The sequence below is a fragment of the Magnolia sinica genome, chromosome 17 (genome assembly GCF_029962835.1).
Source record: "Magnolia sinica isolate HGM2019 chromosome 17, MsV1, whole genome shotgun sequence".
Classification (NCBI taxonomy): Eukaryota; Viridiplantae; Streptophyta; class Magnoliopsida; order Magnoliales; family Magnoliaceae; genus Magnolia; species Magnolia sinica.
The window spans coordinates 55,453,290-55,575,185 of NC_080589.1; the positions used below are offsets into that span (position 1 = coordinate 55,453,290).

At 39.1% G+C, this 121,896-nt stretch overlaps 2 protein-coding genes and 1 pseudogene across 3 annotated transcripts; 2 read left to right on the forward strand and 1 right to left on the reverse strand.

The window, feature by feature from the left end:
- The first annotated feature begins 56,835 nt into the window (after nt 1–56,835).
- Nucleotides 56,836–120,930, forward strand: LOC131231876 (ras-related protein RABF1). Of its 2 annotated transcripts, XR_009164549.1 has the most exons (9): nt 56,836–56,990; nt 77,219–77,295; nt 93,187–93,270; nt 93,457–93,551; nt 93,860–93,965; nt 104,182–104,271; nt 104,434–104,520; nt 110,426–111,055; nt 113,438–113,587. XR_009164549.1 is itself a non-coding variant. In XM_058228214.1 (8 exons), the coding sequence occupies exons 1-8, from the start codon at nt 56,966–56,968 to the stop codon at nt 120,697–120,699; spliced, it is 603 nt and encodes a 200-aa protein (XP_058084197.1). In that variant the 5' UTR covers nt 56,837–56,965; the 3' UTR covers nt 120,700–120,930. The 2 variants fall into 2 exon arrangements, 1 of the variants encoding a protein (XP_058084197.1); XM_058228214.1 differs by lacking the exons at nt 110,426–111,055; nt 113,438–113,587 and adding an exon at nt 120,661–120,930 and having other exon boundaries at nt 56,837–56,990.
- LOC131231875 (uncharacterized) lies at nt 63,839–65,250 on the reverse strand. The gene is made up of 3 exons (XM_058228213.1): nt 64,788–65,250; nt 64,578–64,708; nt 63,839–64,494 (listed from the first exon to the last, which is right to left on the reverse strand). The coding sequence occupies exons 1-3, from the start codon at nt 65,203–65,205 to the stop codon at nt 64,405–64,407; spliced, it is 639 nt and encodes a 212-aa protein (XP_058084196.1). The 5' UTR covers nt 65,206–65,250; the 3' UTR covers nt 63,839–64,404.
- On the forward strand, nt 69,924–77,212 carry LOC131230897 (aquaporin PIP1-2-like; annotated as a pseudogene).
- Nucleotides 120,931–121,896: the final 966 nt, after the last annotated feature.

Consider the following 121,896-nt stretch of genomic DNA (forward strand, 5'->3'; position numbering starts at 1 on the left):
TTACCCTACCCAGCACGCCGCAGCCCGCCAGTCGCCGTCTTTGCCCCTCTCTATCTCTCTCTTTCTCTCATTCTCCTGATCTCTTCGAGCCAACCCGTGCGGCCACGCCCAATCTCAACTCAGCGACTTCGAGCAGCCCGCACAGCCGCACCAAGCAGCCTGCTCAGCCCATTCGGCCACCACAAAGCACAAAGGTAGGTGATTTTTTTTTATTAATATTTTTTATTTATTTATATTAATATAATGAATATATGATTGTAGATTTTTTTATTTTTTATTTTTTAATATGATTAATTGGGTCGGGTTGGGCGATGATGGCCGATGGATTGGGTCGAGTTGGGTAGCAATAGATTGAGTCAGGTTGGGGTTTGGTTGTTTGGGTCGGGTTGGGCACTGGATTGAGTTGGGTTGGGTCAGGTGGGGAGGCTGGGCGTTGAGTTGAACAAGCTCAAGCTCGACTCGAGGTAAACTCGACTCGACTCGAACTACTAGCTCGACTCAAACTCGACTCGACAGCTTTGGCAAACAAGCCAAGCTTCAATGTTGAGCTCGAGGCTGAGCTCAAGCTTAAGCTCGAACTCGAGTATAGCATGGACGAGTCGAGCCGAGCCGAGCTTAGCCCACCTCGACTCGACTCAGCTCGATGTACAACCCTAACTAGCAATGGTAAGAGACGCCATTATTACAATTTTTTTTTTTAATAGGCAGTGGCTACAGATATTGGTCGTAGCCCCTGATCTGGCAATTGTAGTTGTTGTCAACTTCAGCATATTGCTATGGATCTAGTTCTACTTTTAGCTACAAATATTATCTATAGCTATATGTACATTTAGCTATAGAAAGTATGGCTGCGGATTAAATCTGTAGCCATTGGTTCCATAGCTACAGATTAAATCCATAGACATTGCTTCAAAAGAAATGGTTATGGTACCAATGGCTATGGTCTTGCCATGGTTATAATCGTAGCCATACGTCTTTAGCTACAACGTTTATCTGTAGCCTTTGACCCTTTTTTTGTAGTGAAAATAAATAAAAGATTAAATATTCATCAAAAGGTTTATCCCTTAGCCTTAGCTAAGATATTAGCCAAGAATAACTAATATCTTAAACTAAAACAAAAGAAAAACATGAAGAAATAAACTAAAATCAAAGGATTAAAGAGGAATGACTGTTTTCTAGAACCTCCACCACCCATTACTCTCTCTCCTAAGCACTAATTCATACCTAGAGAGAACCAAATTTACTAATATCAATCGTAACATTCACTTAAGCTCTAGTACTTTAATAAATATTCTGATTAAGTTCAAAGCAATAATCATACAATTGAATAAATCCAACATTGTGTTTCATGTAACCTAAACTTATCAAAACTACAGATTCAATTCTTCCACTATTTGTTCACAATGATAGACAAATGAATGATCAGATCAACCAAAGCCTAAACTAGAACTTTCATTACAGTTCAAAATTCCACTCTTCCAGCTCTTGATTTTTTTCATTAACAACTTTTACTCTACTTTTCATTTTCCATTCATCAATTTTTTTATGTCCATACATTCTTCTTCTTACACACACACGCGCACGCGCGCGCACACACACACACACACACGATATAGATAGCCCCTGAGGACCAAGAAAAGACCACATTCACTTCCTTTTGGCACTTTCGCTTACCGAAATATGTCATTTGGACTATGTAATGCTCCCGCCACGTTTTAGCGATGCATGTTGAGTATTTTTTCTGACATTGTAACACCCTGAAAATCGGGGGTCGAGCAGAAGCTCAACTCCCGAGTTCCAATGCATCACTTATGCAACATAGATAATGATGATTAAATATTGTCCATATTAGTGCATTAAACATGAGTGAGATTATACCAAAACAGCATATCATACTCAAGAGACAATTAGTTTACACAAGCGGAAGACTATGATATGTATATAAAGCATATAAGTGATTGTAAGTCCCTAGAGTATGAACATCACTAGGTTAAATGGTTACATGTAAGTTCCAAAATATACAAAATGGTGAAGTGTAATGTTATCTATCCATATCCCTGTAGCTCCGATATGCAACTCCAAGTCTACATAGACCCGCCAGAGAGTTGCATGTAGGAGAACTCTCCCTTGTCATCATAGAAGACAGGCTCCATCCCACAAGCCTCATCATCCCCTGAAACTACAACAGAGTCTAGTTGGTGTTTTAAAACACCGTCCCAAAGTGGGAGTGAGTGATCAACTCAGTGGAGCTATAAAGCAAAGGTTAACATATTATTAATTGAATCAAGCAGTAATGATAAAGTAATACAACAAGCATTCCTAGGTACTCTGGTTAATGTAAGGATAATATGAGTTAATGATGCAAGCCCTCGCCTACACTCCCTTTGCGACATCATCTCATGATCGCGGCATGTACCCCTTCCTCTGTGCTCAACTCTAACGCCAAAGGCACATGCAAATGCGGTGCATGTGCATGATTAGCTAAGTTCTTAATTAGGTTTATTCATACAGTAGGTTCGGGAAGCTAATGTACCTCCCTTTATATCATTAACCCAAATAATGATCCATCTAGGGTCGTCAATCCTAGTTTATCACATAGGATAGGCAAGTTCGCGAGTTTACATTGTAGGTTGCTACAAGAGGCTCGTTACCTCAGTGTAGGTTTAATTCACACTCGAGGTCACCCCACCAATGCCCTCCTAACTGGCAGTCTATTTTCGAAGGCTCGTCACCAACCCGACTGGGGACCACAGCCAGGTTGTGCCGGGGTGGGCCTATTTTGTATTCGAGGTCACTTCACCAACGCCCTACCAACTGGCAGTCTATTTTCGAAGGCTTGTCACCAATCTGACTGGGGACCACAGTTAGGCTGCACCAATGTAGGCTGACAGCTCGAATACAGTGTCCCATACCACTGTATTTGGCTCAGAGTTTGGGTTGCTCACTAGTCACTATGGGGGAGCTCGTTACCCCAATGTAGGCCAACAGCTCGACCACGGTGTCCCATACCACCATACCCGGCTCATGAGTCTTAGCGGATCATGGCACCATGGTTAAAACGGATCTTTATATTGGTAAGAGGTACCTTAGGTTCAACTAGTAGTGTTCATACATGGTAAACACTCAGTAGGCCAATCAGGTTACTTGACAAGTTCGATTGGTATGAGCGTACGCTGAATTAATCGACATGGTACCACTGTAGATAATCATCATATGACTTGGATTCACTGAACGCATCAAATGTGGCAAGATTAATTCGGCCACTTAAACAGGATTTGTTATCAATTGCCTGGACTACGTAGTAGTCCCAACATACTCAAATGCAGCATATGGAGACATGTGATAATCATATAGGGATTTAACAAACAATTCAAGTACAACACTCATTTGAGCATTTTATCAAACACATAGTGCACATGTTAACATACATAGGCATTTCATCTATAAATCACGAAATAGCGAGATAGGTTACATGAGGGAAACTGTAACTATAGATAAGGCAATTGAGAATCCTATCTCAATACCCTCATTAAATACATCTCAACAAGCATTTTCTCATTCAGGCATTTTATCAAACACTTAGACTACGCATATCAACATACATATAATAAATTAGTTATATCATATATTGTAGCAAATCCTTTTACAAGGAGTTGCCACAAGTACAACAATCATGTATTCTCAATCAAATAATCATAGCGAGCACAAATCCTAATTCCATATTCATCCAAACATTTCAACAAACACATGAAATGCATTATATTCAACATAGTTCACATATATATGTAATATATGGAAATCATTGCATCTAAGCACATGTGACATCAATCAAGTCAGTCATAAATCATTAACTGACATTGAAAGCCTTGAAAACCATAATCTAAACATTTATAGTCCGCATCTTTCGTCGGTAAACTCGTAACGAGTTCAGTTTGAACACTATGCCTTTGCCTACGATACAACGGTAACTTATAGCATGAAATAGGTTAGTTATTTCATCACTTACTCTATTTGGAATCCTGAAATAAATTAGGGTTAGGATTTCTTACCCAAGAACGAAGTCGAAATCATCGAAATAGCAATACGGGAAGGATGATTCAACTCGTGGAGTGGTGGAATCGAAGCCCAGCAACGATCTCTAACTCTCTCTCTTCTCTTTCTCTTTTTCCTCTCTTCTCTCTCCTAGGGTTTGAAATTCATATGGAATGAGAGAGGGGTCAGTTAAGGCCCTTATACAGGCCCAGAACTGATGGAAATGGCCCCAGGGCCATGGTATACTTAGGTTATAGCCAAAGAGTGGTTGTTTCGGTCCAACAGAGCCCATCTGGAGGCCCCTTTTCTGCATACGATCCGGAGTAAGTTCCCTAATGATGGATCTACGTCAGGTTAAGTTTTCGGTCTGATCGGATTTGTGGATCAACCGCAGAGGACTTATTTCAATTCAATGGTCTTCGTTACTCGATCATGGCCACAAGTACACTAACATGTGTTGAAAATTTTTCCTAATTCGAGGGTATAGTTGGGTCAGAATCTGATGGTCTGAAACCTTAGATTTGGCCTGCAAGCGAACGGCCCAAATCACTTAAGTTTGAGTTCATTTTCTAAAGATATTCGCGTTTCTCACACACTTCGCTCCGGGCTCAAGTTGTGCGCTTCTGGATATTATTAGGACTTGATTTCTGAGATAGTTGTCAAGCCTAGTAAGACGGTCATAACCGTATAGTTTTGTGGTAATCGGACTTTCGACGCGTGGTCCAGGTCCGATATAGAGTTTTAATGCGCTCCCGAGAGCAATTCGGTTTTGAGATTGATCCTAGGTCTTTAGGTAATGTAGCGTTAGGGATCCTACTAGTTTTGGGCCTTGCAGTTCGTATTGAAAGTCGTTTAATCTAATTCCATTAATTTTTTAGTTTAACATTTAATAATTTTTGTCTAATTTCTAAAGGATTCGGTCCTTAGTGATTTCTGCCTGAGGTGGTACTCGGGTCTTTGTACAAATTTTTCCTAGAACGTTACAGACATGGTGGGGAAATTTTTAGAGATGTTCATGAATGACTTCTCTGTCTTTAGTTCATCCTTCAGTGAGTGCCTCAAGCACTTTAACTAGTACTAAAGAGATGTGAACAAAAGAACCTTGTGCTAAATTGGGAGAGATGCTATTTCATTATTCATTTCGTATGGTGAATTAGAGAGTATTTCGAATCCAAGGGATTTCAAATCATTAGTTTCGGTGAGTTTTGCAATCCATCCCTTCGGCTTGGATTACCAATCCTTTGGTTTTTTGACATTTTTAAAGGTGAGAAAATCACGTGTATGTTATATATAACATGTGTCACTAGGCTACTAATCTTTTTTACACGTAGCCTGCGTTACTAAAATTACATCAATAGAATGATCTGAGCAATCCAAACACTGATTATGTAAATCAATTGTTTAAAATAGTTGGTTAGTCGCTCAATTGTGATCCTATGCTTGTGACTGATCCGAGGCTTGAATTTTTATCATTTTTTTTGCCAAAGTATATATTTAAATGGGCTTATTATAATCATTGAGTCAAACATGACATATATACAATAATTAAGGATATTAAAAATGATTTAGTAATCAAATTCAAACTCTTATAAATATACTAAATAATTTTAATACACAGCTATTTTTAAGTTACGGGGAATTCTGAATCCAGGAAGCCAATCACAATTAAAGATATATGAATCCAAGTATTCTAAATTCAGGAAATTTCCAATTCAAGTATTTTGAATCTATAGTGTCAAATGAGGTGTAGTTTTCAGCGATGGTCATTTTACTTAGAGCTAGGCAGAATCCGACCCGATCTACTCCGAACCAAAGGCCAGGATGGGGTCGGATTGACTAGGCCCACTCAAATTCGACCGTACATCGGATCGAGTTCGGATAAGTGGTCAATCCGATCCGATTTGATCCAATTGGATCCGATCTGGTTAGTTCGTATGAAGTTAAAATAAAGTCGTTGGATGTTTGCATCTTTAACCATTGAGAAATAAAGGGCTAGGGTTAAACCATTTCCCAAGAAATGACGTGAAGGCGGTGGCCAGTGGGTGGCACATTGATGAGGCTTGCATTAGGCAAGTATACCTGACCTTGAAACCTGGTTCAGAAGTGGATTGGTTGGTGTAGTGGCGTACCGAGTAACTCAGTACGTGTACTGAGTAAACTCTATGGGCCCAACTGTCATTCATGCAATTTATCCACTCCATCCATCTCTTTTAACAGATAATTTCACGGCTTTATCCCAAAAATGGAGTGTATCCAATCCTCAAGTGGAGCACACCACCGGAAACAGTGTGAATTGAACATCTACCGTTGAAAAATTTTTGGGGGCCAAAGAAGTTTTAGATCAAACTGATATTTGTTTTTTTCCTTTCATCCATGTCTTTCTGATTTTATAAACAGGTTGGATGACAAATAAACATCATTGGGGCCTTATAAATTTTTCAACAGTGGAAATCAATACTTCTAATTTTCCTATGGTATGGTCCACTTGAGCTTTGGATATGCATCAATTTTGGGTTCAACCCCTAAAATGATCTGGAAAAACGAATGGATGGTGTGGATAAACCACATGCATTCATGGTGGGCCCAACATAGTTTACTCAGTACGATATGAGTCGTACTAAGTAACTCAGTATGCAATCCAATTTCATGTACCACATGCCACTGACGCCAGCTATACACAGCTGGTGTAGATACGTGTAGTGCGAAGACGAGGGCCAACGCGCCTTGAGCTCCAAGTTGTACGAACGGCTCAAATGAGATCAAAGTTACATGGGCACCACAATGATGTATTTATTATATCCATACTGTTTATCCATTTTTCGAGATCATTTTAGAGCATTAGAAAAATAAATAAAATCATATCGATAGCTCAAATGGACCACACCAAAAATAGCAATGAGGATAATGATTTTCACCGTTAAAAAATTCGTAGGGCCCACCATAACGTTTATTTTCCATCTAATCTGTTAACAAGGTTAAAAATACATGGATGAAGAGGAAAAACAAATTTCATATTGATCCGAAACTTCTGTAATCTCCAATAGGAGATCAACTTTCAATGGTAAATGTTTAATCCCCCACTATTTTTTGTAGTGTGGTCCAATTGATCTTTAGATCTGTCTTATTTTTCGGCTCTAAACTTAAGACGATCTCTCTAAATGGATGGACAATTTGGATATAACACATACTTCATAGCTTGACCCACAGAACTTGCTGACGTCAATACACTAGCAACCCATTCGCTTCCGGTTCATGGAACCGTAACCACTACTCCACCCACTTCTCTCTCCTCTGCCTGATCTCGCCCCTCCACCCATTCCCCTTCCGTACCCAACCCAATCCGAACCGTACCCAACTCGATCCGACTCGGTTTCACTGACCAAGTCGGACTCGGTTCGGGTCAAGCCAGCAGTACATTAGATCGGATCGAGTCAGCTGACCTGGACTCGGTCTCGAATCGGATCGAGTTCGAATCAATTACTTGAAAAATTCCCGTTCAACTCAACTCGATGCCCACCTCTAATTTTACTGCCCTAGATGATCAAATGAGGTCGGTAAAAGTGCATCCCAACCGCTAAAGATAGTGTTTTGGTATCAAATGTCCCTTATCCAAATGGGCCCTAAGTTATTCTGACTCGTGACCCGAATACAACCCAACGTGGATTTCTATCCAATTGAGTTAGATATTTTTCGCATCTGCCGATACAGTTACCCATTGAAAGTGGCAAAATGATAATACTACAAGTGCTGGGATGGCATGTCTGCGAGATGGGCGACCACCTGATGGGGTGGACCTGGGCCTAGATCCTATTTTACATGTGCAACTGAAGTGCTGAATATAACGCACATGAAGTGCTACCTTTATTTCGCGCGCGGATTAGCTACTGACAGGTTGAGTAGCGAGACTCGCTACTGAAGTGACGTCACCAAGTTCTGTGGGCCCCATGATGATGTATGTGTTGTATCCATACCGTCCATCCATTTGGATAGATGATTTTAGGGCATGACCCAAAGAATTAGGTAGATCCAAAGCTGAAGTGAACCCCACCACGCAGAAAAAAAAAAAAAAGTGGGGAGAGTGGCACCCACCGTTGAAACCTTCCTAAGGTCCACCATGATGTTTATTTGAGATCCAACCTGTTCATAAGCTAAAAAAGATATAAAATAAGGGAAACTACAAATATCAACTTTTCTAAAACTTTTGTGACCGTTAGAAGTTTTTAACGGTGGGCGTCACTCTCCCCACTGTTTTCTGTGGTGGAGTCCACTTGAGCTTTCGATCTGATTCATTCTTTGGCCAATGCCCTAAAATGATCTCTAAAAATGGAAGAAGGGTGTGGATATAAAACATACATTATGGTGGGGCCCACAGAACTTGGTGACATCACTTCAGTATCCAATCTGGCTATTCAACCTGTCAGTAGCTAATCCGCGTCCCTCTATTATTTCACATGAATGCATGTCATCGGCATTTTTATTTTATTCAAGTGTGGCCAACACACAGGACCATTTTTATTTTTGGGCCATGTTAGGTACAAGGTGGGCCAACCTGACTAGATGACTTGAATCTCAGGCAAACTTTCGAAGCTGGCATTGTGCTTAATGTGTTGGCGTGTCGTTGCATTGAGATCTGATTTTAGTTACTCATGGGATTGTAGAGATTTTGGTCTTGCATCATGGCCAACTAGTCAACTTTGCGACATGCCGGAAAAGAACAGTGCAACTGGTCCCATGTAAGGTTATTGGGAACTTTTGTCCCATAGAATTCAATGTTGATGGGCCAAAACGAAAATCAGACAGCCGGGTGAATGAAATAATGGCTACCAAATGAGTTCCGAACCGAAGCAAACTGCTTAAGAACTATGGCAGGAACTTCCTAAGACCGGAAGTTAGGTGGGCCCACCATGATGTTTGTGAGAAATCCATTAGGCCCATCTGTTTTGCCAGATCATGATCATGATAGGACAAGGGCCAAAAACTGAGGTAGATCCAAAAGTCAAGTGAGCCGCGTGACAGGTCAAAAAAACAAGAGTAGAGAGATGCTCACCCCTGAAACCTCTTTGGGTTCACCATGATGTTCATATACCATCTATATTTCTGCTGGGATGAACTGAAAAGACGAAATTATTAGCCTGATCCAAACGTTCGGTAGCCCAGCGGACATTCAATTTTCATCTTAAGAGCCATGACCTAACATGATTAGCCAAAAATGGATAGACAAAGTAGATTTCTCACAAACATCAAGGTGGGCACACCACAGCCATTTGGAACAAGCATGTCCATCGCTTAGTGAGTCAAATTCACATACGAGTCCTTTTTCATTTAACTTTTTTTTTTTACCATGGGCTATCCTTTGTGGTGCCCACCATAGTATTTACGCTGGACTTGCCACAACAGATGCAACAAATGGGATGCCATCATGTGTCGGCGCCCTCACACCGAATATCAGAATAGGTACTCGCGGAATAGGAGAAGTTACTGATCATAAAGATTAAAAGGATTTTTTTTTTCCCATAATGTCATCCTGGGAGTCTCATAGCGCCTGGAGACGTCAAAGAAACGCTAGAGGCGGTATTTCTTCTAATACGTGGGTGAAGGATATAGACTACGCATACACAGAGCTTCTAAGGAGCACGAGTAACCTAACATAGTAATAAGGCGATGATGCGCACTAACATATGGCCAGATATTGTTGGACACATCCAGAAACTTGTCATCGGTGCTGTAGAAAAGGTAAGTCACCAGGAATAAGAAATGTAAACCGATACAATAACATGATTAACATGGCCTTGTCCTGAATTAGAAACATAATAGGTTGTGACTGCTAATTAATTAGCCGAATCAATCCTGTAAGCCATGGGAACCATAGACAAGGCCACCAACTGTCCAAGTATATAAAAGCATCAGAGAATGAAGAGCTCTGGGCCCTCGCCAATCCAAATTAACAAATCTCTTGCTCTGTCATTGTTGCTTACCTTATCCTTTTCATCCCACATTGATGCCTACTTTAGCTTAGCTTAATTTAGCCTCTTCACTTTTGCCCAGGGCAATGCTAAAACAAGTTCAGATCAATTAACGTGGATTTTGTTTAGTTTCATCAACTTTTGTTTAGTGCATATTTACAACAAGCTCTTCGTCTATGACCTCATCGCTGGATACAAATTCTTAAGTCTTTACCTAGTAATTTCTTCGGGACATGACCAATTGACCAAACCATGACGATCTCACAACCGTCTAAGTTCACACAACTGCCAACCATCCATAGGTGCTTCGCCCTGTACAAACTATTGTCGATAATTTTCTTCTACTTTATCTAATTGATGATTATACCACATTCTTTATCAATTCAATAAATTTGATGCTTGGCCTTATAAACTTTCAATTACTACGTTGTTGTTAAACAATACAAGCTATGACTGCTGTAATGAAAAGTCATTGCTTCTAAGGGAAAAAGAATTCATATGATCAGGAACTAATCCTCCCCTTCACAAATCGTCTGATTCCTTGTAAATTAGTGATTGAGTAGTCATGCCAATTTTCATAGATCTAGTCCTAATTCGGCTATTTTGACACCTGGGGTCACAAGGTGTTTAGTTTTATTCGAGTCACATTCAACTTTGGCATGCCCGACACATCCATGCATGCACACACGCAATCTAATCCCCACCAACCATTACATGTGTAGACAAGTATTCAAATTGAAGCCAAACACCATTTTCTTTCACACTCAGTGAGACACAATGTTGTAAGATTAATTTAATGACAACGATATGGCTAGAAGTTTTAACAGGTTTGATAACACTAAAAAATATCGAGAAAACCTTGCACTATTTTCAAGTTAAATTGCAATAAATTTCTGAGCAAACGAAGATCTCAAGCCAAAAACTTCAATATGTCATGAGAGTTCTCCTAAATAGACTGTCATTAATTGATAATTAGCATAACAATAAGATTGGCTAACCTTTAACCAAGGCTTGTCTAGATAGACCAATAAGTCTGACTTACGTCACCACAGGTGGTCGTAAGGAGGAATGACCAACCGAACTAATGGCCAATACGACCAGTATGACCCCCCCATAAAGGGAACCATGAGGGTAATACAATGATATCGTCGAATAGCTCGAGGGCCAACTTCTGATGTTGTCGGCTCCACAACACTGCATTGAGCCGAAACAACTTAGGGGGTAACTACCCATGAGTAGAGATCTTCCATTTGTAAATCATGTGTCTCAAAGACTATTGCTTATCATACAATTGCAACAATTAGGTCGTGAAGAATTAATTTAATGCAAGAAGTACCAAACCAATCCCATGATAGGAGGGTTGTTAGACCTACAACAGATGCAAATATTATTATGGCCAATATGAGAAAAGTGGAACAGACGAAGAAAACAAATAATGGATCGATATACAAAAGTCGGCTTCCAAAGAAACGACTGAGTAAAATGGACAAGTAAAATCTCAAGACACTCGAGGGGGCAAGGACGAAAGCAAATCCATCATAAAGAAAATTCATTAACAGATGTGCCACCAAGACTGCTATTGTGTGAATTATGTTGTCACAAGGTCTGCAACCGACTGACACATCGCTTTAGAAAAACCACAACAATTGCATGAAGAATCATCAAGGCAACCACAACCATATAAAAAAAGAGCATGACCACTTTGGCCAACAAGATAATAACCTTAGCCAACCCACAACGACCCAATGGCTAACCGATGACCAACCCACAACAACCCAATGGCTAACCCATGGCCAAACGAAAACCAACCCACAACCAATTAGGTCAAAATCTTCATGAGTACCTAAATGGTCTGAGTTGCTGATTTTACAATTGACTTAATGGCCAATTTGACCATAATGTCCTAATTAATAGTTGAAATGTCTAATTAAATTATCAAAGTGGCCAGCCCAATGGCAAATCTGACTAGGATGTCCTTTATAATTGGAATCCTAGTGAGCAGTTAAAGAAAAGGTCATCCCAATGACTAATTTAACTAGGATGTCCCTTATAATGGAAATTATGGGAGAGCGAAAGAATAGTTAAGACAATCATCTTCAAGTCCTATGATGAAACGCCTAGTGATCAATCCAAACGGATGAAAACCTCAAGTTTAGGGCTATGATGTAGCTTTAACTCAGTGAGACTGAGATCGAATCCACAATGACTTATATTTGTGCACTCTTCAAACACTCTAGAACTAGAACTAAGCCTAGTATTATTTATGAACTTTAAATTGGAAGAAGTAATGATGTAAATTTGAGTAATGTAGAGGAAATCAATAAAATAAAATATTAGAGCGCCAAGGATCCACTTCTAATCATTCTCAATGCCTAATTCACTTTATTCAATTAGATGACTCAACTAAAATCGAAATCATATCCTATCCAGCTAGATAATAAAGCGGTTAATTCATAATTCACAAACCAAAAGATAATTAAACTTCAATTGATTTAGTTCCTGCATAAAGTACCAAAGTATTGATCGGATGGTATTCAAAGCATCTATCGTACCCTTACGATAGATCAATGGATTTTACAAACCAATCTCTTATAAAAGAAATAATTTAATAATCTTAGTTTTTCTTAGTATCCAAAGTGCCCAAAGTTGATAATGGATTAAAGTAAACTAAAACTAAAACTTTATTCAAACTAAATCGAATAAATTATTCAACATTCAAACTAGCTAATTAACTTGAATCAAAGTGAACTAGAACATTAAAAATCACTACAAGATTCACCTCTTAGCCCTAACTAAGAGATTTATCCAACCATCATCATAGTTGAACTAAACTCTTAAAAACATAAAAAGAACTTTGAACAAAAAGATTGTTGAAGAGGTACGGCTCCGTAGACCCTTCGTAACTCCTCTCTCTCTCTCTCTCTCTCTCTCTCTCTCTCTCTCTCTCTCTCTCAAACCCTAAATCATATCTAAAACAGCCTAAATCACCCCCTTAATATAAGAAAAACTCATACCAACTTTGCACTGACTTAAGATTTTCGCACTTTTATTACGCTTCGGTCGCACCAATTGTAACATTCGATCGCACCGAACATCACTTCGGTTACACTGAATTAACCACTCAATTACAGCCAAATTTTCTTAAAATTCTTCTAAAGTCTTTGTCTCCCTTAGGTCAGACCAAACTAACCTCAGGTAGGATCGAACAGTCTGTTATTTATGTTATTCAAATATGTGATTTTTCAGTCTTTTCTCTCTCCTTGGAAGTTGATTTTCTTGGATCTTTCGCCCTTAAATTCTTCAATATTATCTTCCATAGACCCACTCCTTCACTTGGTCATTCTTTGAGCATTAATTAAATCAATTAATCATACATATGCTTATAAAACCAATGCACAATTAGGAAAAATATGCAATATTTCACACTCAACATACCCCTAACCTTCATTTTGCATGTCTCGAGCAAAACAATTGAAAAACTAACTTCAAAGCATCTTTGGAAGAGCAATGTTTTATGTAATCCGATTCTTATGTAAATGGAATTCAGAGATACAAGGATAAGATATAGTAAGTCTAAAACCTAATATAACTAGTAAACAATTAAAATAAGTTCATATTCATCAATTAATCAATAGAATGCATTCAAACATCAAGTTCCTAGTGTGCACCGTGATTTCTAACTTATAATCGTTAAACATCAACCTTCGCTCCATGATGTTAATTATGGCTATTACTCAAAAGCGGTCATATCAACATAAGTTACTGATTCCGAACTCATCTCCCTTTTCATTTATTTTTCAGCTTTTGATTTTTTATTAACAGCTTTCATACTATCGCCGTTCTTCTTCTTTATTTCTTTCTTTCGTTAGGCACATATAATAGGTAGCCCTTTTCAATTCTACTGTTTTCTCCTCTCTTTTTTTATCTGACCCTTTTCTTCTCTTAACATTAAGGTAGATAAGAATATGCAGGCTTGGTTCCTAACAGTTTTGAGTAATCATTAAGCTAAATACTAAGAGTTCAAGTTGACTTTAAGGAGTATGAAGTCATATGTGAATTGTGAACCAGACTCAATTGATGTTTAACACTTCTTATCAATCAATTCATTAAAAAAAAAAAGTTGTTTAAAAAATCTACTAATCAACTAGACTCTAGACTTTCAAAAATTACTTTGTATCTCATCATACTACACTTGCACACACTTATTTACACAGAAGGTCAGTCTTAAAAAAGAGTTTAAAATCTGAGAATTAATTTTTGTTTTTATTTTTGAAAATTTTGCTCAGGAACCAAGAAAATGATGATGATTCGACCGAATCTCAACCCCCAACCTAAAATCTATATTGTCCTCAATATTGTAAAAAGATATGCAGTGCATCATAACATGAGATTATGAAAATAAAAGAGGAGTAAAGAGAGTACCTGAGAAGGATAAAAAAAATTGTATGAATTCTCCATCAACTACAGAGATTTCCAGGTTGTTAGACAAAAACATACTAACAAAAGAAAACGTAAACTACTCTAGCATCATATAAGAAAGCAATAAAGAGCTAAAGGGACCTCCATCAGACTAGAAGGTCAATCTTGATAGACATGATCTTTTAGAAGGATGGGTTTATCCTTTGAATCAAAGTTCTTAGTAAATGGCTTAAGGTGGTGACAGCTCACTTTAAAAATATTTCCATTTATCGAATTCTCTATGTCGACAACCCCACGAGGATAAACTGTTTTGATTGTAAAGGGGCCGGTCCAACGAGATCTCAAATTTAAAAAATAAAATAAAATATATGAAGCCTCAAATTATACAGAAGGAATTTATTATGTGTTTTAAAATTTTTTTAAGGTTGTTCTTGTCATGGAACACATTAATCATGTCTTCGTATATCTGAGAATTCTCATAAGCCTCATTCTGGATTTCTTCAAGTTCATTTAATTGAAATTTACGTAGCGAGCTAACTTTGTCGAAATTAAAAATGAAAATCTTTATAGCCCAATACGCCTTATGCTCCAACTCTACAAGCATGTGGCAAGCCTTCCCATACACATGTCTATAGGGTAATCGGAGTAACCCTTTTTTTTCAATATCTATTTGGTCTCCCTATTTAATATTTTAGCTTGGTCGCTCGTCTATGGGTGATAAGGGGTGCTCACTTTATGCGAAAAATGTATTTTTTCATGAATGTTTTGAGTGGTCTATTGCAAAAGTGAGATCATCCATCACTAATGATGGCTCGAGGCATTTTGAACCTAGGTAAGATGTTTTCTTTCAAAAACTTAATGACTGTGCGATGGTCATTATTCCAGCATGAGATTATCTCAACCCATTTGGAAACATAGTCGATGGCAAGGAGAATATATTGATTTCCAAATGATAGGGTGAATAGTCCCATGAAATCAATGCCCCAATAATCAAATGCCTTAATAATTAAGATGTGATTAAATGGCATCATATTTCAATGGGATATTCTACCTAATTTCTCACATCTCTAACACACTTTACAAAATTCATTAGTATTCTTGACATAGTGGGCCAATAGAAGCCACACTGCAGAATTTTTACGGTAGTCTTTTTAGTAAAAAAGTGACCACCACATGCATATGAGTGACAAAAGGAGATGACAATCTGTTGCTCGTGATTTGGAACTCATCTCCTTATGATTTTATTTGGGCAATATTTAAAAAGGTATGGATCATCTTAGAACTTACATACCTCAGTAAAGAAATTCTTTTTATCTTGCGCAGTCCAATTATATGAATTGTACCTATGATAAGATAATTAGCAATGTCAGCATACCTAGGTAATTAAAAGACTTTAAAAAATTGTTCATCAGGGAACATGTCGTTAATGAGTGTTATCTCCATGAAATTGATAAAACAAGCCATAAGAGATGGTCAGCCACTACATTTTCTACTCATTTCTTGTCTCGAATTTCTAAATCAAACTCTTGGAGTAGAAGGATCTATCTTAGCAAACGAGATGTAGCATCATTCTTGAAAAAGAAATACTTCAGTGCCACATGATCAGTAAAGATAATTATCTTACATCCGATCAAGTAAAAGCTAAACTTGCCCAAGGCGAACACTGTGGCTAAGAATTCATTTTTTTGTGGTGGAGAAGTTCACTTGGGTAGGTTTTAGAGTTCTACTTATATAATAAATGACGTAAGGCTTCTTCTCTTTTCTTTGCCCCAACACCGCCCCAATCCCATAATCACTTACATTACACATGATTTCAACAGGGATACTCCAATCCGGTAGTTACATAATGGGGGAATTTGTCAGCATGCCTTTGAGCCCAGTGAAAGCTTTTTGTCATTCCTCGCTTCACTCGAAGGGAGTTTCCTTCGAAGAAGGTTGCACAAAAGACAAGAGGTGAGGATAAAGCGTTTTATGAACCTTTGGCAGAATTTGGCATGTTCTAAGAAAGACCACTTGTCGCATATGCTCTTGGATAGTGGTAGGTTAGAGATTAACTTAATTTTGGCTTTATCCACCTCAATTCCATTGAACGATATAACGTGTCCAAGGACTATTCCTTTCTAAACCATAAAGTGGCATTTTCTCAATTCAGTACAAAGTTCTTGTATTCACATCTTGTTCACAACCCCAAGTGCAGGGTCATGATGTAGTAATAACTTGGAGAGACCGAGATCGAATCCATAGGAACTTATATGTATGTCTTTCTTAAATAAACTAGAATTAGAACTAGGAACTAGATTAAACTAATAATCTAAATAATTGAGAGATTAATGATGATTAACAATCAACAATAAAAGGAAAACTAGAACGCCAAGGATCCACATGTAGCTATTAAGATGCTACCTTACTTGATTCAAAGAGCTACAACTGGAATTAGAGTCTTATCCTATCCAATTAGATGATAAAGCAGTAAAAACCTAAAAATCTGAATTTTTCATTACCATAGTTCTCTCATGAAGCATCCATGTAACAATCGCAGGGAATTCAATCATCCACCATGTCCAGGAGATAATGGTAAATCATGAATTTTACAGATCACACAATTGTAAAATAGATAAGAAGATATCAAAAGCTTTCATGCATCTACTGTAATTTCAGTCACAATAAACCATAGAAAACTAAAAATATTCTTTTTATTCAAACCTTAAATCAATAGGAATTCATCATATACCTGAATCAAAGCAAATGAAGCATCAAAATAAACTACAGCTTCACCTCTTAGCCCTATCTAAGAGATTAGCTACTCATAACTAACTCAAAAATAAAAGAAAAACTAAAAGATATACTAGAACCGTGAAAAAATTGAAGTGGAACAATGTTGTCAGCACTCCACTTAGGCCTTCTCTCCCTTTCCAAACTTTATAAGATGATTTAGAGTAGCTTAGGGACTCCTTTAAATAGTTTTACAACTCAAACTTTCGCACCGTCTTGAAAAAGTTTGCAAACTACCTCAAATTCACACAGTTTGCGCATCTTCGATGACAAACTTTGAAGTCATCGAAGGCCTTCGTTGTCATCGAAAATCGTCCAGAACTGTCCAGCAAGTTTAGCCCGAAATTCATAAATTTTTAATGACATCAAAGGCCTTCGATGACATTGAAGTCTATTTTGGAAATTATTTCACGACTTTGTCTTTTAGACTTGGAGTTTAAGAATATCATTTTTTGAGCAATTTTTAGGATTCTTTTTCTTCACTTCAAACCTTTGATTCTCTTCATTCCTCACTTAATTTCCTTTGATCTTTACATATGAATTGTTTATTAATGACTTCTAAATATTCAATTCTTCATTATTTTCTTTTGAGCTCTAAGTCTATACTTTTAAGCGCATATTCATCATGAGCTTTCGAATCACCTCGTATGACAAAAATGTATATAATTAAATTAAATTATCAATTAAATGCCAGAAAAACTAATGTAATTGAAAGGTTAAATATGAAATATTTGAGTCTTAACACACACCCCAACCAACATCATTTTTCTAGTACTGAGCAAAACATGCAAAAGATATTTCGAAAACTAATGTATAATTTTCATAAGCTCAAGTAGTTCTAAAAACAATCCAGATTATGGAAATCTAAAATACATTAATGTTGAGCACTACTTTCTCCTAAACTCTAGTACTTTGTGAATTTCCTAATTAAGTTCAAAGTATTAATCCTCTAATGAAAACAATTTTAAACATTAAGTTCCATTGGTGCATAGGGAAGTCTAGACTTATCACAACCAAAGGTTCAATTATCTATTTTCATGATGACATTGATAATCAAAAGAGTTCAAGATAACCAAAGCTTGCCTTACAGTTCAACACTTTATTCTTCTAGCTTTTGATTTTTCCATCGATGGCTTTCACACTATTTCACTTTTTTCTTTTTTTCAACAGTTCTTAATGAACTTTAATAGGTAGCCCTTTTCAACGATAACTATTTTTTTATTGGGTATTTTTATTTTCTCACTTTTTTTCTTCTTTTCTTTTTATTGAACATGATGGACAAATTCCCCAAGTTTAGTTCCTATCATTCTTAATAATCATCAAGTTAATAATTCAATATCAAACTTATACTTTAATATGTAAGCTAGATGTGATATGTGAAATAATGAATCAATCAATGTTTAAAACTTCTAATTATGAATTAATAACTCAAACTTAACCTTGAAATCTATCAAATAACTAGAATTCAGGCTTAACAATCTTCAACAATTAAGTATCTTATCATCTAATATATGAATTATCTTTAAAATCACTTAATTTCACAGAATTTTTCAAAAATGTTAAAAAAAATTTACGACTTACAAATTTAACAATTTAGCTCAAATTTGAAGAATTTTCAAGGGAAACCTACCCCCCAACCTAAAATCTACATTGTCCTCAATGCATAAACATATGCAATAATAGCAAAATTGATAGTGATGAAAATAAAGGGGAGTAGATGAAGAGCACCTGTGAAGTGAATACGATCTTCCAATAAAATGTGGTTCTAGTGACTAAACTAAACTGCAAAAAGCAAACTAATCCTTAAAAAGTAAATAAATCACCTAATCCTAAACTAAGAAAGTAAGAAAAAACTACTCAGTTATGTCAGCAAGGTTCCTCCTCTGACCAGTATCTCGATAAATTTCTCAATAGATTTCTCAACAAATCATCCAAAAGCCCAATTTGCATTAAGCTTGGATGTTCTGGAGCATTGCTGTCTAGAGAAATTTATGAACCTCAGCTAAAAAATTCTTTTAATCCCCTGAGGTATCCAAAGTGAATAATATTAACCTGTGGTGGAAAAATTTTCAATGTTAGTACACCACGGTGAATCAGATACTACAATTAGGTGAAATTCAAAAAAAAAAACCTCATTAACCAATGTAATCTCAACACATTCCAAATTTTCAGACTTCGGTGCAATTTTCAGCTCCTCCTTTAATGGTAAAAATTTAGGATCTGTGGAAGGAGATTCTTCAAAATAATAATTCCCTCGTTCAGTATCAACTACTGAGGTATTTTCTCGCAAGGCATCCATATGTCTTTAATCATGTAATCATTAAAATTTTCAAGGTGTGCCAAGCAATCTTCTAGACTCTTTCTCCACGTTAGAATCAAGCGTGTCATGTAAGTGGGTGTTAAGGGTCAAATATTGCATATTTGACCCTATTTATTACTTGATTTTATGAGCATAATAATGCATAATGTTCTAATTTAATCATGTTTGGTTGCATGGTGAATTTAAGAGCATGGATTGAAAATGATGTTAAAAGTATGGATTTAACGCTCAATAATCACCAAAGACAAGAGTGGATCTGATGAAACCAAGAATGAAGAATGTATTTACTGAAGATCTAAGAAAACCAAGTCAAGAATGAAGAAAATCAGAATTTTAAAGTGAAATTTGGTGATCCTCGACTAGTCCTAACTCCGGCTCGACCAATCCTAGACTCTGCTCGACCAGTCGAAGGTGTCTCGACTCGAACTTCAACAACTAAATACTCAAAAATCCCGTCATCCTCGACTAGTCGAAGGTGACCCTCAACCAGTCGAGGGATGTCCTCGACTGGTCTTGGGATGCGCAACCAACACACAAAGTGTGGAAATTTGAAGTGGTTTTCAAAAATTTTCAACTCAGTGCGAAAGTCTAAGGCCTAAAACTATAAATAGGGGTCCCTAAGGCATCCCTATGCATCTTCTAGGGTTTGAGGAGTGGAACAAAAGGGTGGAGCCACCATCCGAAAGTTCTTCTTCTTCCTCTTTAATTAGTTCATCTTTTTATTTTGTTTAAGAGTTTTTAATTCAATCATGTCTATGGTTGGATAGACTTCTTAGCTAAGGCTAAGAGGTGAAGCTTGTAGGGCGATTGGGATGTTTGCTTTGTTTTGATTCATGTTTTGTTGAACTCTTTTGGATTCTAGTTTGATTATGAATGAATATTTTTAGTTTTTAATGGTTTGTTGTGACTCCAATTACAATAGATCTGCGATAGCTTGAGATATCTTCTTTTCCTAAATTAAGATTGTGAAATTAGGAAATCCTATTGTTCACCATCGTCCCATGGGCATGGTAGGGTGATGGAATCCTCCCTAACTTTCATAATTCTCTTATGATTGGTTGTGGGTTTGGTAAATTGTTGTTGTTTGCCTTGTCTCCTAGGCATGGTTAAGGGACAGAATCACTTCCAAATATTCACTACTCTCATCCATTGATGATTAGATCCATGAGAAGTTCAGATATCTGACAAATCTCTTCTTACCAACTGGATAAGATAAGACTCTGATTCCAGTTGTGTCTTTGAATCATGCAAGGTAGCTTCCTAATTGTTACAAGTGGATCCTTGACACCCTAGTTCCTACCTTTAAATTCACTAGTTTTAATTACTTTAATTACAATTATTCTCTCAAATATTCAAGATTTAGGTTTTCATCTTCTTCTAGTTCTAGTTCTAGTTACTTTCAGAAGACACATAAGTTCAGTCCCTGCGGATTCGACCTTGGTCTCACCGAGATTATTACTGCATCGCGACCCTACACTTGGGGTTATGAACAGTGGAGTAGGTCAACATCACTATGTTTGAAAAACACTTGTATCTCTCGATCATTAACTTGAACCGTCATTAAGATCGACTCTTTCAAAAATTGAACCATATACTTATGAACATAATCCAACTCATCTTCATTCTCAATTTCAGTATACTTCACAAGCGAGTTCGAATCACTCTCCTCATATTGTGTTTCTAGATTAGGTTGAGGCTGGGATAAACTAGCCTCTACCTCATCAATAAGGTAAGATTGAATTCTTTGAATGGAGGATTTAAGCAATTCCAATGATGTTCTAATTTCTGTAAATGATTGCACGTGTGTTGGTTAATTTGCTCTTGAGCATCCATGAATTTCTAAAGTGAATCCTCTTGGATTGTTTCTGGTTGGATCTCATAAGTAGGGGATCCAAGAGGATAGTCATTATAATCCATGGTTGGTACACCTCTCCGATTTGAACTTTGATGTTTCTACTAATTATAGTCATACAGGTCATATGAGGGAGGGTTTGATGGTTGTTGGTATGCATTAACACCCATAATATAATTACACATTGTTTTCTTCTTGCCAAATGGGTGACAATTGTTCTCACTCCAATAATCACATAATGATTTCTTAATCGGTTAAGTGAAATTGTCCTCCCACATATGATCGCGTATGGACTTCTTAATCGGTGAAATATTATATCCTGGTTGGTTCTTAATCATGGTTTTATTAAAACTTTGAGACATTTTGTTTCCTAACATAATCATTTGACAGCCCTTTACGGTATTTGTCATCTTCTAGAAGTAGAATAGAGTATTCCCGTGTCCACTCTTACATGAATATGATGAAACCCTAATTCTGAATCTAATCCCAAAAAAAATTCCTACAAAAAAATTCCTACAGCACTATGGAAAGCAGGTAGGGGGTTAAGAGAAGATGTTACTAGAAGAGTGGAACTAGAATGAAGATCCTATAAAACAAAAACAATAAACTATGTTAGTAATGTTAAAGAAAAAAAAATTAGGATAAATCCTAAAAAACAAATTGAAAACTGTAAGATCCTAAAAACTCTAGATTAGAAAAATTTTAAAAACAAGAAAAATCTAACCCAAAACAAATATCAAACAATTAGTCCTATTTCTAATCCAATTCAAATACTAATTAATCTCAGAAAAAATGCACCCAAAGTCCTCGGCAACAGCGTCAAAAACTTGTTCACAACCCCAAGTGCAGGGTTGTGATGTAGTAATAAGTCGATGAGACCAAGGTCGAATCCACAGGGACTTATATATATGTCTTTCTTAAATAAACTAGAATTAGAATTATGAACTAGATTAAATTAATAATTTGAAAATTTGAGAGATTAATGATGATTAACAATCAATAATAAAAGGGAAACTAGAGCGCCAAGGATCAACATGTAACTATTAAGATGCTACCTTAAGCATGTGAATTCTTCATTAATGACTTCCAAATATCAAATTTTTCATTATCTTCTTTTGAGCTCTAAATCCATCCTTTTAAGTGCATGTTCATCATAAGCTTCTGAATCACCTCTTATAACAAAAACGTATATAATTTAATCAAATTATCACTTAAATACCAGGAAAACCATTATAATTGATGGGTTAAATATGCAATATTTGAGTCTCAACACATCTCTTCAACACTAATTTTAAGTTCTCAAGGCATTTACTGAAGAAATAACCAAAGACAGAGAAGTCATCCATGAAGACCTCTAAAAACTACCCCACCATGTTAGAAAAGATACTCAACGTATGTCATTGAAATATGGTGGGGGCATTACACAATCTGAATGGCATCCATTGGTAGGCGAAAGTTGCAAAGGGACATTTTAATGTACTCTTTTCCTGGTCCTCAAGGGCTATCTCTATCTGGTTGTAGCCTGAATATCCATCTAGAAAGCAATAGTAGGAATGACCCGCTAACCTTTATAAAATCTGATCAACAATGGGTAAAGGAAAGTGGTCAAAGTCTAAACTTATTGGGTATCACCTGAGTTTGACTCACCCATTAGCTATCAAATGTAAAGTAAATAATACCCACATCCAATAGCTTAATACCTCGGCCTTAACCATGTCTTTCATATTTGGATTTAGATGGTGTTGTGGTTGTCTTGATGTTTTTGAATTATCTTTAAGGTGGATGCAGTGAGTACAAATTAGAGGGTCAATTCCTTTGAGGTCTGCAATAGTCCATCCAAGAGATCTCTTATACTCTTTGAGAGTTGAAATTAGCTTTTCTTTATCCAAGTGGGAAGAAATCATCACTGGATATGTTTCATCTTGACCCCAATAAGCATATTTATATCAACAGTTAAAGGTTTTAGGTTAAGCTTTAGTGCATTGACACTAGACGGTAGAGGCTTTTAGTCATTTAAGGGCAATTACTCAAATTCAGGCCTCCACCGGTTAGTTTCAAGTACTGATATCGTATCAAGCAAGGCATCCATTTCATGAATCATATCATCATCAAGATCAGTGGAGTGGGTCAAGCACACCTCTAAAGTGTTAGAGTACAAAGTCAAAAGAGACTTGCCTTCCACGAATAAGTCGATCAAGTTAATTTTGTGGATATCATCACCATCCTCTTGTTACTTGCACATATTGAACACATTTGGCTCAAGTGCCATATTCGCAAGGGACAACTTCATAATCCCATTCTTACAGTTAATAATGGCATTTGATGTGGCTAAGAATGAGTGGCCAATAATGATATGAATCTGAGTACTAGCATCAACAATTAGTTATGTGTCCAAAATAATAAAGTCTTCTAAATAATAAAATTTATCAACTTGGACAAGCACGTCCTCTATCATCCCTCTCGATATACGAATTGAATGATCAACTAGTTGGAGTGTGCTCTTGGTGGATTTTAATTTACCTAGGCTAAGTTGTTCGTAAACCGAATTGAGAATCAAATTTACACTCGCCCCCAAATTGAGTAAAGCATGCTTAATCTAGTGGTTCCCAATCACGCATGAGAGAGTTGGGCCACCAGGACCTTTGTATTTTTGGGGAACATCCTGTTTGATTATGGCACTCGCTTTTTTTGTCATTTTTTTTTTCTGAATGTTGTGTAATCTCTTAACCGTACAAATGTCCTTAAGGAATTTAGCATGTGATGGGATTTGTTTGGTGGCATCCAACAAGGAATGTTAATTTTCACCTATTTGAGAACTTCTAAGATGTCTTGAGTGTTAGGTAGATGTTTGGGTGAGATCAACTGTTGAGGGAATGGAGCTACCGGCTTATATATATATATTTTTGGTTCTTTCTCATGTGGGGTGTTGCTACTCTCATCATCACCCTTAAACTTTTCCGAGTCCTTATGCTTCTCAGCCCTCATCACGATGCTTTATCAATCATTTTTTTCACTTCTAAGAGTGGTGATGGAATTGTCTTACTCTACATGTTGAGTTGAAGAGGTAGTATCACTTACCTCACATTGTGGTTTCAGGTTGAGGTTGGGCTTGAAGAGTCCCCTTCTCCCTAGCGGTTAGTTGTGACTCCAATATTTGAATGGATGATGCAAGCATCCCTAAGGATGTTTTAATATGCTGGAATGTTTGTATAGCACTCTGATTGAATTGCTCTTGATCGTACATAAATTTTTGAACTGGATCCTCTTGGGTCATTTTCTATGTTAACAACGGGATAAGGATCAAAAGAAGAGGCCCTTGAGAATTTTTATCAGCATTAGTCGTTGGTCCATTCCTCCAACTGAGATTTGGATGGTTCCGCTCACTATAATTATAAGTCTTAGAAATTAGAGCACTGAATGGCATTTGATAATTATTTATGGCATTAGATTGCTCATGAAACAACTCTTGGAATGCAGGAATTGTAGGATATTCATGCGCCAAGGTTGTTGTTGGTGCGACTGAAGCATAAAATAAGTGCTTAAATTTGAAGTCGGTTCCAATTCAGTATAATTTGTTCATATATAAAGGGGTGATTATAGCCTTTCTAGACACGAATTAAGGTAGAAGAGAAAGAGAAATGAGTTGTGGAGCTTATACAGAGTCTTTATTCTTCTCCAATTCTTTAGTTCTTCTTTGGTTTTTATACTTTTCTTTTGAGTTTAATTCAATCATGTCTATGGTTGGCTAAATCTTTTAGCTAAGGATAAGAGGTAAAGCTTGTAGTTATGGAACTTATACAGAGTCCTCATTCTTCTCCAATCCTTTAGTTTTTCTTCGGTTTTTATATTTTTCTTTTGAGTTTAATTCAATCATGTCTATGGTTGGCTAAATCTCTTAGCTAAGGACAAGAGGTAAAGTTTATAGTTGTTTTTAATGTCTTAGTTTACATTGATTTAAAATTGAATGTTGAACAATTCATTGATATTGGTTTGAATAAAGATTTATTTTTAGTTTACTTTGATTCATTATCGACTCTGGGTACATTGGATACTTAGGAAAGCTAGAATTATTTGCTTATCTATTTTAAAAAGGGATTGATCTGTAAAATCCATTGATCTATCCTTGACTAAGGGCACAATAAATACTTTAAATTCCTTGCGGTTAATACTTTGGTTCTTTATGCGGGAACCAATTTGATTGAAGTTTAAATATGTTTTGGTTTATGAATGATGATTTAACCGCTCTATTATCCGGATGGACAGGATTGGACTTCAATTCCAGTTGAGTCATAGAATTGAATCAAGTGAATTAAAATTGAGAGTGGTTATAAATGGGTCCTTGGTGCTCTAGTGCTTTATCTCTATCCCATATCTTACAAATGGGATGTCTCCACGTATCGACACCCTCATATGGAAAATATATTCGTGGAACAATAGAGAGAGATTATAGGGATTAAAATGGCATCTTTGCAAGAAACACACGCAACACAAGGAGTCCTATAGTGCCTAGAGATGTACCCATGATCGAAATCCTAAAGGTGGTCATTCTTCCAACAACACATGACTGAAGGATTTAGGCTACGTATACACAGAGCTTCTGTTCACTCCCCAAGTATAGGGATGTGATGTAGTAATAAACTTGGTGAGACCGAGGTCGAATCCCAAGGGACTGATACCTGTACGTTATCTGAAACTAAGTGGAACTAAAACTAGACTAAGATAAAATCTAAATCGAATATAATTTGATTAATAATGATGAAATAATTATCTAAAATTTTAAGGAATTCAGGGAAAGGAAACTAGGGGTTCAGAGGATCCACTTGTAGAGATCAGGGAAATCTTATGCCTGCATCAAAAACTCAACTGGACTTAGAGTGCATCTTCATCTAGTTGAAGGGTGTAACCATGAAGATCATAACTGAACTTCCTTTGATCTAATTTTTAAGGGATGAAAGGTATATGAATTAGAATGGATTCCATCACCAAACCATGCCCAGGAGACAAAGTAAACAACAGAATTAAACTAATTACCAACCTATCAACAATGTATGAAGGTTAGGAAGGGTACCGTCATCCAACCATACCCAGGAGACGATGGTGAACAATAGGGCTTCCTGACGTCATACACATAAAAGGAAAGGAACATGCTCAAAGTCATCGCAGACCCATTGTAATTGTAGTCACAACAGACCATTAAAAATTAAAAAAATATTCCCTTAATTAAAATCAAAATCAACATCAATTCAGTCTAAACAAAAGGCATAGCAAAAGTCTCCCATCACACTACAGGCTTCACCTCTTAGCCCTAGCTAAGAGGTTCAGCCCAACATAATTAGGCTACCCTTAAAAGAAAGAAAAAATAAAATAGAAAAATAAAAGAGACTACTTTGTGCTGATGATGCCTCCACGGCTGCCCGTCCTCGTCCCCGTCCAGGATGATCCCCCACTGCGCCTCTCTCTCTCCCTCTTTATAGCAGTAAGGACGGTGGCTGGGTCGGTGGAGTGCGTAACAAGCAACTCTGTTTACGTAGGAATTTTGCTTAGGCACTCCCTTCTTGTGTGATGATTGGCAAGCCCATAATCAATGATCTGGAATAAAAATCCACTCTGTTCACTGGATTATACTCAAAAAACCAATTGGAAATGGCTAGGTTTTTTATTAGATTCGGTGTGGCCCACATCATTTTCTGCTCTGTCGTCCGTCCTATGTTTGGACGAATAGGAACCCATCCTCGCTGTCGCATCTTATTTCGTCACCTAGGCTTGGGAAAGATAAACCACGTGAGTCACATGGACGGTCTGGATCAGTGATCAGACTGATGGGCAGGGCCCACTGTAAAAACCCAGTGTATAGCACGTCCGTCACTGGACATTTCGCATGGCTCTATTTGGACAGTTTGCAAAAAATAGGTGGAGCCCACTTCTGATGGCATTTTCGAATATCTACTCCATTCATCATTTTCTTAATAAAGTATAAGCCTATGGGTCAAAGTATGAAGTAGATCCAAACTCTAGGTGGGCCATACCATCAACCTGCGATGAGTCAATACCGAACATTGAAGCAAACCTCTAGCTTACGTGCATGCATATAGAGTTTTGGTTATTTACAAATTTGTCACTCTCTATTTTAGAAACGTCTATCGTTCGTTTCTCCCTACTGTACCATCCAAAAAAAGTGAAATTTGACGGGTATCCATCGTTTTTCATGCTCTTTCCATCGGTTCAGTTTGGGTCTTGATCTCCCAAGGATGTCCAAGATGCCTTTTTAATGGTATTTGTCTGATCTTATCCATCAGGTCACTTACACACTGATCCAAGGGCTGAATTTTGACGTGTACAGTTAATTTGTGGTCCCTTAGCCATGTATGAAGTTTCGAGCCGAACGGATGGTGGGAACCCCATGATCTTGCATCCTGGACCAATTTTGGGCTACTTGAGCTTCAGTTTTCTGATTTTCTCGGATCTCTGGCGTGTAAATCTGTCGATCTCAGTCCCCTGTAGTCCATTCCTTGCTCTGGTTACTTCGGATCGTTAAATCCATGCTTTTAATACTCTTTTTCAATCAAAGCTCCTTATTACATCCTACAACAAAAACACGATTAAATTATAATATTAGGCATTATCGTGTACGTAAAATCAGGCAGTAATCGGGGTCTGATATGCAATATTCGACCCTCAACACAACCCCCAACCAGCATTTTGCTAGTCCCGAGCAAATTATGCGAAAAATAAGTTGAAAATTACAGGACAATTTCTATAAAATTAAATGATTTTTGAAAAATAATCCAGATCCTAGAATTCTATAATTCATGAATGTTGGGCATTACTATCTCCTGGACTCGAGCGCACAATAACTTCATAGCCGAGTTCAAAGTATTAATCCATCAATCAGAACAATTCTAAACATTAAGTTCCATGGGTGTATAGTCTAATCTCGGCTTATCATCATTAAAATTCACTTCTCTATCTCAGGATATCATTGGTAACCAACACGAGAATTACCAAAACTTGCCTCACAAATCATCTTTTCATCATTTTATTTTTATTTTTATTTTTTCTTTTGATTTTTCTAGTAAAAGTAACGTCAAGAAGGGGAATCAAATCCTCACCTACAGGGAGCAAACCTATGATGAAGACTGTACACCCAACTTTTTTCACATATCATCCATGGGGAATTAAATCTACACCTATAGGGAGCAAACCTATGGTGTAGACCATTCGCCCAATCCTTTCAATTTCTCAGGTTGGTTCCTTTCAAGCTTAGTGATCACCAAGTTAATCATTTAATATCGAACTGAACCCTTAATGTGCAAGCGAGACGTGTTTTGTGAAATCCTGACTCAATCAATATTTAAAACCTCTAATCATGGATTAATAGTTCGAACTTAACTGTGAAATCTAACAAATAGTTGAATCCAAGAGTCATAAATTCCAACATCACTTATCTTGTAATTCTAAATTCAAGATGGCCGTCAAAATCACTTCGAATTCATACGAAATTCCAAAAAAATTTAAAAAATTTCACAATTTTTGCTCAAGACCAAGAAAACACTGATTAGGAAACCTAATCTCCTACCCCCAACATAAAATCTACATTATCCTCAATGTAAAAGAAATAAGCATGCAATGCACATGGGACAACGAAAATATAAGAGGAGTGATGGAAAGATAGTACCTGGACGAAAGAATCAAGAGGCTTTCCAAAGATATCTACGTAAGAGCGGGTTAGCACAAGAGAAAAACCAAAAGAAGAAAAATAACAAAAATAAAATCCTACCTACACTACTTTCGCAGGTGCTCTCAATTGCATTTAGCATATGCAACAAGTCTTTAAACCCTTAGGTTGCCCCTAGTGGACGAGTTGTAGTCTCGTGAGGGTTTGCAGCAATGTTACCCACAAACATTGAACTAACTAACTAGGAAAATGAAAGGGAATGAAAAGTTAGATTGGCTCCCATGAGCGCTAAGTTTACCGTCTATCCTAAAACAACATAAAGGAAACTACCCTAGTCCTAAAAAAGCAAGGAAAAACTACTGAGTCAAGCCGCAAGGTTCCTCTTCCGGGCAATATCTTGATAAGTTTCTCAGTAAGTTCCTCAACAGGATCATCCAAAAGCCATTTTTGCAATAGGCTTGGGTGCCCTGGAGCATGACTTTCCAGAGAGACTTACGTACCTCGTAAGAAATTTTCCATTGAATTACTTGAGGTATCCAGACTATATATGATTCACCTGTGACAGAAGAAGTTTCAACATTAGTATCCCATGGTGAATCAGAGACTACACGTAAATAAAGTTCAGAAAACTCTTTAAGAAATGATGTAGTCCCAACACATTCCAAAGTATCGGACTTCGGTTCCATTGTCAGCTCTTCTTCCTTTAATGGTAGACGTTTAAGATCATGGGAAGAAGGGGCTTCAAAATAAGGGTTCTCTCCATCAGTGATGACTACCAGGATGTTCTCTTGCAAGGCATCCACTTATCTCTTGACATGGGATCGTTTGAATTTACAAAGTGTGCCAAGCAATCCCATGAGTTGGGAAGTTCAGCTGAGTATGACTTATTTTTCACATTGGAGCTCGTGATGATCTGCCCAAGGAATCCATAATCCTTGAAAATAGACGGATGTACGCTTTCTTCCTCTAATCCTGCACAGACAGATTGAAAATCAATAGGGGAAGCATCGATGTGATCACTTTGTTCATTAAGACTACTCAATCGAGGCATTGAATTGTCAAACATGTACAGCTCAGATGGTGGCCTCAATTGAGTGGTTTCAAATTCCAGGGCTGTAGTGAGCAACTCGTCCTTCTCCTGAATCACATCACCATTTGATTCAGAGAAGTGGTCCAAACATGTTTCACTAGAGTTAGAAGGGTCGGTTGTAAGGGGCTCATCCTCCACCTTTAAATCAGACATGTTAGGCGAGGGGAGTGGCTCATTATGACCGACCACTTCGTGTACATCTTGATCATTGACCTGGACCAAACTTGAGATGGATTCCAGGGGAATTTGGGCTAAACATTCATGATCATCATCCCAATACGCATCATCGTCTAATTCCGTGCAGTGCACAGTTGGGATGGGATCGCCTTCCTCACATTCTATTCCTAAATTCAGTTGAGGTTCGAATAAACTAATCTTTACCTCATCATTAGAATCTAGTGTGTCTTGTGAGTGAAGTGTGTCATCATCATTATATTTGAAAGACACCCATGTCTCTTCCCCATTCTTTTGAACAGTCATTGAAATTGACTCTTCGGAAAATTGAACCACATGCTCGTTAACGTAATTCGACTCTTCATTCCAAATTCCAGAGTTTTTCAAAAGAGAGTGATGATCACTTTCCTCGCATTGTATTTCTGGATTGAGTTGTGGCTAAGACGAACTAGCCTTCATTAGCCTATCAAGGCGTGATTCAAGTGCTTCCAATAATTTCCTCATGCTAGTAACATAGTCTGTGTAACTCGGAGATAACTCCTCTTGGATCGTTTCTAATGGATATTCAAAAGTGGCAGATCCACGAGGGTTCTTACCATGATGTTTTACTAACTCAACTTTGAAATATTTCTGTTTCCACTGATCATAATCATACGGGTCATATGTCGAGAGTTGATACGCGTCATCATTCCAATAATCACGTACTATTTTCTTAACTCGTGGAACGCAATTATTCTCCTGTAGATAATCACCGAAAGACATCTTAATCGGTGGAGCATCATATTCTGATTGGTTCTCGAAGATATTTTCAGAAAAATTTTGAGGCATAGGTTGTTTTCCATAAGCTATCTCAACATACGGACGTGCCCACTCATTCATATACATGGTGAAACCTTAACTCTGAATTTAATTCTAAAGGAAAAATCCTACAGCAATAAAGAAAGTAAATAGAGGAGAAGTTAGAAGGAAGTTACCATATTGGAGTTCCTAAGTTAAAATCCTGCAAAAGGAAATAAAAGAAATTAGTTTCTAAAAACAGAAGAAATCCTAGAATTACAAAGTTTCTAAAACTAGAAAATAGAAAATTTCTAAAAAAAGAAAGCCTAGAATTAGAAAAAAAAATTTAAAAATAAAACCCTAATTCTAAAAATAGGAAAAATAGAGAATTTAGAAAGGGATTGCCAATTTAGAAGCTTATGTCAGGATCCTACAAAATAGGAAAACAGGTTAGTTTCTAAAAAAATAAAATAAAAAAACTTTAACCTAAAGTTAGTAAAATCCTAATCTTAATCTTATTCTAAAACTAATTAATCTCAAAAAACGTAACCGTCAATCCCCGGCAACGGCGCCAAAAACTTGTTCACTCCCCAAGTATAGGGATGTGATATAGTAATAAACTCGGTGAGACCGAGGTCGAATCCCAAGGGACTGATACCTGTACGTTATCTGAAACTAAGTGGAACTAGAACTAGACTAAGATAAAATCTAAATCGAATATAATTTGATTAATAATGATGAAATAATTATCTAAAATTTTAAGGAATTCAGGGAAAGGAAACTAGGGGTTCAGAGGATCCACTTGTAGAGATCAGGGAAATCTTATGCCTGCATCAAAAACTCAACTGGACTTAGAGTGCATCTTCATCTAGTTGAAGGGTGTAACCATGAAGATCAAAACTGAACTTCCTTTGATCTAATTTTCAAGGGATGAAAGGTATATGAATTAGAATGGATTCCATCACCAAACCATGCCCAGGAGACAAAGTAAACAACAGAATTAAACTAATTACCAACCTATCAATAATGTAGAAGGTTAGGAAGGGTACCGTCATCCGACCATGCCCAGGAGACGATGGTGAACAATAGGGCTTCCTGACGTCATACATATAAAAGGAAAGGAACATGCTTAAAGTCATCGCAGACCCATTGTAATTTTAGTCACAACAAACCATTAAAAACTAAAAAAAAAATATTCCCTTAATTAAAACCAAAATCAATATCAATTCAGTCTAAACAAAAGGCATAGCAAAAGTCTCCCATCACGCTATAGGTTTCACCTCTTAGCCCTAGCTAAGAGGTTCAGCCCAACATAATTAGGCTACCCTTAAAAGAAAGAAAAAAAATAAATAAATAAATAAAAGAGACTACTTGGTGTTGATGATGCCTCCACGGCCGCCCGTCCTCGTCCCCGTCCAGGATGATCCCCCACTGCGCCTCTCTCTCTCCCTCTTTATAGCAGTAAGGACGGTGGCTGGGTCGGTGGAGTACGTAACAAGCAACTTTGTTTACGCGGGAATTTTGCTTACGTACTCCCTTCTTATGTGATGATTGGCAAGCCCATAATCAATGCTCTGGAATAAAAATCCACTCCGTTCACTGGATTATACTCAAAAAAATCAATTGGAAATGGCTAGGTTTTTTATTAGATTCGATGTGGCCCACATCATTTTCTGCTCTGCCGTCCATCTTATGTTTGGATGGATAGGAACCCATCCTCGCTGTCGCATCTTATTTCGTCACCTAAGCTTGGGAAAGATAAACCACGTGAGTCACATGGACGGTCTGGATCAGTGATCAGACTGATGGGCAGGGCCCACTGTAAAAACCCGGTGGATAGCACGTCCGTCACTGGACGTTTCGCATGGCTCTATTTGGACGGTTTGTAAAAAATAGGTGGAGCCCACTTCTGATGGCATTTTTGAAGATCTACTCCGTTTATCATTTTCTTAATAAAGTATAAGCCTATGGGTCAAAGTATGAAGTAGATCAAAACTCTAAGTGGGCCACACCATCAACCTGCGATGAGTCAATACCGAACGTTGAAGCGAACCTCTAGCTTATGTGCATGCATATAGAGTTTTGGTTATTTACAAATTTGTCACTCTCCCTTTTAGAAACGTCTATCGTTCGTTTCTCCCTACTGTACCATCCAAAAGAAGTGAAATTTGACGGGTATCCACCGTTTTTCATGCTCTTTCCATCGGTTCAGTTTGGGTCCTGATCTCTTAAGGATGTCTAAGATGTTTTCTTAATGGTTATTGTCTGATCTTATCCATCAGGTCACTTACATAATGATCTAAGGGCTAAATTTTGACGTGTACGGTTAATTTGTGGTCCCTTGGCCATGTATGAAGTTTCGAGCCGAACGGATGGTGGGAACCCCGTGATCTTGCATCCTGGACCAATTTTGGGCTACTTGAGCTTCAGTTTCCTGATTTTCTCGGATCTCTGGCGTGTAAATCTGCCGATCTCAGTCCCCTGTAGTCCATTCCTTGCTCTGGTGACTTCGGAGCGTTAAATCTATGCTTTTAATACTCTTTTTCAATCAAAGCTCCTTATTATATCTTGCAACAAAAACACGATTAAATTATAATATTAGGCATTATCATGTACGTAAAATCAGGCAGTAATCAGGGTTTGATATGCAATATTCGACCCTCAACAGCTTCTAAAGAGCATGTGTAACCTAGCATAATGTTAAGGTGGTGATATATATTAACACATGCACATCCAGAAATTTTTCAATGGTGTTAGAAATATAAACAAATATGGCAATATGTTAGTTAGTTGACCTTGTCTTCAATTAGAATTTTAGTAGGCCAAGACTGCTAATTAATCATCCAATCAATCCCGTAAGCTAAGAGAACCATACACGAGGCCGCCAACTATCAAGTCTATGATCGTAATAGAAAATGAAGAGATTTGGGCCCACACTAATCCAAACTGATAAATCATTTATTCAACTCAACATTACCTATCTTATCCTTTTTGTCTCATATGGGCGCCTATCTTAGCTTAGCTTCATTTAGGCTTTCCACTTCTATACAGAGCAATGTTGCAGTAAATCCTGATTAATTTGCAAAACTTTAGTTTAGTTTCATCCACTTTTGTCTAGCGCATCACCGTAATAAGTCAAAATTAGTTTAGCTTTTCATCCACAACCTTGTCGTTGCATTCCAAATCCCTAAGTTCTTAATGGTTTCTCTAGGCCACAACTAGTTAGTCAAACCATGACCATCTCATGATCGTCTAGGTTTAGAAGATCGTTAACCATGATGATGGTACCATCGATAATTTTCCTCATTTTTATTTATTTTTAGATTGTACTATACTATCTATCAATTTAACAAAATCGGTGCTTGGCCTTACATATTTGCTTTTAAAAATTGCATTGTTATCAAATGGTACAAACTATCACTTTTATGATTAAAAAAAAAGTTCTTACTTCTAAGGAAAAAAGAACTCATTTGAAGGACTAGCCCTCCTCTTTACAAATCGCCAAATTCTTTGTAAATCGATGGCTGAGTAGTCAGGACAATCTCTGGTCATAATCTGGCTATTTTGTCATTTAGGGTTGCTAGGAGTTCGGTGGTTGAGTCACATTTGACTCTGGCATGTCTAGCACATACATACATGTGCATACATGTGCATAGACGATTACCACTACACATGTGGTCATATATCCAAATTAAATCCAAACACATAGTTCAAAATCCGAAAAGCTTAACTTGACTCAATGTTCAAATGGGTTATATTGACTTGAGAACTTGTCCTAATTGGACTCGTTATTTAACTATTATAAATTGAAATTATAAGGTAACAAATGTGTAAAATTTTAAATCAGTTAAATATTACTTAAGTAATACCAAACCTTGTGTAAAGTAATCACAATGCATATACCTATAAATATAGCTGGGCACAAACCAACCCGATCCGGCGGATCCGACCCAATCCAGCGGATCCGATCCGAACCGAACCAAAGGCCTAGATCGGTGCGGTTCAAGTTAGATCGGTCAGATCCGACCATTCATCGCATCAGATTCGAATCGTGGTCAATCCTGACCGATCCGAACCGATCCAATCTGATCCGGAGTAATTCCTATGAATATTTATCACGTATATTTATCTTATGAACAGGTTGAATGACAAATAAACATAACTGAGGCCTTTTAAATTTTTAAATGATGAAAATCAATACTTCTACTTTTTCTTGTGGTATGGTCCACTTGAGCTTTGGATATGCATCACTTTTGGGTTCAACCACTAAAATGATCTGTAAAAATGAATGGACGGCGTGGATAAACCACATGCATTGACGTGGGCCCCAACAAAGTTTATTTAGTACAATAAAAGTGCCCACTGAGTTACGGAAGTGGATTTGCTGGTGTACCACACACTAGCTATATAGCTGTTGTAGGTACGTGTCGTGCGAAGACGAGTACTAATGCTCCTCGAGCTCCGAGTTGTACGAACGGTTCAAAGAAGATCAAAGTTATATGGGCCCCACAGTGATGTATTTATTATATCTACACTGTTCATATATTTTTAGAGATCATTATAGAGCATTATCCAAAAAATGAATCCTATCCAAAGATCATCTGGACCACACCACAAATAGTAGTAGAGATAATGATTTTCACCGTTAAACAATTCGTAGGGCCCACCATAACGTTTATTTTCCATCCAATCTGTTCATAAGGTCACAAAGACTTAAATTAAGAGGAAAAACAAATTTCAAATTGATCCAAAACTTTTGTGGCCCCAAAAAGGGTTTCAATGGTAGACATTCAATCCCCCACTGCTTCTTTCAGTGTGGTCCACTTGATAGTTAGATCTGTCTTATTTTTCGTCTCAAGCCTTATGACGAGCTCGCCAAATGGATGGACGGTTTGGATATAACACATACTCCATGATCAGACCCATAGAACTTGCTGACGTCAATACAGTAATGCACAGCTGCACTTTCGTGTACAGCACGTCAACACAGCTGCACTTTCGTGCACAACACGTCAACACAGCTGTGTAGATACGTGTCATGGAAAGGTGAGCAGAGATGCGCCTCCAGCTCCGAGTTGTATGAACAGCACAAATGAGATCAAAATTATATGGGCCCCACAATGATGTATTTATTACATCCATACCGTTTATCCATTTTTCATGATCATTTTAGAGCATTTGAAAAAAAAATGAATCATATCTAAAGCTCAAATGGACCACACCGAAAAAAGCAGCGAGGATAATGATTTTCACCGTTAAAAAATTCGATCTGAATCGTACTCAACCCGATCCGACTCGGTTTCCCTGACCGAGTCGGACTCAGTTCGGGTCAGGCCAACCGTGCATCGGATCAGTTCGAGTCAGATGTCCTAGACTCAGTCCTGGATCGGATCAAGTTCGGGTCAGCCCATGTAGATTTCGGACCGAATCGAGTTAGACCCAATCCAATTCGACTCGGTCCGATGCCTAGCTCTACTTATAAAGAATGCTAGTCACCTGAGAGAGGTTTGTGTTACACTTCTAGCTTATTTGAGTCAACGCGGCTCGACTCGAATCAAACTAAATCATCATCAAGTTTCTTGATGAGGTTTTGAAATCTCCACGACTAGGGGTGTCAATGGGTTGGGCTCGGCCCTGAAAAAATAAAATTTTAAATAGGCCCAGCCCAACGGCCCACCTGAAACAATTTAGAATCCAGGCCAAGACCTACCTAGGCATGGCCCATTGACAACCCTATTTAACAATTTCATTAACTTAAAGAGATTCATCAACTCATTTTAAGGTAGAGTCAGCAAGTCTTAGACCATGGTGTTGACCATAATGTGCCAGGACTAGAGCTGTACACAAACTGAGTTAGCTTGGTTAACTTGCTCGACTCAATTCGACTCGGTTCGAAACTGAGTTCGAGCCGAGTCAAGCTGATTTTTAGATCTCGAAAAAATTTCAAGCCGAGTTCATGCTTGACCGAGCTCGAATTGACTTAGATCGAATCTCAACTTGAATCGAACTCAAATTGAATCAGTTTGGTGACTCGGTTATTTTGATATTGACGACTTGACGTTGCTCACCAAGTGTTTGATGAAATGACTCAACGAATCTTGTTTCGGGTGCATACATTCTCCGCAGGATCGGCCGGTGGCGAGGAAGGTATGATACGAAACAAATCACTACTATAAAAAAAATTTTAAAAAAAATAATAATAATAATAAAACGAAACAAATCACTACTATAATAATAATAATGATAATATTAATAATAATAATAATAATAATAATAATAAAACTTGATAAAATTACCCTTGTAAGTTGATTTTGATGCAGCATATCGAGTGTTTGATGAAATACCTGTAAATTGTTGCTACTGTTTTGCATCCTGTGAGAAATTGAAAGTGCACTGTTTGAGAAAATGTCACATGGGTTTGAACTTGCTGCTGACCGAACCGAGTCGAGCTGGCCAGTCAAGCTCAAGGACTGAGCCGATTCAAAGTCGAGCTTGGGTCAGCTACTGGCCGAGCCGAGTTGAGCTATGCCAAGCTCGACTCGATTTGACTCATGTACAGCTCTAGCCAGGACAATGGGTCCAGCTTAGTTGAGCCTGATCCATAAAAGTCTAAGAGAGGACACGTGCCAAGTCAGTTGGGTCCAGCTTAATTAGTTGAGCCTGATCCATAAAAGTCTAAGAGAGGATGCAACCCACACTCAAAATGGGCCAAATTGTTAGATTTGTCACCGACCCAGTAACAAGTTTGTCAAGTTGGAAACAAGCCTGTAAGAAATACATACATCTACATATAAATGATTAGTAATAGAATACCATTATGTGGACCATCCAAATAAGCCCAATGGATCAACTAGCTTCACCAGAGCCCCACCTGATTTCTAACCATGGCCAAATTTTCGTGACCCGACTTATCCTGCCAAGGAATCAAGGCCGCAAGACCTGACATATGATGACCAGGCTAAAAGGCTTGATAGAATGGCACAGGTGTAAATGATTAGTATACATTACCATTACATGGGCCAAATAAACTTAATGGACCAATTAGCTTCCCTTCATGTACTACTTGATTTTTAACCATGTCTAAACTTTTCTTAATTTACCCAACTTAACCTGCCTAGGAATCAAGGCCGCAAGACCTGACATATGATGATGAGGTGTAAATGATTAATATACATTACCATTACCTAGGCAATCCAAAAACCCAATGGAGCAATTAGCTTCCCCCCAAACCTCACCTAATTTCTAATTGTGTCCAAACTTTTGTGACCTGACTTATCTTGCCAAGGTCACAGGACCTGACATATGATGATCGGGCTCAAAAAGCTTGATAGAATGGTCCAAGTGTAAATGATTAATATACATTACCATTATATAGGCAATCCAAATAAGCCCAAAGGACCAATTAGCTTCAAGCAAGCCCCACCTGATTTCTAACCTGTCCAAACTTTTAAGCCTAATGGGCTAATTAGCTTCACCAAAACCCTACATGATTTCTAACCCAGTGCAAACTTTTTGACCGGACTTAACCTACATAGGAATCAAGGCTAGAGGACCTGACATATGATGTCCAGGCTAAAAAACCTGCTAGAATAGCCCAGGTTTAAATGATTTGTGTACATCACCATTACATGCGCCATCCAAATAAGCCCAACGGACAAATTAGCTCCACCGAAGCCCCACCTGATTTCTAACCATGTCTAAACTTTTAACCTGACTTAACCTGCCTAGGACTCAAGCCCACAGGACCTGAAATATGATCGCGCAGACTAAAAAGCCTAATATAATGGCCCAGGCGTGAATGATTGGTATATATTACCATTACGTGGGCCATCCGAATGAGCCCAATAGACTAATTAGCTTCACCCAAGCACCGCATGATTTCTAACCCTGTCTTATTTTTTTTATCTGACTTAACCTACCTAGGAATCAAGGCCAGAGGACCTGACATATGATATCTAGGCTAAAAAGCTTGCTAGAATGGCCCAGATGTAGATGATTTATGTACATCACCATTACATGGACCATCCAAATAAGCCTAATTAATGGACCAGTTAGCTTCACCCCATGATCCCCACCTAATTTCTAACTGTGTCCAAACTTTTTTACCTGACTTAGCCTGCCTAGGAATCATGGCAACAGGACCGTACTTATGATGGGCAGAAAGCTTGTAGAATGGCCCAGTTGAAAATGATTAATATGCATTATCATTTTGTCAGCCATCCAAAATAAGCCCAATGGGCCAATTAGCTTCACCCAAGCTTCACCTTATTTCTAACGGTGTCCAAACTTTTTGAACTGACTTAAACTGTATAGGAATCAAGGCCACAGGAGCTGACACTTGACGGCCAGGCTAAAAGGCCTTATAGAGTGGCCCCAATGACCGGAGGGTGTCCACCAGCTGGGCCATTCTATCAGGCCTTGGTACCTGGAGTTTAGTTATAATGCACCTGGAGTAACTGACACAACTTCACAATGATTCCGTCCAACAAAAAATAGCTTTTTGTCCTTCAACTGCAGCAGCTTATTTTACGATGTGAGTCTAAAATAAAGACATCTAAAACTCAAGGAGCAAAACCACCAGAAATAGTGAGAACGGACACCCATCATTCTCTATTTATCTCTGCGTGTAAACTACACCTAGCTAGCCTCATCCCTTCTTTTTTTTCTTGATGTCCAGAGAGTATGGTAAGTGGATCAATCAACCATGAGATTTTCCATTGGAGTCCAGTGTGTGATAGGCGGATCAGTCAATTATGAGATTTTACATTATTCCATGAAGGCCCAATCATTGGAATATTTGAAAAAATACTTGCATTAACAGACTCAAGAAGGAGATTACATCTACATATGCCTTTCACATACGGGGCCTTCCAAGGCATGCATGTGGAACACTTGGGCCATTCATCCATAAAGGTGACTTGTAAGCATGCCTTCGGCAAGAGAACTAGTATATCCACCTATCAATAGTTCAGATGTACATCTAATGATCATCTGATAACATAGTAATGTAGCAGGTGAAAACTATACTATGCATATCAAATAAACTATATAAAATGCGTACCTGATTGAAAAGTCATAGTCATAGGAGAATCTTCCTTACCTTACACCCTTAGAGAAATACTGTAATGGGATGAAAAGCTTCAATTGTATGTGGGCTTGGGGACCCGGCCCTGTTTATATAGTTTAGAGAGTTGAGGGCTTTGGAACCTATCGAAACACCTCTCCCTAATGCTCAATACGAATTTTGTGATCATAGTCTAATTAGAACAATGTGTGTGTGACACAATTGTAGTGCACCATCCCTTATACGACTTTAAATGAATCACAACTGAGTGGGGTCCATTGTACTCTCAATCACACTATCCAACACTTAGGGCAATCCAAATTGTTGATCAATAAGGCACACCTTATAGAATTTTTACATTCTCCCGCTTGAGCACATTGATCAATGTCAATGATTGATCTTTGAAAATATGTTTAGTTTTGAAAAAACATTCAAATGGTTAACCAAGATAATTGTTGGATAATACAAGTAATGTTATTACAATCTAGTCCATCAAAACAACCAGTATCGAATCGCAGTAGCCATCACAACATTTAATTTAAGCGAAGTAAGACTAATCTCAGTCACAAATATTACCGGTCTTAATGACATAGATCAAGAAATAGGAAGCATTGTATAAGGATTACACATGTAGTGTGATGGTATGTACCTATCCTTAAGAGGTCTAAGAGCTTTTAAATGTCTCCAACGAGACATGACTTTAGTTATGCTTACTCATAACAAATTACACATATATATAGAAAGAGAAAAGCATAAATTAACTTTATATCAGAATCATCAAAACTTTATTAATGAGATTTCTTTAATGTCTATAAAAATAAAACGCACTCAACTCCTACTAACTGAATACATGTTTGGGATTGATGACTCTCATGGATGTTACATGCTTCAGAAATGGCATGATAGGGAGCCTTTTAGTGAGAGGATCCGCAATTATCTGCTTAGTGCCGATGAACTCCACAGACACTAGATGATTCTGGCCTCTTTCTTTCATAACAAAATGCTTAATGTCAATATGTCTCGATCTTGATGAATGCTTGTTATTACTAAATAAGAAAACTACAGTTGAATTATCAAAAAACATTTTCAATGGTTTCGTGATATGCTTCAATACCCATAAACTCAAGAAGAAACGTTGTAACCACAATGCCTGATTAGATGCTTCATGACAAACAATGAACTCAGCTTCTATGGTAGATGAGGTAGTTCTCGACTATTTCACGCTTTTCTAAGATGGCCCCACCAACCATTATGAAGATGTAGACTGAGGTGGACTTCTTTGCATCAATGTAGCAAGCATAATCTATGTCTGAGTATCCAACCAACTCAAAATTATCGGACATTTTGTATGTGAGTCCAAAGTCCTTTATTTTTTGCAAGTAGTATAACACCATCTTTGTAGCTATTGAATATTGCATTCCAGGATTATATAGATACCTGTCCAACATTCCAACTGCAAAAGCAATATCTAGTCACGTGTAGACTTAAGCATATATGATACTCCCTACTACTAACGCGTATGACAATCCTTCATTCGATTCTTTTCCAAATGATTCTTAGGACACTGGAACTAGCTAAATTTATCACCCTTTACAATAGGCGATTATCCAGGAGCACAATTTTGCATGTCATACCTTTCGAGTACCCTATCAATATAGGATCTCTGTGATAGGCTAAGCAGTCCGTATAAAATATCACGGCGTATCTCAATGCCGGTCACATAAGAGGCGTCGCCAAGATCCTTCATCTCAAACATTTAAGATATCAATTTCTTGGTATCGCTCAACATTTTTGTGTCACTAATAGCTAAAAAATGTTATCAATATACAAAACTAATATAACGAACTTACTCCCACTGATTTTAACATAGATACATTCATCTGCAGTGTTTTGTACAAAACCATATGAGGATATCACTTCATGAAACTTCAAATATCACTGTCGTGATGCTTGTTTCAACCCATATATGGATTTTTTTAATTTACAAACCATATATTCTAAACCATCGGCTATAAAACCTTCAGGTTATAACATATATATGTTTTCTTTTAGCCCCTATTGAGAAATGCAATCTTTACATCCATCTGATGTAGCTCTAAATCCATATGAGCCACAAGAGTCATTATAATCCCGAATTAGTCTTTCTTAGATGTTGGTGAGAAAGTCTACTTAAAATCAATGCATTTACGTTGGTTAAAACTCTTAACAACAATTCTAGCTTTATATATTTTGACATTATCCTTGGAGTCCCATTTGGTTTTAAATACCCATTTACAACCAATTGGCTTTATTCCATTGGGTAACTCAACAAGATCTCATATTTTGTTGTCATTCATGGATTTCAATCCATCCTTCGTGACATTAATCCAACAAGAATGATTGGTAATTTATTTGGCTTATGTAAAGGATTCAAGATCATTTTCCACCCATATATCAAACTCATACTTCTGTAGATATACGATGTAATCGTCTCGATTCACAGGCCTCTTCTCTCTTTCAGATCTTCTTAATTTCTCACCATCTTGAGTGTGATTTTGATTTCCTTCATCAGTGGGTTATATAAGAGGTTCATCGTGGTGATCTGTAATGACTGTAGGCTCAACTGCAGGATTCATTCCAACGTGGTTCAGAATAACTATGACAGGTCCTCGAATACAAAATTCATAATGTTCGAGCTCCCACTATTTTCAGTATCCTCAATAAATCTGACATTCCTAGTCTCATATCAATGATCCTCATGGAGTGAGAAGGACAGTATAATCAATAACCTTTTGACATTTTCAAGTATCATATAAAGAAACAACTTATGGTTATGGGATCTAGTTTTCTTTCATGCATGTTATAAATTTTATCCTCAGCAGGACATCCTCAACACATGTAGATATCGGAGACTTGGCTTTCTCCCATTCCACAACTCAAAAAAGGTTTTACTTACAGTCTTGTTGGGGACACTATTAAGGATATGAACTATTTTGATCGTATCACCTCACAAAAATTCTACCAATGTCAAATTGTTTATCATGTTACGCAACATATCTATAAGAGTGCGATTGTTTTTTTCAGTCACACCATTCTGGTTTGGGTCCTAGACATGGTGTACTAGTCAACAATGCTATAATCTTATAGGTATCTAGTGAAAGGTTCTGGATTCCGACTTGATTCATCATATCTGTCATAGTATTCACCACCATGGTTAGACCTGATGACCTTAATCTTCATATCAAGTTGATTTTCAACTTCAGCCTTATCGATTTCAAAAGCATTCAGGACATCTGATTTTTCACTAATAAGATAAAGGTACCCAAGACAAGAGTAGTTATCAATAAAAGTGATAAAATATTTGTGCCCACTTTAGGATGTTATAGGGAATGACCCACAAATGTCCATGCATATCACCTCTAAGAGTCATACACTCATTGTTTCACCCTTCTTTCTAGTTCTGGTATGTTTACCCTTAATACAATCAACAAACATTTTATTATCGAAAAAGTCTAGAGAATGAAGAATCTCTTCTGGCGCCATCCTATCCAATCTCTCACAAGAGATATGACATAATCACATATGACACAACATGGAGAAATTTTCATGGCTTAGTTTTCGCCTAGATCCTAATTTATTTTCATACAAGACATTTACATTAGTCAACCCCGTGAAGAGAAGCAGCATCCCTCTCTCCTCTCTTTGAATCCTCTTCTTTTCCTTCTCTCTCTCTCTCTCTCTCTCTCTCCCCATCTCTCTCTCTCTCTCTTCTTACTCTCTCTGTTTGGAAGGCCAAATGGGACTATGGACATGGCCCAGAAGCACGACTCGAACTATGACTTGAGCAAGTTAGTGCAATGTGGCACCCACAAGCTCTCTCTCTCTCTCTCTGATTTTTTTCTCCTTCCAATTCTTCTCTCTATATTCCCTCTTTTTGTCAAGTCTAACGAGCTTTAGGCTTAATTTAACTGAGTCTGAGTGAGTCAGTGACTCAGCTCGAGTCAAGCTGGTGCGGTAAACAAACACACACCACACACACACACACACACACACTCTCTCTCTCTCTCTCTCTATTCTCTTTCCATTTCTCTCCCTTAACCGAACTCTCTCTCTCTCTCTCTCTCCCGATCTTCATTTCTAGCATAGATTATCGAAATTGACACAAGCAATGGTTGGATTGAGCCTAGTGGCCATAACAACTTGATGGGGAAGATGACTGAGCTCCAATGGCACTTTCGCACTGGATGCATATGTCTTTGAAATCTCTCTTCTAGACATTTAGATGAACCCCATGGAGCTTCTGAATGCGTTGAAATGAAGGTTTGAAGAGCTTTGGGGGGTGCTTTGGAAGAAAGAATGAAATCGGTCGATTTATAGGGTTTTCATAAAAGACAGAAGAAAACCCCCATTACATTTGATCCCTCATCCTCTTAATGCAACGCTAACTCTCTCGTAGACCGTGGGATGGGAAATACATGGTCTGAATTAGATCTAACATTCAGTTTTTAAAAACCTACTTATACAATAGCGGGAGAAAATTCGACAGGTTTTCTACATTAAACCCTAATCCGGGTAAAAGCAAATGGATGGCTATGATAAGCCTCATAGATGGTCAGGATTGAGGGAAAAGGTTTCACGAATTGCTAGCTCACAGGTCCGGAATCCGAATTTTCATTTTCGAAAAACACTCGCATGTAGTTCAAATTGTGTAGGTGATTGTGCGCATGCGAATGAGCACCAATGTGGGAAACTTATCAGGGTTGAGTAGAAAAATAGCTCTCTTAAATGATGAATGGTCTAGATCATCTATTAGATTCTAATGGTGAGCCACGAACGTCATAACGGATGCTATTCAATTCAAACCACATGCCAGCCACCTGCATTCAACCTTGTGAGCTCACACGTGAGTACTAACGTGCGGAATTTCTTTAGGTTTGGCCAGAACTTGATGACCTAAATGATGGATGGTTTAAATCATCTAGGCCGATCTTGATGGTGGGCCACAATCGACACAAATGAGCACCGCCCATTTAAACCACAATCGGGCGGGAAAAGGGAAGAAAACATTCCTCTTTTAGTAGGGTCAAACCCGGTTTGACCCAAATTTAGGTTCGGTGCACCATGGCTGTACATGGGTTGTGCACACGCACTAACTAAAGTGGGGTCCACGATGATGTTTAGAGAAATCTACTCCAATCACTAGATTCTATAGGTCCAGTTAGGGCCTTTGGCTAGAGATCAGGCATACCCAAAGCTCAGGTGGGCCATAGATCAAGAACCAATGGGGCAAAATGCTATAGTTGTAACCTCCCTGAATCCACTCTTTGATGGACGATTTGGATTTGAATTCGATGTGAACATGTCATGATTTCAAGTGGCCCATCATGTGGATGAATGGTTTGGAAGACTGATTCTGATAGGTTGATCTTGATCCGACGATTTAGGAATGTTTGAATTGTCTAAACTTACTTCCACATTTATTGTTTTGAGGTGGATTTTTATAATAAATTCAATTGAGCAGTCAAATCTCCAATAGATGTGTATCAAGTCTCTCTTGGGTTTTTTGGTTGTTATGATATAGATGTATAGTCCATTCTTCAGATTCATGGTCAATTCTACTGAAATCCCCTTGACATGGCTATTCACTCTTAGATCATTTAGATTTTCCTTTGTTCAAGGATAATGATCTGGTGACCCTAAAATTTTAATTTAAGTGGCATGCAAGACTTCATAACTACTGAGATGAATATCTGTAGTGAATCTATCCAATAGTCGAATGACCTAACCTCTAGATGAAGATTACTCCTAATGGTCAAATTTAAGCTAGAATGGATGTGAATATCTAAATACACTAAATCAATATTTATACTAAGGTAGGTCTTCATGGTAACACCTGAGTACTGAAAAGTACAGGGTGTTACAGACTGGTTGGCCATGCTGGTAAAGAAGGCTAGTAGGAAATGACAGGTTTGCATAGATTATATCAACTTTAATAAGGCATATTCAAAGGACAGTTTTCCCCACCCAAGGATCGACCAACTAGTGGATGGCACTGCCAGGCATACGCTCCTTAACTTCATGGAGGCATATTCAGGATACAATCAAATCGTAATGTATAGACATGACAAACAAAAAATAGACTTTGTCATCAACAAAAGGCTGTACTGTTACCGGGTAATGCCATTCGGGCTAAAGAATGCTAGAGCGACATCCCAGTGCCTCGTGAACAAAATATTTGCCAAGAAGATCGGGAACACGATGGAACTATACGCAGATGCTATGTTTGCCAAGAGTTCCAAGGCAAGCGACCATGTGACAGACCTGAAGGAGATGTTTGCAATTCTGAGGAAGTACAAAATGAAGTTGAACCCGAGCAAGTGCGCCTTCAGCGTCAGCTCGAGAAATTTCCTAGGCTTCTTAGTCAATCAGAGGGGAATGGAGGCAATCCGAGATCTCTTGGAAATGAGCTCCCCCAGCATGACGAAAGAAATTAAACGCTTAACAGGCAAAGTGACGGCCTTAAATAGATTCGTCTCTCAGGCCACGGACAAATGCTTGCCATTCTTTAAGCAATTGAAGGGAAATAAGAAACTGACCTAGATGGAAGAATGTGAACAAGTGTTTAAATAACTTAAAACATACATAAGGTGTCCACCATTGCTCTTCAAGCCAGAGCACAGGGAGAAGCTACTACTGTATTTAGCGATATCGACTACAACGGTTAGCTCAGCCCTAATGTGAGAAGAGGAAAGTAACTAGCGATCGGTCTATTACATGAGCAAAGCCATGGTCGAAGCAGAGACACGATACCCAGAAATAGAGAAATTAGCATTGGCGCTGATTATATCATCTTGACGTCTCTGACCTTACTTCCAGGCACATAAGATAGTGGTCCCAACTGACCAGCCACTCCACCAAGTACTATAGAAAGAAGAAGTATCAGGGCGATTAACCAAATGAGTGATTGAGTTAGGCGAGTTCAACATCATATACTAACCAAAAGCGGCAATTAAAGGATAGACTATCGCTGATTTTATCACCGAATTCACTTATCCTAACCCTCAATAGCCAACCAAAGTTGAGTGGACCATCGGGTCACAAGTGTAGACCCTGCACGTGGATGGGTAATCGAATTCCCGAGGATGCAGAGCAGGGCTGATTCTTGTCTCACCCGATTAGGCTAACATAGAATACGCTCATATTTGGCTTCTTGGCTTCTAACAATGAAGTTGAATATGAAGTGTTCCTCGTCGAATTAAGAGTAGCCATAGCAATGGGATCCAAAACATTAAGAATCTACAGTGATTTATAGTTGGTGGTAAGTCAAATCACTACAGAATATCAGGTCAGATGAGAGAAGATGATTGCCTACCTGCAGAAAGCTTAGAACTTGCTCAACGAATTCGACAAGTACGAAGTCACACTAGTCCCCAGGTCAGAGAATTCCAAAGTCGATGCCCTAGCTAAATTAGCCTCGATCATTGATGATGACATCGCCAGGGCCATACCAATTGAGTCTTAACTGAGCAAAGTATCAACTAGCGCGACTAAAAAGAAACCCTCCCGATAAACCAACCACAGAGATGGATGGACTCAATTGTACGCTATCTATAATAGGACGAGCTGCCTGACGACAAGTTAGAAGCTCAAAAAATCAAGTACTGATTTGCTTGGTACACAGTTCTGGGGGACGTCCCATATAAAAAAGGGTTCTCGCTGCCTTATCTAAGATGCTTGCGACCTAATGAAACTGAATATGTTCTGAGGGACGTCCACGAAGGTATTTGCGGAAACCATTCGGGTGGAAGGGCCTTAGCCCATAAAGTAATCTAGCAAGGATACTAATGGCCCACCGTCCACGAAGACGTGAAGCAATACATAAGAAAGTGCGTAAATGCCAATGCTTCGCTATAGTGCCGCGATAGCCACCTGAGCAAATGACCCCAATGAGTGGTCCCTGTCCCTTTGCACAGTGGGGAGTCGATATCATAGGACCTCTGCCAATGGATATGGGACAAACCAAATTTGCCATTGTTGTAGTTGAGTACTTCACCAAGTGGGTAGAGGTTGAGCCCCTAGTAAGGATCACTGAATAGAAAACAACTGACTTAATCTGAAAAAATATCATTTGCAAGTTCGACATCCCCAAATCATTGTTACCGACAACAACAGGTAGTTCAACAATGCTTGGTTCCGAGCACTCTGCGTATAAGACCCGTATCCTAGCTTATATTGTTCCGCAGGTTTCCACGATCCTTCCCGATGAATTTCGGCAACCTGCGACCTATAATCGAAATTTGTGCATGATCCTAAGTCATATCCTGTAAATTTAAGTCGGCTTAATCCGAGACTTATACCATTACGACCGCACCGTTGCCGCGGTTCCAATGCCGCGTCTTGCATACCGATCCAATACCCTGGCTAGGAGATGTGGGCCCGTGTTTATTTCGAAGAAAACGCCGTGCGTTGCAAATCCCAAGAGAATCTCCACAACATGTCCTATCAATCAATCAATCAATTAATCACCTCATGTCAAGTACAAGAGCAACCCATGCTTTCTTTCTCCACAAGTCAAGCAATCTACCCCAAAAGTCAACAAGTCTCTCACCTCACCCATCACTCACCTCACATCCATCACCCATCACTCTCTCTCCTTACAACCCTCTCTCTCTCTTTCTCTTCACAAATTCCAAGCAAGCAAAGTGGTGGACGTCCATGGTTTCTAAAGAGAGAAAGTGAAATGAGTGTGGCCCACTTCCCACCCCAAAATCCTTCATGTCATTCACTTCTCATCACCCTCCATCAAAGTGAGACACAAGGAGATCGGCATTCCATCAGACCAAGAAGATCGAACGGTGGGTGCTTTATAGGCTAGATTTTCTTATTTTTGTGATGGGCCAAGTGAGGCCTACCGATTGATGGTATGGATCTCACTTTGGACCCTAGGTGTGGCCGATGGCCCACCTTGATTCTCATGATTATTCCATGATGGGGCCATTCTCCATGGACCCCATCATGATGTTAATTTTCCTTGCATGGATGGGGTCACTTAGACCTTGCGTTTCGATAGAGAAAGGATCTCCACTGTTGATTTTAATCGATGGGCCCATATGTAATGGGACCCACTTGATGTATGTTGTAAATCATGGAAGGGAGGGCCCATAGCGCCGGGATCCCTCCATCACTCGATCTCTCTCTTTCTCTCTCCTTTTTTTGTTCTTGATTTTGGCCCCTTGATGTATACAATTCATCCTACTCGTCTACCTTCGTGGGACCCACTTGATGGACGTATTGGATCCATCTGTCCAAGCCATGTGGGCCCTACCTTGGAGTGATGGAAAACACAACTATCAGATTGATCCAAGTGGGGGCTACGTCCATGTGTGACCCACCTTGAAGAACATTCAATCCGTCCAGTGTCCAGAGACGCTGGACATGTTTAGTCTAGCGTGAGTGCAGCAACAAAAAGATAAAAAAATATATATAAATATTAGCTTAGTTTAGGCTTTTGGGGTGGGCTGCTCATGCAGGCCCCTCCTTGATGTATGGATTTAATCCAAGCCGTCCATCCCATTCCCTAAATCATTTTAGGCGTTGAGCCGAAAAATGAACCCAATCTGATTTTCTGGCAGGCCATAGCATAAAAAAATATTAGTTTTTATCGTTAAAAATCGACTAGGACCCACCTTGAGCCAAAACATACTGAATATTGGGCTTGTTTGGTCGGTCTTGAGCCATGAAATGCAATGGGTGGAGTGGATTCACCTGATGCGGGCCACACCTATGAAAAACCACGAAAAAACATCTCATAAAAAAATAAATCAGCAGGATGCGCTATTGCTGCGTTTGACGGACGGCCAGGGACCACGGGTCCCAACTGTGGGCCCCACCGTGATGTGTGTTGATCATCAACACCGTGCATTTGTTGGGTCCCCTTTGGGGCAGTGGGCCCCCCAAAAATCAGCCGTATGAAGTGCTCAGGTGGCCCACATCATAGGAAACAATGTGATTGAACAACTGCCATTAAAACCCTTTTGGGTTGACAGACGTTTTGGATCATTACGAAATTTGTTTTTCCTCTTTATCTAGGTCTATATGACCTTATTAACAGATTGGATGGAAAATTAACATTATGGTGGGCCCCACGTGGGACCCACCAATGATGTAGGTGTTTTATTCACACCGTTTACGGTATTGGATGGTGGAACCCACCATGGTGTATGTGTTTTGTCCACACCGTCCACAACATTGAACGGTGGGACCCACCTAATGATGTATATGTTCTCTCCACACCGTCCATCCTCATGGGACCCACCATGATGCATGTGTTGCATCCAAACCATCCAACCATTTTGTCAGATAATTTTTAAGGCTTGGGATTAAAAATAAGATAGATCTAGGATCAGGTGGACCACATTATAGAAAACCGTGGGTTTGAACGTCCACCATTAGACCCTTGGGAATTTTAATGGTGGAAATCCTTATCACCACCTATATTTGGGTGTAGCCCATTTGATATACATATGGCCCATGTGATGTAGCCAACTTGCCATATTTATGGCCCATTGTTGAAGTGCACCTTGATGTGTATGAGGCCCGTTGTTGAGGCCACCTTGATGTGTATGAGGCCCGTTGTTGAGGCCCACCTTGATATATATGAGGCCCATGTTATGAGGCCCATTGTGATGTATTTAAGGCCCATGGGTTATAGCCCATTGTAATGTACATAAGGCCCATTGGTACGGCCCATTGATGCGGCCCACTTGATCAATATAAGGCCCATGTGATGCGGCCCATGTGATGTATCTAAGACCCATGGATCGAGGCCCAACGGGATGTCCTTAAGGTCCATTGCAATGTGTGATTCCACCATAGTTTATGTAATGATGTTTATGGCAGGTCTTGCCTTGGGAGCAATGATGATTTAACGTCCACATTGTAAGAATAATGTTGGTTAAATGTCCGCATTATAAACTCTCCCTAGGGCCCATTGATATGCCCATACTTGTGGTGTGTAGGCTATCTAGGCCCATTTTCGTTTTGAAGATAGTTCATCACCTTATACTATGCTTAGTGTAACTCCATGACTCATGCCCATACGCATCATATGTATGTTTGATATGAGTAGTGACTGATCATTGCATATGTCATTGGGCAGATTATTTATATGACTCATGGATAAGAGTTACCCACATGAGCGCGTGTATGCGCGGGAATGCCACATGACTGTATGGTGTGACTCATGCATCTCGCATATGTGTGACATGATCATTATACGCCCTAGTGACATCAGGGTCGTGGTCTCCACACGCACATCGTGGATGGCCAGATGGGACACTAGAAATACTTGGTTCTAGCACTATAGGCACTTAGGATGTCCTTGGGTGAAAGTCCCAGAACCTCCGAGGCCTGGAGATGCCCCAACGTCTAGACCAAGTGGAACATGAGCACCCGAGTGCCGAATACCAGTAAGCCGCGCCTCCCATTGTGTTGTGGTCGGTTGGGAGAGGGTGTGGCCTTATCCGCCCGAGTGAGGGGGCTGTAAGCTAGGCTGAGTTTAACCAGCTCACAAATGGGTCTGCTATCGACGAGCCGGGTAGGTATTGGCAGACTACTAGTCAGGTAGATAATGTGGTCTCTTCCACTCGTTGGGCTGTGCGGCTAGAGAGGCGGCAGTCAATGTAGAGTGTAATAGACCCCAGTGATTCCCCAGAGAGGAACCGTACTGATATGTGGACTTGATATGAGGACTAACATGATAGTATGACACCCCGTCACTGTTGCACATTTGAGCGGGCGCACATGGGCGGACGCTGATGTGGGTGGGGGTGAGGCCTGAGCGAGCTACCAATGGTTGACAGGCTACTGTGCTGGCAGGCTACTGAGCAGGAGTTGCATACTCATTCATTCATTCATTCACTATCCACTTGGGCTGGTGGTGCGCAACCATTTGTTACGTGTACCTTCGCAATGGCCAGGATTTCGGTTGGGGCACGCGACTAACCTGAGATCAGGAGTTTACCACATTGTGTTTGGCTATGCAAATTTAGGTATAGGACTGGTTTGGATAGAATTTCCTTGTGATGGACCTCATAGCATGCGATACTACATGCTATCATCCCGACTTCATTCCAGCTTGGTCATTTCATTCGCATCGTATATTGCATTTCATCCACAGCATATGACATTTTGGATTGCTACGTTTCTATACTTATATGGCTTAGACAGACTTGGCAGGATCTGCATATTGCATTGCATCCGCAGTATATGATATTTGGCTCATTATGATTTGCATTGCGTACTCTGATATTATATGACTCATGGACTTACCAGTATATTTCTACTTACTCTAATATCGTATGATTCATGATCTTGTCAGTATTTCTGCTTATTCCAATATTGTATGATTTATGGCGTTGTGTTTTGTGTACTTGGCACTTATTTTGCGCACACACTTACACCACCCTTTAAGCTTTCTATAAGCTTATGCACGATAGATGCGTGCAGGTGATGTTAGGTTGCAACAACGTGGAGCTTGGAGCATGTAGTTGACTTCTGGAGTTTTGATTTTAACATATGTATTTCCCTTTCAGCATTATATTCAAATGATTATATTAGTGGATATGTGATGATAATGTTGCCTTTATGGTTTGGGTATACCTATGGTTATGCTTCTTATGAGACAAATGTACATTGGAAAATCCTCCTCGTAGGATCCCAAGATCGGAACCTGGCGTATGGACGCTGGGAGCCGAGAATGAGGTACTACGGAGGCTGTCGACACTGGATTCGGCAATCGAGAATTTTGTGAGCCCGATTTTCCGGTTTGGGGCGTGACATTGCGAGAGGCTCAATATTCATAATGCTTTCGCCTCACCTTGACACCCCCAGGCCAACGAACAAGTAGAGGTTGTCAATAAGATCATAAATACCACCTAACGACCAAGCTTGATAAATTGAAGGGAGCCTGGGTGGATGAGCTGACGCACATCCTATGGGCATACCGAACCACTACTTGTTCGACAACTAGGGAAACTCCCTTATCTCTATCCTTTGACACAAAAGTTGTGGTCCCAGTAGAGATTGGAATGCCCACAGGACGAATTGAGCTATTCAATATAGAGGAAAATAATGTGCAGCCGACGTTAAGTTTGGATTTGCTCGAAGAGCTAAAGGAAAAGGCACAATTAAGGGTCACCGCCTACCAACACAAGGCTAGTCAGCATTACAACACGAGGGTTAAAGTACAAAGATTCCGAGCAGGAGACTTGATACTCCAAGAAATCCTTCAGAGCACCAAGGAGCCCGACTCAGGAGCCTTAGAGCCAAGCTGGAAAGGACCTTACAAGGTCATTGGTATGATTCGCCCAGGGACGTACCAACTGGAAGACATGCAAGGGCAACCCTTACCCCATCCATGGAATGTCAAGTACCTAAAGATCTACTATCAATGAAACAAACCCGAGGAAACCTTCGGTGTGTCGACTATCCACCTTTGGGTGGTAACTACTGATCGATGATTGAGTATTACTTACAAAACACACTCCTTTGTGGATGAAAAGAAAACATTTTTATACCCGACTATTAATCTACTTAATATACACATTTTACCAACTAATTGACTAAGTGTTAATGCACAACCATAAGCAAATGAAAATATATAACAACGCATCGAAACATAGAGCTGAGCAAAAAATTCCTTTCATTAATAAAGAAAAGTATTATAAAGCTACTGAGGTAAATACAAAATTACAATAATAAATGAAGCCTACGTTTACGGAAGTTTCTCGGTAGCCTCGGAAGCTTTGGTAGCATCCTCGTCGAGACAGTCCAAGTCAAGCTCGGGATATCGACGTTGAACATCTTCTCGGCAACACTAAAAGCTAGTGTTGAACGTCTCCTCCAGCTCAGCTACATGGCCTTTAGATGCTTTGAGGGCTTCCACTATGACCGCCTCCCTCCCAGGAATCATGACCTCGACTTCCGCCAGCCTGGCCACTACTTAAACAGAACAAGCCTCTACCTCAACCGTTTGAACTCCTGCCTCAACTAAGCGAGACTCTGCTTTTAAATGTCTAAACAAACGAAGGTTCGAGATTAGGACCTTGGGCGGTGGGTCTAAACAAAGGTTCGGGATTAGGACCATGGGCGGTTAGCCTAAATGAAGGTTCGGGATTAAGACCTTGGTCGGTGGGCCTAAATCAAGGTTCGAGATTAGGACCTTGGCCGGTGGGCCTAAACGAAGGTTTGAGATTAGGATCTTAGCCTATGTGGCCTAAATTGTTAAGTTCGGGAGTAGGACCCTTGCTCTTGTGTAGAGCATAAATCTTAGGTTCGGGATTAAGACCTTGGCCTGTGTGGCCTAAACTGTAAGGTTCGGGATTAGAACCTTTTGCTCTTATGTAGGGCATAAATTGTAGAGTTCTTGTGTAGGGCTGTAAAGGTTTGAGGTAAACCTGATTTAAAACCTTCGATAGTGAAATTCGGTGCACTCTGGGGTTGAGTGTGGATGCCGGGAGTGGAGTAGGCACATAACCGAACCACTATATATGATCATGTTTAGGATTGCTATTTGTGCATTTATTTAATTATGCTTATGTGTCTTGAATGTTTAATTGTGATGCATGATTAGATGAATGTTTAGGATTGACAAGAATCATATCCCACACACTCATATACACTGTCTTATATAAGCTAGTTGCTTATCTTGAATATCTAGTGTAGCCTATGTGATTGGACCCTCTATTGACTTGGAAGTCTTTAGAATTATATTGTCTTGCTTAGTTTAATTGCAAATTAGTTTAAGTTAGATAATTAAAATTTTAAATTGTCATAATTTTTAAATTGATCTTAATCACCCCCCTCTAGGACTTAGTCTACATTCTATAGCTCCGCCACATTCCGTATTTAAACGCAATGCGGCTCATTACCACAATTTCATTTAGATGGTATGGCCCACCTGAGTTCCGTATACGGTTGATTTTTAGGATATCCCATAATTTAAATGGGACCCATCAAATGCATAGTGTTGATGTTCGACATACATCATGGTGGGGCCCACACAACTCGATCTCATGGGAAGTTCCCATGAGCTTGATAGCATAGAACCCTTTCCCCATATATATATCAAGTGGGGTCCACATGTGGACGATCCACCCCATCTATCTGTCTAGGAATCTCATGATGGGCCCAAATAACTTTAGATCAAACTAATAATTGGGTTTTCCTACATCCATATATGTGTGATCTTATCAATAGGTTGGATGGTAAATAAATATCATGGTGGGCCACACAAGGTGGTCCATGCTATGACAACGTGCGGGGCACATTGTCTCACAAGATGGCCCACTTGAGGAAGAAAAGAAAAAGAGGAAAATCGGCCATGTAGTGAGTCCTTGCCACTATGGGGTCCATCATACAAATCAAATCAAATCACTTCAAGGTGGGTCCCACCCTTGTGGGCCCATAAAAATGAAATAAAACAAAGAAAATGGAGAAAAAGTCCACCCTTGCACTCATGCTGAAGTATGGATAGTCAAATTAAGCTGTATTGATGATCGGACGGTCTAAATGGTGACCGAGGCTCTCTAAGCTAGCCTCCTCTCCCTAAACTCCTCTAATTCTCTTATACTCTCTTTATTACCTCTCAGTCTCTCTTTTCTTTTCTTAAATCTCTCTTAATCTCCTCTTTTTCCCTTTAGTTTCTCTCTCTCTCTCTCTCTCTCTCTTCTCTTAAACCTTTCCTAGAAACAGGGGGAACACTCATACGAAGGGGGGGTTTATGTGGTAGAGATTTTGGGATAAAGGAGATTAGAAAGGGAGAGGGGTTGAAAGGGAAGGAAAAAGATGGGAGGAATGATGGATTTTTGACTTTTGAGGCTCACTTGCATGGGGAAGAGAAAAGGGTGATGGGGTTGGCAGGTGATAAATTGATTGATAAGAATCCTTATGATTTGCACAAGTGGGCCGCACCATGAATGTGTTGCGTGACTCACTTTGGATTATGCCAATGATAGCAACTTCTACATTGGGGTAGTTGCGCAACATTAGAATCGCAGTGCCCACACAGTTATTAGGGTACAATACTCGGATCATTGTGGTACTAAAACAGGGTGTCCGCTTGGAACTTGATAATCTGATATACTCTGAATATGTTGGCATTAGAAATGAAGCAGATGGTTAATTACTGTACACGTATTGCAGATTAGTTGTAGCCATGACCTCACCTAGGACAGCGTGGCCCTTACCATGGGCCCAAATTGACGTACACATTTTATATCCACGCAGTCCATCTATTTTTTCTAGATCATTTTAATGCATAAGCTAAAAAATGTAATAGATCAAAATCCCATCTAGACTATATCATAAGAAATTGCGGTGACTGAAAATTAAAAACTTATCGTGTATGTTTTGGATTGACGTTTATTTCAACCAGTTGGTTGACAAATCAACATTAGGTAAATATTTTATCCCTAAGAAGTTTTAAACGGTGGTGCATTCAATGACCACTGTTTCCTACGGTATGGTTCATCTAAGATTTGGATCAACTTCAGTTTTCGGATCATGCCTTTAAATGATCTGCCAAGATGGATGGACGGGGTGGATTTAGAATACATACATTAAGGTAGTAGAAGGCCCGCACCGTCTAGTCGGCTACCTGTAAATTGCAAAGGTGACACGTGGCCCGTTCCATAAGTCGCTTACAAATCGGACCATCGTCCCACCTAGATTACAGTTCTCGTTAAAAGACAGGTCATCGCCAGAATACAAAATCTCGAGGTCCTTCCTCTTCTGCTTGCTTCCGGTTCCACATCCGATCGAAAGCCGTAGAAATCTCACCTTCTGACCATGGGCTGCTCCTCCTCACTTCCCGGTATCATAGTCTCTCTTCCTCTCTCACATCGTTTTTTTTTTTTTTTGTGTTTTTGTTTTTGTTTTGTTTTGTCTTGGTTTTTTTTTTTTTTTTGTTTTCGTTTTGTTTTGTTTTGGATGGTTTATTTTTTATTTTTCCCAAGTTCCAATTCGCCCTGGAATTCTCAGAAGATTCTTCTCATTCTCTTCTTGAATTTCTAGGTTCCTAGGGTTTGACCATTTGGATTTGGCTTTTGAGGTGGATGAAATTGAATTCGATTGTATTCTGTATGGTAATTGCTCGTTAGGGTTTTGGTAAGTCGGGCTTAGGTTTCTGTTCTCTGATTTCACATTCTGTTGTCGTTACTCATAGTTTGATTCTTATAACCATTAACCGTTGCAATAATTTAGCTCATGTAAGAAAGAAGAAAGGGATTCCATTTGAGCTTTGACAATCGTATCTCGTTACAAGAAAAAAGCTTTGGAATCAAGGTCAATATGACAATTGAGCTAATGTTGTGGCCCAATAATCATTGCTAGTGGACAGTCCTAGCCATATAACTGATTCAATTTTCGCTCATGTGTGCGATATTTTGCATCATTAGTGTTTTCATAGTTCTTTCATTAATTCGCTTTACATTGATAACTCCACAAACCATATCTATCTTTATTGGTGATTCAGTTTTTCCTGTATTGGAGTTGTAGGAAGGTCTCTATGGCATGGTAAGCTAATAGTCACAATTCAATTTGTGTCTTTTTATTTTTTATTTTTAATGAATATCGCAAAGTTCTATTAAAAGAAGCCAAAGGCTCTAAAAGGGCAAGGGGAAGGCCCAATTGGACGTGGGTTAAGGTAGTAGGGAAGGACTTGAGGACCAATGGTTTAACTGAGGATATGGTCAGTGATAGAGTGGAGTAATGGAACAAGATTCGTGTAGCTGACCCCAATAGTTCAGATAAGGGTTAGATGATGATGATGAAGTCGAAGAGAGAAAACCAAGGAAAGCAGGTAGAAAAAGACCAAAAATATACCCCAACAAATCTGCTGCACTCTGAATCTTCAACCCAATTCCCCTTTATATGTGATTAGGGATTCCCTGCTAACACCTTAGTTAGCTAGGGAGCTGGCTTTAGGATTTGCTTCTCAATGCACATGGGAGGAAGAGATAGACATGCTTGCATGTAAGTCTATGAAATGCACTCATTTTGCAACGTACCACAGGCAGTAACCTGACTTATATATGCCCCCAAATCCTGTTATTTAAAACCTTGGTGAGCAGCCTTGCAAAATATGCTAATTTTTTGTATAATAACTACGCAGTTTTTTTTTTTTCATAAAGGAGGAGTGGTGTCATCCGAAATTGGATATAGCTTTTAGCCAAATCAGTGTGGAAGAAGTTGATATCCTGGAGCCTACAGAGGAAAAGGTTTGGGCAGCTTTGGAGCCCTTGTGATTTGATAACACCTTGGGTAGGGATGGCTTTCCCATTGTGTTGTTTTGATCTTTTCAGAATGAGGTGTGCTATGATGACTTTGTAAAACGAATATTACAAAAGCAGTAGGCTGTTGGCTGATGAAGGGTATGAATGCAGCTTTTATCGCCCTCATTCTAAGGAAAGAATATGCCAAGAAGTATCTAGCTTTAGACCAATCAGTTTAATTGGGGGCCTATATAAAATTATTTTGTAGGTGTTAGTGTTAAGACTGAAGAGGGTGCTGTAATATATTCTCTTCATTCCAGAGCACCTTATTAATGGTAGGGCTGATGGGCATATTCTAGATGGCGTCCTCAACTAATTGCTTATGAATGTAGGTGTCAAACTTAGAGTGAACAAAAGATGGTTATCGTTTGTAAATTTATTTGTTAAAAGGCTTATGATAATGTGGATTAGAACCTTTAGATTATATGCTTTGGAGGAAAGGCTCCTTGGTACGTTGGAGAGGATGGATTTGGGAATGTGCTATTTTGAAAAATACTCAATGTTGTTTAATAGGTCTCCTAAGGGATACTTTAGTGTATAAAGAGGGATTAGATAGGGGGATTCGTTGTCTCCATTCCTATTGGTGGAAAATATAATCTTTCAAGGGTTGCTTTTGATGTTGGTAATGGCTTGCCAATTAGATTTCGATGTTGGTAATGGCTTGCCAATTAGATTTTGATGTTGGTAATGGCTTATCAACTAGATTTTGGTAAAACAGATGGCGTGGAGATACTCCGTTTGGTATATTGTATGGAGCCTTTGTGCTATAACAGTCATGTTCCTAAAAAATATTATCTTTCAGGGGGTTGCTTTAGATGTTGGTAACGGCTTGTCAATTAGATTACGGGAAAATAGATGGTGAGGAGATACTTCATTTTGTATTTTGTACGGAGGAGGCCGTGTCATCGAATGCCTTGAGAGATTAGGCAACCAAGTTGTGTGGTTTCGTGTCTTCATATGAGACTTAAACAAGGATGAGGAGGTAGACTTTCCTAGCCTCATGGGATCCCTTAATTTTGTGGTGATTGGTCATCTTAGGGAGGATAAGAGACTATGATGTGGGCTCACTTGGATTGTAAGTTGCTTGACATAAACTACTTATGCCCCAAGTTGTTTATCTTGGTTTCTACTTATTTAGTAGATAAGTATATTTGGTAAGCAATATACTTATAAGGCAAAAGGTAGAAAACGATGTTTGTTTTCCAACATTAAGTAATTCTTTAACTTTGCTTTACTTAAAATTCTTATGGATATAGCCTTATGTGGTAATCACCACAAGCACAGTGGGGATCTGTCGGTATTCTTGATATTACTTAAAAATGGAATCCAACACCACAAGCAACATTTAATACAAAATCAAATATAAAATTCAATTTAAATAAAAAATCCAAAGCATCCATAATTATATTTGAAAGTTTAATAAAACACATAAGTATGGATGGATTTGAAAAATCAATCCATAACATCCTGCCATTTGTTTACAAATCTCATCTCGAACTATTTACATCTCTTGCTGTCGTCGTTGACTTACATTCACTTTTGAAGTAGATGGATCCACTCCATCTCATCATCTAGAACCACCATATCCTCCATCCGGTACATCTCAAATATTAGGTCTTATTGAGTGTGGTGCCATTTAAAATTATGCACCACACATGAAGCTACTACAATAGTTCTCTACTTTTGGAGTGAATAAGAATGTATCATTTTTAGGAGGGGAAGTGTGCTTTTAATACCCTGTAGCATCTTTTGATCACATTACGAAATGATGAGTAAGCATAATTGAAACATTCTCTTGCTGGTCGGGTTCGTCTCATATAATTGTTCAGATGATTATGTTTTCCTTTATACAGTGACAGAAACCTTAAAATGTTTGTGTAGCTAGAGTTGACGATATAATACTTTCTTGAAACAAATTACAAGAAAACAAGTCATCCTATTGATCATTCTTACATGTAGAAAGTAAAAAATTAGGGTATTGATTACCTTTAGAGGGTGTGGGAAGCACAACGTTGCATTTGTAATAGCTTCCATAAAGACTCCGTAGAGACTGAAATGTTGCATATTTATCCTCTCAATTGCATTGGCTTTCCTTGTATTTAAGTGTTAATTCGATATAATTCTATATGTTTTCATCATGCGAAGTGATTTTGGACTTAAAGATGAATATGTGCTTAAAAGGATGAATTTAGAGCTTAAAAGAAGATAATGAAGAATTTGAGATTTGGAGGTGATTAATGAAGATTTCAAGTGCCAAAGATCCAAGAAAACCAAGGGCAAAGGATGAAGAAAAGGGTGAAAAAATCATAAGTCCATTAACAGAAACAACAGACTGTTCGATCCCACCGGATTGAGACTTACAACAGTTTTTTTTTTTTTTTTGGAGTTTTGAGAGAAGATTTTGCTCGACAGTCTTCTTCAAATCAAGGTTTTGTATTTGTTGAGCAGAATCTCCGCACTTGATCGATCCTTTTATGATTTGAGAGGTGATTTTGTTGGATAATCTTCTCCAATCAGTGTTTTGAATTTTTAGTAGAACCTCTACGGGTTGATTGAGCCTTTCAACGTGTTATTGAAATCTGCTCAAGGAAACACTTATCTTTTAGATTTGCTAATCAAGTCGCAAGATCACCCCTCTCTCTTCATCCAGCCGTAAGATCACCCCTCTCTTCTTGGTTTTTCGTGAATTGGGATTTGACTATTGTTTTAAACTTTGTTTTGATCCATATTGCATGGATTCCATATGGCCTCTTCGTTAATGTCTGAGATGGTTCAATCAACTCTAAGATGGAGAGATTTATTGTTCATTCTAAAAATCTTGGTTTGTAGATTACGAGCCATAAAGTTAAGTCCAGTAATTATCTTTAATGGTGGAAAGTAGCTGAGATGTTTATTGAAGGAAAGCAGAAGGTTGGTTATATATATGGTAGTATTATCAGAACTTGTGTGTTAGATCCTTATGGAGATTGGAAATAAGATAATGTGCATTTCATGCCCTAGCTTTTGAATTCTATGGAACTAGAAGTAAAGGCCTTTTCTTATTATTTATTGTCCGTGAGATTTGGTTGAATGCTCATGAATTATATGCCGATCAGAATAATATGGCTTAGATTTACAATATTAATTAGGCGATTGGGATTTCGAGAAAGGAGGAGCGTTTAATTTTTGATTATTATGCTAAGATGCGTGGTTTGTGACAGGAATTATCTTTCATAAATTTCCAATTTGCTTGTACCACCGATGTAGAGGGATATAAACAAAGTATTGAGAAAAAGAGGATCTTCGAGTTGTTAGCAGGTCTTAGTTCTAATTTTGATCTCGTGTGGCTTAGAATTTTGGTTCACCTATCCAGCCTTCCTTAAATAGCGTTTATGCTCTGCTCTTAGGAGATGAGAGGCGCCGTGCAGCTATGGGACCGACCATGGTTGAGAAACCTGCTCTTCTGGCCTGGTTTACAAATTTTGATAATGCTGGTACTGGAAGAGGTAGAGCTACTGGTCGAGGAGGTCAGGATGTAGGTCGTGGTCGTGGTGTTGGTCATGGTTGTAGTGCAGACTGTTTGTGTACTCATTGTGGTTGTTATGGCTATACTTTTGACTATTGTTGGTACTTCATGGTAGACTACCTCAAGGCCGTTCTACTAATTCGGCTACTACAGATTATAAAGACTTTCTAGAAACTATTGGTGAAATGGCTCCATTGGCAAAGTCATCCATGGTTCAACCAACCAGGGTTGTGTTTCATCTCTTAAAAAGTGAGTATGATGCTTTACTAAGGGATGCCACCTATAATAAGATCTCTCTGTTTACATCTTTGGCTCAAAAAGGTAATTCCTTTACTGCTCTTCACACTACTTCTGAGTCAAATCCTTGGATAATTGAATTGGGGGCTACCGATCATATAGTAGGTACAATTGTTTCTTTTTCTTTGTTTATCTTAGATCCTCATATAGGTCATGTGAAGTTTGCACCTTGACACCTAGGGTATTGTATTTTTTTTTTTGGAGGAAATCTTGTTACATGGAAGACTAAGCAACAAATTGTTGTTGCAACCAGTGTTCGAAATATCGGTATCGCACAATGTATCGCACCCTTGAGATACAGATACGCATCGGTTATCGCACAGGATATATCGTTTGTATCGCATAGTTTATCGCACTTTTTGGGAAACATGGGGAAACATTGGGAAAATGGTTGAATTTTTTAATGGAACTTTGGGGATTGTTAAAAAGGCCCTCAAATACACACTTTTAAATCATAACATCTCAAAAAAAAGATGCACATAATAAATTTCCTTTGTATAGGGTCCTAAGTTATGCGGTGTTTAACTGAACTAATGCAACTATATTTAAATTGAATGGATGATATTTATAAATATATCATAGTCATGTATGAAAACACAACCAATTCAGTGAAAAGCAAAATAAGAACTGAAGAAGTAAAATTTGATAAATATACATATCAATGATGGGGACTAGTTGTGGTCTAGACCCACATAGAGTTGTGTGGTGGCTCGTAATCATCATCTCCATCTCGATGGGGCTGGGCATAGTACTGCTGCTCCACAATTCGACAATATTGTGCCCAAGTCATAGTAGAGTGGTACCAGTTAATATACTCCCTTACATAACGCTGATACTCATCCTCTCCGAACTGAATTAATACGCCCATTCGTGGGTACTGTGTAATCGTCACAGTCTGTAACTGATATGGATCTGGGAAGGGCACATATGAAGCTCCTTGGTATCCATATTGTTGGCCATATCCATACTGCTGCTCATATCCTTGCCCATATGCAGAAGTGAACTCTTGACCAGGGTTGAAAAATGATGTGCCGTAACTGCTGGAGTCACTCGTCGCATATCCACTAGGTCCATATCCATGCCCATACTGTGGCACAGAACTCGAGGTACTCTCCAGTGTTTGTGATCCAGATTCATGTTGTGGCCTGTAACTCGAGCTCCCCTCCCTCGTCCGTGATCCAAATCTAGAGCCACCTCGCTTGCCACGAACGCTTGTGTCTCTCATGCATTTTGCTTGTAACTCCTCAAAATCTGAAAGTTTATGAGTCTTCTTTTTCTGCAGTAGCTTTTGACGCGTGTTTGTTTTATTGTAAACAAGACGAGGTCGTGGTTCTCCCGGACGAGAACCATGGTCAGGGTCCTGCGTGGAATGATCGAAATTTTCCTCCCCGGTAAAAGGGCTAAGAGGCCTCTTATCCTGACTCCCACCTGTGTCCCCACCATCCCCGTCGCCACCACCACCACCATCATCATCATCCTTACTGTCATCAGATTCATCGTCACCCTTATCACCGCCATCATCATCATCGGACTCATTTCCTGCATCACTCTCTGACTCAGTTCGGTGTTAGATAATGTTTCCCCGCTACGTGTCCCGCGTGATAGTGACTGCCGTGGGCTGCCCTCCGGACTCCTCGTTAATGGGTCGAATGCCTCATCAGGAGACCTCTGCTGCTCCACATGTTTGTCAACATCAATTCCTTGTGTCTCTGCTTCTGCCGCAATATGTGGCTCTGGTCGCCCATCCGAGGTATCTAAGTCATCCAACCTAACCCACTGGTAAACTAGGTCATCCTCCGCATCCTCAGCATATGCTTGCTGTCCGACTGTCATCAGGTCCAGTGGGTCTTCCTGTGCTTTTCTTCTTCTTTCCGAGCGGAGCAACCTCTCTTGTAACTTTATATTGTAGTGACAATACACTAGCTTCTGAAGCCTCTCATACCCTATTCTATTACGTTTATTTGTATGTATGAGGGAGAATGTACTCCAATTCCTTTCACAGGGTGACGAGGACACCGTCTGTGCAAGCACACGGACAGCCAGTCGTTGTAAAACCTCACAGTCAGTCCCATACATAGACCACCATTCGCCTGCATATCATAAGATTCTTTCATTATCCTAGATTTTCCAAAATAATATAAAAGTTAAGTTTACTACAGTGACTCACGTGGCATCATGGCGTTCCTTGACTTCACTGCAGGGTGACACCTAAACATCCCAACTGCGTCGCGGAATTTAACAATCTGTTGATGGTGTATAGCAACTAGAATAAGTATTTAATGATTGAGATGAAGATAAGGAGAATGTAAGTGCGGAACATATTTACCTCACTACCAAAGGTGCCTTTCCCTGGACAGTCGGGGAATAAGTGATCGTACACCTCATGCACAACCCTTTTTAATGAATTATCATCGAAGAGGTTCTGGCTGTAGTGGTATTTGGGATTTAGGAAATATGCTGAAAACCAACATATACACATCAATACAACCCTCATTTATTATTGCATATGGAAAAAAAAATCCATATAGGTACTTACCAGCCTGATGTAGTGGGTGAGAAAGCGTCCTTTCCCAACGATCGTCTATTATTGCATGCACCCACTTATATGCATTGGGAGCTTTAACCATGATAGCCTCTTTCATCAGTTGTATAGACGGATACAACGACCCCATTGACGGATTTGTCTCATTGTCCACCATCCTCAACACCACATAAATAGGCTCTATAATACTCACAACACCACGCACTTTATCCCAAAATGAATTTCCCAGCACCAGCTCCTCAATTCTATAGGTTACTTTTGTCAACCTCTTTTTCCATTTTACGTAATCATGAGAGGCGAAAAGCTCTCGTAACCCCTGTTTGTGTTTGAGAAGGCTACTTAAGGCAATATAATTTGTGGCGAACCGCGTCGCTCTGGGGCGCACTATATCCCCACCACACCTCTCGCGCATTGCTGCTAATAACCAGCTGTGGTTGTATACAAAGTTTGTGATGAGCCGTGCATCAGTAATTACAGTCTTCACCGAAGGACTATCCCCGATCGCCTCCAGCATGAGATCGATGCAATGGGCTGCGCAGGGGGTCCAATACATATGATACTTGCTCTGAATATCCTTCCCCGCCTTACCAAATGCACTCCCATTATCCGTAACAAACTGCACAATATTTCTCCTCCCAACATCTTGCATGACGTTGTGCATTAGTTTGTAAATGTAGTTAGAATCCTTGATCTTACTACTCGCATCTATACTCTTTAGGAACACCGCCCGTCCCCTGGAATAGACCATAAAATTTATAATCGACATCTTCGTCGGTCCGGTCCAACTGTCACACATGACGGTGCAGCCATACATCTCCCATGACTGCCGATACGAATCAACGTATGTCTTCATTTCTGCATGTTCATCATCCAAGTATTTCCCCATGATCTGGACGGGTGTGGGAGGCTGTACACCCTCACCCCCACGCTGTACTTCACTTATCATATTTTTAAAGTGCGGGCTTGCTGCGGCATTTGCGGGGATTTGATCGTATATAAAAAATTCTGCTATAAATTTTTTAACTTTTTTCCTCACATCCCCTCCACTAAACATCTCATTTATTTTCTTTTGTGTCCCTCCTGCCTCTTTGTACATCCTCGGATCTGAAGGTAGATCTGGTACCCGCATGCTACTACTCCTGCCTATGCCGCATATTCCTCCCCGCCGACTACCCTCCCCTGATCCACCCTTCACACTCTCCCCTGCTCCACTCCCCCCACCACGCTCATGGATAGACCTCTCAAATCTAGGCCTACTTGTGTCCCACCTCCTATCCTGATCCCTCTCCCACTGATCCCGTATGGACTCTTGAATTGCGTGTCTGTATTCGGGATCATCATCATTATCGAGATCCACTACATCATCCTCACCTGCATATGGTGGCCGCTCCAACTCCTCCCTAATCTCCCTCTCCCGTGCATGTCGTTTATCTTTTGTCTTCACATTTTTTTTCAATATGGTCCTCATCTGTTTTCGCACATCTTGTGGGCACTTCGGGCAATCCACAACATTGCGATACCCTCCCGCTAAATGCTCCTTTAAGCGGGTTACCCCACCACTCCTTGATACATGGCCACATAAATTACATATACTCCCAAATCGATTATCGGGAATGGGCCGACCGTACGTCCACCTTATATCAGGTTGTCTCCCTCCTCTTCCTCCTGACATATTTTACCTATAAAATAATATTTTATCTATCCATTGAGATTGGATAGAGTCAAAATCAGATAGATCCACCACTCAGATGGGCCACACCACATGGAATAATGAGATTTGATGCCAACAATAAGTTAATAATTAGGGGCCATCCAATTAGTGGTCATCATTTGAACACTAATTAGATTGAGTGTACGCTGCCCATTAGATCTATTGTTGGAAGAAGGCCCAAAAATTGCATCTATCAAGTGATCCTAATTATATCGGCGGTGACGTGCAAATGGGTGGCTACATTAAAAGGTGACCTTTGTATGTACAATGGGTCCCATCCGACAAGGAAGACCTTGTCTATCCATTGGAGGTATTGGACATATGGACGGTCCAAATTTCATAAAATTGCCACAAGGAGACGAAAGATATGGACAGTTTTCCATCGTAGATCAGTTGAAAAGGACCCTGATTACATAGGTCCCTCTTTATGGCGACATTTTGGCTATCTATATTAAATACAAGTGGAGAATATTTTAAGAGAGATGATCCGGTGCTCTCAGATAACTATATGATATAGTGCTCCTAATTGTATTAGGACACTTCCAATTCATTGATCTGGACCGTTCATTAGGTCCAATGCACATTTTCATGTGCTATGATACAAATGCCACCCGATGCGAAAAACATTAGCCATTTGATCAATGGTATCTAATATGGACAGTCAAGATAATTTACACAAAATAGGTCAAATCAACAATTTGATCTGTAAATTCATTAGGGATCATCATGGATTAGGTTTGATTCTAAAGAGATGCTTTTGTTAGAGAATCGTAACCATCCATCCATTGCTTGGAAAAAGAATGGCTACAGTAAAAAAGCTAAATCAAGGATGGATTAGATAACCCGATGAGTGCTATTTTTCATTGTTGGCCGTAAGATGTTTGTTTGACTTAATGAACAGTTCAGATCGATCGAATGGGCTGTCTAAGTAAACCTACGAAAGTAGGAGCACTATAACTTACATTAATCTAAGAGCATTAGAGCATTTCTCATATAACCAAATTTCTCCTCTGACTTGGGCGCGTCATACGTAGAAGGGATCTCATCCAAACGTGTTAACATGGCATATATGTGGTGGAGACATATAGGCCGTTCATCAAGTAGGGACCACCATGAACACGTCCTTACATAGATATTGAACACGAAGGGCTTAGATCTCCCACATGTGCGCCACATTGACACGTGCCATCTACTTGTTTTGAGTACCGGGCAAGTTGGACTCATTTCTGTGCAACCACTCATCCGCCATGCACGTGGCGTACAAGCATGCATATCTGATATATTTGTTGTATCCGCACCGTTGATTCATTTGAAGATATCAATTTAGGGCATGACCAAAAGAATGAGTCAAATCCAAGGCTTAAATGGACCCCACCATAGAACACAGTGGAGAGAGTGACGTCCACCATTAAAATTTCCTAAAGCCCAGAAACAGTGGATCAAACTCATTTTCTGTCTCATGCCTTAAAATGCTATATGTAAGTGTATGGACGGTGTAGATACAACACATACATATTGGTGGGCCCCATAGAACTTGGTGCGTCACTTGAGCAGTCTGGCTACGCGACCCGTCAGTGTGCGGGGAGACGGATTGGCTACTCCCCCTGACATCGGCCTCATGGCTGGTGGTCGGTGCTTTGTGGGCCCCACCATAATGTATTTCTTTCATCCATTCCGTTCATCCATTTCTATGGATCATTTTAGGGATTGATACAATAAATCATAGGGATGTAAATCGAAGGTGGACCACACAAAAGGAAAACAATAATGATTGGATATCCACCATTAAAATCCTCCTAAGGCCCACTGTACTGTTTATTTGACATCCAATCTGTTGATTGGGTCCTAAAGACCCAGATGAAGGGAAAAAATAAATATCAGGTTGTTCCAAAGCTTTTATGGCTCCTACAATATTTTTAATGGTCAACGTTCATTCAACACTGTTTCCTGTAATGTGGTCCACTTGAGTTGTGGATATGGTTTAATTTAGGGCTCAACGCCTAAAATGATCAGTAAAAACGGATGGACGGCTTGGATAAACCACGTGTAATCACGGTGGGCCCAACAGAGTTTACTCAGTAAGATAATAGCATACTGAGTACGCAATCCAGTGAATGCCGGTCAGTGACTGAAGTGAAGTCACAAAGTTACGTGGTTCCCACCATGATGAATTTTTAGATCCACATTCATACATTTGAAGAGATCATTTTATAGCATGAGCTAAAAAATGGCTCAGATCCAGAGCTCGAGTGGACCCCACCATAGAAATCAGTGGAGAAAGGTTTCAACGGTGGAAAGCATTTACCCCATCGGCAGGGAAGCGGATTGCGTACTGAGTAACTCAGTATGCTAAGCGTGCTGAGTAAACTTTGTGGGATCCATTGTGATTTATCTATTTGATCCACACCGTTCATCCATTTTAAAAGTTAATTTCAGTTCATATACCAAAAAAAAATAAATTATATCTAAATATCAATAGACCACACCACAGGAAAGAGTGTGAAATGAGTGTCTACCATTGAAAATTTCTAGGGGCCACCAAAGTTTTGGATCAAGCTGATATTTTTTATTTCACTTCATCCAAGTCTTTTTTATCTTTTGAACATGGTGGATGAGAAATAAATATCACTTTGGGCACTAGAAAGACTTCAACGGTCGAAATCACTATTCCCATTGTTTCCAGTGGTATGGTTCACTTGAGCTTTGTATATGCTTCAATTTTAGGCTCAACGGATAAAATTATGTGAAAAATCGTATGGATGGATTGGATAACACACATTCAAGGTGGACCACAATTGAGTTTACTCAGTACAATAAAAGCGTACTGAGTAACTAGTATGCAATCCTATTTCCATCCGCCGAAGCGGATTGGGCACTGTGTACGGAGTAAACTCTGTGGGGTCCACTGTCATTCATGCATTTTATCAAATCCGTCCATCCATTTTATAATATAATTTCATGTCTTTTGAAAGAAAAATTAATCATATCCAAAGCTCAAGTGGACCACACCACCTGAAACAGTTTGAATTGAAGTCTACCGTTGAAAAGTTCTTGGGGGCCCACAGAAGTTTTAGATCAAGATGATATTTGTTTTTTCCATTCATCCATGTCTTTGTGATATTATGAACAGTTTGGATGACAAATAAACATCATTGGGGGCCTTATAAATATTTCAACGGTGGAAATCAATACTTCCACTGTTTCCTTTGGTATGGTCTACTTGAGATTTTGATATACTTTATTTTTGGGCCCCACCCATAAAATGATCTGGAAAAACGGATGGACGGCGTGGATGAACTAGATGCTTAACAGTGGGGCCTACAGAGTTTAGTCAGTACGATAAGAGCGTACGTAACTCAGTACGCAACCCGATTTCCCCATCCGCCCCTCTTTTCATCTCCCTCTTCATTTTCACCTCCATGGCTCCATCCACGCAGTCCGATCCAGTTTGTCCCCTCAAATCTCGGCCCGAAAGGAACGGTGAGTCGATCTGGCCTGATTCCTCACCGGAATCTCCGAGAAAAAGGGAAGACGAAGAAAATGGCACTTACCTGTCGAATGGCTCACCTCCGATCACCGCTATAGCAGGTACCCTTCGATTTCTTTCTCTTTTTTTTTCTAATTCATTCTTTTTTTTTTTTTGATTCTCCATTGCTCGGATCCGATTTTTATGGTGTGCGTGGGTGGTTAGCTACAGTGGGACTCGTGAGTCCCCTGCAATCTACCCGTGACTGTTCGTGCGTTGATGTCCGACAATAATGGAGAGGAAATGGCGCGATATTGTTGATATATCGTGCGATATCGCCGATAATATCGGCCGATATTTGGATTTGGGATTTTTTGGTATCTTCCGGAGGTTATCGCGAGTATATCGTCTCGTAGTGGTACGATACCGATGATATCGGCCATCGGCCGATAGTATCGATATTTGAAACACTGGCTGCAACTTGCAAGATCCAGTGCTGAGGCTGAATATAGAGCTTGTGATGAATATTGTATGTGAAATCTTGTGGTTGAAAAGCTTCGTCGCTGAGTTAGGATTTTTGGTGACTAATCTTTTGCCCATCTACTGTGATGATAAGATTGCAATTCATGTCGCTTCCATCCCTTTTTCCATGGGTGCACAAAATATATTGAAGCTAATTGTCATTTTATTCATCAGAAGGTTACTGTTAACATTATTTCTACTCCCCTTGTTAGGTCTATAGATCAACTCCCTGATATCTTTACTAAGGCCCTCTCAGTTGAAGTGGTAAGACGTATTCAAGGCAAGTTGGGCATGATCGATATCCATGCATTTGCTTGAGGGGGAGTGTTATAATATATTTGGGTTGCCGTGGGCTCCTAATTTGGGCCGTGGGCAAGGGGTTCCATTGCGGTAACGGTGGGCATAATGGTGCTCACCGTTATCGTTACGTTGTATCGGCGTAACAACCGATACGGGGGTGTAACAGCCGTTACGCTCCTTGTAATGGCTTTTTTTTTTTTCCCTAAAAAACTCCGGAAAAATATGCATTAAATCCAGAAAATTGTAAATATTCCAAATATGCATTCATTTATAATTTTGAACATGTTTATAGTGGTGTAATAGTTCACTCTTTTGTGAGAATGATGTATTGGGTTGTCTTATGAATTTATGAACCTGACAGCTTGGAATTGACTACAAAGCTCCTAGATTTAATTTTCTAACCATTTAATATAAATGCTAAATATATCAAAATGAATATAATACCAAAATATTTCACATTGAAATTTTTTAAGAAAAATTAAAATTAAAATTGGATGAATATTTTGCCGATTTGGGGCTAATTTGGGGACCATTCAATGCCTCAAATCAGTCTCAAATTCATGCAATTTATTGACACTTATCCTATTAATATAATTGGTCCTAAATTGATGGATATTTATTGGACGGTAAATAATGAAAAAAAATTCAATGGTACTATTTTTAAAAAAAGGGATTGCAAAGCAATAATTAAAATTGTTCAAACAATTTCATTTTGGGCTGTGACTCAGCAATAATGGGTCCCATAACTTGATAGGTTCATTTTTGAATTAATATATGCCATGTGTACAATTTTTTAGGGGCATATTAGGTGAGATAAGGGTAACAACTTAATGGGTAAGGCCTTGACCATGTGGCCCACCTTGATGTATCTGTTGTATATCCATGCCATCCATCCATTTTGCACGCTCATTTAAGGCATGCTCCAAAAAATGAAGCAGATACAAATCTAAGATGGACCACACCATAGGAAAAAGATTGAACGCTTGCCATTTAAAACTGCCTAGTTTCCAACATAGTTTATTTGCCATCCAACCTGTTGATAAGGTCACATTGACCTAGATGAAAGGGAAAACACAAATAGTAGCTTGATCTAAAACCGTGGCCCTTAAGAATTTTTTTTATTTTTTTTTAATTATGGTGGAAGTTAAATCCCTATTGTGTGGTCCACTTGAGATTTGGATCTGCTTCATTTTAGGGACCATGCCCTAAAATGATCTGGAAAAACTGATGGACGGTAGGGAATACAACACATACATCAAGGTGGGCCCCACGAAACACAACAGGTGCATTTAGCGTCAAACGCCACAGTAGTTTAAAAAAAATTAAAACTTGGCCGCGCTCTCTTTTAGAGAGAGAGAGAGAGAGAGAGAGAGAGAGAGGGCCTCAGTCACAGGATCATAGCACAAGAAGAAGAAGGTATGCATTTTTTTCCCTCTTTATTTATTATTATTAATTTTTTTTTGAAAATTGCCATTATGGTGGTAACAGCTGTTCCTGTTCCAACTTTCAAAGGATCACCGTTTCCGACCTGTAAGATGTAATGATATTAGTCGTTATTGTTATGTATCGGCTGTTACGGCCAATATGTAATTGTTTTTGAACACCTTGGCTGTGAGCCTTTGGAACTATTCGTTTAATGTTATTTCTTATTTTTTTATTACTTATTTTCTATATTGTCATTTTACTTGGGAGTATTCTATTTAATTTGGCATATTTTGCCTTCTAAATACAATTGGGGTTCGATCACCCCACTGATCTTTCTCTTCTTTTAGAGCTTTTCTACTTTACACATGGAAACAATTTTTTTTTTAATATGTGATTAAAGTTCAAATATACAAGTTAGTAACAATTTACAAATTTAAATTCATGTAAAAGCTAAATGTACGAGTTAAATGGACACGTTGTTAACAATCGTGAGGGATGGTACCATCAATGGATAGCATCAAAATTTTAGATTCTTGACACTAAGCTACATTTCACAATGAATAGCACCAAACTTTTAAACTGTTTCAAAACTAAGCTACATTTTAGAGAGTTTAAATTCTCACAGATAAGAAAAATTCTCACATTTGTAATTCCAGAGAGTTTAAATTTTCACAAGGAAAATCCACATACTATCACGGTTACATCCAAAAAATCATCCACTACAATCCATCAAATGCGAAAAGGAAAAATGATGGAGAAGAACATGAACAACAAGACAATAACAGAGATACACAAAAAGATACCTTCAAAATAGTATAATGGCATTGGCAGGAGAACTCAAAATCAAATTTCAATCTCTCTCTCTCTCTCTCTCTCTCTGCAATTCTTTCCATTCCATTCTCATAAGAACGAAAGAACCAATACCCATTTCCAATCTCCACTGATACTACTGAAAAAACCAAAAACCAAATCAAAATTCTTTCTCTGACTCCATCACTTTCTCATACCTATCATCACCATCCTCACTGTCATGGGTGTCAAAAGGTTACTTAGCATGTGTGCCTGTGTCGGTATTCAAGGGATTGCATGCAGTGTTTTAAATATCGACGATATCGGCCGATATATTCCACTATATTTCTTGTATCCCACCCGTGCGATACGAAACACACAAGTAGTGGGATATATCCCACATGTTTGTTCTGGTGAGCATTTTTTATTTTCGATTTTTTTTCTTCTATAAATCATATTAAATCAATGTCAAATTGTTACAAATCCATGTTTTTTCATGTTTTGCGTGAAAAATCATGGATTAGGATATTTGATTTTGAGACTTGGAGAAGAAGGACCAAGTTGCGGAAAATTGAAGGAAAAAATTTCCAATTTCTCGCAAATCGGTTGCAATCTGTGTCCAAACATAAAATCAAACATATATATAACCTAATTTAGTGATTCTTCTTTTGCTTTTGAATGTATTGCTTGTTTTTCCACACGTCTTTTGACATTTATAAATTATACAAATAAACTTTGAATATACTTGAATCAGTTCAATTAGACAACGCATAGATTAGGACCCCATACAAAGAAAACCTATTATGTGCACTTGTTTTTTTTTTATTATAAAATTTATAATGTTTTGATTTGTAAGCGTGTATTGATGTCTTTTTTAACAATCACTGAAATTTCATTGAAAAAATTGACCAATTTCCAATGTTTCCAACAACAACGATACATTACGCGATACAACCGATATATCCCATGCGATAACCGATACGTATCCGTATCCCAAGGGTGCGATACGTAACGCGATACCGATATTTCGAACACTAATTGCATGGGCCTTTGGTGGCATGAACTTTACCTTGGTCTATTGTACATCTGGGATTTCATGTGGACACATAAATCTAGCTGTGACCTTTGGGCTGCTGCTGGTCAGGAAGCTATCAAGCTGTCCTTGATAAGGATGTTTTCTACACAGAGATGCAATGCTTGGGGGTAATCTGTGGGGCTGGTGTGGTCAAAGGGTTCCTGAAGGGCCCTTACCAGATGTTGGGTGGGGAAACCAATGTTGTGAACCATTGCTACACCAAGGGAGATGGTTTAGGTGTTGAGATTGTGGGCAGCTTTGTGCTTGTCTGCACTTTTCTCTGTCACTGATGCCAAGAGAAATGCCAGAGATTCTCATGTCCCTATCCTTGCATCTCTCCCAATTGGGTTTGCTGTGTTCCTAGTGCACTTGGTCACCATCCCCATCACTGGAACTGGCATCAACCCAGCTAGGAGCCTTGGAGCTGGGGTAGGACTTGTAGCCGTGTACCACTATCTAAAAATATACACTTTGATTTGGGAAATACCACTATCATTATGTAGATCTTTTTGAGTACTACATGATTGATTCTGAGATCAGCAATTTGATTTCAAATGAGGAAGATATCACATCCTGATTGTTGCAGCTTGACTAGGGGACCACCGCTATTGTATGTACCTCAAATTCATTTGCCTGTGCCGATCAATATCATCCGCCTCCTGGCTGTGTACTACAAATCTTTGATTTTAGCCCACTTCCAAGGAGTTGTTGACTGAATTTGACAAAGGTTTCTAATACAGGGGCATTTCCACACCGGGCTTGAGTGGAGTTGCCTGTGGGATGCAGGGGCACACGTGGGGTGGGCGGCTTGTGTGAAGCGGTACCTATGTGATTTTGGGGCCCACGAGGGGGGTTTGGCCATGGTACCCATGAGATGTGGGGCCTGGGCTATGAGATAAAGGGATCGATTCGCCATGCTCTGATAGTTCGAGCTTTTAGAGCAAGTGGTTAATTGTCCTGCATCAAATTGGTATCAAAGTGGGAGGTCTCGTGTTCGAGACTCCTCACCGGGGGTGATTAATGCAGGGGCATTTTCACATCGGGATCGAGTGAGGTTGCCTGTGGAATGCAGGGGTACACTTGGGGTAGGCGACCCGTGTGAGGTGGGTGGCTCGTGTGAGGCGGTACCCATGTGATTTTGGGGCCCACGAGGGGTGTTCGGCCGAAGTCCAAACCCATGAGATATGGGGCTTGGGCTATGAGATAAAGGGATTGATTCGCCATGCTCTAACAGTTCGAGCTTTTAGAGCAAGTGGTTAATTGCCCTGCATTAGTTTCCCAGACCCCTTATTAATCATGCATTGAAGACCCTATTTGACCACTTATTCCACTGATACGGAGTCCTATTAGAGTGGGGTGTCTACAATTGGCCAAGTCCTTGGTATCGTCTTTGCAAGAAGTTAGCTCTCCCCCTCGTGCCATAGTTTGGGAGGCCCTTATGCCCCCAAGAGTCAAACCATTTGCTTGGACAGCCACAACAAACATAATAATTAGCTGTAGACAACCTGAAAAATCGTAACATGGTATTCCCCAATAGCTGTGTCATTTGCAGGAAAAAAAAGGAAGAGTTGGTCAATCATCTTTTCAATTATTTTTCCATGGTGAAACAAATCAAAATCTATCCTCTGTTAACTTGAGATGTTGTGGAATTTGACAAGTCCATTGGTGATTAATTGGTGTTGCGGCGTAGGCTGTTTTCTGGCAGAAGGAACATCCTCTAAAAGATGGCCTTTTTGGTTGTTCTAGGATGGAGCTGTGTCAATTGCATCTCTAAAGAGAAAGACACTGGTCTTGATTGTGAGTTGGGCATTCTCGAATCAGGAGTTTCAATGGTGTCAAAGGGAGAGTGTAATTGGCAGCTGCTGGCTTTTCTTTCAGGTGTGGGGTGGGGTCTGTGGGATTCCCCCTTTGCTCTTGGATTTTCTTTTTTGTTTTTTCAGGGCCGGTTTTTGTAGTGATGAAAGGGTCACTTAGTGCTGGTTCGTTCTTTCTTGTTTTTGCAACTTTTTTTTTTTTCCTTAATAAAATCGTCACCTTTCTTGAAGGGAATTTCAAGTGTGCTATAGATGGGTTCTAGGTGCTCGGCTGGTTTCACGGAAGCATCTTATTATAAATAAACTAAAAAACTCTGGCTGTTTGATGGTAACTCAACACTAGTTGTGAAACAAAAGGCTTCGACTTAGTTGTTACATTTTTAAGTTGCTGCATTTTCTTGTATATGTTCTAGGGGGTGTGATAATTCGATGAAACCATTGTTGGACCATCTGAATCAACATCCGGTTGTATGCAGGCTGGGTTTGTGGGCTAATCCTAGTGAACCAAGGCAGCCAACATCAGAATGTTGGTGCTGATATATAGGAGGAAAATTTGACTGGATGAGGATTTGAGATGTTCAGTAACATGTTATAAAATAGATTCATCATGTGTTAGTTGGGCTCATAAAATCACTGTGCGTTCTGTGATTTGTGGCATGGATAACTGTTTGTGGCTATCTCTTGGCGTTTTTAAAGATTTTGTGACTCTCTTAGTTGCTAGCAGTTATTGTTATTCTTTAATAGGACATCAATTGAAATTTATATAGATGCAACATTGATGCTCATGACATGAATTATCCAGAGAGAGTTCATATTGTATACTTTATTTAAGTGCCAATATAAACATATGATATTCATTTTAACTTATTATCTGTGTCCATTATGGTCAATCTTTTGCTAATGATGGCTTGAAGATTATAGTAGGCTGATGCTTTTAGCTAATGCTTGGCTTTCACTCTCTTCACTTTGTGTTGGGATCTTTCCTTTGATGTAATTATTTTTGTGGGATTGAATTCCCTGTTTTGTACCTTGTTCTCTGGTACATTTCATTATCCACTTAAAAAGTAGTGAAATATTAATTGGTCATTGAACACTTACTGTCTACATCTGTTTTTGTTTCAAAAAAAGTTGATCAAACATCTCTATTGGTTTTTATCTTATTAACCATCACTGTTTGTTTAAAGTCTAAATGCTCAACATTCATAGGTTATTTATATTATTTCCCATGTGCAACACTATAATAAAAACTGCAACTTGGTTATAGCTTCTCACTATTTTATCAATTTTCAATTCTTGAAACATGGCTGTTGGCATTCTTCATAGATAGGAGTTCTGGACGTTTGGGTGGATTGAACACTGAGAACTCTGGAGCTGCTGACTCAAAAAACTTACGGGTGAAGGTAAGTTGGTTGTTGTCATACCTTTTGTTAGAGTACTCATGCAAAAATCAATGGATTGATAAAAGCAGCTCCCTTATCTGCACTGAATTTGCGCCTTGTCTTTTGCCTTTCTGATAATATTACAACGTCATGTTCTTTTTCATAAACAGATGATGTTTTGAGCTGCAAATTCCATTGTCTTTCACATTTCTGATAATATCACAATGTCATGTTCTTTTTGGTACATAGATGATGTTGATTTGCAAATTCTATCGTTCATCTTATTATTATTATTATTATTTTAAAATCAATGCCATCAATGTATCTTAGGGTGTAAGCTTCATCATATATTTCTAAGTTAGTATAGTTGATCTTACTTACAAGCACTGTTCGAATTATCTCCGATATTATCTAAATATCTCTGATATTATCTTTATCTCCAACTCGATACCGATAACACTAGTAGCGATACCGATAACGTTGGAAGTATTAGAAATTCTAGGTATTATCAACGTATCGCTTAGTATTGCCAACGTATCAATGTCGCTAATGTAATTGCCAATATTTTCAACTATGTAAATTCTAGGTGTCGCTTGTATTGCCAATGCATCAATATCACCAATGTATTGCCAATATTTTCGACTATGTAAATTCTAGGTAATGCTTGTATCATAAGTGTATCAATGACATTTCAATAATATCGCCAACGTATTGATATCATCAAAATTTTGTTTATTAGAAAAATTTGTATTTTAATTTTTTTCGTGGGCACATGGTTGTATGTAGTGTTCAATTTATCATTGATAATATTGATAATATCTCGTTATTATTGATATCGCAACATGCACGATATTGAGACCACAATCTTTCGTTTTATTTCCAATTGTTGATGATTTCTTGGTGAAATATCATGTGTTGTTGATATTTTGCAATATCGATGGATGTTTGGATGGAAGGTTGGATGGTTAAATAGGTTGGATGGGATGGTTGGACTGATTTTTTACAACAACACATGCTTTTAAGGCTTCATTAAATGGAAACTTGTTACGTATGCATTCTTTTTGCTATATATATATATATATTTCTAAATATGCAAATATGTACATTTTAACATCTTTTGAAGTTTCGCTGAAAATTTTACCGTTTTTCTCATGTTTTCCCGCATTTCCGGTTATTAGTGATATTATCGGCAATATCAATATTGTTTCCGTATCCCTGGCCAACGAAACTTGTAGTGATATCGATACTTTGAACACTACTTACAAGAGCACCAATCTCCATTATTGGATGGTTTACTTTCTCGGTTGACCGATTTTTTCTCTTGAGTCCATCAATGTCTCACTTGTTTGAGGTAAACTCTAATGTTGTTATTTTAATACAACTCATTGTTTGAAGACTTCTTTTTAGGGTTCAATTTTAGTGATATATTTGTTATCTGTTAGTCTTTTGGATGAATTAGTGATTTGAGTTGTGAAGAGGAAATGACAAATTCCAGTAAGTTCCCTTTGAAGCTCAACTTGGTGATATTTTCATGATGAGGAAGTCTTTTAAGTAGCTTTAAGATTGCTTTCAAGTTCAACCTGGAAGCAATGTTCGCAGTATCGGTATCGCGTTACTGTTCACACCCTTGGGATACAGATATGTATCGGTTATTGCACGGGATATATCATTTGTATCGGGTAATTTACCCCACTTTTTGGGAAACATGGGGTAACATTGGAGAATCGGTTCAATTCTTCAATGAAACTTCAAGGATTGTTAAAAAAGACCTTAATACACACTTTTAAATCATAACATCTTTAAAAAAGTGCTCATAAATCATAATAGGTTTCCTTTGTATTGGGCGCTAAGCTATGCTCTGTCTGATTGAACTAATGCAACTATATTCAAATTGAAATCATAACATTTATAAATGTAAGATGTATGAAAACACAACCAATTCTTTCAAAAGCAAAAGAAGTAGAAATTGAGAAATATACCTATGAATGATATGGCATGCAATGACCTATACCCACATAGAGCTGCACAGTGGCTCGCAATCATTGTTTCCAACTTGACAGGGTTGGGAATAGTACTGCCGCTCTACAAGTTAATAGTACTGTGCCTAGGTCATAGTAGAAATTACCAGTTAAGATACTCCCTGACATAAATTCTCTTCGAACTGAACCAATACGCCCATCCGTGGGTACTGCGTAATCATCACAGTCTATGGTTGATATGAATCTGGGATGGGCACAGATGGAGCTCCTGGGTATCCATACTACTAGCTATATCCGTACTGTTGCCCATATCTACGCCCATATGCGGAAATGAACTCCTGATCATAGTTGAAAAATGATGAGCCGTAATGGCTGGAGTTGCTCGCCGCATATCCACTAGCTCCATACCCATACCCATACTGTGGCTTAAAACTCAAGTTACTCTCTTGGGTTTGTGAACCATATCTATGTTGTGGTCTGAAACTTAGCTCCCCTTCCTCATCTGTGATCCAAATCTAGTGCCTTTGATACTCCCACGACTGTGCGTGCCCCTTATGGATATTGCTAATAACCGCTCCTTTAATTATTTTAGTTGATGGGTCTTTGATGAGGACATTATGTCACGTACAACCTTACGTACATATCAGATGAGGTGGGCCGCATTGATTTCCTTGTGGCTAGGCGAGTACCCATGATCGTGCTGAAGACCCCATGTGCACGTGCGAGCATTTGGAAGACCCCACACTGGGAAGATGCACATGGGCTGCTTTATGGAGTGATGTAGATCGTTGGATTGGATGGATGCGACGACATGGATCACATGATCGGGCCATTGATCATTGATTGTTCACATTAGTTTTAGACTTTGTCATATTTTAGGATTTAGTTTTTGATTATTTTATATTTGGACACATTATGAGTGTTTTAGTTGATTTTATTTAGATTAGGGCTATTTTCGTTAAAATTCACAAGATGAGAATTATTGTAATTTTTGAAACTTCTTGGATTTATAAAAAGAGGGGGGTGTGACCCCTCTCCTATTGGATTTTGTGATTAAAAAAAAGAGAGAAGCTCTTGCTTTCTTCTCCTATCTTTATGTGATTTGAAGATACTTTCATGCGATTTGGAAGGAAGATTGGTGCGAGGTTAATCGTTATCAATGGAGGTGCAAGGTCTCCATCTATCCCTATACCTATTTTCTCTCCATCCAGGTATTTTTTTTCAGGTTTTTCATTCTCTCCATCTCAGATCTTCGTCTTCTCCCAAACCCTACTTTCCCATACCCATACCCATCCACAATCCAAACTCTAACTGACCTAAACCCATCCTCCCACGCCACACGTGTGATCATACGACCACACGTGTGAATCCCACCTGCCCCTTTTGGTTTCCTACCATCATTATATCAAAACCACTTTCTTCCATCCCCGAAATCCTAACCTTAAACCTAAAATTCCTAATTTTCCTACTTTCCCAAATTACCTAAACTCTAACTTTTACCATAGGTTGTATTAGGTTTCCTATTTTGAAGTAGACTATATCCTATGCCAATTGGATGTTCCTACATCTATTAGATCTTAGTTTTTTTATTTTATTTTAATGATCTTGTGTTGCGATGTTGATAGCTTATGCTAGGATTATGCATGGTTTTCTTTTGATTTTCATGATACTTGTGATGATTATAGCGATGTTTGTGTTTTTTTGTTAAATATCTTAATTCGGCTATTTGATCTCACATGTTACTTAGTGCAGAACATATTTATCTCATTACCAACTATGCCTTTCCCTGGACAGTGGGGGAATAAATGATTACACGTTATGTACAACCCTCTTCAATGAATTGTCTTAGTAGAGTCTTCGGCTGTAGTGGTATTTGGGATTTAGGAAAGACACTGAAACCCAACATGATTCAAATATTTACTCATCTGTATAATAAAATAGGGATACATAATATGTAAAGAACCTGATGGGGACATCACGTGCACGCACGCCACCCCCCCCATGCACGCATGTACGAAGGAGGGCCCCATCGTCGATCTGGCTCGATGACGACGTCAAGGGAGGGCCTCCTAGTTAGAAGATGAAGTTTGGTTCAAAAGAGTAGGCCTGATAATCAAGTAAAGCCTATCATGGGATCTCATGATCATGACTCACTAGTCGGATTGATTTCATATTTTAGGTTTTGCTTATTGTTATTATTTAGAACATCATGAACGCTTTAGATTTCTTTGTTTGGTTTTTATTTTAGTTTATTTCATCGCCAAGTAATAGGTTATGCACATGGTGCGAGTTTTGGGGTATAAGATTTTCTTATAAATAGGCACCCCTTGTAGCTTTTTCCATTCATTAAGATTAATAAAATTTCTGCGTTTTCTTACTCCTTTCCAAGTTATGGAAACCTAATTGGGCGCAAAGCGCTCCCTTCTTCGAAGGGCTAACTACTTTGGTGCGAAACCACATTTAGCTTGATTCGCCCCCACCTTCTTCCATCCATATTTCTCCTCCTACAAGCATTTCATCTGCAAATCCATCAATAGTTGCAGCCGTTTTTCTCTCTACAGTAGATTTTTAGAATCCGGCCCTGCAGGAGGGCTGAAACTTCGGTGAAGCACCACGCACAAACTGTACATCAGATCGAGTTGAGATTTGGGGGTTTTGGAGTCCATCCCTGACTGACTAGGGCCAAGGCGGACTTTTTTCTGAATAGCGGGCCCCACACGTGCGGCCGTGATCACACGCACGTGCGTCTATGCCATTGTTGTTGTCCGCGCGCGGGAATTGTCTCCCGGTTCAGGTTTTCTCTTATTTTTCCATTTTCATACTTATTTTCATAAACCCTAACCCTAGATTGCATTATCCTTAATTTATTTGCCCTTTTTCTCACCCTAGGGTTCCTTGAATTGAAATTTGTGAATCTCTTGGATTAGGGACTGGTTACTGTGCATGTGTGGATGATTTCTATTTCCCTTTGAGCATCGTTTGGTCCATAATTTTACTGATCCAGTCCTAGCCTGTGTAGGCCTGGACCCGCACTGATTCCCCTAGCTTGAATGTTTGAACTTTTGTGTGGGACGTGAAATTTTTATGTTATTGTTTCTGAATTAGTCTGATCTAAGCCTGAAATCTTGCATATCATATTTAAATTTCATGTCCTGCATCAGAACCAAGTATTGAAGCATATAGACGAAAAAAATAAATCATATAGATACTTACCAGCCTGATGAAGTGGGTGAGAAAGTGTTCTTTCCCAACAGTTGTTGATTATCGCATGCACCTACTTATATGCTTCGGGGACTTTAGCTTTGATGGCATCTTTCATTAGCTGTATGAACGCATACAATGACCCCATTGACGGATCTGCCTCATTGTCGACCATCATCAACATAACATAAATAGGCTCTAGAATAACCACTATATTGCTCACACGCTCCCAAAATGTGTTGCTCAACACAAGATCATTGAGTCTCCATGCTACTCTCTTTCCACTCCTATTCTATTCTGCGTATTCTCGAGAGCTGAAAAGCTCTCATAGCTCGTGCCTGTGTCTAAAGAGGCTATTTAAGGCGATATAATGTGGTTCCCCCGGGGTGCACTATATCCTCACCAGTGTTCCAAATATCGGTATCGCGCAATATATCGAACCCTTGGGATACAGACAGTGTTTAAATTATCGGCGATATTATCGAATTATCACCGATAATTTCGGTATCGCTGGAGTTGCGACACCGAAACTCCCTTTTTTCGTTTCTCTTCCAATATCGCCGATTTTTCGGCGATTTTATTGATTTTTTGTGAAAAGTTGAGTTCTCAGCGAGAAATCGATGACAAACAACCCATTTTCGACGATAAAAGGATCGATAACATCGGAGCGTTACGTAAATACGCAAAATATCTCAAAAAAAGCGGAAAAAATGGGGAAACTTGCGGATTTCCGTACCTGTAGAAGAGGAGGGCCAATCGTAGAAGAGGATTGGTGAACGGAAATTGCGGTGGGCCAATTGATCGATCGGTGTGCCGTAGGTGCTATCTAATCTCTACTTTCCACTTTTTTTTTTCTTCAAATACGTCAAAATTTTCAAACCTAAAGATGATTTCGGCGAAGAATCTGCTGAAGATTAGGGATTTGGAGAGATTTTGTTTCGAAAATTTAGGGTTTTGAGAGTTCCCTTCCGAAACCCTCTTCCATTTTGAAAACGCTAGGTTTTTACGGACGCGGATTTCTTGCGAAACCCTTAAGCGAAATGGGATTGCGTATTGAGTTGCTCAGTACGCTTTTATCGTACTGAGTAAATTCCGTTGGGCCTATAATGAATCTATGTGGGTTATCCACGCCGTCCATCCGTTATTAAAAATCATTTTAGTGGTTGATTCCAAAATATAAGTATGCCTAGAGCTCAGGTGGACCACACCAAAGGAAACAGTGGGAATAATGACTTCCACCGTTGAAACCTTGCTAAGGCCGAAAGTGATGTTTATTTGTCATCCAACCTGTTCATAAGATCACAAAGACATGGATGAAGGGAAAACACAAATATCAGCTTGATCCAAAACTTCAATGGGCCCCAAGAAATTTTCAACGGTAGAATTTCAATTCACACTTTCCCGTGGTGAGGTCCACCTGAGATTTGGGTATATTTCATTTTTGGGATCTAGCCATCAAATTATCTATTAAAATGGATGGACAGAGTAGATAAAACATGTAAATCACGGTGGACCCCACAGAGTTTACTCAGTACGCAATCCGCTTCCCCCTTTCGCAAGAAGTTCCTGCACAAGGATTATGTGTGGGGCCCACTTAGATGTTTATGAGAAATCCAACCCGTCTGTCCGTTTTTTGAAGATCATTTTATGACGTGAGACCAAAAATAAGGAGGATCCAAAACTCAAGTGGGCCACACGAGAGGAAACAGTGGATATTTAGTGACCACCGTTGAAACATTTATATGGCTATAGAAGTTTGGTAACGGTCTAATTTTTTTAGTGTTTTCACTTTATCTGAGTGAAAATGATCTTATAAACAGTTTAGATGGCATATAAACAGCAAGGTGGAGCCTAGGAAGGTTTCAACGGTAGACATTCCTTTCCCCATTGTTTCATCTCCTATGGCCCACTTGAGTTTCGGATCCTCTTAATTTTTGGTAGCATGTGTTAAAATGGGGTCGAAAAATGGATGGACGGGTTTGATTTCTAAGAAACATCTCAGTGGGCCCCACCCAGAATCCTTGCGCAGGAACTTCCTGCAGAAGGGTTTCGCAGGAAACCCGCGTCCTGTTTTTATAGGGAAATTGGATTGCGTACAGTATGCTTCTTTGGTACCAAGTAAACTTTGTTAGGCCCACTGTGAATGTATCTGGTCTATCCACGCCGTCCATCCGTTTTTCCATCTTATTTTAGGGGTTGAGACCAAAATTTAAGTATACCGAAAGATCAAGTGGACCATACCATTGGAAACAATTGGAATAATAACTTCCACTGTTGAAACATTTCTTAGGCCTAGAGTGATGTTTATTTCTCATCCAACCTGTTCATAGGATCACACTGACATGGATGAAGGGAAAACACAAATACAAGCTTAATCCAAAACTTTTGTGGCCCCCAAGAAATTTTCAACGGTAAATGTTCCATTCACACTGTTTCCCATTGTGTGTTCCACTTGTTTGTATCCATGGATTGATGGGTCGATGTTCTGTGGGGCCATCATAATGATAAATATTTTATCAATATCGTCCATTTATTTTGATAGATAATTTTAAGGCGTGAGTTCAAAATGAGACAGATCTGCATCTCAGGTGGACCACACTAAGGGAAACAGTAGTGATTAAATGCCCACCATTAAAAACAGTGGTATGGCCCACCACCAGTTTTTGGATCTGCCTAACTTTTAGAACATTGTCCTATTGTGGCCTTTCAAAACTGACGGTAGGAGTGGATTTGTGAAGTACATCTTTATCATGCAAAAACCACACTAATTGGATAATCCAATCCATCCTTGATTTGGCATCTTTGTGTTCGTTCACTTTTACGTCTTAATTACTATATGCCAGCTGCATTTGTAATATATAAACTCATTTCGGTTGCTATTAAAGTGAATTTTTATGGCATCGCATGCTTTTTGGGTCCCATTAAATGAAAACTTATTATGTAATGCATTCTTTTTGCAATTTTTTCATTCCTGAATATGTAAATATGTGTATTCATGCATGTCCTGAAGTTTCACTGAAAAATTCCACCATTTTCTCCATGTTTCTCCCTTTTTTCCTGCATTTCCAGTTATCGGTGATATTATCGGCGATAACGATATGATATCTTTATCTCTGTCCAGTGAAACTTGTAGCGATACCGACAACTCGAACACTGGATACAGATATGTATCGGTTCTTGCATGGGATATATTATTTGTATTGCGTAATTTATCGCACTTTTTGGGAAACATTGGGAAAATGGTTGAATTTTTCAATGAAACTTCAGGGATTATTAAAAAAAGACCTTAATAGACACTTTTAAATCATAGAATCTCAAAAAAGAACTGCACATAATAAGTTTCCTTTGTATAGGGTCATAAGCTATGCATTGTCCAATTGAACTAAGACCGCTATATTCAAATATGATGTATAACATTTATAAATGTATCAAGACATGTATGAAAACACAACCAACATACAGATTTGGATGAAAGACAAACAAATATCACCTTGATGTAAAACTTTTGTGGCCCACAAAATGTTTTCAATGGTCATTAACCACTCTTTCATGTAATGTGGTCCACCTGACACTTTTATCTTATTCATTTTTGGGACCATGGCCTAAAATAAGTTGAAAAAGCATGTGAATGGCGTGGATATACAATTCATACATCAAGGTGGCCCCTATAGTCAGGGGTCCCAACACATTGCTGGTTCGAAGGTCTCACCCAAGTTGGGCATCACCGGTACCTAGCAAGAGATGAACGGACCTATTAGGGACTGTATGGGGCCCACTATATTATATATGTTTTATCCACGTCGTCCATACATTTTGACAGGTCATTTTAGGGCATGATCCTAAAAAAGAGGTAGATTTAAGGCTCAAGTGGACCACACCACATTAAATGGAGGTGATTGAGTTATTTGCCATCTAATCTGTTCGAAACGTTGTAAGGCCCATCTTGATGTTTATTTGGCTATCCAACCTGTTCATAAGGTCACATAGACCTAAATGAAAGTAAAAAATAAATATCGGCTTGATCCAAAACTTGTTCCTACCGAAAAGTTATCAATTGTAAGCGTTCAATCTCCACTGCTTCATGTGGTGTGATCCACTTTAGCCTTAAAAAGGTCCCATTTTTTATGATTGATGCCCTAAAATGATCTTCTAGATTGAATGGACAGATTGGATAAATCTTGGGATATTGCGAACACTGATCTTCACCACACCTCTCGTACATCACGGATAATAACTATGTGTGGTTTTTATATGAAGGTCGTGATAAGCTGCATGTTAGTAATAACAACCTTCACTGACGGCCTATCCCCGATCGCCTCCAGCATGGGATCAATACAATAGGCTGCATAGGGGTCCGGTACATACTTGTCTATTATATCCTTTCCCACCTTGACAAATGTACTCTCATTGTCCGTAACAAATTGCACAATGTTCTTTATCCTAACATCTTGTATGACATTGTGCACTAGTTTGTAAATGTAGTCTGTGTTTTTAATCTTATTATTGGCATCTATGGACTTTAGGAACACTGCCCGTCCCCTGCAGCAGACCATAAAATTTATGACCGATATCTTCGTCGGTCCGGTCCAACTGTTATGCATGACGGTGCAGCCATACATTTCCTATGACTACTTATATGAATCTACGTAAGCCTTATCTTAGCGTACTCATCATCCAAATACTTCCCCATGATCGTACGGGGCATGGGCGACTACACACCCTCACTCCCATGCTACATTTCACTTATCATATTCTTGAAGTGCAGGCTCATTACGGCATTTGTGGGGATTTGATTATAGATAAAAAAACCTTAGCTATAAACTTCCCTACCTTCTTCCTCACATTTCCTTTAGTTTCATTTGTGGCCCCCCGCCTTTTTGTACATCCTTGGATCTAAAGGTAGATTTGGCAACCACATGCTACTGCTCTTCCCCACACCCCATAATCCTCCCCGCTTACTAACCTCCCCACCACCACCCTTAGAACTCCCACCAATTCGGCCCTATCTCACTCCCCCCTCCTCCACTCCCTTCACCACGCTTATGGGTAGACCTCTCAAGACGTCAGGGTCTATTTATCCTTTTTTGTGCTATAATTAATTTAAATAGCCCAAACTTAGGTAGATAATTTAGAGCAACGTGAACAATAAGATTATCAGAAATGTCCATATTTAGTGCTATGATCTTGAAAGATGCATGGGACATTTTCGTTATATGCTCACCCAAAATTTTCTGTTTCAAGTGCTTCGTAGTGGTAATTTTTGTTGAAAAGTATACTTAACAATCTCAACGAGGAATTCTTTGACTTTCTCCTTTTGAAGAATTGCACCTCAGATCGATTCTGAAATTGAGTGCTTCATTATCATGAGAATCATTCTATTTGAACGGTCCCATTTTTCATACTTCTCCTTTTCTACATCCATACTGGATTTAGAAGGCTTTATAGGCCTGTCTACTCATAATCCTAGGTCTAAGTTCTTGCATCCTAATACGATCTGTACAAATTCCTTCCAGTTTTGGTAATTTCAACAGGTCAGCATATGTATACTGTTCGCTTGTGTTGGAATGGCGAAAGTTGAAATTGCAACAACATACTACGTATTAGTTCCTTTATCTCATCTAAAATTAGCATGAAAAGAAGCCAAAGATCATGTGTAGAATCATGCTACCCAAAATCCGATTGACTGGGGATGATGGACCAATCTCATTATCTAGCAAGAGTCGTTGCGAATCATTGTTATCACTTTTGTTGGATTGAGACCATAACATGCAAGTGGTTTCTCCTTAACATGAAGCACTTCTCACCACTTGAATCCTACCAAAGTACCAAACAGTGATCTTTCATTGGCCTAACGTTGTCATAAATAACTTAGACATGACTTCATGTCATCCTAGACATGCATGGAGAGAACCGGATCCCACACAGGAGTCCAAAGTTGAAAAGCTTTGTCTATTAACGCCACATTGATGACTAACATCACTCCCCTGATTTGAACTCAAGGACTGCCATATGATCCTGCCCTTGATGAACCAATCCAAAAAGTGCCTTTTGTTCAATGGCTAGATTAAACCCAGATTAGATGGGCAAAATTGTCCATATTCAAGATTTGGCCCAGGTCATTGCTCAATTTGGCTCTAGAAGAATGGCCCTATGGGGAGCCTAATACCAATTTAACCTTTGACCAAGATCTGGATCATCAACATGGATGATTCATTGTTGCTCATCTTGTAGTGAGGCCCATATTTGAGCAATGTCTGATCCATAGACATCCCGACTTTCAGCAATCAAACATGGTCTAAGCAGTGATGGACGACTGCCAACTGACATTTTCCATGAATTGGTTTGTGGATTTAGGTCCATAATAGCCCAAGTTTGGAAGAGAGCATTACTGGGCCGTATAAACAAGTTGGGACTCAACAATGTGCATGTACCCTGGAATTAGTTCTAACATCCAACTTGATGTCTTCTTCCAACAATTTTGTTCCACACCAAAAGAAATCCTCATATGTACGCACTTGTGTCATTGTACTAGATGTGCATGCAACCACAATACCAGCTCAGGCAATCGGTGCAAGTACATTCACAATCTAAGTAAACCAATCCAAGCACATTATACATTTGCAGCTGCATTCTATGCAAGTACGTATGTTTGCACATCATGCAAACTAGTTCATGTACATGAACAATGCAGTCTGTGCGTTCATGCTGACAAACAACAATGCACACACATCTAGCATATAAGTGGCATTCCCACCTTACACATATCTATGTTTGTATTATATATTATAAGATGCATCCATAAGGACAGATTTATCAACCATGATGCAATGATATGCTGGACTGAATGCTAGTCATGAATAAAAAAAGCATCAGATAATAGTCTACGATCTCAATCCATCATATGTATTCTATATCCATGCTGTCCATCTGTTTTAACATATTATATTAAGGCATGAGCCGAAAAATGAAGCAGATCCAAATCTCAGGTGGACCATACCATAGGAAATTGTGGTGATTGGCCATTAAAAACTTATTATAGGCCACAAAAGTTTTTGATCAAGTTGATATTTGTTTTTTTGTTCCCTTCATCCTGGTTTATATGACCTTATCAATAGGTTGGATGACACATAAACATTAAGGAAACATTATGGTTGGCTGTAGGAAGTTTTTAATGGTGCCGCATTCAATCACCATTTTTTTTTCTATTGTATGGTCCACTTGAGATTTGGATGTGATTCATTTTTGGGCTCATCACCTAAAGTGATCAGGAAAAATGTGTGGACGGTGTAGATATAGAACAATACAAAGTGGGCACCACAGAAAGGGCTGCACCGTCTTGGGTGAGGCTAGGGCTGCACCTAATCCACTTCCCTTCCAATTGCGGGAGAGAGTCCAGAGGAGGTGGATTGCCTTTGAAAGGCTTTCGTAGGACGTTTGTGCGCTGGAAAGTTAGGTGGGGCCCAACATTATGTTTGTAAAAAATCCACCTTGTCTATCCATTTTCCAAGCTCAGTTTAGGACATGAGACAAAATATGTGGCAGATCCAAAACTCTAGTGGGCCGTATGTCAAGAAAAAGTGGTGAAAGAAATACCTATTGGTGAAAGCTTCCTGGGTCCACCTTGATGTTTACATGCCATCCAAACCATTTATAAGGTCATTACCACTGTGATGAACTGAAAATACAAAAAACTTAGTTTGATACAAGACATTATGTCCATACGAATCTTTCAATAGTAGTAGTTTAATCCCCAGTGTTTCCTCTCGTATGACCCACCTGAGTTTTGGATCTGCCTCATTTTTTGTCTCATCTCCTAAAATAAGCTGGAAAAATGTTGGACGGGTTGGATTTCTCACAAACATCTTGGAGGGCCCCACCTAGCTTCCTAGCACAAGAATTTCTTGTGGCAATCCGCTTCCAACTTTAGGATAGGAGAAATCTTCGAGAATTTCTCTCTTTTGAGTCTCCGTATTTCCAATTTTAGGAGCTTATGAGGAGGTGTGCATATAGTCTGTGCAGGTGATCATCTCTCTCTCTCTCTCTCTCTCTCTCTCTCTCTCTCTCTCTCTCTCTCTCTGCATATACATACATACATATGTGTGTGTGTGTGTGTGTGTGTGTGTGTGTGCGCGCGCGCGCGCTTATGAGGAGGTGTGCATATAGTCCTTGCGCACCGGTGCGTAGGTGATCATTTCTCTCTCTCTCTGTCTCTCTCTCTGTATGTATATATATACATATATGTGTGTGTTTGTGTGGGTTTTTTGAATATCAAAATCCCCAAAGCTCCTTCGTCTCTCTCTCTCTCTCTCTCTCTCTCTCTCTCAAAAGACCAAAATGAGGATTTTTAGTAGGGAAGGGCTTTCTACATGTTCTAACAGCAATAGGGGAAAAACGGGAAGGAAAAAACGTATAAAAATGAAAAAAATGATTTTTATGTAATTCGATTCCATTTGTGGTTCATGATTATCATACGATTCATACAATTCGATATGATAATCGTACAATATGATCTGATTCGGGCAACATAGTACGATTATTACAGATTTGTGATTTTTGGCTGTGATTCATATAGGCATGTACACGATATGATTCGAATCGTAATCGTATGATTTTTTGCAACTTCTCATTTGCACATGTATTTTTCATCTTGGTAGAGTGCTTGAAATTGAGAGAGGAAACGGAGAACCAAGCTCCCTTCATGCTTCATCATGCACACAATCCATGGCAGCAAGCTCAAACCATGTGAGAATTTTGGCTTCTAAACTCCATGATCATGGATGCTCCCTTCAGGCTTCATCAGACACACAATCCATGCCAACAAGCTCAAACCATGTGACAATTTTGGCTTCTAAACTCCATGATCATGGATGCATAGAGATCCTGGAAGTCAAAATTCAGATTTTTCAGTGGGCACATATGGTATACCTATAGAAATGTGGAAGATACTTGGAGAATTGGATTTATCTAAGTTATCTAGCGTCCTCAATAAAATTTTGGAGATAAAACAATGGCAGATGAATAGAGGGGAAGCATTGTGAGTACCTATTTACAAGAAAGGACACGCACAAACCTACATCAGCTATCGAGCATCAAACTTATGAGTCGCACACTGTTAAGGTTTGAGAGTGGGTGGTGGAAGAAAGATTAAGACATGAAACAAAGATGTCGGGAAATCAGATTTGCTTCATGCTAGAAAGATCAAGAATTGATGCTATCCTCCTACTTAGAGAATTAGTGGAAAAATATAGAGAGAAGAGGAAGAATCTATGCATAATTTTTATAGATGTGGAGAATATAGTTGCACGAAGTGCAAAGCAAAGAGACACCAGGTTTAGTGTAGGAGCAGGAACTATCCGTTTCAAAATGTAAACAAGTATGAATAGGTAGGAAGCAAGAGCAAGAGGGAAAGTTCAAGTGCTATTCGAAGCGGGAACAACTAGTTGGAAGGATCCTGCAACTAAGATGGAGAAAACATATGATTGAGTACCCAGGGAGGTCATGTGAGGAGTGTTGAAGTGGGAAGGGTCCAAGTACAATATATTGATATCATTGGAGACCTGTATGAGGGTGCTGTTACAAGAGTGAGAATGGCCTAGGGTGTGAATGATGAGTTGTCAATAGCAGTGGGTCTTCATTAGGTGTCCTCAACAAGCCATTTCCTTCTGCACTAGTTATAAATGAAATAATCAGTACTGGAGAGTGTGCGGTCCCTTGGTTTATGTTTGTTTGTGAGTGGCGTTTTCTTGGTTGATTAGACTAGAGAAGGGCAAATGCTAAATTCAAGGCTTTGGGGGAAATATCTAAGTCTAGAGACAAAAACCTATTTCCTTATCATGTTTCTATTACTCATGAGGATGAGGAGGTTCATGGGGATGTTTCAAATGGAATTGGATTTGTCTGGATGAATTGGATACATGCCTTTGGAGTTAGGAGTGTTGCATGATTGTTTACTATTAAACTTAAAGGGGAAATTTTGAAACAGAGTTATCTGATTATTTGTGCTATGTAGGGTAGTGTTTGACAGCTAGAAGGTAGCATGAGCAGAGATTTGAGTGTGGCGGACTTGAGGATGTTGAGATGGATGAACGTGAAAACCAGAAATGATAAAATTAAGAATAAAGTCATCAAAAGCAGCATGGGAGTGAGATGGTCAAATTTTTTTTTTTTTTTCTTTTTCCTCCATTTATTTTCTCCTTTTTGTTTTTGTTTTTGTTTTTTTTTGTTTTTTTTGTTTTGTTTTTCTTAATGAGTAGATTGAGATTGTCATGTGCAGTGAAGGTTGGAGATGGCTTTAGTAAAGGACATATATTAGCGTTGAAGGGCCTGAAGAGAATGAGAGGTAGATCAAAGACCTAAAAGTACATGGGGTTAGGGAGTGAGAAGGACATAGTGGTTTGTTTTCTTACCAATGATAGGGCCTTAGATGCTATTGATTGGAGAAATGGTATTCATAACGCTGACTTCAAATAGCTGGGACATGGTTATGACGGTGACATAATGACACTTAGATGCTCAACTTTCTAACATTTGTCTTTTTGATGAGCTTGTATTGAGATTCACTTTGGACCAATATTTTATTAAATATTGATAAAGGAAATTGTGCATTTACATTTTTCTTAGATTTGCTTTCAAATATTTCTCGTGCGTCAGCATGTGCTTGGTCATGTAACTTATTCATTGGGTAAGTACATCTTGATGTCGCTGAATTTTTTTATATAACGTATGTATGTAGTTGGTGCTGTTGGGAGATTCAGGTGTTGGTAAAAGCTGCATCGTTCTTCGCTTTGTCCGTGGGCAGTTTGACCCAACATCCAAGGTAAATATTTCATACAGAAGTCAACTTGACCTGGCATGGAACTTGAATATGATCCATTGTAATTGAATGATGGCTGAACACTACTTTCTAGAATTGTGCTAGATTCATAAGTTTCTGTTCTCTTTTCTAAATGATCTGCGGCAGTTCATTTTCTGGAAGTAATTTATGTTTGTCAATGGGTTTCAGGTAACTGTTGGTGCATCATTCTTGTCGCAAACAATAGCTTTGCAAGATTCTACAACTGTTAAGTTTGAAATATGGGATACTGCTGGCCAGGAGAGGTAGGATGGTCAAACTATTCTGGTGATCCATGGCATCTTTGCATCTATCATCAGCATAATCCTGATTGTTGCATAAGCTCTGCTTTTTTAGCTTTTAAGTCGAGGTTTAGAAGTATGCTCATTTTAGATTGGAAAAAGTTATTCGTTCGTGTTTCATGTATGTTGTCCTTCTTCAGAGTCTTGCAAAGTTCATTGCAGAATGGGTTATGCTTTCTTTTCCAAATGATCTCATTTTCATTTTGTGAAGATATCTACAGCTGTTTTATTTCAACTCTTAGTTGTATCTAATGTTGGCTGCCATTTATTAGGTACGCTGCTTTGGCGCCTCTTTACTATCGGGGAGCAGCTGTGGCAGTTATTGTGTATGATATAACAAGCCCTGAGTCATTTAATAAAGCACAGTACTGGGTTAAGGTAATTTCTTGTTCTAGAACTGGTTCTCTTTAATTCTTCTTAACTGTTGAACATCTTTATATTTTGTCCCCTTTTACTTTGAATACTATGTAACAAGTACATGCATTTTTCTGAAATTGTGCTTTGTGAATGTATTTCCTTGTCATCTTTTCCAACACTTCTAGAAATGGCTCATATAAAAACTTTGTTTTTAATTGTTAATTATTTATTTAGCTTTCATATTTGGATACTTGTTACATATAAACTAGAGAATGACATATTCCATTCAATGAAAACTGGGCACATATTGAGCTGCCTGATTTTTGGGTCAGGTATGTTTCCTATCTGTCCCACCTGATGAATGGGTTGGATCCAGAACCATATCCATGTTGTCACGTTAGTCCCACCTGATAAATGTCTTGGATCCAGCACACGTGCCATGTTGTCATATGTCATGTGAGACGTGTGGGGGAGGGAGGGAGAGAACACCTACTTTCTAAGAGGTATAACAAAAGTGCTCTCTTTGAAATGCTACTCTCCTAGGTTGTATGATTCTAAAAGTTTAATTTGAGCATTTCCGGGAAACCTCAGCCAGATTATTTTCGTTATATATAGTACAGGTATTGATTTTTTGGTTTATCACTATTTGTTTTTGTGAAACTTCTACCTACAAATAATTACAATAATTTATTAAAATATGATATTTAACCATTTTAAATATTTGCCTGTGCCGAACTTCATCGGTTTCTTGAGTCAGCGGCGGATCATGCATAAGATCTTACTCTAGAGGCACTGTATCTGACACTTTCTATCCATGTCTAATGCTGATGTTGCTTTAGTGAAACAATGATGGGAAAATTTAATAGAAGAGGAAGAGAAATTAGTCAGATGAACGTTCTACCTGGATGCTACTCCTGCTTTCAATTCTGCTTCAAACTTGTGCGCTTGCTTATGCTTCCTAGTTGTTTATGTCTGTTAGCATCTTGAATTATCCTCTTATTGCTTGCGTTCCTGAGTTTGTTGCATTCCCGTCACACTCAAATGCAAATATATGAGGAGCTGGTATAGTTATGATGTGCTAGAATATAGTTGTATGAAGAGTGAATGAAAGCAACATGACATTGGGGTCAAGGAGTAGGCTAGCATTTGTTTCAAAATATTAGAATGTGCTAGAATATAGTTGCAAAAAGCTTGAATGAAAGGAACATTAGATTCAGGTGCAATACAGAAGCATTTGTTTCAAAATGTTTTCCAGTACAAACAACTAGGAAGTGGGAGCGGGAATCAGAGTGAGAGTTTTTGTCGACGTTGCAAAAATGCTCTACTGGCTTTTTAGAGCTGGATTTGTCAAATTTGGGGTCGCCACGAGTTTCAAGGCTCATTAGTATCCTTGTTTGTTTCTCAAAATCAAAGACCGTAAACTTCTTGATTTTGAGGAATTGACTCCAACTTAGTCTTCGCATCAAATTTCCGGATGACCACAGCTATGGAGTGGCAAGGGCTTAGAAACCCTACTTCTCCTGCAAAGATATGGTCTCTACTCGAGGAGAATGAGATTCCAATGATTGGTATTTTGACAAACGGTTGCTTGGTCCCCAAGAATAAGCAAAAGAAAAATTAGTAGTTGGAGGAATAGAGAGAATTGAGGAGGGAATATGCCGAGTTTGTTCTTGGATGGTCTTGCTTCAATGAATTGGTGGATTGATCTTGGCTTGTAGCTGAGCTTGTACTTGTGATGGTACTCCTTGATGAAGTAGATATGACTTGTTAAGGAGGGTCTTGCTTTGTTGCTTGATCTTGAAAAGGGAATTGGGAAAAGAAGAACAAGGGAATACCACGGACACCATTGCTCAACATTCCTAAGAGTAGAGCTGTACCCCTTAGCCTCTAGAGAGAAGAGCTTGCCAAGCTCTTAGTCTTGAACTTATCTTTCCTTTGCTTTCTTCATATTTCTAAGTTCTTCTCTCTTGCAGAATTTTAGCTAAGTATGATGACAAAGAAGGTATAGACTCCTAGAGAGGTTATAGGACTTGGAATTTTCAAGAAGCACCCCCTCTCTTGGAGTAAGGGGCTTTTATTTACAGAGGAGAGGGATGGAAGAGTTATAATTTGAAAGAAGGTTAGGGATGTTCTAAAGGAAATGGGGATGATTGAGCATTCTTGGTGCTTGGACGTCGAAATTGGGTTATCTATAGCTTGTTAGAAGGCTACTTCAATGGGATAACTAATGGTTTTGGTTTGGAGGGAAAATTCCTACGGTCGGGAAGATACAGGTCCGCAAGGTGGGTCGATTTTACAATCTGAAATAGTAAATAGATCATACACACTGTTCGGTATTTCAATTGTATTTTCACGACCATTGGCCAGAATGAGCTAACATTAGGTACATTGGCATGGTATTTGATGGGCTATGAGATGGACCCATAGATCATAGGATTTGGATGGTAGAAACCTGAGGATTAAGGCTTGAAACTGGTCCAAAATCTGGCCTTGGACGCTGACAAAGTTCCCTATGTCGAAGGCCCTTTTTTTTTGTCGTTGAACATCTGGGACATGGAAAAGTTTTCTTGCCTTCTAGGCTTAAAAAATTCTTGCCTTCTAGGTAGAAAAAAAAGGAAGGAAAGAAGGTTGTGGAGCCCAACCTTGGGTTAGGTTGGGTTCCACACCATCTTTGTTCACTTTCGGGTTCAATTCTTTAAATTTCAGGGGTTTGGATGAAGTTTTGGGTCATGGCCAGGCTTGGGCTATGCCTGGGCCTCTATGGTTGTGATTGGAATTGGAGGTGAATACTTGCTGAATTCTGCACTTTTTTCATTTTAAACAAACATCTTAAATGATGGACAGATTAATTAGCTTAACACTGTGGTGAGTGTGGTATATACAGTTTGAAACATGATTTGAAACAGGAGCAGTGCCTTTGTAGAAGGTTTGTGCAACTTAGTATTCTAAGGAGAAGGCAGCTATTAGCACTGTATCCAGTCTTAGCTAATTCCTCAAATTACTGAAATAATAATTGTTCTGGACTTGATCCACAAAGAGAGGATCAAAGGACATTTAAGCTGCATAGCACAAGTGAATGGAACTGTGAACAGTCAGTTCATTCGTGTTGAAATAACGAAAAGATAATGATGCTTCCTATCATTCATATTGAGGTAGTCACCCTCAAATTGTAGTTACATTTCATTCAGCCCCAACTTGAAGGTGTAGTAATTTGGAATCTGTATCCTCATTCCAAATGCCAAGCCAATCACGATTTGGGGTTTTCCACTTTGTTACATGCATGATCGTGATTCAATGAAGGTATAAAGTATCATCTAGAACCAATTGATTGAACTCAAGGGTTGGCAACCCAAGTGCGGGGCTGCGATGTAGTAATAACTTGATGAAACCGAGGTCATACTCACAAGGACTTGTGATTGTGTGACACTTTAGAACTAGAACTAAACTAACTAATGGAAATTGAATTAAGAGGTAATGATGTAATTGAGAAAGAAATCAATATAGATAAAACACTAGAGCGCCAATGATCCATTTATAACTATTTCTTAATGTTTAATTCACTTGATTCAATTGGATTACTCAATTAGAATCGGAGTCCTATCCTATTCAGCCGGATAATAGTGCAATTAAATTATCATTCACATACCAAAATAGATTTGAACTTCAATTAAACTTGTTTCTACATAAAGCACCAAAGTATTGATCGTAGGGAATTCAAAGCATCTATCGTGCACTTAGTCTACGATAGATTAATGAATTTTACAGATCAATGCCTTGCAAAATATGTAATCAATCATCCTCAGCTTTCCTAAGCATCCAATGTACCCGGAGTCGACAATGGATCAAAGTAAACTAAAAATATATCTTCATTCAAACCACATATCAATTAACTTAAAAGAAAAACATAAAAATCTAAATAAAACTGAAGATTGGAGGAGGACTTTGTAGATGCTTCACAACTCCTTACTCTATCCATTCTACCTTAATTTGTACCTAGAAAAGCTAGAATCGCCCCTTTATATAGGAAAAATCCACACCGAGTTGGAACCGACTTCAAATTTACGCACTTTTATTACGCATCGGTCGCACCGACTATATGGTTCGGTCGCACCAAATTTTGTTTCAGTTGCACCAAATTAGTCTCTCGGCTATAGCCAAATTTCTTCAATATCTATATGTAGTCTCTGTCTCCCTCAGGTCGCACTGAACCTCCCTTTGGTGGCACCGAACATGGCTTCGGTCGGACCTAAAGTCGAGCCGAATTAACTCTGAAAATCACAGTTCATTACTGGATTGTTCTGTGTACATTCGGTTGGACTGAACTAACCTTAGGTAGGACCGAACGACTGGTTATTTCTCTTATCGCACTTTGTGATTTAGCGAGTCTTTTTTTTTTCTCCCTCTTTTGTACTTGGTTTTCTTGAATCTTTGATACTTGAATTCTTTATTAATCACCTCCAAATCTCCAAATCTTCACTTGGTCATTCTTTGAGTATTAAATTTTCTTTTTAATAATTTTTTTTATCTTAGCTCTCCAAATCACTTCGCATAGAAAAACACATGTAATTAGATCAATTAAGCGCATCTAAGCTTATAAAACCAATGCATAATAAGGGAAAAATATATAATAGTTTCACTGAACACCAGTATGTATCACTGATGAGGACATCGCAACATACCAGAGGAGGGTTGAGCCAGTCTCCTTATGGCTAGACGACCATTACATGGAGCCCACTTGGCCCAATTCTCATTCTTAGCCACATTGAAGACTCCACGTGCATGTTTATGCATCTTTGAAGACTCCACATTGGGAAGATGCATGTAGGCTGCATATAGGATCTTGATGGGCACATCAAACCATTGGATCGAATGGACATAATGATTGAACCATTGGATTTTGACTGTGGACCATTTTGATGGTTGGATCATCATCATCAGACATCTTGATCGTGGACCCTCATCGGCCACGAAATAGTTTAGTTGCTTAATTTTTTTTTTAACATGCTTCGTGATTTTGGTATGACTCATATTTGTGTTGAGATTAGGGAGTTAGGAATAACTTTTAATTCTTTAAGCGTCTTGATGTTGATAATCTTATGTGAGAGCACCTTTTTGTAAAAGGTATTTTCTGAGACTATAAAGGGTTGAACATCCCCGCCCTAGCCAATATGGATGTTATAAATGAAAGAGATTTCTTTCCTTTTGCTCTGTGATTGAATAAATTTTCATTTTATGATTGGATTGGTGGTGCAAAACCACGGGAAGCGATTCCTTAGTTATCTTTTCTACTTTTCTCTCTCACCAACAAGTTATCGTCTTCTCTCACATCTTCTTCTCTTCCTTCTTCATCTCTCCTTTTTCCTTCTTTTAACAAGCCTTCATTCTTCTTCTTTCTACAACCCCTAATCCATCGAAATCTAGTTTTCAAAACCCTAGTTCTCAAAACCCTAAATCCCTAAAACCCTAACCCCAAATCTCTAAAACCCTAATCCTAATCTCCCCAAAATCTTAACCCTAAAATTCCCAAAGTCCAAAATTCATTGTCCAAATCATAAATCCCTAATTCTCACCACTTAAAACTCATATTCCCAATTTTAGAAACCTTAAATCCTAAATTTCTTAAACCCAAAATCTGAAATCCTAACTCGAAACCTCCTCCCAAAACCTCAACCCTAACGTTCCATACCCTAATATTCCAAACCCATTTCCCACATTCTCCAGCCTTTAAACAACCTTGACATGTCAAAACTCTTACAAGACATGATTTCCATTGAATTCAGATTTAACCCTATGCTAGGATGGGGGTTCTATCTTCCATTGGTCCTGATTAATCAATAATTTATGAGATTTGCATTGCGGGTCTGTTATAAGCTTAAATTTGGACATGTCATGGATATGAAATTTCTAAATTTATGGTAAATTAGTTTTATTTTGTCATTCCATTGCTCTAGTTAATCTCTCTTTTAATTTCATGACAACATATTATGTTAGATCATTCCGTCCTGCATCAAACACCCAGTACGTACTGGTATTGTTCATGAATGATACAACTTTATAGGCCTGGCCTAAAATAGGGTGATACAAGGCGATATGGGGCTGCATGATAGTGAACAATACAATACCTGATACCTTGATTTTAAACCTTGGATTCAATTGAATAGTGCATCCAAAGGAACCCATACTGCCGTACATAAATCATTAATTACTATAGTAAACGTAACATGAAGTCTAAATCTTAGTTGCAAGGTCCTTCTAATTAGGCTCCACTCCCGCTCCCGCTCCCGCAACCGCTTCCTACTTATTTATACTCGTTTACATTTTGAAAGATATGCTTCCCCACTCTCGTACCTGAATTTGTTGCTGCATCGCTTTGAGCTTCATATAGCTATTGCCTAGATCCTGGAGGGTTGAGGAAGGGAGTATGTTGGATTGTTGGTATCTATGATTCCCAGGTCTCTCTGAAAAGATTAGCACACACGTGTTTGTATTGTGCCTCGATACACACACACAAAGAAGTTATAGATAGACGAGGTTTTTCATTTCATTGTCCTTAAAAATATCATGAAATCATAGGTAGGAACCTTTGTAGATTAAAATCATAGGCAAGTGACTAAGTGATACTCCATGGGAAATATGATTTCCCTGCATATGCTAATCAAATGGTGCAAGACATACAAATATGAGTGTATGGCATGCCTAAAAGGGTTTTCTACTACATGGACTAATACAGGCACATGCACCACTACATACAGATACAAGGGTGAATCTAGCTTGGAATCCCAGTCGTGGAAATCTAACAAAAACTTAGTTATTGCCATTTCACAATAATGAGGTCTAGATTTTTTTTTTTTTTTTCACCAATTAGATCGTTTATAAATCATCATCTTCATCATCTAAACCTTATACCAACCAATGTTTTCCATATCATTATCGTGTAATGTATCGCACGCTCGGGATATGGATACGTATCAATTATCGCATGAGATATATCGGTTGTATCGCGTAATGTATCGTTGTTATTGGGAAACATGGGCAAATGTTGGAAAATCGATAAAATTTTTCAATGAAACCTTAGGAATTGCTAAAAATGACATAAATACATAGAAATCAAAACACCACAAAAAAAATCAACACAACATGTTTCCTTTGTATAGGGTCCTAATCTATGCACTATCTGACTGAACTGATTCATGTATATTTAAAATTTATTCATATAATTTATAAATGTAAGAAGACATGTATGGAAATACAAGCAATACATTTAAAAGCAAAAGAACTAGAAATTTAGAAATATACTTGTGAAAAATGTGTGTGGCGGTCATGGATATGATTATCGGTATCGTATAGGTCGATACGGCCGTATTGTATCCGTATCGGCACGAGGCGATACATGGTACGGGATCGTATTAGCCCGATACGAAATAACTGACCTGTATCGGCTTGTATCGGCCAATATGGGGCGTATCGGCACCAATACAGGGCCGATACGCTCATAAAAGCCCAAATTTGATTTGATTTTTTTTTTCCCGAAAATTTCACTCATGTTTCCTCTTCCTTTTTTCATTTAAACCATGGAGGAAGCTTAAAAACTTATTTTAGGCAAGATGTAGACCTATCGTGGGATCAAAACAAATGATTTGAATGGGATTAGACAAATCGAAGTGAAGTGGACCATTGGCCGATACGCTCATAAAAGCCCAAATTTGATTTGAATTTTTTTTTCCCCCCAAAAATGTCACTCATGTTTCCTCTTCCTTTTTTCATTTAAACCATGGAGGAAGCTTAAAAACTCATTTTAGGCAAGATGTAGACCTATCTTGGGATCAAAACAAATGATTTGAATGGGATTAGACAAATCGAAGTGAAGTGGACCATTGTGGGAAAAATCGGAAAGAAGGGTAAACTATACACACACACACATATACATATTCTTCTTTTTGTTTTATTTCAATGTAATGGGCCCTAGTTCACCAAATCATGCTTGATTTGCGTTCAATTAGGGCCCATTTAGTTGACCTTCAACGAGTCAAATCAATAAACAACATTCTCATCAAAGAATGGTCCGATACACCATTGAATACATGATCAAAACACACACAAAAAAAAAAGATGGATGATTGGATATCTCATTTCTTTCCTATTTTTCTAATATCTTTCTATATTGTTTGCTTTAAAAAAAATTTGACCGATACGGGCTGATAGGGCCCCAATATCAATACGTGACACCTATTGTATCATTTTTCTGCCGGGCTGATATGCCGACCGATATCGATATTCAGAACCATCGTGGTTGTGGTTCAAACCCACATAGAGCTGCGAGGTGGCTTAGAATCATCATCTCCATCTCTAGGCTAGAAATGGTTCTACTACTCCACAAACCAACAATACTATGCTAGGTCATAGTAGAATGATGCCAGTGAAGATACTCTCTAACATAACACTGATACTTGTACTCTTTGGTTTGAGAAAATTTGGAATTTTTTTGAATTTTCTCCAATTTTCTGCCAATCGGTCCATCTTCCCTCAAATCTCAAAATTAGAGTGTATGCGATGATGATTTCATCAAACACTCTTGAATACTTTGAAATGGGGGCCAATTGACTGCTAATTGAAGTGGAATTTCGATTTTTTAAAACATTTTTAATTGAAAAATAAATTTTCTAAAAAGTCCACAACTTACCAAGAATCATTAGATCAAGTTACATATATGTTTGATTTTGTGTTTGGACATAGATTGCAACCAATTTGCAAGAAATTGAGAAATTTTGATTTTTCCCAAACTCTGCCCATCTCCTCTAAATATCGAGATCCAAGTTCCAAATTTTTTTTTTTTTCATACAAAACATGAAGAATTATGGATTTGTAACCATTTGACACTGATTTAACATGATTTACATAAAAAAGGATCGAAAATCGAAAATGCTCACCGGATTGAATATGTGGGATATATTGGCACTAACTGTGTGTTTCGTATCGCACAGGTGGGATATAAGATATATCATGGGATATATCAGTCAATATCGTCGATACTGAAAACATTGATCCCAATTACATGGTGTTGGCAAATAGTTTACAAATACTGCTAAAAGAGATTTCTCATCCTAATAGCCTTGTCAACATGTTTGACATGGGGGTGGTATATAGCACTTCTTATAAAATGGTGAGACTTTGTTACATATATTTGCTCTCTATGGAAGTGAATTGTCCTCTTGTTTGCTTATTGTTTACAGATCCAATCTCAATACATTCTTGTCAGTAGAAGAAAATGAAATTATGTTTGCAGATTTTGCACTCTGATGTTGTCAGTGGAACTCATTCAAAGTCCAAGTAGCAGTTTAAACAACTCTGTTTGCAGTTTTGTTTTTCAAACATTTCTTTCAGAATAAGTTTATGCATTACATGATAACTATCTGAAGTAGCTATATCAGTCTAAATGCTATTTGATGGCTAGTAATGATGCTTTATTTCTCTAGAAGTGGCCTTTTGATTGATTCTGTTCGAAGAAATTTTCATTGAAAAATGGTCATCTCTTCATGCTTTTTAGTAGATTCTCTAAGCTATAAACCCACAGTAAAAGTTGGTATGAGCTGTTGTGTTGTGACTTAGAAAATTTATATATCTGATGAAAAAATAACCAGGAAATGTTCCACTGATTTATAGTTAAGTAACTTTAAGAGCAATTTTGCTTCGTGTATATTTAGGTAGAAACTAAGAAAGTCCTCAGCAACCTTTGTAGTGTTGGAATTTAGGTTGAGCTCTAGAAAACGTTGTAAGCTTCCTTTGGGTCATAAAGAAGCTGGAAAAAGTTGTGATGTTATAGATACTAATTATTGTTCAGTAAACAGAGTTAGAACAGTATTTTGAGAAGGTCATTTTTCTCTTTTTGTACGTTGACGTTGGTCTTAGAAAGTTGGTGCTGAGACTCGTCCTTGACCAAGTTACTCAGTTTTTTTAAATCTGAGTGCTTAGCTTATGCCAAACAGCTGAGTTAAACTCAGTGCCTGTCTGGGTACTGAGTTGACTCTGTGTTTAAACCATGACATTCACTGTCTTCCTAGAGGCATGGTGAGTACAAGCTGGTTTAGCAAATTACTGGCGGTCCTCTAGGGTTCACATTTTCAGTAGCTTAATGCATCTCATAAAATCACATCAGTGTTTGGTGTGTAGTTACTATCTACTGTTAGTTTTTATTTCTAGTCTCTGTAACAAATCGATGATGAATTTCAATGTCTAACAGGAACTACAGAAACATGGTAGCCCTGATATCGTCATGGCTTTGGTGGGTAACAAGGCTGATCTTCAGGAAAATCGGAAAGTAACTGTCCAAGTATGTACCTTGCTCCCAAGATGAAATGCATCATAATTTGTCTATGCAAATTCAAATTACTCTCTATTAGCAAGAAAAAAATAAAATCAAATTACTCTGTTTTGTATGGCAACAGACCAACATGGTTTTCATACATAACATCCATCTGTTTTGTTCCTGAAGGATGCAGTAGAGTATGCAGAGAAGAATGGAATGTTTTTTATAGAGACATCTGCAAAGACAGCTGATAATATTAATCAACTGTTTGAGGTACAATTGCATCAGTTCTCATGGCCTATGATACTAACATATACTACATACATCATGATACTGATTTCAGTACTGTTTACATGTAGTATACTCGTGTGATGCGTTTTAATTGAATACCATCGTATTAGATTCCTTTTCAAAATCCTGGCAACTTCCATTCTTTGTTGCTATAAAATATTTATGGGAAAAATTTGCATGGACACATTTTGCACCATGAATCAGCAGGCACGTATCTCCAATCATCCAATAATTACGGGTGGAATCTCAACACTTCAAAATGAAACCTTTTCTTTAGACAATGGAAAACATGCTCAAAGAATTCTCATTTTGCAGTGTGCATTGAAGTTTTGCCGTCGTCATCATCATCCAAGCCTTTTCCCAATTAGTAGGAGTCGGCCACTTGAATCATGTTTCACCATTCCACTATATCAAGGGCGATACCTTCAGTCAGACAGTAGGTCATCAAGTTTTTTTATTTTTTATTTTACCATCTCCATCCACATCCTTTTGGGCCTTCCCCTTGCCCTTTTAGAACCTTCAACTTGTGGCAACTCACTCCCACCAGCAGGGTTCATGGTCTCTGTTGCACAAGACCAAACTAGCTAAGCCTACTTCCCTTATCTCATTACCTATTTGTGCTACTCCAGTTCCCTCGAATGCATTGTTGTCTAATTCCATCCTGCCTCGTCTTGCCACTCATCCATCTCAACTTCCTTATTTCAGCTAAACTCATCCTATGATCATGTTGTTCCTTGACCGCCCGACATTCTATCCCATAAAAATGGCTGGTCTTATAACTATCATATAAAATTTCCCTCTCAATTTGAGTAGTACATGATGATCACATAAAACTCCAGAGGCACATTTCCGTTTCTTCCAGCCAGTTTTAAGTTGTCCCTTCATGCTGCTAAAAAACTCACTGAGTTGACTCAAAACTGAACACTATATTCCCCTGCATTCTCCATACACATATATTTAAGTGATAAAAGAAAAAATACCAATAATGTCCCCTATACAAAACACTATATTCCCAACACATCCCAAGACTAAATAAGTGGCCCATAGGACCATAACCTCTACTGTTAACACTTCCCCTCTAGCTGGAGCATATAGATGTCTTGCATGTCCAACTTGGAGACTAGTTTGTTGAATTAAGACTTTCCAAGAGCCTTGGTGAATAAATTTGCAACTTGATCGTGTGAAGAAATACAAGGTGTGTGGATCTCTCCTTGATGTATCTTGTCCTGAACGAAATGACAATCAACCTCTATATGCTTCATTTTCTCATAAAACACTGGATTATTGGCAATATGTATCGCAGCTCGATTGCTGCAGTGTAAAGACATTGGAACCTGAATTTTGAGTCCCAATATTCAGCTTCAACACTTGATCTGACAACCACATTCTATTTCTTGCTTTTCCAAGTAACCTCATTATCACGATAAAGGTGTAGTAACCCATAGGCTGTAGTCAACCTTCTATCACATCTCAACCCTGCACAATCTGCATAATAATAGGCTACTTGTGGATGGATATGAGCCGTGTGTAAAATACCTTTCCTATTTGTACATTTCAAATACCCGAGGATTCTTATAATTGCTGTTAGATGTGATGTCACATCGAAGGGGAATGCGATATCAAGCCTGGTGATGGTCAAATAAATGAGTTTGCCAACAAGTCTCCTGTACATACCAAGGTCTTCTAACACTTCCTCTCCAAGTTCAAGCTTGAGGTAAGGGTTTATTGGTGTATTAATCAGTTTGACACCGAACATACTTGTCTCTTCCAATAAATCACAAACATATTTTCTTTGACATAGATTTATGCGAACTCTCGATCTTGCCACTTCAATGCCCAAAAAAACATCGAAGAAGACCAAGATCTTTGATCTGAAACTGAGTTTGAATATATGACTTCAACTTTTCAGTGCCCTCAAAGTTGTCACCAATCACTATAATTTCAGCCACATACACAATAAGTATTATGTGGCTAGAGGTAGAATGCCTTGAGAAAATTGAGTAATTTACTTCTTTTTAATCCAAATGACACCATCATACTACTAAACTTCTCAAACCAGGCCCGTGGTGATTGCTTCAGCCCATATATGGATTTATTTTACCCGCATACTTTAGATAACTCTCTTGGAGTAACATACCTAGCAGGTTGATCCATATAGATTTCCTTGTGTAAACCTCTATGCAAGAATGCGTTCTTCACATCTAGCGGAAAAGAGGCTAATCATGATTTGTTGCTATTGATGGAAGAACCCAAACTGAATTAAGTTTGGCCATTGGTGAAAATGTATCAAGATAATCTACTCTGTAATTCTGTATACAGATTTTAACAACCAATTCGGCTTTATAACGATCAGTTGAGTTGTCAGGCAAGAACTTAACTATGTAGACCCATCTACACTTTATTGGAGTCTTATTTGATGAAAGATTAGTCAATGTCCAAGTATCATTGGAGTACATGGCTTCCATTTCTTCTTCCATAGCTCTCTTCAAATTTTCATTTGACAGTGCCTTATAGGTTGACCTAGGAATGAGTACAATAGACAAGGTTAGGGCAAACTTACGATAATTTGTAGGCAAATGGAAAAACTTAACAAATTGGAGATGTGATGTGTAACAAAAGAACGTTTACCTTTTCAGATAACATAGTAAGATCATTGGCAACCTCATGTGACTTAGACAAACTAAGAACCTTAGGAGGCGCAATAGTCGATTGTGTGGTCTAAAGAGAAATAGTTCACAATGCTTGGTCTTTGCTCCTTTTACTGTAATAAGTTTGCATGAAATACTTTTGAGTTTTTGGTGACATCTTAATGCAAAGGCATTTTCACACTGGGCTCGAGTGTGGTGGCTTGTGTGAAGTGGGTGCACACTTGGGTGGGTAGCCTATGTGAGGCGGGTGGCTTGTGTAAGGCAAAACCCATGTGAAGTGGGGCCCACGAGGGGGGTTCGGTCAAGGGCTTGACCCATGTGAAGTGGGGCCTAGGCTATGAGATGAAGGGAAGGGATTGATTCGCCACGCTCTATCAGTTTGAGCTTTTAGAGCAAGTGGTTAGTTGTCCTATGTCAAAGTGGTATTAGGGCGGGAGGTCTCGTGTTCGAGACTCCTCATCGGGGGTGATTAGTAAAAGGGCATTTTCACACCGAGCTCGAGTGGGGTGGCCTATGTGAAGCGGGGGCACACTCGAGGTGGGCGGCCCGTGTGAGGCGAGATCCATGTGAAGTGGGGCCCACGAGGGGGGTTCAGTCGAGGGCCTGACCTATGTAAAGTGGGGCCTGTACTATGAGATAAAAGGATTAATTCGCTATGCTCTATCAGTTCGAGCTTTTAGAGCAAGTGGCTAGTTGTCTTGCGTCACATCTCAACATCAAATTTTGAAGGAAATGCATTTGGCAAGGTAACTCTAAAGATGCGACTTTGGTAGTACGCTTATTGTTAATGTAGAGTGGAACATTTTCAAAGTTAAGATCAACGGTCCAAAAATGTTTCTTAAGTGCAGGAGAATAACATCGATAACCCTTTTGAGTACAAGAATATCTTAAAAAATACACTTAAGTGGAATGAAGCGAAAGTTTATCCTGACCTGACCTAAATATATGAATAAAGCAGGTGCATCCAAATACTTCGGGAAATCATTCACCAGGAGGTTGGATTGGATCTCCTCCCATGAGAGAAAAGCGCTAATCTTGTTTCGGCAATTTGAAGTGATGCGATTTGAATTTTGTAATAGATATGGGAAGACATGATGAAGGGATGTGGACAAAGGACAAGATAAGGTATAGGATGATGGAGTGGCAAAGAATATCAACAGTCACTCATGAGACCGATTCGATTGCTAAGAAGGGAAGGAGGGTGTTGACGGAAACAGAAAATGTTGTGGATGAAAGGAATGGAGAAAATCTGGAGCCATGCTTGGAGGTTTGTAGAAAGAAGAAGGCAGCTGTGGTTATAAAGAAATCTCCAAGCACTCTTCCTGAATATCTGATGCTGTTTGTTGTAGGTTTCCCGGAAGGGTGGTTCCCGATTAACTTCGAGAGAGTATTTAGCAGAGTAGGGCGGGTTATCGAGGTGGTGATTCCCTGATCTCAGTGTTCCTCAGCTAAATGTGCTTTTGCATTTGTTAGAATGAGTTAGGAGAGGGAGATAGAGAGAGCAGTTTCGATCTTAAATGGTGTGAGTTGTGGAGATCAGAAACTTGCAGTGCAGAAGGCACGATATGGTGTGGAAGTAAAAGACAAAGAAGGAACTATCAGGAGCAGAAGCCACAGAATAATACCGAGACCACCTTGAATAAAAATCAAATCTCTAACCACTAACCAGAAGGAAAGCAAGGGAATGAAGGAGCATGCTGATGGCGGGTCTTCTTCATCTATCAGAGCAGATGCAAATCGGGAGACACAAGAAATGAGGTCCTTTTGTGATGTGGTTGTGGAGGGCAAAAATGTGGTGTCAAAGACTAAAAGAACCAAACAGAAGAAAGAGGCGTGGGTCTGGAAAGAGCAAACAGGGAAAGGTTTTGAAGTAAATATCAGCCCGAAATTGTTGGATAACTTCTGGAATGAACTCAATAACAGTTTCGTATTGTTTGTAAAATCAGGTACAAGAGAAGACGAAATAGAGAAATGAGGTCCTTTCACGATGTGGTCGTGCAGGGGAAAAATGTGGCGTCAGAGACTAAAAGAACCGAACAGAAGAAAGAGGCGTTGGTCTGGAAAGAGCAAACAGAGAAAGGTTTTGAAGTAAACATCAGCCCGAAATTGTTGGATAACTCCTGGAATGAACTCAATAACAGTTTCTTATTGTAAAATCAAGTACAACAGAAGATAAAATAGAGAAATGGCTTTGCTTTAACTGTAATATAGACGTAGACCAGTCATCAAATCTTTAAACAATCGGGAAGTTTGAGTACATCCCATTTCTCGGACCAATACGAATTGATTCTTCCTCGCGGTTAATCTATGCAAAGATAAGCTGGTCCGGGGCATTCAGAGGTGGGAAGACTGGTCGATCTTTGGGTATGAAGAAATATGGTTTCAAATAAGGAATCTTCCATTGGAATTTTGGATAAATGAGGTTTTCCTGGAGATAGGGGGGATGCATTGGCCCAGTTGTGATGATAGACCCCATATTTGAAGGTAGCATAAACATCCAATTTGCTTGAGTTCTTATCAGGAAGAAGTTACAGCCATCACTGAAAGAAATCACAATCAGAGTCGGAGAAATCACAATCAGAAATCAAACCAGGAACACAAGTTGGTCTCACATATTGCCATGGAATTTAATATCAACGTTACATTTTGAATCAATTCTAGAAGGGAAGTGGACACTATGATGTTTACTTAGCTTGCATGTTTCACATATAACTTGTACACCTTAGAAATAGATGGAATTAGAGTATGCAACGATGTCATTGAATTGTTGAATCCGCATGAAGCACGACCACATCTACTGGTTCATTCTTTAAGTAGTACCGACCATTTCTCTCACGACCTCCATCAATTGTCCTGCCCATCTTGGGGTCCAAAATTACACAATAAGGAAGGACATAGAACAGTTCAAAGGACTTGTTAGTTTACTTCCAAATAAGAGACTAAATGGGAAATTAGGTGCATACAAAAAAAACGGATCCTTACTCTTTCTCTGGTGGTAGACTCTCACGAGTTTCAACACCCGGTCAAGGGTTCAAGTATCCATAGGTGGTGAAATCCCACTACGGGGTGAGTGTGTGGGGGTGTGTGCGCGTGTGTAAAAAAAAAAAAAGGTGCATACAAAATGAATGATAGGGGTATTGATGCATTAAGTTGGGCAGTACCAACACCAATGACATTGGATGACATCAATCAACTAATGTAGCTAACATATTTGATGAAGCACAATAAAAAGAACAAAAGAAATTGCGACTACCAGAGATAAACTCCTGAGTCGATGGTTCTAAGATGGGGAGGAAGATTACAAAAGACATGCTTTACCCATGTATGAGCAAAGGTGGTTGTAGAGGTGGATGCAACATTGTTATAGAGCCACTAAAAGAAGAAAGAAAACGTGCATATTCCTCCCTTGATAGTGAAACACTGGTCTGATCACCACTAGCATTAGACAAAGTAAGAGTAGTGGATCTATCATTTGAAGCATCATCCTTAACTATAAGAGCTTGGTTTGTCCTTGGGAGTTTTCCATGAAGAGTCCAGTAAAAGTCTACCATATAATTTGCTAGGCCACAATGAGTACACATATGCTTTCCTTTATCACCATGACAACATCTACCTCTCCTTGGGAATCCACCACCCCTCTCACCATGGGGAGGACCACGTCCAACGTGACCACCATGGTCTACATGAAAGCCTAAATAACTGGATGAAGAGGCTAGTGCCATTTTATTAGATTCATTAAGTCGAGAGTTGTCAAATTCATTTGCTAGAGAGACTCTGAAGTCTTGCATAGACATTTGCCATTGAAGGAATGAGAACTCTTAAAATTTGATCCTTTGTCGATTGATATTCTTTGGGCCATCCATAGCAAGGTGTCCCGTATCCGTTACGATATGGCCGTATCGGCCGTTACGTAACGGTAATGGCCCAGGCCGTTACGCGATACGGGGTCGAAATGGGCACCCCTCCGATTTTGTGACTGTAACGGCCGTTACGGGGCTGTTACGGGCCATAACGGCTGTTACGGACCCGTAACGACTGTTACGGGCCTAAAGGAAATAGGGAAAAAAAAAGAAAAAAAAACACATACCTTTTTTTTTTTTTCTTTTCTTTTCTTTCCTTCTTCTCCTTCTTCTTCTCGGGTTGCGGTTGTGGCCCTGCTGCGGCTGCGGCCCCCCCTCTCGTTTTCTCCTTCTTCTTCTTCTTCTTCTCGGGTTGCGGCTGCGGCCTTGCTGCGGTTGCGGCTGCGGCCCCCCCTCTCGTTTTCTCCTCCTCCTTCTCGGGCTAAGGCTGCAGCTCTTATTTTTCCCTTCTCTCTCGTTTTCTCTTTTTTTACCTCTCATTTTCTTCTTCTCTCTCCATTTCCCTTTCTTTCCCTCTCATTTTTTCTTTTTCCCTCTCATTTCTCTCTCCCCCTCTCTCGGTCTCGGTCGGGAAAAGAATGGAAGCGGATTGGCTAGTGTACTGCACCAGCTATATTGTTGCTGTAGGTACGTGTCGTGCAAAGACGAGCATTGACGCTCCTCGAGCTCCGAGTTGTACGAACGGTTTAAAGGAAATCAAAGTTACATGGGCCCCACAGTGATGTATTTATTATATCTACACCATTCATATATTTTTAGAGTTCATTTTAGAACATTACCTAAAAATTGAATCATATCCAAAGATCATCTAGACCACACCATAAATAGTTGCGGAGATAATGATTTTCACCGTTAAACAATTTGTAGGCCCCACCATAATGTTTATTTTATATCTAATCTGTTCATAAGGTCAAAAATACCTAAATGAAGAGGGAAATATTTTTTTTCATATTGATCCAAAACTTTTGTGACCCCAAAAAGGGTTTCGATGGTAGACGTTCAATCCCCCACTGCTTTTTGCAGTGTGGTCCACTTGATAATTAGATCTATATTATTTTTCGTGTCAAGCCTTAAGACGAGTTCGTCAAATGAATGGACGGTTTAGATATAACACATACCTAATGATCAGACCCACAGGACTTGCTGATGTCAAATGAATGGACTGCGTACACAGCTCGCTTTTATGGCACGAGTTAATAAAAGTACACGTGCCACATGGGCCCTACCATGATGTATGTATTTTATCCATGCCGTTCATCCATTTTGCCACGTCATTTTAGGTCATGATCCAAAAAATTAGTAAGATCCAAATCTCAGGTGGACCACAACATAGGAAACAGTGGTTATAGAATGCTCACCATTAAAAATTTCTTAGGGTCCACTGTAATGTTTATTTTCCATCTAACCTGTTAATTGGGTCACACTGACGTGGATGAAGGGAAAACACACATGTCAGTTTGATCTAAAACTTTTGTAGCCCCCAATTTTTTTTAATGGTGGACGTTTAATTATTGTTGTTTCTTATGGTGCGGTCCACTTGAGCTTTGGATATGCCTCATTTTTGGGCTCATGCCCTAAAATTATTTGGCAAAATGGATGGATGGTGTGGATATAACACATTCATCACGGGTGGGGCCCAAAAAACTTTGACACTCGTGTGCTATACTTCACAATCCAAGTCCTGCCTAATTCGGGCCCTTAAAAAATTGTACACGAGACATGTATTAACTTAAAATTTACCAATTAAATTATGGACTATAATTGCTAACTCACAATGCCAAAATCAAATTGTTTGAATAGTTTGAATTGTTAATTTGTGGACGCTTATTTTTTAAAATAGGGCCTTATTTTTTTCATGGTTCACTATCCAATAAATGTCCACCAATTCATAAGTGGGATAATGCCAATAAATTGTATGAATTGAGGTTGATTTGGGGCATGGATTGGTCCTCCAAGTCAGCCCCAAATTGGCAATGCCATCTACCTAAATTTAATTTCATTTTTTTAAAGAACTATTGGGAGAAATGATATCAAATTGTTGAGTATATAAATTAGATATTTAGAAAATTAAATATATGAATTTTGTAGTCAAATTCAGGTTATATGGTTCATAAATTCATCAGACAGTCCGATACAACTTCTTACCAAAGAGTGGACTGTTACACCACCATAAACATGTTCCAATTTATAAACGAATGCATATTTGGAATGCTTAGAATATTTCGGATTTAATCCATATTTTTTCATATTTTTTTGGCTTTTTTTTTTTTTTTGCACCGTTATGGGCCATTACGCCCCTGTATCGCTGTTACACCCCCGTATCCGTATTGTTATCGGAGGGCACCGTTACGCTAACCGATACCGATACGGGATACCTTGATCCATAGAAAGTTTTACTAGCTTCATACATTCTCATTGCTTCTTCATAAGGGATACATTTGAGGTAATGGGATGATATATGGCCAGTTCTTTCCACATTCCAATCAGCTTTGCAAAATATTTACTAAGGGGCTCCCCCCCCCCCACAATTTGAAAAGAGAATATTTCCTCATACAACTGATACACTTGAGAAACTTTAGAGTACATCTTCCTCACAATGTCCTAAACGCCTTTTGTTGTGCTTAAGAAAACTAAATTAGAACTCACCTCATAGTCCATATCATTCCATAAATAGGAGTGAATTGAGCATCGTCATGCATCCATTGCCTGTATCTTGGATTAAATTCTGTTGGCTTAGGATCCATGAGGAACTGATCATTTTTGTGGGCTAAGAGAAACAATTCGACCAATTTGGCCCACAAAAGATAACTCTTTCGATTCAACTTCACAGAAGTTACTGATGCATTGAAGGAGGGTACATACATTTTTCCAAAACATGAGGAACAAGCAACTGTACTTTTGGGCTCCATAGATATTCCACCATCAACTTAAATGCCAAAAGAAAAATGATGACCTAAAAAGAGATCCACATAGAACTACACTTACTACAATAAGATAACACAGATTTCTGGCCCATTATCACCCTAATCAATATCAATACCAAACCCACATCCCATATAACTTAATAGGAGAGTATTTTTATCAAAAGAACTGCTTTAACATAACTCATCAATCATTAACAAACAATTTTAACATCGCCTTATGAGAAATCAACAAGCCTTCATAATTCGACGAGGCATGTACGCTCCTTTTTGTGAACGTTCACTTCTAGCTGAGGAACAATGCAAAAAACATGCTTTCTGCACAAACGTATGATGAAACACGCTTCCCTTGCGGAGGTCTGATCAGCCCCCCTACGTGTTCAAGGGCCCTAAAAAATCAGATCTGGTATCATGTAAGCTGTGTATCATGATGAAACACAACTTAGGTTAGATCGGGAGCAATTATGGAGTCCAAATCACTTTTGTCTCTGATATCATGTAAGATGGTACAGAAAAGCGAAAAATAGAAAAAAGAAGAAAAGGAGAAAAGGAAGTTGAGAAAAAAAAGGAAGAGAGAACTAGGGCTCAACCCGCGCTATTTCTCCACACACACACACACATATATAGATGAGTAATAAAAGCAAAAATACCAAAAATACCTCTTATACAAAAAAGCTATATTTCCAACCCGTCCCAAAACTAAATAATTGGGCCTTATGCCCATAACCACTACCGTCATCATACTTGTTTTTGAGTTCTGTGTTTTTCACAAGTATCAAAAACTCGACTAGGTGGAATTATCCCATTTTTAAAAAGTAGTGGATTTTCCAATAAATGGTGAATTAATCCAACCAATGGCCTTTAATATGGACAATCAAGACCATTTACAGAAAATAGGTCCAGTCAACAATTTAATCAATCTGTTTGGTAGGGCCCATCATGGATTGATTATGATTATAAAGAATCACGTTTCTTAGGCAACTGTAACCATCCCATCCATGGATCCTTACTCTTGCTCCGGTGGTAGACTCTCAGGAGTTTCAACACCCGGTCAAGGGTTCGAGTATCCATAGGTGGTGAAATCCCACTACGGCGTGAGTGTGTGGGGGTGTGTGTGCGTGAAAAAAAAAACCGATGCAACTAGTGTTTTAAATAGCTAATAGCGTGTAGCATGGTGTTCACCTCTCTAAAGCGTAAGGGATAAGCTACATAGCATGTAGCATAAGCAACACGCTGCTTCTAGATCTTTAATTAAGGTTTCACTTTGTTGCACCAAATATTATGAAATTTCATGATATTTTGCACCAAATTACTGATTAATAATGAAATTTCATGATATTTTGTGTAATCAAACACAACCTGAAATGATAGGAAAATAGGGCAAAGATTAAGTATAAACATACAAAAAGGGCAAAGGAACTTGTTTAACTAAGTTACTTTTATTACTCTATAAAAATCAGTGAAAATATTATCTAATTTGTATTGAAAATAGAAAATTTTCAGAAATTATTGAAAAAAAATTGAAGGATAATAAATATTTTATTGAAAAATAACTTTTAGTGTAGGCTGCATGTGACTTAAGCTATTTTCATGAGCTACATTGTGTTTGGCTAAGCTACACTAAGCTACTCTACATAGTATAAGCCACTTGCTACATAGCGTAAGCCATTTAAAACACTGGATGCAACTAGGAGCACTATAACTCAATGGTGTTGTCAAAGCAATGGAGCATTTCTCTGACATATATATGGCTGTTATTTTCTTTTATTCTCATCTTTTTTTTTTTTTTTTTCCCTCTGAGAATTAAATTTTTTTATTAAGAAAAGCCCAAGAATACAGGCAGCTAACCCTAACAAACCAAAGATCACTTCTAAGTTGATGGGGACATCACGCGCACACGCGCACTCACGCCGCCCCCTACGCACGTACGTGCGTAAAAGGAGGACCCCACCATCGATCTGGCTCGATGACGACGTCCAGGGAGGGCCTCCTAACTAGAAGTCAAGTTTTGGTTAAGAAAAGTGGTCCGATAGTCAAGAAAAGCCCACCATGGGATCTCATGATCGTGGCCCACTCGTCGGATTGGTTTTATATTGTAGGTTTTGCTTATTATTATTATTTAGAACATCGTGAACGCTTTAGATTTCCTTGTTTGGTTTTTATTTTAGTTTATTTCATCGCCAAGTAATAGGTGTCGCATATGGTGTGAGTTTTTGGGTATAGGGTTCTCCCTATAAATAGGCACCCCTTGTAGTTCTTTTCATTCATTGAAGTTAATAAAAAATTCCTGCTTTATTTTTCTGCTCTCTTTGTGAGTTGTGGAAGAACTTAAAAGTGGGTGCGAAGCCCTCCCTTTTCGAAGGGCTAACTACCGTGGTGTGAAGCCACATCGATCCCAATTCACCCCATCTTCCATCATCTTTTTTCCCATCTTCCCCTACCATCCGTACTTCGAATTTGTTCTTTTGTTGTATCAGATTTCTTCATTACAGCAGGTTCCAGATTTCGGCCCGCAGGCGAGCTGAAACTTCGGCGGAGCACCACGCACAAACCGTACATCGGATCGAGCTGAGATTTGGGGATTTTGGAGTCCATCCCTGGCCGACCAGGGCCAAGGTGGCCTTTTTCTTAATAGTGGGCCCCATACACGTGCGGCCGGGATCACACGCACGTCCGTCTGGGCCATTGTTGTTGTCCACACGCGGGATCATCTTTTGGCTCAGGTTTTTATCCTTTTTTATCCTCTCATAGCCGTTTTTCATGAATCCTAACCCTAAATTACATGATCCCTAATTGATTTGCCCCTTTTTATCACCTTAGGGTTTCTTGAATTGAAATTAGGGAATCCCTTGGATTAGGAACTGATTTTTATGCATGAGTAGTTGATTTTATTTCCCTTTGACATCGTTTGGTTTATAATTTTTATTGGTCCAGTCCTAGCCTGTGTTGGCTTGGACCCGCATAGATTCCCATTTTTTATTGAATGTTTGGATTTTCATGTGGGACGTGGAATTTGTGTGATTGTTTCTGAATTGGTAGGATCTAAGCCTGAAATCTTGCATATCATATTTAATTTTCCATGTCCTGCATCATAAGTAAAGGAGCCCCCTTCCTAATATACATTAAAGTCCTATAGAGAGCAGCTGGAAGGGACCCATAACGATTCCCAAAGACATCGATTGTTCCTCTGTCCCTAAAGAGTCTAAAGGCTAGCAAGTAATGTCTATTGCCATCTTGACTTTCCTTTCCTACTGCGGTTGCCTACATGCCAAGAAGGGAACAACCCTTCTACGGAACCTGACATCATCCAAGGAATCTTAGATATGTCCAAGATGCCCTCCCACACTCCCTTAGCAAAGGGGTAGTGGATGAAAAGATGATCCACCGATTCCACATCTTTCATGCACATGAGATATACATTAGGAAGCGCCATAGCCCGCTTGCACAAATTATTGATGGTGAGCACTCTTTTCCTTCCAATGAGCCACGCGAAAGCTGAGACCTTAGGTGGGGCTCCATTGGACATAATTGGACCTATATGGTAGCACCTCACCCTGGCTAATGCTCGAGAGACCAAAACATGGAAAGATTTCACAAAAAAATCTATCAGATCTATCTTTCAATGAAACTAGCTAATCATTCACACCTGGACACGGCCAAATCCCCTGGGGAGTATCAAGGAGGTGCAACAGTTCAACTACCTCGGTGTCAGATAGATTATGCCTATAAGGAGAGGTCCTAAACGCCACTAGCGTTTAAGCTGGAGAAGCACTGGGCTATCGAGATATCCACAAGAGAAGAAAGACCAACAAGGTTAGGAAACTTTGACCTCAGCGAAGACTCCCTAGACCAAATGTTGTCCCAGAACTAGATTCCTCTCCATCCCCAACAGAAAAGCCGATGCCCAAAAAAAATTTACCTGCTAGCTGGGCAACTGCCTTCAAGAGATGTGATGCTCTGTAGAGGGAGGAGGCCCTGGTTTGCTACCCGAAGCAAGTCATGCCGCACTTACCTGTGATGATGGTCCTCCAAAGACTGTCCTCTTCTGTCCTGAATCTCCAAACCCACTTACCAACAGAGTAGAATTTCATCCCTCCAGATGCCTAATCCCCGTGCCACCTTCCTCGTATGGTCTACACACTTTCTTTCACTCTAACAAATGGAACTTTTCTTTGGTTGTAACGCCTTGCCATAGGAAATCCCTTAGCCTTTCTATCCTTGATAAACCAATTTCGGGCACTTGAACAAGGATATGCAATACAGGGGAGATTCGAGAGTGCAGCTTTGATGAGCGTGATTCTGCCACCTATGGAAAGATGCCTCCTCTTCCAAGAGAACTTCCTTTCCATCCTTTCAATGACCTTGTCCCAGAAGTGTATAGGCAGTTTGCCTACATAGAGAGGGAAACCAAGATATGAAGACAAGAAGGAACCTGCTCACTAGCCAACGGCATCAGCTAGCTTGGATACTTCAACCTCGGACAAGTGGATCATGAGAATCTTGCTTTTGGAGATGTTGACTTTCAAATCTGACATAACCTCGAAGCACCTCACAATTTTACGCCAATTATCAACCGTGAACTCAACAGCGTCATAGAGGATGAGTGTGTCATCGACGAAGTAGAGATGGGAACCCTGAAATTAGCATTCTCCACCTTGGAGCCTTCAAAGAGACTGGCTGACTGCACCTTATTCAGAATTTGTTTTTAGTGCCTCCGAGACGATCATGAATAGGAAGGGAGAAAGGGTGTCTCCCTGTCGGAGGCCCCTTAAGGCCCGGTAGAAGCCAAAAGGGAAATCGTTGATCAGGATCAAGAATTCTGCTGATCGAACGCATGCCTGAATCACTTCCTCTATTGAGACCTGCACCCCAACCGGCGCAACATATAATCAAGAAACTTCCAGTCAACGTTGTTGTAAGCTTTCTCCAACTTAAGCTTTCAAATGATGCCTTTGCTACGAGCTCAATGGCCCGGTAGAAGCCAAAAGGGAAATTGTTGATCAGGATCAAGAATTCTGCTGATCGAACGCATGCCTGAATCACTTCTTCTATTGAGACCTGCACCCCAACCGGCGTAACATATAATCGAGAAACTTCCAGTCAATGGCATGAGCTGATGCACTTATTAGCCACTATAGGGCTGTCTAGGATCTGCCCACTGGAGATGGAACGCAATCTGGGGAGGAGGTGTGACATTCGAGAGGGTGGAGTGGTATCTTTGGGCTAAAGATCTTGGCAATGATCTTATAGGGGCTATTGATGAGACTAATGTGCCTAAAGTCTTTCAGACTCTCAACCCCTTTTGCTCTTGGAATGATCACCATGAATTAATGCCCCCCATCTTTGACGGCATGAGGCCAGACTTGAAGAATTCAGAAGTGAATTAGCCCTTACCATCTCCCAGAAGATTTGGGGAAAAAAAAAGAAGCTAAGGGGTACCCATCTTGCCCTGGTGCTTCTTCTTTACCAAGAGCCTCCACCTAGAACAGGCTTCTTGAGCTCAGCAGCATCCGCCTCTGAGATGCTATTGAATGACAGTTTATCCAGGCTCGGCTGTGGCAAATTCTCCTCCAAGAGGGGCCTTGAGTAATAATTAACTATGGATTCGCAGATATGGGCTGTCTTCAATTATTCTGCCATCCACCAATAGAGATGAAATCCTGTTGGATCTGCTTTGAGCATTCCTAACATATCCTGAATTGCAAATAATTGCCACTACTTCCAAATCTTTACTGTATATAATGCGATTAGGTCTTGGACATTTTTGGCCCTCCAATTAGTTTATCTGGATGGAGAACCTTCAACATTTTGAGGACATGGTAAGACATTTTAAATGAAGTTAAGGATATTTTTGTAACTTGAAAATGTGGCTATCATCCATTAGGTGGCTCAGATTTCACCAGCAAAAGCTAATGGACGGCTTATATTTTGCCCGCAACTACTATCTCCTCAATCTCGAGCCAATGTTTTCTCTCCTGATTTCTCTCTTCCTTCCTCTTTCTTCACGTGAGTTGCACTTGAGACACCCCCTAGTTTATGTAATGTTTCCTTGGTTTTCTAGGTTTCCTGTCGACTTTCTCATATTTTTATTAATTTTGACATTTTTATAATACGTTTGTGTTGAAAACTGATCACCTGCAACCTGATTTTTGTTTGTACCTTCTTGTTTTTTTTTTTTTTTAAATTTCCCTTGTATCTGAGAAAATCCATATGATTGCAACATTCATGTTAGATGATGAGCTTTGCCATGTGTACAAGGCAACTCATGTACACGCCACCTGACAAGCTAGCATTGTGCAGTTATGCATATCCAATCCATCCATATAGGGGGGTTTCACTATGTAGATGCCCTGGCCTAGGAATCAGGTTGCTCCACTAATAAGATGGGCTAGTTTGTGGAACCTTCGTGGAACCATTGTACAGTTGTAGGGTACTCTGCTGAAGTTTTATAAACCATCCACCTATTTTAACATCACTGCTTACCTGATGAGTGGGTCCTGATTTCTGGGAGCCGACATTTTCAAGGTTGTCTCCACCTGGTGGACAGCTTTGATATTGTACATATTTGCCATGCTGGCACATGGTGGCGTGGAGATGGGCTTTTCAAGCCTTCGATTACATTCAGAATAGGTAAATATGTTTCTGATTAAATATATGGATTGAATTTAAAGACATTTCCTTGCTATGTTTTAGGAAATTGCGAAGCGGCTGCCACGGACTCCCTCTTCCTGATTGTTGTGACATTGTGTGATTAAATGATCATCTTATTGTGGAATCATATTAGCGTTGCATCTTGTAATGTTGAGCTTGTTTATAATGTAGTGTATGTTTTGAATCGTCTCTGATGCATGCATAGTGGGCCGATAATCAGGGGCCTGTATGAGCAACGTCTGCTCTCCTTTGCAAGGCAGATGCACCCATGCTGTCTGATGGAATGTAAAAGCTCTCTAATTGGCTTGTGAACTTGTAACCGTTTGATGCATGGGTCGCAAACGATTTGATGTGTTAGGATTCAGTTGTGCTTGCGGGTCCAAATTTGAGGATGCTGTGTGCCAGCAGAAGATGCTCACCGGAAGAGCATTCAATTCGGGAATGTGAAATGTTAATGGGTTGGCCTGCCCTTGGGTGCTTGTCTGGTGGGAAGAGTTGCCAATACTGATTGAGGCTCGATGGGCCTGCAAATAAACTAAGGAGGCCGTGTAAGCACAAACTGAACTTAAAACTGATGATGACCGTGAGATTGATTGATCGAGATGGAAAGAGTGTTAGGAGTGGCCTGGCTAGGTCCTCGGTCATCCTTAGGGCTGTCAATGGACCACGCTCAGGCCTGGGAAAATCAAAATTTTGAATAGGGCTTGCCTGTCAGCCTGGCCCGAGCGGTTCAAGACCGGACCGAAGCCAACCTCAGGCCCGGCCTGTTGACAGCCTAGCTTTTAATCGGTGGGTTGAATCAAGTGCAAGTAACCTGCAAGGCAGCTCAGCCCGACACCTGTCTGGCAAGGTCAGCTCCGCATCGACGAGGTGTACTTATATAATGTACTGGGTTTTGTTGAAGTATAAGAGTGAACATTGGCTAACCTTGCTGGCCCAGCATGGTCCATACCCCTACAGAGAGGGGGGCTCGGTGGAACGTATGAGAGATTTAAGGCTTTTGTCCAGTTGGTGCTTTGTAACCATTCTATGGCTTTGGAGGCAGACTGTTCAAGGTACACAGCCTCCACTCTCTCACTATTGGCCAACAGTAGGTTACCTACTCGCTGCTCTCCTCACCTGCAATATCTTCTCTCTGGGGTTTTGCGGTAGTTGAGTCAGGTTGAACCACTCCCTCTCTTGCCGTCTCACCTCCGGATGGCCTTTAGTAAATCTTTCTAATGAGTGGACTTGCTGAACTTTCGTTCCATGGCATAATGTAGCGTACCACAACTTGAT

Bases quoted from the DNA above. Each gene is read 5' to 3' on its own strand.
- LOC131231876 (XM_058228214.1), top strand. From the start codon at position 56,966: ATGGGCTGCTCCTCCTCACTTCCCG. The intron at 93,271-93,456 runs GTAAATATTTCA...AATGGGTTTCAG, and splicing joins AGTTTGACCCAACATCCAAG to GTAACTGTTGGTGCATCATT. The intron at 93,552-93,859 runs GTAGGATGGTCA...GCCATTTATTAG, and splicing joins GATACTGCTGGCCAGGAGAG to GTACGCTGCTTTGGCGCCTC.
- LOC131231875 (XM_058228213.1), bottom strand. From the start codon at position 65,205: ATGCGCGAGAGGTGTGGTGGGGATATAGTGCGCCCCAGAGCGACGCGG. The intron at 64,709-64,787 runs GTAAGTACCTAT...GTTGGTTTTCAG, and splicing joins TCACCCACTACATCAGGCTG to CATATTTCCTAAATCCCAAA. The intron at 64,495-64,577 runs GTAAATATGTTC...CACCATCAACAG, and splicing joins AAGGCACCTTTGGTAGTGAG to ATTGTTAAATTCCGCGACGC.